The sequence below is a fragment of the Tursiops truncatus genome, chromosome 3, assembly GCF_011762595.2.
Source record: "Tursiops truncatus isolate mTurTru1 chromosome 3, mTurTru1.mat.Y, whole genome shotgun sequence".
Lineage (NCBI taxonomy): Eukaryota > Metazoa > Chordata > Mammalia > Artiodactyla > Delphinidae > Tursiops > Tursiops truncatus.
In genome coordinates this window covers 5,251,322-5,371,433 of record NC_047036.1, presented here as the reverse complement: position 1 = coordinate 5,371,433, position 120,112 = coordinate 5,251,322, and the positions used below count along the sequence as shown (strand labels likewise).

Sequence of the window (120,112 nt, the reverse complement as noted above, 5' to 3'; positions counted from 1 at the left end):
GAGTAACCACCGCACATCAGGGTGCCGGGCTCTGAGCTGCCCACTATCCGGAAGACCTCAACTTAGTGGACAAGAGAGAAGTTTTTCCACACTGGTTTGAAAACATAAGCTCTTATTAAGCAAAAATCAAAAGATTGAAACGGGTCGCTTGTAGGATTCAGTGAACTCAGCACAATTGCTGACATGGATTATCTGGGTGCTAAAATTTCAAAAAATTGTCCCAGAGTAAAGGGAGATATTCAATTTATTTTGTTTTCATCCTTAGCTCAATCAAATAATATTTCTAAAATTCACTTCCAGAAGCCAGACAAAGATAAATATACGATATCTCTTATATGTGGAATCTAAAACAAACAAAAAAACCCAAAAAAGATACAAATGAACTTATTTCCAAAACAGGAAGAGACACACAGACATAGAAAACAAACTTACGTTCACCCAAAGGGCAAAGGGGGGTGGGGGAGGGATAAATAGGAGTTTGGGATTAACAGATACACACTATTACATATAAAATAGATAACCAACAAGGACCTACTGTATAGCACAGGGAACTATACTTAGTATTTTGTAATAACCTATAAGGGAAAAGAATCTGAAAAAGAATATATATATATAACTGAATCATTGTGCTGTACAGCTGAAACTAACACAATATTGTAAATCAACTATACAGCAATAAAAATTTTTTAAAAATTTGCTTCCCATCCTTTTGAAACAGAATATGTGCTTTATAATGAAACACTACATTTTATCATAAAGTTCGCAAGTGATCTTGGCTAAGTTTTTTCCCAAAGAAACTGGCTCTTTTTCAGGACAATGCACTCAGCATGGTTTAGAGACAGAGACCAGAGCGTGTGTTTTCCACCAGGCACACGGCTATTGGAAGGAGATGGGAGAAACTTTGACCTCGTTTCTTTACCACTAATTTCTAAGAATGAGTTTGTGAAAATTTGAAGTGTCATAGAAAATATATGCACGAATCCTGTAATTAGGTCATTACTTAATAAAGGCCTGTGTAGTAACAGACAGGTGAACGCATTTCATGTCTAAACAATAAAATGATAAAATCATTTTTTTTTCCAGGGGAGTTAGAAAGTTTTATTCCAAAAGCATCTTGTTTGCAAAATGTCTAAAGCAAAACAAACATGCTGTGGAGACAAAGACATTTCCAGAATTCAAAATTTTTAAATTGCTGTAAAGAATTATTGCCAACACTGGCACATTACTTACAGCTGCTAGTTAAAATTTTTGAAAGCTAGACATGTTTAAATCCAAATTGTGACCCCTTAGGACCCAGTCTCCTGACGTCTAAAATGTGACGTATAATTTCATGGGAGAAAAAATACTTACGGTAAAGTTAAGCCCAGTACTGAAAAATATCTTCTACATTTGTGAATTTTTTATGAAAAAGTAATTCGAGAGAAGAACATGTATACTGTTTTCAACTGGTGGATCATGAAAATAAAACAAGGGTTCAATGGGTTAGTATAATATTTTGAGAATAATGACCAACCACAGTGAAGGGATAAACAATTCATAGAATACTTTTTCTGACTGTGAGTCCCACTTAGAATTTCTTCACCCATTCAAATACATATATTTATTTCCACCATATATGTATGCATTTATATTATGCATACACAATGGAAATAAATATATGCGTTTATATCTCACATTTAAAACTTTAATGCATTTGAATTGATTTATGCGTAAACTGTGAGATAGGAAATCTGATTTAGTTTTTCCAAATAAGTAGTCATTCAATCCAATATTTCTGGGCTTCCCTGGTGGCGCAGTGGTTGAGAGTCCGCCTGCCGATACAGGGGACACAGGTTCGTTCCCCGGTCTGGGAAGATCCCACATGCCGCGGAGCGGCTGGGCCCGTGAGCCATGGCCGCTGAGCCTGCGCGTCCGGAGCCTGTGCTCCGCAACGGGAGAGGCCACAACAGTGAGAGGCCTGCGTACCGCAAAAACAAAAACAAAAACAATCCAATATTTCTCTGACTACTCTGATTGTGACATACTACATTTTTACAAACACTTGATATGTTTCTAAAGTTTCTTTCTGTATTGATAATTAGTCTGTCCATTCTTAAACCAGAAAATTACCATTTTAATTATTAGATTGTACATTGGTATGTCTAATGTCTGGTAAGGGGGCGGTTCCTCTCCAGAGTTTTATGTTACTTTACAAGAAACAAATTATCTTGTATGTTTCAGTAAAGGTATTGTTCCAGGTAAATCTTAGAATAATTTTGTCAAGGTCAAATAAAGACCCAATAGAGTTCTATAAATTCAAATGTATTAAATTATATTACATTTTTAGATCCTATAAATCAATTCTATTACATTGTATTAAATATATATAAGAATTAATGTAAGTCTTCCCACCCTGAAGAATGTTATGTCTCTTCACTTATTCAAGAATTTTATATCTTGGGACTTCCCTGGCGGTCCAGTGGTTAAGACTCTGTGCTTCCAATGTTCCAACGCAGGAGATGCAGTTTCTATCCCTGGTTGGGGAACTAAGATCCCTCATGATGCAAGGCGGGCCAAAAAAAAAAAAAAGAATTTTATGTCTTGAAGTAAAGTGCTAGTAGCGACTTGACAGGGACTCTGCACATTCTGTGTTTTACTAGTATCTTTATTTTTTTAATTGAAAATATGTAGATGATTTTTTAACTTTACTGCTATTGCTGCTATTTCAGAAAGATATTGATCTCTGTGTATTGGATTGCTAACCAACCACTCAGTTTGAGTTTGTCATTAATTAAAACAGTTTTAATAAGTTGATTCCCTTGGACTTTTCAGGCAGACAGTCAAATTGCCTGTAAAATGAGATAACATTGTCTCCTACTTTGCAATATGCAGCTTCGTGTTTTTTTATCTTATTTCATTGTCTAAAATTTTCAAATGAATGATTAACCATAACAGTGATTGTAGGCATTTTTCTTGTTCTTGATTTTAATGGGAGTGCCCATATTTTTTCACTGCTAAATAAATTTACCTGCTTATTTCCAATAGGATTTTAGATTTTTAAGAAAATGACATTCTAGCTCTAGAAGCTTTTTTTTTAAATTCAGAAATGAATATTATCAAACACCTTTTTTATATTTATCAAAAAATCATAAACCCTTTCCACTTTTTTTGTGTGTGTGTGTGATACGCGGGCCTCTCACTGCTGTGGCCTCTCCCGTTGCGGAGCACAGGCTCCGGACGCGCAGGCTCAGCGGCCATGGCTCACGGGGCCAGCCGCTCCGCGGCATGTGGGATCTTCCCGGACCGGGGCACGAACCCGCGTCCCCTGCATCGGCAGGCGGACTGCGCCACCAGGGAAGCCCAAAGCCTTTCTACTTTGACCTATTTATTCATTCAAGAATTATAGAACAAGGACTTCCCTCGTGGTGCAGTGGTTAAGAATCCACCTGCCAGTGCAGGGGAGAGGGGTTCAAGCCCTGGTCCGGGAAGATCCCACATGCCATGGAGTAACTAAGCCCGTGCACCACTACTGAGCCTGCATGCTGCAACTACTGAAGTTCACACACCTAGAGGCCATGCTCCACAACAAGAGAAGCCACCGCAATGAGAAGCCCACACACCACAATGAAGAGTAGCTCCCGCTCGCCGCAACTAGAGAAAGCCCGTGCACAGCAACGAAGATCCAACGCAGACAAAGAAAAAAAAAAGAATTGTAGAACAACTTAATTTATGTTAAATCTTACTTAGACATGGTGGATTATTACTGGAATAGACCACTAGACATTAATATTTTATTAAAGTTTTTGCATCTGTAACACTCATACGTAGTTTAAATAGTGACATTTGTTCCTTAAGGATTTCATGGCAATGATTTGTAAAATTATCTTGTGACAGCAATGTTACTGAAGACAGATTTCTGATAACTTTTAAAATTTCCAGAGTTCTTTGCTGGCTTTCTATTTCTTATTGAATCCATTTGAGTTATCTGCATCTTTCTAGCAAAACATCAGTTTTCACATTTCTATAGCATAAAGTTGTGTTTCTATCCATTTCTGTTTTGTAGTTCTAAACAGTTGTTGCCTTTTTTAAGCTCTGTTGTTTGGTCACTGAAGAGTCATTAAAGTTATATATTTGTTCTGAACTGTATAATCTAACAATGTAAAATGACACCCCTGTGCTCCATTCAATCCACTTCTTCTCGCTGGTGAGTCAGCATTCTAAGAGGATAACAGAGCCACTGTGAGCATTATGAGAATGAGGGACTTATTTTAGGACCCAGGGCTGACAGGTGTGGGAGAGGCTCGGGCACTGAAGGTCTGTGAAGGGGGATGAAGGATCTGAGAAGCGGTCACTCACCAGCTCATCTGAAGCTGGTGGACATACGGGGGCTTGCAGATCTTGCTTCCAAAGTGAAACCACAAAGGGTGAGTCCTTGGTGAGGGCCAGGGATACTTCTGCCTCAAGGGAGGCGCTGCCTCTGAGTACAGCCGTCTGTACAGGTCTACAACCAATTGCCTGGTGGTGGCCTGGGGACACGGTTTCTCAGCAGGACCAGGAGTCAGGAGCACAAGTTGGACCCAGAGCCACAATTTAGCAATATATAAACATGATGATACGTCAGGTCAAGTTTGGGGTAATTACAATAGGAGGTTTAACATTTGAAATCAATCCACCTAGTTTACCACATTAGCATAAAAAGAAGAAAAAGCATATGATCATCTAGATAGATTCAGGGAAAAAAAGCATTTTATGAGATTTAACACCCATTCATGATTATAAAAAATCCCCAAAAAACTAAACTCTTGAAAACCAGGAATATAATGGGCCATCTTTAATAAGAAACATCAACAAAAACCTTGAAGTAAACCTCTTAATGATAAAATATTGAAACTCCCCCCATAAAATCAGGAATGAGACAAGGATGTCCATTGTTACACATTCATCATTATATGGTAGGTCTTCCATTTGTGACAAGCCAAGCAAAAAAAGGCAAGAGAATTATAAAGAAATAAATAAAACTCATTATCTGCTGATGGCATCATTGTGTACATAGAGAAGCCAAAGCAATCTATGAAGTATTCAAATTAATAATCAAATGGGGCAGAGTGACTGAATACAAAACCAACACACACACAAAAATCAAATGTATTTCTATACGCCAGCAATAAAGAAGCAGAATAAGAATTTTAAAAAATGTATCATTGACAATAACATACAAATAAAATACCTAGAAGTAGATGTATCAGAATATGTGCAGGAATTTTACATTGAAAGTGATGAAGCATTTCTGAGGGACATTAAAACAGACCCATGTGAGTGGAAAGGTACATCATTTCCATAGATGGGGAAAACCAATATGCTAAGGATGCCAGGCCTCTCAAATTGATCTGCGCCTTGAATCCAACCCTAAGTAAAATTCCAGCATGTCTACTATTGTGAAACTTGGAGAACTGATTCCAAAATGCATATGGAAACGCATAATGCTGAAACAGCAAGAAAATCTTGAATCAGAGCAAAGCTGGAGTCCTTCTCCGCTTAGTTTCTTCCTTTAACTTTCAATCTGCTAATATCAGATTTTGTAGGCATGACTCTCATGAATAGTACTCACATTTTCAGAACTTTCTGAAAATTTTCTTTCTGATTCTGGGTTATTACACCATTTATATTTTTTATTCTAGTTGATAAATAATTGCTTGCTTCTGTCTTCTTGTTCTTTGCATTTATCTTCTACGTCTTTGTTCTTTCTCCTCGCCTTAATTTTTTTTTTTCTTGATGGTATGGAGCAGAAGCTTTATATTTCGAAGTTAGATATCCTGACCTTTAATTCTGGAAATGGTTATATTGTTGATTTTTAATACAAGCTCATGAGCTAACCTTCTCTAATTCTCAGAGTAAAGATCTAAATGTTACTTTTTGATTTACTATCTATTGCTCCATCTCACCCAATCCCCCAAATACACACATACACACACGGACACATGCACACCTCTGCACACACATACACATACACAAACACACACCACACTGTTTTTCATCCTATCTTCTCCCGTCCATGTCTCCACATTTTAAATATAATCTTATATCCACTCATTTAATTTCACCATTTTTCACTTTCTAAAACTTCTCTATTGAGAATAAACTCATTATTTACATTCCAAGAGTCCTGTGCTCACTACATCACATCTGCAATTTTCTCTTTCTCAGGCCCCAGCTTTGGCTGTATGTCCCAGCCAGCAGGAGCCCATCTTCCTGTAACTCATTTCAGTGTCTTGCACTGAGAAAACCTGAGTATTTACTACACACTGGTAAAGTGCATTATGGGGTGTTTTTGGCTCTTCCATTGGCTATAAATTAAAGTGGGATCAACTTAAAGTGACATGAAATAACAGAAACAATACATTTATGGAAGCATTGTTTTTTTAATTTTAAAGAAAAACATTTTTAAAGAAAAATAATTACAGGGGACTTGTCCTTCCAGATATCAAACAACACTGTAAGAGTATAGTCTTCCAAGAAATCTTGTATCCAGTAAATTAATAAGCAAAGTAGAGAACGCCAAAACAGACCCTAGTAGATTCGGAATCTAGGAAATGAAAAGAAGTGGTATTTCAAAAACCTGAGGAAAAGATGAAATATTGGTCTTTCCCAGGAAAAAAAAGATACCCACGAAGCCCTGAGGCAGCAGGTTCTCAAACCTCAAATACTTTGATCTCAGACTTCCAGGCTCCAGAATTGTGAGAGCATGAATTTCTGCTGTTTAAGCCACCCCGTATGTAGTATTTTTCAAGGGCAGCCCCAGCTGACTAAGACAGTGAGTCCTACCTATTATCCCACCGCTGGTCCCGGGGGCTTCAGTCCTGCCTGAATCAGACATTTGTGCAAACCACACATCTACTTACGTGTGTACTGACTCATTAACAACTCCCTGCGAACGGGGCCTCCGCTGACTCAGCAAAGAAGGCTCTCAACAGATGACAGTTACATAGTGACGACTCATTAATTCTCCCTCGAGTATAAAGGCTCAAACCTGAAATATACAAAGAAATCCCGGTGGGTTCTTCAGTTCTCTGATTCCTAAACATGTCTCGATTGATTTTTTAAAAGACACTCAGCGAATTCAGGCGGCATTGGACTCGCTTTGCATCTGTAATGGTGATTTTCATCCTTTTTGGAAATGTTAAATGCCATGTTGCTTGATTTTTAATCATTTCCCCCAACTTGCTCAATTTTAAGTGGCCTCATAGTACTCTCATGAAATGAGTTTAAATTCTTCTGAAGAGATTTCTATGACCTTCCTAAAGATAATTTCAGATAACTACAAGTCAAAAACACAAGAATGGGGAAATTCCCTGGCAGTTCAGTAGTTAGGACTTGGCACTTTCACTGCTGTGGCCCGGGTTCGATCACTGATTGGAGAACTAAGATCCCACAAGCTGTATGGCCAAAAAAAGCACAGGAATGGGAAAAGGGTAAGCAACTGGGATTGGAAATTGTGACACTCAGCTGGGACTATTTATGTAACCATGTTATAGAAAAATTCTTAGGTCTTTCCTGCAATCATTTTGAACCTCAGCAAACAGGTGCAGGTCATTTGTGGTTTGATCTTTACAAAATTGCTGGAGGATTCTCAAGACTGTCCAGGGGTCACCTCCTCCGAGAAGACTTCCCTGAACTTCCTGGGGTGTAGGAACATCCCTCCCCCGCTAACTCTGGAGCTTCCACAGCACCCTGAGGTTACCCTAACTCTGCCATCACCACCTGGCAGCCTCCCCCTTCTGACTGTGGGTTCAGCTTCCTGGTCTTCACATCCCCAGGGCCCACTGCAGGCCCGGCCCCAGCAGGTGCTCAATGAATATGAAGGATGGAATAATCCACCGTGAAAGGAAGAGTGACACAGGTGGGGTTTAGAGAGCAGGAATCTGCCATCCTAACTGTTGGCGCCCCTCTGGTCCAACCCCAAGTACGTAGCAGCAGGCGGAAACCCAGTAAGCCTCTGTGATTGATGACAGCCCCCCAGCGGGGATGGGTGGGTGAAGGAAACAGAGCAGGTGCAGGCCCTGTGCCCTGTGCCCCTGACTCTTCCCTCCGAAGCATCCCTGATTCTCCAGGCTGCCTACACCACCCTTAGCTCAGCCTCTGCACAGTTCCCGAAGCCTCAGATCTGCTCAGGACTGTTATAAACTCTTATTATGAATTTCTCTCCATTAAAGTTTGGTGTTATTTTAAGGACTTCCCTGGCGGTCCAGTGGTTAAGACTCCGTGCTTCCACTGTAGGGGGCGTGGGTTCGATCCCTGGTTGGGGAGCTAAGATCCCGCATGCTGTGCAGCGTGGCCAAAAAAAAAATGTAAGCTTAGTATTTTTAATTTTTTTGCATATATGTCATCTTTTCAAGATCTGAATTCTCCAGTGGAACTCTGGTGTGTCTAGGGGACAGGTATGGCTTATCTGATCCATAGGGGCAGCACCCTTGTCTCTGGCTGGGCCATTTTGAAACTCTATAGAGATAGGAGTTAACATGCACAGAACTGAGGAGTCCCCTTATTAAACATGCAAGTGAATTTTGTCCTGTCAAGATACAAGTGCTTTCTACCCTGTAGAAAGGATGATTCCAAACATCCTAGGGCCTCAATTGGCAAATTCATCTATATACATCTATTCTGCAGATTCTCCTTTGAGCTGATGGTAACGTCTTAGCAGTTCTCTCACTGATAAGAGCCCTGAGTAAAAAAAAAAAAAAAAAAAAAAAGATCTGAATTTTCTAAGAAGAGCAGGACCCTTGCTTGTGACGTTTGCTGGGAGGCTTAATTTTATGTGTCAACTTGGCAAGGCCATGGTGCCCAGTTGTTTGGTCAAACATGAATCTAGGTGCTCCTGGGAAGGTATGTTGTAGGTGTCATTAACATTTACAATCAGTTGACTTGAAATAAACATTCCTCTTGATAATGTGGGTGGGCCTCATCCAATCAGTTGAAGGTCTTAAGAGCAAAAACTGGTTCTCCAGAGAATAAGGAATCCTGCCTCAAGGCAGCAGCAGCAGCTCCTGTCTGCGTTTCTAGCATGCCCTTCCTGCTGGCCTGCCCGATGGAGCTCAGACTTCTCAGCCCCACGATTGCATAAGCCTATTTGTTCAAATAAATCTTTTTGTATCTATTTCTCTCTGTGTGTGTGCCTGTCCCTCTGTCTATCTATCCATCCAACCATCCTAGTGGTTCTGTTTCTCTGCAAAACCCTGACTGATATAGGTACATATTTAAAATATAATGCAGGGGCTTCCCCGGTGACGCAGTGGTTGAGAGTCCACTTGCCGATGCAGGGGACACGGGTTCGTGCCCCGGTCTGGGAAGACCCCACATGCCGCGGAGCGGCTGGGCCCCTGAGCCATGGCCGCTGAGGCTGCGCGTCCGGAGCCTGTGCTCCGCAACGGGAGAGGTCACAACAGTGAGAGGCCCGTGTACCGCAAAAAAAAAAAAAAGAAAAAAAATATATATAATGCAGCTTTCCAAACAAGTGCACCTGTACAAGGCATAGTCATTCCGGTGGAACTGTCTGGTTGACTTTCTCTCTCAATTGAATAAAATGTACGGGGAAATTGCTTTACTTTCTGCTTTTCTTATACCTCAGAAACCTGGCTGAGATTAAATCAAGTTGCTAATATGTAACTGACGCTTCTTGGCTACATGTTATAAAAAGTTTTGACAGACAATATTAAACTATGACTTTTAACTTTTTATTGGTTATGCATATGACATCATGGCTACAACTTTCATTACTGAGTCCTGTAGTTCTATGGGGAAAAGTAATATCCTTCCATTGTTATTGGAGAGGGGTCTGCAGACCCGGGGATAAAGTCACTCTCTGAGAGGGCATCTAGGCAGAGTCATGAAAAGCAGAGGGGACCAGCTATGAGTAGATACTTCAGATCCAAAATGCTTAAATCTGAAGCTGCATCACTGTTCACAACAGCCAGGACATGGACACAACCTAAGTGTCCATCGACAGAGGAGTGGATCAAGAAGATGTGGCACATATATACAGTGGAATATTACTCAGCCATAAAAAAGAATGGAATACCATTTGCAGCAACATGGGTGGACCTAGAGATTACCACATTAAGTGAAGTAAGTCAGACAGAGAAAGACAAATATCATATGATATCCTTTATATGTGGAATCTAAAAAAAAAAAGTGATACAAATGAACTTATTTACAAAACAGAAACAGACTCACAGACATAGAAAACACATTTATGGTGACGAAAGGAGGAGGGGGGAGGGATAAATCAGGAGTTTGGGATTAGCAGATACAAACTACTACATATAATATAGATAACAACAAGGTCCTACTGTATAGCACAGGGAACTATATTCAATATCTTGTAATGAACTATAATGGAAATGAATCTGAAAAGATATACATATACATACACATACATATATATGAATCACTGTGCTATACACCAGGACCTACTGTGTAGCACAGGGAACTATACTCAATATCCTATGATAACTTATAATGGAAAAGAATCTGGAAAGGAATCTATATGTATAACAATCACTTTGCTGTGCCCTTGAAACGTAACATTGTAAATTAACGATACTTCAATAAAAAGATCTGAAGCTACTGCTCCTCCCAAGAAAGCCCCCGTTCCTTTAGCCCCCATCTTTGCTAACAATGGCACCTCCATCTTTCCAGTTGCTCAGATCAAAAACCTTGGAGTCATCCTTTCTTCCTCTCCTACTGTTTCACTCTGGCTCTTCCTTCCCTGTGCACCCAGGACCCACCCCCTTTCAGCATCCCCGCTGCGAGCACCTCAGTCCCAGCCACCATCACCTCTGCCTTGAGTTCAGCCATAACAGCCTTGTTACATACAGACTGAATCTGTGCATCCCCCCAAATTCATATGTTGAACACCTGATGCCCAAAGTGATCCTATGAGGAGGCAGGACCTTGGGAGATGATTAAGTCATAAGGGTGGAGCCTTCATGAATGGAGCCAGGGCCCTTAAAAGAGGTGCCGGAGAGCTCCCTGGCCCTTTCTGCCATTGGAGGATGTGGGAAGTCTATGACACAGAAGAGGACTATCAGCCAACCACGTCGGTACCCTGATCTCGGACTTCCAGCCTCCAGAATTGTGAGCAGTCAATTTCTGCTGTTTATGAGCGCCCCCAGGGGTGGTATATTGGTACAGCGGCTGGCCCAGCTCCCCCTGCCCTGTCTGCCTCCTCTGCCTAGCTCTGGCCACATTGGCTTCCTTGCTCTTCTCAAGCCCCCCAGGCTCCCACCTTAGATCTTTGCCATGGCCCCTCCCTCCGCCCACCACCCTCCTCCACATATTCCCCTGGCTCCTTCCCTCCCCTCCGTCTCAGCCACGCCCGCCTCGGTAGCCCTGATCAGTACGCCTTTCTCTCCTCCACGATCCTGATGCCCGCAGTCCTGCCTGAGTCTGTCATTCTTCTCCCTACAGCACTTTGCAACTCCCAGCGTGCTGTGGAATTCACTTCTTCACTGTGTTTATTGTTTCTGTTCTGTCTTCTTCCACAAACGTGAGCTTTGTTCACTGATGTTTGCACAGTGCCTGGAACACACACACAGTAGGTCTTCATTAACTGTTGGTTGAGTGAATAAATGAAGGGTGAGTAAAAGTACTTTGTACTTGGCATGGGCCTGGGGCAAACAGGGACTGTTCCTACAACCACGTGTGATGGACAATCAAGGATGCACTGGTCAACCAGGCCAGGAGCCAACAGGAAGAAAGGATGGCTCCAAGAGATGAAGAAGTTGGCACTGACCAAGGGAAAAGGAAGCTCCCTGGCAACCAGCCTCTCGAAGGCCAAGCGATGTCTCCTTGGAGAACACCTTCTCCCCTTTGCGCTTATTTCACATTCAACCAAGGAAGTTCTGACCAATAGCAGAGGCTTTTGGGTACCAGAAGGGGTGCTGGGACAGGAGGTCTTGTTATTTCGGCTGATGGACAGAAAGATCCCAAGTTGGATGTCTCTCGGTGGCGCTCTGACTGGTACATTGTCCCCGTGGCTGGTCCTGCACTTCTCCTAAGCAGACCTGTGGTTGTGAAATATTGCACCCCACTCTCTGCCTGCCCAACAGCCTGTGGCCTCCTCTCCACAGTGCCCGGTGGTCGGCGAAGAACAGACACTTTGGGAGAGCAGTTCTTGAGCCCAAGGCGCTGCCACTGATGCCCTGAGCCCCTTGGGTCAACGTAGTACAAAGGGAAGCAACCACAAAGACCAGCATCGGCCTGCATGCTAGGTTCCCTGCAGGAAGGGAGGACAGTCCAGTCCCCAGCTCCAGAGATTTCGAAGAGCCGTTCCATCCTTGGGCCAGATGTGGTCCCTGCAGAGATGCAGAGAGCTGTTTGTGTGGATGGAAGGTAGCACCAGACCTGAGGTGGGCAGCCTGAGCTGTCACAGCTGAAGCCAGAACCCATGGTGCCACTGCCCTGTGCCCAAAAAGGTGGAAGGAAGGAAAGAGGGAAGGAGGGAAGGAGGGAAGAAAGGAAGGAAGGAAGGAAGATAGGAAGGAAGGAAGGCTGGAAAGAAGGAAGGATGGAAGGAAGGAAGGATGGAAGGGAGGAAGGATGGAAGGGAGGAAGGATGGAAGGAAGGCAAATAATTGCTCACCTCCCTGAAATAAAAATAAATATCAATATTTATTACCAATATTGAATATGAAACTAACAGCTGTTCTGTGTGTGTTACTGGTGAAAACACAGAAGTGCGTGGCACGGCTCTTACAGTCACTTTTCTCTTAGGGGGAGAACATGAGAAACAACCATGGAAGAACCCACTGAATCCCTCTGTACAAATGACAAGTGTTACTTTGAAGAAGGCGAGTGAGGAGAGGTCAAGTTCACTGAAGAAGGCTTAATAAATATCAGAAGCAGACCCTGAACTGGGCTAAGAGCCACCTTGCTTGTGGGGTGTCCCTGTTTTGGCTGCTCAGATACTGTCTCATTTAATCTTTTTTTTTTTTTTTTTTTTTTTTTCGTTACGCGGGCCTCTCACTGTTGTGGCCTCTCCCATTGCGGAGCACAGGCTCCGGACGCGCAGGCTCAGCGGCCATGGCTCACGGGCCCAGCCGCTCTGCGGCATGTGGGATCCTCCCGGACCAGGGCACGAACTCGTGTCCCCTGCATTGGCAGGCGGACTCTCAACCACTGCGCCACCAAGGAAGCCCTCATTTAATCTTAACAACAACTCTGCAAGAGAACTACTATCGTTCCCACTTTACAGACAAGGAAACTGAGGTTGCAGAGCAGTAAGGAATGTGAGGAATCCCGTAACTGGTGAGGCGTGGGGCTGGGAGTCTGTGCAGAGCTCCTGGCTCTTACTGTAGCACCACACTGGCCTCCACCAGTGGAGGGCAAGATGTGAGAAAGGGATTCTAACCTGGCCTTGAGGGGAGATGCTATGGCAGGGGTGCACCCCTCCCCAGGGCCTCTGACGTCCTTGCCCACTGCGTGGCCTACAGCAGTGGCCAAGGCGAGCTCCAGGACGGTAGTGGCCACACAGTCGGTAGAGAGAGGAAAAGAGAGTGGGCCCTCAACACACACACACACACACACACACACACACACAGAGCAGCTCAAGGCCCAGAGAAGCCCCGCTGTTCCGTTGGTTCTCTCCCTTCACCATTTTGAAGTAAATTAACTACAATGCATCAGGTTAAAAATGTTCCCCTACCTACTTAACCCCTCTATTGGAAATTACAGTTGCCAGATCCAACACAGTGAATTCAGGCAGGGATATAAATATTTAAAGAAATTCAAAAGCAACGTCTTTGAAAAGTGAAGAATTACTCCTTGAAAACGATCACTACTGCATTTATTATGGGGGTCACAGATTAAGGTATTTTATAATAAAATACGTCTTAAGGGTATTTTTATTTTTTTTTTAAGAAAACCTATTTCCTTTTAAATTTTTATTATTTATTTATTTTTGGCTGTGTTGGGTCTTTGTTGCTGCGCACGGGCTTTCTCTAGTTGCGGCGAGCGGGGGCTACTCTTCGTTGTGGTGCGCAGGCTTCTCATTGCGGTGGCTTCTCTTCTTGCAGAGCACAGGCTCTGCGTGCGTGGGCTTCAGTAGCTGTGGCTCGCGGGCTCAGTAGTTGCGGCGCACGGGCTTAGTTGCTCCGCGGCATGTGGGATCTTCCCAGACCAGGGCTCGAACTCGTGTCCCCTGCACTGGCAGGCGGGTTCTTAAGCACTGCAACACCAGAGAAGTCCGTGAAGAGTATTTTTAAATCCTCTTACAAATGGAGAGTACATTTAAGATTTCCTTTTAAATGCAGGTAAGAAATGATTCACGGCAAATGGATGCCTCAGGCATATGTCAAATCTCAAAGTGGTTTTTAAGATTCTCGGGGAGGTTATGGAGAGTCTTTGATGGCCAGTGACTCATCTTATTCATCAATCATTTCGCTGTCTGTCTCCCATGGATAGGGGGTCAAGAATTATGGACTGTGGGCCAGGTCCTGCCTGCTTCCTGTCTTTATAACTAAAGTTTTATTGGGGCATAGCCATGTGTATTGGGGCCATATTGTCTCTGGCTGCTTTTGTATTAGGACATCAGAGTTGAGCAGCGGTGGCTGGGACTCCCCTGACTGGGCAGGCGTCCACATCAAGGGTTTCTCCACGTTGTGTAGAACCAACTATAAAGCAGGCATGAGGGCTTCTCCCCAGTCAACTAGACATAACAAATCTCCCACGAGGAAAATGAGGCAGCTCGGCAGGGACAGAGGTCAGAGTCTGAACCACATACTTATGCACCTTCCTTGTGCCTTCTATACCAGCCAGGGGCCAAGCACATAGACACAACACCTACTTGGTAATGAAATACTCATGCATCCACCCACACTTGGTAGCTTAGATAGCACCTAGTCCAGAATGAGGCATTCAGCTCTCAAGGACACCGATCCTGTGGTCAAAGTTCCATAGTTTCCAAGGCCTATTACCAAGCCAGGTGCTTTTATTCAAAGAGAAGTCTGTTGCTCTGCAGAAGAGAGGCCTTTGCTCCAAAAGTGTATGGTTCTGTCCCATGGTCCTCTTGTTGGGGTTTCCCAGAGAGGCAACACACAGGGAACATCACCCATCTGCTCTGTCCTGAGGCTCAGGTGGCAGGGCAGTTTGGATTGTAATCTGCACCTGCTACAGAATCTTCTCTCGCTCTGAAACCCCACTGAAAACTGGTGGTCTTTCTGGTTATTCTGTAGATAGGCTGGACTAGCAAACTCAAACGTGGTATGTGTTGCCTCCAAATTCTGAAAGTGCCCCTAAGTATTGAATCTGTTTTTAGTTTTAAGTAGAAGTTGTGTGCAGCAACTTTTCTTTAGCCTTCAAAACGTATTCCGGGGCTTCCCTGGTGGCGCAGTGGTTGAGAGTCCTCCTGCCGATTCAGGGGACATGGGTTCATGCCCTGGTCTGGGAAGATCCCACATGCCGTGGAGCAGCTGGGCCCGTAAGCCATGGCTGCTGAGCCTGCGCATCCATAGCCTGTGCTCCGCAACGGGAGAGGCCCCAACAGTGAGAGGCCCCAGTAACGCAAAAAAAAAAAAAAAAAAAAAAAAAAAAAAGTATTCCGATGTGCTATAGACCATAGAGGCCTAGGGACATTATCAAGGTAATGGGCCCATGAATTTTCTTTGTATTTATCTCACCTGCTCTAACTGTCATGGTTCTTATATGACATCTGCTATACACTGAATTATGTCCCCCAGATTCATATGTTGAAGCCCTAACCCTCAATATTACTATAGTTGGATATGAGGTCTTTAAAGAGGCCTTTGAGGTTAAATGAGGTTGTAAGGGTTGGGTCTAATCCTATATGACTGGTGTCCTTATAAAAGGAAGAGACATTAGTGCTCACTCCTTCTCTCTGAGTACACAGAGGAGAGGCTGGGTGAGGATACAAGCAAAAGGCAGCCATCTGCAAACCAGAAAAAGAGATCTTGCTGGAAACCAACCCTGCTGGCCCCTTGATCTTGGACTTGTAGCTTGCAGAAGTGAGAAAATAAATTTCTGATGTTTAAACTGCCCAGTGTGGTGTTTTGTTATGGCAGCCTGAGCTGACTGAGATAGCATTGAAAGTACTTGTTATTTCTTGATCAAATCCAATCTGCATAATTCCAGGCACATGCAGGGTCAGTGTGATATTCTGAAGGATATCAAAATAATCAAGTTCTCCACAGACTAGATTACGGCAGAGAAGACAAGTGAATACAATGCTGAGGCAAGATTGTGAAGGTATATTGTTGGCCCTGCCAAGTAAAAGCAAACTTCTTCTGGTACTTGCAAGTTTGAAAATAATAAATGAAAGCATTTTTCAGATAAATAGCTGCATATCAAATGCCAGGAGCTCTGTTCATATTTTCCAGTAAAGGTACCATGTCTGAAAGAACAGCTAATATTGGAGTCACCATGTAATTAAGTTTGTGGTGATCCATAGTCCAATTACCTTCTGAAAAGATCAAGGCTTGGGCTTCCCTGGTGGCGCAGTGGTTGAGAGTCCGCCTGCCTATGCAGGGGGCGCGGGTTCGTGCCCCGGTCCGGGAAGATCCCATATGCCGCAGAGAGGCTGGGCCCGTGAGCCATGGCCACTGAGCCTGCGTGTCCGGAGCCTGTGCTCCGCAATGGGAGAGGCACCAACAGTGAGAGGCCCCAGTAATGCAAAAAAAAAAAAGATCAAGGCTTGTGTATCTATCTTCCAGTTTGACAGGATCAGATCCTAGGTGTCCAGAACACTGAATCTTGACCATCTCTCAGCCTTCTTTTAACCTAAAGACAGACCCCTTTTCCCTGTTTACCTCACTGCCTCGTGGTATTCTTGGCAAAGCAATCATCTCAAAAACTTAATGACTGCTGATATATTTGCCTCCAGTCACTCTCAGGTACCTATAACTGCACCCAAAGACTTTTCTTAAGCACTGTTCTGGAATCTCCTTTGTTTTCTGGCCTCCTCACTCCTGTGACTCTCTCTCAACAAAGAGGCAGCCTCTTGGAGGCCACTGGCTTGAGGGGCAGTCTACCCGCTCACTCACACCTTTGTTCCAAGTCATGTTATTTCACTCAGAAAGTTCACCAAAACTGAAAAGTCAGCTCAATTACATTTTATTCCCATATTTTACTGTTTGGGGACTAGAAACAGTTACCTTTTGCAGTCTTACAAGTTCCTGAATTTCTGGACTCTCTATTACCTTTCATTTTCTGCTTAAAAACAGCCAACTATTTCCTGAGTTCATCTCTTCCTTGGATTGCCTTGCCAAACAGAGCCAAGTCCAATTAAAACATGCTTCTAACATTCCATTTTCCAGTACACCCCTTATCGTGATGGGGTCTGCCTTCCAAATCTCTGCAGGTGACCCTTTGGTCGAATGATTTATCACTACATCACATAGATGTCCAGCCACCCAGCATGCTGTTTCTTAACCCTCTCTTGCCCAGCTGCTAAGAAAATAGCCACCTATTTTTTGTCACCCAAACAGCCCACTGCAAAACAGCAATTTCCATGGTGTTAAATAAGTTTCGGTAGTTGTTGTAAACAACACCCAAATTTCAGTGGCTCGACAAAGTGGAAGTTTCTCATGCACTTGATATCCAATGCAGATTTTCCAGCTGGGGCACCTCCCTCAGGCAGTGACTCAGCAATCCTGGCTCCTCTGTCTTGAAATGCTGCCATTTCTAACATGTGGCTCTAGATTTGCTACAGCAGAAGAGGAGAAAGGATCAGGTGTGCAAGGTATTTTATGGGCCAGCCTAGAAGTATCATCTATCATATCTGCCTACCTCCCACCGGCTGGAATTAGTTTCAGGGGCCCATTTGTGTAAATGGAGCTGGTAAATGTCATCCTCCTGGTTGCACAGGAAGAGAATTAAATGGTTGATAACAATGAGAATTATTTCTGCCAAAGACTGGTCTGAAATGTTACCTGCTGTCTTTGCAGAATCAAACGTTTCCCCCTCCACTTACACATGTCTTGAACATACTTTGTATCACATACCTGCCACCTTGTGTTAAAAATGTATTTTATTGACTCATCAGGTAATGAGTGCCTCAAGGTTGAGAACTGTCCTGTATTCATCTCTGTAGCACCTGAGCCTGAGCTCTGCCTGCCACTTGGCAAGAGCTGAATGAATGCTTGTCAGGAGGATGTTGAGAGGGGAGGGAGGCAAGTGGAGGAGAGTGGACATTGAATCTATCCTCTCTGCAGGGTAGGATGGGTGTTCTCTATTATGTGGACTAAAAATGCTGCCTGCCATATCAATAAACAAAGGATGTAGCAGCCATTAAGCCATCACGTTACAGTCTCCTGACGGTGAGCCCTGAGGGAACTCAGGATAGAAACAGGATGCCCGCCATCAAGCCCTCAGTCACTGCAGCCACCCCACAAAGATGCGCCCTGAGGAGACTCAGGATGGGAAAGCACAGGATACCGGCCCCAGACAGCTGAGGTGCACATCAAAGGAACGATTTCAGTGAGTCCAGACTCTTGCATCTTCCCATACAGAGAAGAGCACCAATTTCCTTAACTTGAGATGTCTGGTTTTCTTTAATTAACAATAATCTTTTGACATTCCCACTACCCAGTCTTTTTTGCAAAAACTCCTCTATAACCTGGCTCCCCACCTTGTCTCTTCAGAGTGATCTGAGATTCTTTGTCCCCGGCTTAAGTCCTCATTTTTTGTCCACCGGATTAAACAACTCTCAACTTTTAGGTTGTGCATTATTTTCAGTTGACAGTTTGAAAGAGAAAAATTGGGAGCTATTATAAGGCATATTTTCTAATAAAAATGAAAGTAGTGACCCCCGAGAACATGGCACTGCGAGCAGTGCGGAGTGTGCCAGCCGTGGTCTGCAGCCTGCGCGCCATCTCTGTGCCCAACATGCCCTGCCCGCCGTGGCCCTGGGGACTGATGGTGGGCGCCGGCGGGGCACTGCGCACCAGCCCCGCTCTGCTATCGGTGTGTAAATTCACAGACAAACATGAATGGGTAACAACAGAAAACGGTGTTGGAACAGTGGGAATCAGCGATTTTGCACAGGAAGCTTTGGGAGATGTTGTTTACTGTAGGCTGCCTGAAGCTGGGACAAAATTGAACAAACGAGGAATTTGGTGTTTGGAAAATGTGAAAGCTGCTAATGAACTCCATTCTCCTCTGTCAGGAGAAGTAACTGAAATTAATGAAGCTCTAGCAGAAAATCCAGGACTTATCAACAAATCTTGTTATGAAGATGGTTGGCTGATCAAGATGACACTGAGTAACCCTTCAGAACTAGATGAACTAATGAGTGAAGAGGCATATGAGAAATACATAAAATGTATTGAGGAGTGAACATGCAACCCCTAAGTAAACTAGTTTGAAACAACTTAACCTAGCATAGTTGTCTTAAATTAGTAGCTGATAGATTTTTTAAAAGCAACTTTTAGCAAAAGAAACTACTTGCTACAATATTGCCTGAAGAAAATACCCCTTAACTTCCTAATGATGTCAGATAAACCCTATGCATCTTTTTCTCAACAGCCTATGATTTTTAGGCTAGTCTCCAGTTATAACATTCAGAATTCCTGAAATTATCTGTGGTAAAACTAGTTATGAAAATTATGTAATTCAAGAATGACATTGTTATCTTACCTTATACAATATTGTAAATTGCTTACAGCCATCCCTGGATTTGGATCAAAATACTCAATGATTTTCCCACTGGAAATAAATGGCAGTGGAGAAAAGTTTGTGAGTTGTATAGTGTCCAATGAAGAGCATTACTCTCTTAATTTTGCAATATACTGTATTTGCTGGTACTATTTTTGTACAGTGAGGCAACAGCCTTGCAGGAAAATAAGAAACGGTTTAATAATAAAATATTCAACTTCTTAAAAAAAAATGAAAGTAGCAGTATGCTCCTTTTCATTTATTCAAGAGGGAAAATTGTCCCCGAGCCCCACCAGCCTTGGCATTCACTTGCCAATCTTGAAACTCCCAGCGCTTTATTCTCAACACAATGAACATTCTTAGTAGAGGCTATTATTTATATGTCTTTGAATAACATCTCTTGTCCTGAATTAAATTATTACCTATAATAGAAAAAACAGCTGTAAATTATGGGCATTGGACATTCTCAGGACCCACGTTGCACTCAGTACTGGGAGGGTAATGTACGGGGAGTCTGTCCACTGAAGATTTAGGACGGCACCCCAAGGCTTCTCTTCTCAAGGAGCCCAAGAGAGAAAACCTTCTTATTCAGGCAGAACTAAGTCCAATTAACTGATGGAAATAAACAGAAACGTGGAACAGTAGCCCATTTTTGTGCTATTAACCTAGAAAACTCCTAAGGACTCCTGATGAAGCTGCACGAAGGGATTCTGAACATCATCTGTGAGGTCTCCTGGCCCCTCAGCAGGGACAAGTGAGTGTGGAAGAGGATGCTTCCTGGGGGGCAGAGGGGACCAGCCACCAGGATGGATATTCCAGGAGCTGTCGGGTGGTTGGGGAGTGCGGAGGGGGGCACCACGTCTAGGAGGTACCATCAGAAGTGTGGACAGTGCAGGTTTGTACTTATCTTGACAGTTTTCTAGCAGATGCAAGTGTCTTGTTCTAAAATCAGAACAAGACTGGTGGTCCAGTGGTTAAGACTCCGTGCTTCCACTGCAGAGGGTGCAGGTTCCGTCCCTGGTCTGTCCGAATGGGCAAAATGCCCTCTCTTTCCACTTAGCTATTGTTTCTTTAATTAATTGACTTTACTTTTTAGAGCAGTTTTAGGTTTACAGAAAAAAATGGAGCGGAAAATGGAGTTTCTGTATCCTTCCCTCTCTCCACACATAGTTTCCCCTATTATTAACATCCTGCACTAGTGTGGTGCCCTTGTTACAATTAATGATATTAAAAATATAATTTAAATAAAGTAAAACCTAAATAGCATTTACATTTGACAATTAAATTATTATTTAAATGATGAATTAAAATAATTATAATAAAAATAATACATTATTATTAACTAAAGTCCATAGTTTACATTAGGGTTCCCTTGATGTTGCACATTCCATGGGTTTGGACAAATGCATAATGACATGTGTCCGTTAGTATAGTGTCATACAGAATAGCTCTATGGCCCTAAAAATCCTCTGTGCTCTGCCTACTCAATGCTCCCCTCGCTCCCAACCCCTGGCAAGCACTGATCTTTTTACTGTCTCCATATTTTGCCTTCTTCAAAATATCATATAGTTGGAATCATACAATATGTAGACGTTTCAGATTGGTCTCACTTAGCAATACGCACTTACGTTTCCTCCACGTCTTTTTGTAGTTTGAGAGCTTTTTATCTCTGAATAGTATTCCATTGCATGGATGTACCATAATTTCCTTATTCATTTATCTTTTGAAAAATATCTTGGGGGTTTCCCTGGTGGCGCAGTGGTTAAGAATCCGCCTGCCAATGCAGGGGACATGGGTTCAAGCCCTGGTCCGGAAAGATCCCACATGTCCCCGCGGGGCAACTAAGCCTGTGTGCCACAACTACTGAGCCCACATGCCACAACTACTGAAGCCCACACGCCTAGAACCCGTGCTCTGCAACAAGAGAAGCCACTGCAGTGAGAAGCCCGTGCACCGCAACAAAGAGTAGCCCCCGCTCGCCACAACTAGAGAAAGCCCGTGCACAGCAACGAAGACCCAACGCAGCCAAAAATGAATAAATTAAATAAATTAATTAAAAAAAAGTCTTGGTTGCTTCCAAGTTTAGGCAAGTGTAAGTAAAGCTGTTATAAACATTCATGTTCAGGTTTTTGTGTGGACATAAATTTTCAACTCATTTTAGCTAGGTTGGCAAACGTCTAGGAGCGTAGTTGCTGGATAGTATAGTAAGAGTATGTTCAGCTTTTTAAGAAACCACCAAGCTGTCTTCTAACGTGGCTGCACCATTCTGCATTCCCTCCAGCGATGATGAGACTTCCTTTTTTTTTTTTTTTTTTTTTTTGCGGTACGCGGGCCTCTCACTGTTGTGGCCTCTCCCGTTGCGGAGCACAGACTCCGGACGTTCAGGCTTAGCGGTCATGGCTCACGGGCCCAGCCGCTCGGCGGCATGTGGGATCGTCCCGGACGGGGGCACCAACGCGCGTCCCCTGCATCGGCAGGCGGACTCTCAACCGCTGCGCCACCAGGGAAGCCCGATTAGAGTTCCTGTTGCTCCACGTACTCACCAGCATTTGGTGATGTCAGTGTTTTGGACTTTGGCCATTTGAATAGGTCTGCGGTAGTATCTTGTTTTAATTTGCAATTCCCTACTTGATATGCTATCAAGCATTTTTTCATATGCTTGTCACTCATTTTTTCCCTATGGGCCTAAGGGAGATATCTGTAATTCAAAGCAGAAATAATTGGCTTGTCATTATGGGAGGAATACTTTTCTAGACTGATTGGGCCAAACACTCCCTTAACACATCTTTCAAAAGTGATGGGAAATGATACTAATGCCAAGTAACATTTTCTTTTTTACATGCTTTCAAATTAGACGGTACAATCAATGTTAAAACAATGGGGAATAATTGATGCCCTCTCCAGAGGATCCTAGCTGGGAATGGAGTTTTCTCAGCCACGTGGAGCCTTTGAGACCAAATCTTGCTGATGTGCAATGTGCGGAAGCAACCAATCTAGACTGTTGAATACTTTGCAAAGAGCTAGACACGAATTAACTTGAGATAGTTCTACAATACTGCCTCCCACTTGTGTATTTTAGGTCATGCAAGCTAGAGTTTTAAAAAGAGAAAGGCAATTGTCACCTCATTGAGAGGATTGGCTTGTTTTCAATTCTATCAAACTGAAGAATTTAAATTTAGTGTCTGTGCTTGCTCCAGCAAATTCTCCATGAGCCAATATTTATTAAGACGTTAACGTTATCTCTTAAGGACCACCCTGTCAGCCACAGTGAGAGACGCAAAGAGCAAAGAGTCGTGGCTCCCTTGTCACCTTGATGGGAAGACGGGATTAATACACAGACAACAGCCCAGACAGCAAACATCTACAAACAGGAATGCAACTGCCAGAAGTTTCAACGTCCAGCTTGACCATGACGCTTGAGCTCTTTCTGTCTCTAGTTTGACATTGACAATGGGAGCTGTCTGCCCTGAAGCGTGCCACCCCAAAGAAGGACCTCCTCTTAGTGGGACTGAGTGACAGAGCCCAGTGGCTGTCTGTCTGAGATCCTCAATGTGTCCTTGCAATGGTCAGTGTGTGGGCACCATGGTTCCTAGAGGCCCCCTACTCACAGCTTGAGTTTTCCTCCTTAAGCTTTGGGGAATAATGAACTGTCAGGTCTCTGGAATGTCTAAGTCAGCATTTCCAGGAATCCAGGCCAGACTCTTCCCAAATGCACCCAGACTGTGGAGCTCGACTGTGAGCTTTGTTGCTGCTCATCTTCATCCTGGCCAAGCTCTGTCGAGCATCGCTCTATGAGGCAAGACGGGAAGTGAGATGTCTTTAACACCCTTGGGCTTTGTCTTTAGCCCAGGGGCCCTTCATTTATCATGGTTTTCACTCCGCTCTGGGTATTACATAAAACTTTTCCAAATATTCCTTCCAAGATATAGAGTTTTAACAATCTCATTCATTCATTCTTCCTCAACCAACTCCTTCATAGATACTGAAGAACCCACTCTTCCAGTGTAATCTATACAAAGCAGCTGGGTTTCCAGTATCTTCCTAGAGGAAATGCAAACTGGGGGAGGTACCCTGGCAAAGGGCAGATCTCTTTGACCAGAGGGCTTCATATATACAGTCTTCAAGAGATACCACCTCCCCTTTTCCATTTGGAGCAGAGCAAATGCTCACCGGGGGACTAGCTGCATGGATGATGCAAACCCTTAGTCCTCAGCCTAATGCTAAGGCAGCCCTCCCCAGCACCGCATCAGCTCTCCATGTTCCAGTCCTGTTGAATCCATCTTGCTTCATTTCTGGTGGGCTAGAGAGTCCCATCATCCTTCCTGAAAGCAAGAGCATAGTATCTAATCCTTCCTGTTCTTCCCTATATACAGACACCTGTCCATCTGCCAACAGACGTCTAGATAGACCACTAAATGCTGAGGGATTTTTATACTGCTTCTTTAAACATATCTTCATTTTATGTAAAAACTGACTGCTTTAGGAGACCCAAGAATTGATGAGGTAACAATCTAATATTCCATTCGTATTGTATTTGACAAAGGTGAGGCTTTTATAAATGAAGGTGAACATTCTGAAATATTACCTTTGAGTTCCGTTAGTCAGTGGCAATATAAATATGATTTTCCAACCCCATTTTCTTCAGGGAAAAGTGGAGAATGTCATTTTAAAAAAAAACCTGCTTTCAGCAGTTTTTAAACTGGTTCATAGTTGAATGATAGTGTTAATTAGATTCCATCATTCTGTGGACAAGGTCCTAGAAGTTCAGAAAGACTATTTTACTGACTTAGCAGTTCCATTTACTATCTTCTGACAAGTTGGGTTTTGAAATGACTTAAAGCAGGAAGGACATTTTGACCAAACCTGATGTTAGCACTGGGGTTAGAACAAACAGACAAAAGGCAGTTTTACAAAATGTTCTGGTTCTTTGTGAGGTTAAGAGGATGTCCTAATATGTGTATATTTGTCTTAGCTGCTCTGAAAAGTTTTCCACCCTCAGTCCATTGTGGTTTTCAAACAAAAAAGCAAACCATCATACTCTTTATAATTGTATTAGTTACCTATTGCTGCATAACAATTGTACCACAAACTTTAAGGTGTAAAACAACACATGTTTATGACCTCAGAGTTTCTGAGGGTTGGGACTCAAGGGCACAGCTTAGCAGGGTCCTCTGCACAGGGTCTCACCAAGCTGCAGTCATGGTGTCAAATGGGTTGGGATCCCATCAGAGAGTCTAATTGGAAAGAATCTGCTTCCAAGCTGGTGTGGTTGTTGACAGCCTTCAGTTCCTGTGGTTGTAGGACTGAGGGCTTCAGCATCTTGCTGTGAGTCATCTGGAGGCCATTTTTACCTCCTTGTCATGTGGACCTCTCCATGGGGCAGATTCCACCATGGCAGCTGGCTTCTTCAAAGCAGAGAGAGCATCTTACAAGATGGGTGTTACAGTCCTATATGTCATAATTACACATAAAAGAAATTGAATCAGTAATCAAAACCTCCCCAGAAACAAAAGCCCAGGGCTTCCCTAGTGGCGCAGTGGTTAAGAATCTGCCTGCCAGTGCAGGGGATGTGGGTTTGAGCCCTGGTCCGGGAAGATCCCACATGCCACAGAGCAACTAAACCCGTACGCCAAAACTACTGAGCCTGCGCTCTACAGCCCACAAGCCACAACTAATGAAGCCCACATGCCTAGAGTCTGTGCTCTGCAACAAGAGAAGCCACCTCAGTGAGAAGCCCGCACACCACAACGCACAGTAGCCCCCACCCGACGCAACTAGAGAAAGCCCGCGCGCAGCAGTGAAGACCCTATGCAGCCAAAAATAAATAAAAATAAAATAAATAAATTTATAAGAAAAATAAAAAGCCCAGGACCAGACAACTTCACTGATGAATTCTACTAAACATTCAAAGAATTAATATTGATCCTTCCTAAACTCTTTAAAAAAACAGAAAAGGAAAGTAATCTTTCAAACTCATTTATGGGGCCAGAATTACTCTGATACCAAAACCAGGCAAAGCTGCCACAAGAAAAGAAAATTACAGGAAAATTTCCCTGATAAACACAGATGGAAAAATTCTCAACAAAATATTAAAAAATCAAATTCAACAATGCATTAAAAGGATCATACGTGGACTTCCCTGGTGGTGCAGTGGTTAAGAATCCTCCTGCCAACGCAGGGAGCACTGGTTCAAGCCCTGGTCTGGGAAGATTCCACACGCCACAGAGCAACTAAGCCCATGTACCGCAACTACTGAGCCCGCATGCCACAACTACTGAAGCTCACGCACCTAGAGCCCGTGCTCTGCAGCAAGAGAAGCCACTGCAATGAGAAGACTGAGCACCGCAACAAAGAGTAGCCCTCGCTCACCGCAACTAGAGAAAAGCCAGCATGCAACAATGAAGACCCAATGCAGCCAAAAATAAATAAATAAATAAATTAATTAATTAAAATTTTTTTAAAAAAAGGATCATACACCATGAACAAGTGGGGTTTATTCCAGAGATGCAAAGATTGCTCAATATCTTCAAGTCAGTCAATGTGATATACCACATTAAACAAAATGAAGGATAAAAATCATACAATCATTTCAATAGATGCAGAGAAAGCATTTGACAAAAGTAAACACCCTTTATGGTAAAAACTTACCACAAAGCAGGTACAGAGGGAAGATACCTCAACATAATAAAAGCCATATTTGACAAGCCTACAGCTAACATCATACTCAGTGGTGACAATCTTTTCCTCTAAGGTCAGGAACAAGACAAGAAATCCTACTCTCACCACTTTTATTCAACATATTATTGGAAGTCCTAGCCAGAGCAATTAGGCAAGAAAAAGAAATAAAAGGAATCAAAACTGGAAAGGAAGAAGTAAAACTGTCATTATTTGCAGATGACATAACATAAATATAGAAAACCCCTAAGACTCTGCCAAAAAACTGTTGGAATTAAGAAACAAATTCAGTAAAATTGCAGGATATAAAATCAATACACAAAAATCTGTTGTGTTTCTATACACTAATAACAAGCTATCAGAAAGAGAAATTTAGAAAATAATCCCATTTACAATTGCATCAAAAAGAATAAAAAACCTAGGAAGAAATTTAACCAAGGAGCTGAAAGCTCTGTATACTGAAAACTACAAAATATCAGTGAAAGAAATTGAGGAAGAACGCAAATAAATTGAAAGATATTTTGTGCTCATGGATTGGAAGAATCAATATTAAAATGTCCATACTACCCAAAGCAATCTACAAATAAATGCAATCCTTATGAAAATTTCAATGGCATTTTCACAGAAATTGGACAAATAATCTTAAAATTTGTATGGTACCCCAAATAGCCAAAGAAGCCTTGAGAAAGAGCAAAATTGGAGGCATCATGCTCCCTGATTTTAAACTATATTACAAAGCTATAGTAATTATGGTATTGACGTAAAACTATGGGTTCGACTCTAAATTTTGTGGAAGCTTGATTCGAATGAGGTTTTTAGAGCTGAAAGTCTTGTCTCCAACTCCCAACAGGAACTGCAAATCTCAGAGTATGTGTTGTAAGTACGTATCAGAAGTGGGCTTGATCTGCAGGCACTGTCCGCGATGCTGGGCTTACCAGGGGAAGGTGAGGTAGCCTGCTGGAGATGCCTTCTCCATGAGCTGACCCATTGGGTATCCATCCCCTTTGGCATTTCTCTTCTCACTGAGATGTAATATCAAGAGGGTCCTACCCCATAAGACAGAGGTTTCTAGAAATGGAATCAGTGGGCAGAGTGATTCAAACTGCTGTGCTGTGGAGCCCGGGACAGACATTCCCTCCTGGGTCCGGCAGAAATGGAAGTCACAGGAGGAAGCCTGGCCCTGGACAAGCAACTTCTGAGGAGGGCAGGTATAGTAAGCTCTCTGCCTTGTTGGATTTCAGATTTAGCTGAGACAGCCAGTGGATTATTTTCCCATAAATAGCAGCAGACTGAGTGGGTAGCAGTTAGAAGATGACTGACGCCTTGCGCAGTCATGGGAGGGAGGAGCCTGGGACTCAGGTGGTTTGGATGAGAAGCAGGTAAAAGGTAGAGAGAGAAGTCCCTGCCAGGCAGAGTGCCAACTGCTGCCAGGTCAAGTGAGGAGAAGCTTGGCACTGAGCCCTGGGGGTTGCTGGAGGGATTCTGAGTCAGTGAAGGAAAGGGACCGTCTGTTGGGGCTGAGGGAAAAATCACTTGGGGTTAAAACAAATAAGGCAGCTGGCAATTGTAAAAGATGACAGCTTCTGCAATACCGCTCGACCTCAGCCCCTTCATGCTAAACAAGTCCCGCATTCTGTCCTGCACCTTGTGCAGCAGCAAGGCTCAACCACAAAGTTGAAGGGCAGAAAGAAAGCCCAGTTAGGCAAGCGAGGACAGCGTGGGAAGCCTGCCCCTTCCAGACCTGGGCACAGTGAGGGGAGGAAGGAGGGGCTCTCTGAAACTGCCCCCGGCTTGGGCCCCTGCTCCAGCCCCAGGGCTGCCACAGCAGAGTGATTTTGGCAGAGGGAGGCCAGGTATGGGAAAGCACGCTGCTTATAGGAGACTGCAGATGCTGAGAGGCAGCTCAGAAGGCAGCAGGTCTGTGGGCAGGGCGGCCAGCTCCTCTCCATGCTGAATGAAGAGCTGTGGGTTGGACCCCTGGATGCACCTGGTTCCCCAGGGATCCTGAACGATGAGGGAAGACTGCCCTGGCCACTAGAGAGAGGCTGGGACGCTGGTCCCCGAGGAGAGGCTATAGCCTCAGCAGTAGCAGGGCAGTTTCCCTGCAGACCAGCCTCCTACCTGGGATGGGTGGACAGCGCCAGAGTCCAACATTGAATCTCAGCTAAGAGTTGGTCTCAGTCAGGGAGGGAGACACATGTTCCGATGGGCAAAACAAAGACAGCGGATTCTCCCCAGGGGCATAGCGGAAGGTTGGAGGAACCAGGGGCCCCTGAATCACGCTGGAGCTACAGGCTGTTAAGTCGTGACTTATTTGGTAATCTTGGACTTCATCATAGCGCAAGGATACCCCAAATCTCATCCTTAGTGATGCTAGTCAAGGCTGAGTCTGCGCTTTGAGAACAAGATCCAGGTAACAGAGCAAAGAGGCAGACGTGAGGGCCCCAAGCTGGCCCAGGGTGGGGTCTTAGCTTCTGGAAGTTGCTTCTGTGCAAGAGGGGTCACCAGGGGACACCCCCAAGAGCCATCAATCATGTGTACCCACTCACTCGCTTCCAAGCATACAGGATTCCAAGACGATTATGGGTCTAAAAATACACAGGCCAGCTGTGTTCGGCAATACACTTGAATGACCTCCAGCCAGAGGCAGCGACAGGCACACTTGTCCAGACTGTCTGTGAGAAAGCCACCAATTCCCCACGGGACACTTATTTCAGGATCCAGACCCTCGGCCCACATTGGCCCGTCCTAAAGCATGGAGCTTTTCTACCTTGGTTTTCTTGTTGAGCGAGAAGCAGTGTGGGAGTCATTGTTTCATTTAACAAGTGTGTTTTGATCCCTGACTATGCCCCAGGTTCCCTACCAGGTCTTCAAGTGGACCTCGACGGACGGGCCCTGGGATAGTGCTGTCCAGGGGGGATAAAACGTAAGCGGCGGAGGCCACGCTGTGCTCATATCTAATCCTTGGAACCCAGCCTCCTGGGCACTGATCAGCCTGGGTGAATGGAGCACTTGAGGTTGACGTCTCTGTGTATGATGGCTGCTAGCCTGCTGTCCAGACAATCACTTGGGAAAATGCCAGAGATTTCTATCATAGGAAGGCATAAAATGTCTATCAGGGGAGGATTTGCCTGCAGGAAGTGGGAAGAATAGCTAACCTCTGCACATCAAAAGAAGTAGTCTCCTGGCAGCTGCTACCTTTTTTTATGCTGGTGAATCCATGTTCTATGTAAATAATTAGCATATAACCAACCATTTGATGTCTGAATAATTTTAACAGGTTAACAGTCAGCGTCCTGGTTTCGTTGCCTACGTGTCCAACAGGCTCATACACTGTCATCCCCATAACTCATTCTGCAAATGCTCTTCTGGTGTGTCCGAGAGTGATTTCGTGAGGAATTCTGAGGCATGTGGTAGAAAATAAAATAGAAAATGACTTACGTCTCTTTCACTGTGGTTTGGAAGAGATGCATCTTTACAGGAAAAGGCCATTTTTGGACTAGCTTTTTAAATTAAATTTTAAAAAAGAGGGTTAAAATGTTGTCAATAAAGATTATATTCTCAGTAAGGTTTGCTTTTCTCTGGTCAAACAAATTTGCATTGTACTTGGAGAACCTCCACTTTGAACAGACCTAGTTTTTAAATGATTTGAAGTAAATGTAACAGTATTTAATGGGGGGAAGTAAATAAGTTATGACTTATGAATCTTACTGAGGAAAATGTTCATTTTTATTCACTACTTGACCAGCTTCAAGTCTCTAGAAAGAGCAGAGGGACACTGTGAAGTAAGGATTCTTACTGTGCACGCCATCCTTTGTGGTGCCAAGGCTTTGAAAATGAAGTTATTTTTATTTATCCAAATTGAAAATTTATTTTCTTTTTAAATACAGCATTTTAAGTCTAAATTATATTTTGCCTGCCAACTTGAACTGGAGTCTCTTATGGTACTATGGTCTTTACTTCATATGTGATAAACAGTTTCCAAATCCTCTAATGGCACATTTCCAGTTCAGTATGCCATGAAATCAATACTTCTGAGCTTTGATAATGAAGGAAAGCTTTCAGTAATTTTAAGTCCAGGCAAGATAAATATTAGGAATGTAACTCCTAAAGCTTCCAGCGGTGTGCTTATTAAATTCACACTGTCAATGGTCTTCAAAGAACAAGCAATACATTTAAAAAATTCAATCACTTTTACAGTTAACATTTCCTAAAATTCAATAGAAATTCAGCTTAACCTTCAAACTCAGAATTAAGAGCCTAAGAATATGTTACGGTGTTTTTGTATATAGATAGATGGTATGTTGTAGACCAACAATGTTCTACATTCATGATCAAATAGTGATAAAATGTAAGTGATAAAATGTAATAGTGATAAAAATGTAAGACCATTGGGTCTTTAATTAGCATTAAATATTTGACAATTCAAAACAAAATAAGGAAAAAAGGAAGGGAGAGAGAGAGAAAGAACATAAGAATGAAAAGAAGAAAACAAGGAAGAAACGAAGAAAAGACAGGGAGGGAGAGAGAGAGAGAGAAAGAGAAAAAAAAGAGAGGAAGGAAATTTCTGGTTTTCCAAATTGGTCTTGCTATTTTCCATTCCCCCCAGCCAGGTGGGTGAGACTTTGAGTTGCTTCACATCCTCTCCAACACTTAGTATGCTCAGGCTTTTCATTTGAGCCATTCTATCACATGTGTGGTAGTATGTTTGTGGTATCAATTTGCATTTTCCTAATGACTAAAAATGTTGAACATCTTTTCATGTGCTTATTTGCCACAGGTGTATTTTCCTTAGTGAAGTTCAGATCTTTGGCTCATTTAAAACTACAGCCTTTCATGGGACTTCCCTGGTAGTCCAGTGGTTAGGACTCAGTGCTTCCACTACAGGGGGTCAGGGTTCGATCCCTGGTCGGGGAACTAAGATCCCACAGGCTGTGCGGTGAGGGAAAAAAAAAAAAAAAAAAAAAAAATTAAAAAGAAATACAGACTTTCAACTTCTACTCCTCGGTATTTATCATGCCCACCCCTCCCCCAACACCTGTCTGTGCAGGTCTACCCCTCCCCCAACACCTGTCTGTGCAGGTCCACACCTGCTCTTCTCCTGACTCCTCACCCATCTCCCTGTCCTGCCTACTCCTCTGCATCACGCTCATGGCTACCAGAGAAACCTCCGGAGCCTCCAGGTCTGATGTCATAGCCCCTCTCAGGCATGCCTGTGGGCTCTGAACGACGGGACTTTCTGTCCTTTGCCGGCCACATGGTGTCTTCCTCACTCGTGCCTCACCTGTTTTATCTTAGCCCCTCCAATTCCCCCTTTCTCACTTATTTTCACCAACATTGGACTAAATTCGGTCCCAGAAGCCTCCTGGCCTTCCACTCCTCTGGCCTCTACAGATATGGCCTCTGCCCAGACTGTTTTCCCCAAATTGTAAACATACAATAGCCACTGAGCAGACTGAGGGCCCTCTGTCCTTTTCATTTCCCATAATGCAGCATCCCATTGTATTTTCCTTCTACACTAGACCCCAGATCTACTGGGGACACAACTACATTGTGCCTTTTAGCCCCCTTGTCTAATTCCGTGACTGGCCACGGTGGACCACAGGTTTCTCCAGAAACGTACTGAGTAATCTAACCCTGCATTTCTCTTTTGGGATACAGGGATACAGTATCTGTCATCTGTTAAACTTCCTCATTCAGTGTGTAGGAACTGTCGTCAAATCTCAGTGGTGTTCACGAACTCCTTGTGCTGCTTCTGACGCCCCCAACAGCAACAACGACAGCAAAGGAAGGTGTGAGACCCTCTGCCCTAAGAACAGGATGGCTGCCTGTGTGGAGCTCTCCAGAGTCCTGTGAGTTTCCATGTGTACGGCTGCTCCAACTCAAGGCACGCCTTGCTTACAGCCCGTTTTCTCCTTTCCTATTTACAGCATCCTGGCTTCACTTTCCTCACCATCCAGACTCCACTGTCCACTTCCGTATTCTTTTCTTTTTTTAATTAAAAAATAAAAACACATAGAACTGCAAAGTATAACATAGCCACCCAGCATAAATATTATTTGAAACATAGATTTGATATATTTGCTTTAGATCTTTAGAACAAACATGCCTGGAAGCCTGAAGTAGCCCAGATTCTCCTCCCCATTTCCAGTCTCCTCTCCTTGCTGCCGAAATGTTGGCTTCCCTGTGCACCTAGGCTGAACAGAAATACGGAGATAGGGATTTTGGAGGAAGAGAGAGATGGCTTTATTTTTCTGCCAGGCAGAAGGGAAGATGCAGCAGGCTAGCACCTCCAGAGCTGTGTCCTCCCTCCTTGGGAATCAGGGAAGATTTTATATGTGGGGCTTGCAGTCCAGGGTATATGATAAGGATCAAAGTAGTGAAGGTCTTGCATTCTTCCTTTCCTTTGCATTATTTCAAAACAGTCATAGCTGGCGTCAGGCCGCCCCGTAATTGGGGTCCCGCTGTCTGGTAATTGCAACCGTTTGCCTCTGGTTTATTGCCCGGTGACCTTGTTTCTGAAATGCAAAACCTATAGGGGGTGATTTGTTACAAGGGGCGTATAGAATGTAAGTGCTGGACATAATAAGATTAGGGAGTGAGAGGCAGGGGGTGTAACTCACACAGAGTTAGGGGTGATGGGTACCGAATGTAAATTACACAGTGTCAGGGAGTGAGGGAGAGAGGTTAGCTTTGTAAAGTACAAATCTAGTTACTCCAAATTAGTGACAGTTAAAGTAAACCAAGGCGTGATGAACTCTTTCAGGCCAGGTTATGTTTCTTCTCTAGCCTGTTCGCTGTCCCTTTGTTTTCCTTGCTCTCAGGGGAGGGAGGACTTCATTTCTATTTTTATTGCTGAAACATCCTCCTCAAAGACAACCATGACCAAGGACTTCTGTGTATCCAATCCCTGTTTTCATGCTTTTACTACACGTGCACGCACATTCTCCACAGATACAGCGTTTTGTTTCCCTCTCAACTTGCAAACACTGTATCATTCTCCAGTGATTGTCGTGCCGCTTGCTTGCTTCCTTCACCAGAAGGTCAACCAGGGCTTCCTGTCTAGTCTGAGTCCACCTTGTTTCACAGGTCACCTTGAAGCAATCCTCAGATCAGCTTATGTGGACGGAGGTTCTTGAAATCATCCCAGTTAGGGAAGAATTGGGGAGAAGGCTTTTCTGTTATGCCCATGAGTCAAATGTGGGACCGTCTACGTGGTGCTGTGTTTCCTTGTTCTTGGTCGTTATATTTTCTAGGACAGCCTTGATTTTGCCTTCTACCTCTTCTATCAAATTCTCATTTTCTAAGTTCCTAGATTCATTGTTCTCAGATAAGTTCGTTTTCATAGCATTCTATTGTTTTGCAAGTGTAATAACATGATTTTTTTTTAAAAGCTCAAGGTATAAGGGACATACAATGAACTGCATATATTTAAAGTGTATCATTGGATGCATACAGCTTCACATAACCAAGATAACAAACATCAACCCCAAAGGTTTCCTCATGCCCCCTCCCCCTTGCCCTCATTCCCAGGCAAACGCTTATCTCCACACAATGCAGCAGGTACTCTTTTTTATCTGGCTTCTTTCAGCCAGCATGATTTTGAGACACATTCATGTTGTTGCTGAGATCCATAGTTTATTCCTTTTTATGCAGGGTAGTATTCCATTGTGTGGATACACAACAACTGGTGGACAACTGGATTGTTTCCAGGTTTGGGCTACTATAAATAAAACTGCGATGAACATTCATGTAAAAGTTTTTGTATAGATATGTGCTTTTATTTCTCTTGGGTAAATACATAGGAGTGAAAATTTTGGGTCATATATTAAATGTACATTTAAGTGTTTAAGAAACTGTTGAAGTGTTTTCCAAAGTGGTTAGCTCATTCCCCATTTCCTCTAGCAGTATGTGAGGGTTCCAGGGTCTCCACATCCTTGGCAAACCTTGGTTGGTCATTCTTTTTAAGTTTAGATATTCAAAGAGATGGGCAGTGGTATCTCGTTGTGGTTTGATGGGTGTTTCCCTAGTGACTCAAGATGGTAAACACCTTTGCATGTGCTTACTTGCCATTCGAATATATTCTTTGATGAGTGTCTGTTCAAATCTTCTGCCCATTAAAATATATTTAAAATATCTATTACTGAAGTTTGAGAGGTCTTGACATATTTGGATACAAGACCTCTACCAGATGTGGTTTGTAAACCTCTGTCAGCAGGCGGAGGAAGTCAAAGTATAAGTTCAGCTCATCATATTTAACTGGGAGCTTCTAAGTGAACTCCTAAAAACCTAAAATCATTCCTAAGGTGCTAAAAAATAAAGGGAATTTTAACAATATAACTAACATGTTTGAATTAACTATAGAACAAACAGCACCAACTTTAAAAATAGTGTTGTTATTTTATAAAAAAGGTTTGAGGCTACAAAGGAAAACTCAAAATCCACAAAGGAGAAATCTCACAGAAAATGGTCTCTACTATATCCACACATGTGAAAAGAACAAAAAATGTTTAAATAAAATCCCCCCAAATGGTTGAAAAGTAAAAAGCACCATTTCAAACAAAAAAACTAGTTTCCTAACAATATTTGGATCAAAGCAAATCTAAGAAGTATAGCTGGGACTCCTCAGGATCATAATTATAGGAACTTGGTTAAACTTAAGGAAATGTGGTCGATGTTACTTAGCAGAAACACAGAGCCTTAATAAAAGCCAAAAAATACACATGCTCAGAAGAAAATAAATGAAGCACTCCTTCTCAACAGCTAGGAACACAATGGAAAAATCTCCCCCAAATTAGAGGAGTGAAATTAGAATCGTGAAAATAAGATCAAAGTGAATATTAACAAATTAGGCAATACAGAGGAAATTACCATAAAAAACATAGAGTAAAACAGAAAAAGATAAACTCCAAGAACATCTAATGAATAACCTGCAAGACCAGAATGTCCAAGTGGGCCTGTTCTTAGTTTGCCATCTCCTCTACACCTGCTGGCCAACCCTTGTCTTCATTCCTGATTTGTATGACGTGCATTTGAAATTCTCAATAAAAAGATAAACAAAAAAAGCAAAGACAAGATCCCAACGGCTGAAGCTTAAACAGAACCATAACCACACAAGAAAATCAGTGCTCAAAATAATCATTTCACATTAGGCATTCCTGTCAAAATTATGCAAGAATCCTAGCAATCACCTCTATTATTTAATATTGCTTTTGAATTTCTTGTTAATATAAGCAGCAAACGACAATAGCAACAGCTTCAAATACTGCAAAATAAGAACTACTTATTGAGAATGGTATGACTGTAAAGCTAGAGAACCTAAGAATAACAGCAACAAAAGGTGGGAATTCATAAAATAATCTTAGTAGCATGGCTGGATGTGACAAATATACAAACCTCAATAGGTTTGATTTACCCTGGTTATAAAATGTATTTGGGGACATATTCTCATTCACATATATCTAAAAATAACCTTAAGCTGGGACGAAGTGAGAGAGTGGCATGGACATATATACACTACCAAAAGCTAGTGGGAAGCAGCCGCATAGCACAGGGAGATCAGCTCGGTGCTTTGTGACCACCTGAGGGGTGGGATAGGGAGGGTGGGAGGGAGGGAGATGCAAGAGGGAGGGGCTATGGGGATATATGTACACATATAGCTGATTCACTTTGCTATATAGCAGAAACTAACACAACATTGTAAAGCAATTATACTCCAATAAAGATGTTAAAAAAATGAAATAAATAAAAATATCCTTAGCAGAAATGCACAAGATTTATACGAAGAATGTCACACAGCTCTACTGAGAGATAGAAGAGAATATTTAGCACTATGAAATATTAATATGGGTGGGAAAGAGATTTCAGGGCTGTCTGAACTTCTAGCGTGAAGAATTGTCCACACAGAAGGGTAACAAAACAACCGAACTTTTACCAGTAATTTTATTAATCTCCTTAATTATTATAACTAACACAATAACAAACTGTCATAATCTGCTAGTTACAGTTTTTAGCAAAGGGAAGACAGGCAGACAACATAGAACAAGATTTCGTCCTGTCAATCATCCACCCAGCACATGACAGTGAAGTAGCAACCATTCATCAAATCCCCACTTAACCCAAACTTTTGGTCACTCAAATAAAAAAGAAGCACCAACAGAATTAAAAGTCACAGTGAGCATCTCTAGCTCTCAGACAAGCATCTTTCTGGCCAGGTACACCTTCCAGAACCCAGGGGCCCAGATCCATCAAGACTTGCTCAGATTTCTGAGTTTTCTGGAGGAGATCCTAAATATTTATTGTTTTATGGTTTCAAGTAATTATTCAGTCAGAAAAAGGGCCAGAGTTATTTGATCATAACATTTCCCCACAAAAGCATTCCGTTTTTAGTTAAAAATGAAGCACAGACACATCAGGAAAAGTTTTCCGTGCCATTCTAAAACCCTAAGGGACTCTAAAAACCACTAACACCAAGAACACAGTTTCTACATGAAACCTCACGGGGAGGGAGCCCCTGGTTGGGAAGGTGAGCCAGGAGAAGGGGGGAGGGAGCTGATGGGGTGCCCAGGGGCCCCGGGGTGCAGGGGGCAGGAGGGCCTGCTCCCTGCCCAAAGGTGGCAGTCGGTCGGAGAACATACAGGACGCAACGTCAGGCACGTCCCGGAGGCCTCTGCCACCCAGCATCGTTAGAGATCGTTAAGTGAACACGGACTCTCTCCACTTACACCTTGCTCGGTTCCCACCCCTGCAAATGCGGGAGCAATAGAGGTAGTGCTGTCCCAGGTGAGGAGGGGTCCGTACCATGTGTTCATTGGATTTTCACAGAGCGGGCAAGAGACTCAGTAGGTAGCCTTCCAGTGGGGAGATTTCTTTCACATATCTGGCAATAAGTAGTACATTTTATTACTGTCATTCATCTCCGTGGAGGTTTTGAGTGCATCTAAAATAAGAAATTCTGCTTCAAATTATAGTTTTGCAATATTGAGAGGTATTTAAAAAGAAAAAGTGCCTTTAAAAAATGTTAATTCTACCTAGAAGGAGGAAGAAAAATCATCCCAAGCCAGAGACTCCTAATGGCTCATGGCGAGTGACCCGAGATGGGAAGGCTGCCCTGCAGCACCTTCGTGCTCCCAGCTGAGGGCCTCCAGGAAGTAAGTCCCTTTCGTGGGGGACACAGCAGCTTGCTCCTTAGGAATGCCCCCAGTGCCCTGTCCTGCCAGTGAAGCCACCTGGTGGTCCAGGCTGGAGCAGGTGCCAGAGGCCTTTTGCATCGGCCTCCGCTGGGCCTCTCCTCTCTACGCCCAGCTTCTCTGCCTGCCCAACACCCAACAGTGAGAGGCTGTGGTGGGTGTACTCTGTGGGGACCCGGGCCTCTCCGACCTAGGGGGATGAGAGGGACATGAAGACAGAACACACCTCCATAGGGGGAGGGGACAACATCACCTTTGACCTTAAACCCATTGCTGTAGGGAGTTGTGCAAGGGGTAGAGAATGTTTTGGTCCAAAGAGGCAGACAAATGAGAGGAGGGTCAAGCTGCAATTAGAGTTCCAGATCCGTGACCCGGTATGCAGCGTCATACTTCCAGCTGCCATTTCAGTTTGATTAGACTGTTATTAGGTAGCTTACACATTGGCTACTGTTATTAGCTATTTACTCATTTACACAATCCTAGAGCAAATCTTGAAAAAGGTGAAGTAGCAGAAACATTACACAGACACACATTCATTTATATCATCCTGAGAGAAACATGATCGAAAAGCTTCAAGTTGAAGGTAACCCCATTGACAACGAACTTAAAACAAAAATGGAATCATAATTTTTCTGAATTTGGGATAGTCTTCAAATTTCTCATGGTACCACCTGAAATAAGACAAAAAAATACATTAAAAATTAATTTTCTCACTGAAACATTTAACAGTTGCTAACAAAACGGACAATATTTCTCATCATAAAGGGATACTGAGCTTTTTAAAAGTAGTAATAAAAATTCTGGCATCTCAGACACATAGCTTGACCTTGTCTGTATCATGAATGAACATATCAGATGGTACAGCACGATTCACGAAGATGTGACTCATATAATTCACCTTTATATTGGCAGGGAAAACTACAGGCATGTGATAAACACACAGATCAGGATACTGGGGCGCCATCTTTGCAGATCTTGGGAAGCAGGCTGACTGGGGGAGGGGAGAGGAACCGAGTAGCTGTATCCTGAGTATCTCTTAGTTACCCCAAGAGTTTTCTCCAGTTCCCAGAAGAGAACTACTGCTCCAGACCCAGGGTCTGTGGCAGGGGCACGCAGCTAAATGCCAGGTGACTCTCAAACAAACCTAGGAACACGTGACACGGGTCGTTCATAATTCGGCCCTGCACTCAAACAGGTATTTTCAGTTTTGATATAAATTAAATCAACAAAGGCACACTCATTCGTTGTGGGGTAATAGCCCGTTGGGAAGGGTGGCAGCTAAGTGGGTGGAGTAAAAGATTAAAAATAATTTGACAAAATGGAGAAATAGGCAGAAAAAGCCTTTCCATAAGTACAAAAGAGTGCTAAACAGACTAAAAACAACGATGAAAAATAATTAGCTATTGTAGAGAACAAACGTATGGACACCAAGGGGGGGGGGAAATGGCGGGGGCGTGGGGGTGGGATGAATTGGGAGGTTGGGATCGACATATACACACTAATATGTATAAAATGGATAACTAATAAGAACCTGCTGTATAAATAAATAAATAAAATTAAATTTAAAAAAAATTAGCTAATTTGTTAAGACGGCAGAAACGTATGAAAACAACAACCTGAAAGTGAGTCAACAAAATCCTGTCGATTTTAGATCAACTAAACACTGTCATCCACAACTACAGAATTACAACATAGCAGATGCCATGGTGCTCTCATGCGCTGTTCTGTATTCCCCAAAAGACACAGGATGAGAAACACCCACAGAAGCTGGTCACTGGGCCTCAGATCAAGCAGCACCTCCCCTGACATGAGGCCACAGTAACAACGGACTTTTCCAGATCAGTGATGTGTGTGGAGACAAGCAGGGCTACGGGCAGCAGAGGTGCCAAGAATGTGTACAGTCCACATATTTACTCATGTCAGCCTGTGCTATGGTCTGAATGTGACCCTCGCAAAAGTCATGTGAAGGACCTAACGCCCGAGGCAATGATAGTATTAGGAGGTGAGGCCTCTGGGAGGCGAAGAGGTCATGAAGGTGGAGCCTCAAGGATGGAATTAGTGCCTTGATTAAAGAGGCCCCCCGGCTCTTTCTGTCCTTGAGGTTACAGCGAGAAAGCAACCCAGAAGAGGGCCTTTCCCGGAACTGCCAGTACTGGCACCCATATCTCCAATTTCCAACCTCCAGAACTCTGAGAAATAATCGTTTGTTGTTTTGTTTTTTTCTTTTTTCCGGCACGCGGGCCTCTCACTGTTGTGGCCTCTCCCGTTGCGGAGCACAGGCTCCGGACGCGCAGGCTCAGCGGCCATGGCTCACGGGCCCAGCTGCTCCGCGGCATGTGGGATCCTCCGGGACCGGGGCACGAACCCATGTCCCCTGCATCGGCAGGCGGACTCTCAAGCACTGCGCCACCAGGGAAGCCCTCGTTTGTTGTTTATAAGGCCCTGGGTTATGGCATGTTTGTGACAGCAGCCTGAACAGACTAAGACAGTCCGCTCGGGATCCAGGACACAGACCAGGCAGCCAGTTCCGAAGAGCCTCCCATGGGGCAGCAGTGTGGACAGCATGCTAGGAGAGCAGGAGGCAAGCCCCTGTCCTGAAACTGCCCGGGGACCTGGGACACCGGCCTCAGATGGGCAAGAGTGAAGGCCGCGGCCCAAAGACAGCAAGAACAGGACAGGCGCTCCCGCCCACGCCCTCGGGACGGCTCCAGGCGCTGTGCAGCCACCCAGGAAACTTCTCATTTGTTTGAACACTGAGACCACAAACCCACCTCAAGAAAACATACTTTAAAGGACTTCCCCGGTGGTCCAGTGGTTAGGACTCTGTGCTTCCACTGCAGGGGGCATGGGTTTGATCCCTGGTCAGGGAACTAATAAGATCCCACATGCCACGCAGCCAAAAAGAAAAAAGTACTTTAAGTATATGCGTATGTATAGATAATTTTAAAAGGACAAGCGGCATATTTCTATTACTTTTCTCATTCATTTTGCTACCCTTAGAACCAAAGTTTATGTGACACTGACCAGGGCTGGATACCAATTTTTTGTCTTGATTTTATTACTGTGGAGACTGAACTAACATCTCATTGCCTTTCTGTTGAATGCAAAATAATCCCTAACCGTTTGTGCGTTTCGGGCTCAGAAACAGCTTTGTGTTTGTGAACACGGGGACGGGCCACTGACCGCTGAGTAAACACTTTCCGAGCATTCACAAATCACGGTTATGCACCCACGTCTCATGAAACAGGCTGTGACAAGATGGCAGCATGTCGTATTCACGTGGGTCTTTTAAAAAAAAAAATAATTGTGTCATCAACGAGTGTCTTGAAGACTCATTGTGTTCATTTTTAAAAATGACATTAAAGTTAACAGATGAGCATGCAACAGAGTCTGCCCTCAAAGACTGTGCTTGAGGCCGGCCCCAACCTCCAGTGCCCGGGTGTGAATGAGCACACAGCTGTGAAATCGTGTGCAGCCACACCCTGGCCCCATCCAACAAGCGTGGCTGCTGGAGGCTGGCAGGGAAGAAAACGGTGAGAAAACGTGCCCGCCTTAACCATTCCTTGAAATGTGGCCCTCGAACCTGAATATCTGGTAGCTACTCGGAACAGGTGACCCTAAGTTTCTGATCTACAGATCTAATTATCAATATAACAATCATTTATGGATTTAAATACTTCACATCTAGCTGTTACAGAAAGAAGTTCATTGTAATAAAGTACGGCTTTAGGAACATTGTCAGTAAGTCAAATATAGTGCAAGGACTAGTCCCAGGGATTGTTTCCTTTGGAAGCAATTTATCTGATGGTTTCATTAGTTGGGTTGACTGGATTTAAAAAAAAAAAAAAAAAAACAAAGATAGGCTTAATTTTGTCCTCAGCTTGTAAATCTAACATTTCTGAACATACTTCCCCTAAACCGAATTAATTGTTCAGCAATTAAAATTGCTTTCACACTGACATCAATTTAAACAGCAAATGAACGAAAAAGAGCCCTTTCAACCCGTGAATCTGCAAAGAACACCTTTGGGTTTTCTTTACAGAGACTTTCATTTGGAAAATAGGATTATTTTCTATTTCTATCTGTGTCACACTGCAGCACTGAGAGGGATTTTCCTGTGCCCTGTTTTCATTTGAGAAAACATCTTTACAACTGACCTAGTGTGCTCTTGTTCAATCTTCCTCTGTTCCACTTTCTTAAAATGTCAGGATTATCTCTTTTGCTTTTATTATTAGAAACCAATCAATATTCACTTTTTAATATCTAATATAACAAATGGACAGGAATAGCATCTCCCCCATGGCCATGAGAAGGTGGTCTTAGGCCCCTGCACTGGGCTGTGTGGGGTAGGTGCTGGTGCTGAGGTGGGGGAGGAGGGGGAGGGGAAGAGGGAGGGGAAGAAGGGGGAGGGAGAGAGGGAAGGGGGAGGGAAGGAGAGAGGAAGGGGAGAAGAAAGGGGGAGGGGAGGGAAGGGGGAGGGAAGGAAAGGGGAAGGGGAGAAGAAAGGGGGAGGGAAGGGGGAGGGGAGGAAAGGGGAAAGGGAGAAGGGGAAGGGGAGGGAAGGAGAGGGGGAGGGGAGAAGGGAGGGGGAGGGGAGGGAAGGGGAGGGAAGAAAAGGGGAAGGGGAGAAGAAAGGGGGAGGGGGAGGGAAGGAGAGGGGAGGGGAGAAGGGAGGGGGAGGGGAGGGAAGTGGGAGGGACGGAAAGGGGAAGGGGAGAAGAAGGGGGAGGGGGAGGGAAGGAGAGGGGAGGGGAGAAGGGAGGGGGAGGGAGATGGGGACACAAAGGGGAGGGGGAGGGGAAGGAAGAGGAGAAGGAGAGGAAGGTGGAGGAGGGGGAGGGGAAGGGATGCGGGGTGGGGGTGGGGAAGATAGTTTGCAGTTGTTGTCACTGCTGTTACATGAACCTAGTTTTGCTTTATTCATTTTCTAGGACGTTGTTAGATACTTTTATTCTAAAGTGATAATAACATATTATTTCAGCCAGGCCTGCTGAGAGTATGAATCTTTCTGGTTCTGAGAAAAGTGTTTCATAGGCATGAGACCTGGGGAAATCATCTAGCAGAGGAGAAAACTGAGGACCTCAGGCTCAATGCCTTTGCTTACAGCCCCATGGACTGTAAATCCTGGAAGGGCTGGTGTGCTGGTTTCTCAGGGCTGCTATAACGAAGAGCCACAAACCCGGGGCTTGAAACAACGGCATTTATGCCGGGCGGCCAGAAGCCTGCAGTCCGGGTGTGGTAGGGCCACTGCTCTCTCCCAGGCTCCAAGGGAGGGTCTTTCTGAAACAGGAGCGAAAGAGGCAGGGCACAACCTTTGAAAGAATGACACAGCCCGAGGACGTGACATAAACGGATTAGAACCAAATGGGTCCAAGATGGCGGACAAGTCGACTTTTTCCACTAGACCTTGAGCCTCGGTATCAGCAAGCTCACGTTAGCACGCTAAATGACACACCCGCAGGCGCCATGATAGTTCCAGGACAGGCCATAACGATCAAAAAGTGGGCAGTGGCCCAATTCCTGGAAATCCCCGCCCCTTCCTGAAACAACTGGAACACTCCTCCCCCTCATTAGCCTATGAAATTACCCGCTCCCATACCCTGGTGCCTCTCTCACCTTCTGAGATGGCCCACACTCTGTCTGTGGAGTGTGTTTCTCTCTACATAAATCCACTTCTTACCCATCACTTTGTCTCTCACTGAATTCTTTCTGCGACGAGACATCAAGAATCTGAGCTTCATTTAAGTCCTGAAACCCGGTGTGTGATCTCAGTTGGAAGACTGGGTTTTGGCCCGGTTCGAGTCCCGGCCGGCGTGGGTTTAAGTCCCAGTCTGAGGTGTACAGTTTCACTTCCAGCCTTTCCCAGCTTCCGGCAGCCTCTGGGGTTCCTCGGTTTGTGGCTGCATCACTGCCACACTCTTGGCCCTCAGCTTCCCTCTGTGTCTGTCTGCACGCAGCCGTCGCTTCTTTTGCGTGCATGTCTGTGTCCAAGCGTCTCCTCTTCGTAAGGACACCAGTCCTACTTTACTAGGGCCTGACTCCAGGGTGACCTCATCTGAACTAAGCCCGTCTACACGGACTCTGTTCCTGGGGTTAGGACTCAATCCAACCCTAGACGGCGAATCATTCCTGAACGTTTGTGCGTCTGAGCCACTTCTTACGCTGTAACCCCTTTCCTGAGCCCTCGCTGGTATGGGCTTCCTTCCCACCCCTGTCTTCACAGCAGCTCCGGGATACACACGGGACCTGGCTTTGTGGCCCTGCTCCCCTCACTGGCAGGAGCGAAGCTCAACAACTCACCAGCGCAGGGGGTACTTCAAAGAACAGAGGTGCTGCTCTCAGGATCTCAATAACTCTCACGCTTTTGCTGTAATGTCTTCAACTATTAGCTAAACAGATATTTTTAGCTCTTCCTTACTACCTCCGATAATAATCCTCTGTGTCTTCAAATACATGGTGAGCCTGGGAAATAAACCCAGGACTTCTGACTCTAAGAAGTCTGTGTTTCCCACTGCACCGAGATATCATCTATTCTTCTGCTGGCCTTCCAGCTCTGTCCTGTTCCCCAAAGAGATGGCAAAGTCCGTGAAGCAGGACAATGATATACATTTTTGGATGCCTCTGTGTCAGCAGCCCTGGAGGTCAGGATGGAATGTTTCCGAGTGCATGAAGCCAGGGAAGCAGAGCAGCGTCCCCTCGAGCTCAGAGGACACGAGCTGTCCATGTGGGCACTGGGGAACGAGCCGCGCCAAACTTCCAGCATTGCTGCGGCATCAGGGGACTGTCCCGGTGCTCAGATGGTCTGCGAGCTCTCCAGTCTCAGCGAGACTGACTTCCACCCTGTCTGAGCCTGAGCCTCAGTTTCCCCACCTGTTAGATGGGGAAGATGCCCTCCAAGCTCACTTCAGCTTTAACATACTTTGTTTTCTATACTGTTGGTCAAATGGATCACAGACCCTTTTGGGGATCTGATAAAGGCCTCACACTCTGGAAAACAATGTGACCTCGAGGTGTGGTATCCCAGGAGTCCATCAGGGACCCTGCACAGTGGGATGCCCTTGTGGGAAGGGGCTCTGCCAGGGCCAGACACTGATGCTTCCAACTGCAGCCGCCCGAGGGCCTGCTGCCCGGTCAGTGTCCCCTGTTATCATTGGCGAGTCCACGTCAGACCCTGAATCCCCCTGCCTGACATTCAACTTGACCACCGAGTCCAGCAGCAGACATTCAAAGAGGCTCAGAGCAGGGTGGAGCAAATGATGTGGCTGACGCGTACCTGACGATTACAGCTGGGCTATACTTCAGACATTTGCATGGTTCCATGCTCGTTTAGCTAAAGCCTGGTTTAAACTGGGATTTGGCAAATTGATACGAACATTTCAAAAATCTAACCTGCAGATTGCTCTACCAAGGTCGGAGGACAAATTAGAAATGCTAAAAGCATTTTCAAACGTACTGGTGATGCTGCTGAGCCCTGGTGAGCAGGACACAGAAGGTGAACACGGCAAAAGCCCAGCCTTGGATGGACCAGCTGGCGAGGGCGAAGCCACACCACTCGACGACCTCTCCGAAGTAGTTGGCCGCAGTGATGTATTCAAACAAGCCCCCTAGAAGAAAACAGAGACCCAGCAGTGCGTTTACTATGAAACAGTGCCTAATGAAATCCTGACTTAAGAGATACCAGTGGATACGTCCTCGGAGAACACACAAATCAACTCTGGGGAAATACAACCTTGACAGAATTTTCATCAATGAGACACATCTAACATGACCGGTTTTACTATTTCATATCACAACTTCTGGTAGGAAGTACATGCCTGTATCCATACCTGTTTGTCGGACTATAAAATGCTACGGTTCTAACACACTTCAATATATCACCTCCCTGGTTAATGACTCAAGCTGACAAAACTTAAACAAGGATGGGGAACACAGACTAACAGTAATGAACCAACTTGATAAAATGGACCTAAGGGACCCCTACACAAAGAGCTGGAGAAAATACAGATTTTCAAGGACAGACTCATTCATTCACTCCTCACATCTTCACAGATGCATCAAGTCTACATGACAGGCCAGACCTTTCTCGAAGCACGTGGGGTGCTGTGTGGACCAGACCCCTCCCCCAACATCTGGGCCATTACACCCCAGGGAGGGGGGGGCACCCAAGGGGCAGAGCAGGGCGCGGGGGCCTGGAAGTCATCGGGCCGGAGAGCAGAGCTGCACACTCCAAGGGGAACCCCAGGGCCACAGTTTAAGTCATTTGAGCTTGACAGGGTTTTTGGTCATTTGTTCTGCTGTTGTTCCTGTATGGTTTCCAGGAAGGTAAGCTGAAGGATTCCAAACTAAGTGCTGCTGTGTGCTTCTCACTTTCACTCTAGTTGTAGTCTTACCTACTGATATTTAAAGAAAATTTTCAGAAGCTCTGTTGGTTTCCAGCTTGTATCTATGTTGTCCTTTTAAGAGTATATTGCTCCTTTGCTCATAATTTCAATCCCTTTTTTATTTTTTATATATTTAAGTATTCACTTTACAACTGGTGTCTATGAACTCTAAGATCTGAGCTCGCTCACGTTCATGAAGCTCTTGTTCACGGTGCCCTTTTCCTCATGGGCTCTGCAACTTTTGACTGCGGCCCTTATTCTGTGGCGTGTGGTCTGCTGGGCTCTCGGAGGCCTGAGTTGAAGGCAGGTTCCCTGGGGATCTGGGCTTGCGTTGGCCACAGGCATGAGCGCACCGCCCCCAGGAATACATGGATCCTAATTCACAGCTGGACGTTTTTCAGACCAGGCGAGTGGCACGAATTTGGGCCACAAAACCAGCATGAGGGTCAGCTAGTGGTTAAAACAAGCTGCACTCTGGACTCTAGCACTCACTTAGATTTTGCCCTCTGATGATTACTTGCTTTCTTGATACCACACTGACGCATTTAAATTTTTCACCCAACATTTTAAATTGTTTTCGGAGGGAGGGTCAATCGAGCTATCGATTCTATTCTGTGGCTAGAAATGAAGTATCCGACACCCCTTGTAGACCACAAATTCCTACTAATCTCTCTTTCCAAACACAGATATAACTAGAGCTTCCTTTTTGCTTAATAAGCGTCCAGTTAGTCAGAATTGCTTCTTCATCATTTTAACAAAACAGTCATCAGTCACTGTTAAGAACAATAATGGTGACTCACACTGAAAACCTGCAGCTAAAACATACTGCACTTTAGTTACGAGATCTGGCAAAACTAAAACAGCAAAGCATCATTCAGTAAGATTTTAGAATAAATTCCCCATCTTCGGTACATACCCCTTGGTATTTTATATCCAGTCTCCCCTGGTTTCCTGAGGTTCCTCAGGACATGGTCTGAATGGATGTTTATCAGCAGACCTAACAACCACAAGACAAAACCTAAAGAAAATGAGATATAAAGAAAATAAAATATTCAAGAGTATTACGGTTAATAAACTACACAGTTTACAAACCCAAGCCTGAATGAAGGGTATTATTGGTATAACACATTAGCCATGACGGATAGCAAAAATCATTGTATATAATAAATACTGTGCTTTATTTAGGAAGATGACTTAGAAGCACTGCTCTAGGCCTGCTAGATAGGGCTTTGCTTTTCTAATAATACTATTAAATTATCTAAACTATTTAAGATAGCTTGACCGGATGGCCACAATCTATGTTTGTAGGATGACTGGTATGATCAGAAATTTGGCTTATGACTAAGGCACAAGGCTCTTTTCTAGGAAGAGGTATTACCATTGTCAGTGGGTCAGCCCACAACGTTTATTTGTCCTCTCAAACACTGTCTGAAGCACGATGCCCCCTCTGGCCCCTCTGTTTCGCAGAAGAGGAGACGGGAAATCCCAGCGCGTGCCTTACCATGACTGGTTGCATTCAGGCCCCTTGAGGGGCGGTGCGGAGGAGCTAACCTCTGGTCCTCTTCTCTTCTTTCTCCATAACCTCATTTGAACAATTTAACGCACATCCACGGCCTCCCCCACCCGACTTCCTGCTTATTCATCAGTCGGTGTTCCTGGGTCTGTTCGTCCACCTCATCTCCCCCAACTAAATCTTCAACTGCCAGCCGCCCAGCTCTGCGTAGATATTCCACAGCATCTGAACATTTTCTCTCCAGTTCTCCAAAGCCTTCAGAGGTTTCTCATCACTTAAAGGAGACTTATCAGTATCATACCAATTAATTCCAACAAGAAAAGGCAAGATGTCAAAATAGTGCTTGATAAAAGGAATAACTTGATTTCATAAAAAGAGTTAATTTGATTATTCTGAGATACTTAAAACAATGTGAAAGGTAGATGGTGCTTAATGGTGGCGTTCAATTCAATTTCAAGGGAACGTACACTTGGAGTAACATTATTAGTTACCCCCGTGGCATTAAATAGTTTTCCACAGTTAGAACAGGGACATGTGAATCATGTTCAGGTCTCCAGTAAGACCTGCAAGATTTCTTCCTATTGATTTCACTAGACAGCTTCCTTTCTAAACAGTTTGTACCAAATTGTCTCATACGTTTTGTAAGTCACTTATTGGATCCATCAATTTAGGGCTGACTCGCTACCTTGTTTGAATTTCAGCATGTCCCTTCTAGGTGATTTGGCCCCCAATGTGATGCTCCAGAAAGCATCACGTTCTCAAAATTCCATGCTTCCTTTATTTGTCTTCTAAGAGACAAGCTCCCTCTATTGCCTAGATTCGTAGGAAAACTAATATTTGTGCTTATCTGAACTAAACATTTAATTCCATGGTTAGGGATCTTAAAATCTCTGTATAAATTCTTTTAGCTTAACCACACTTACTTCTCTGGGAAACTTTTTGTTAGGATTCTATTACTATTGATACTTGCTTAACCTTTTCATAATAACTATTGTAAGTATAATTAATTATGTGATTTCCAAAATTATTCATGTAATTACAAAATCTATAAACTTTATGAAATGAATATGAAAAAAGTAACCCAGTTTGTTTCTCAGTTGGCATATTTCCTCATTTTCAATTACTTCTGTTCAATCATAGAGAAGTCAAGAAGTCTGTATACAATTTATTGATGTCTTAAATTTTAGACCAATTTCAAAGGCACCTGCAGGTAACATGGTCTATCTATAGAGCTCCTTTAAATGACACTGAAATTCACAGACCAAAGAATTCTTTTGTTTTGTTGTTCATCAAAAGTTCAAACAATTCATCATAAACACGATTCCCATGAGAATCTCAAATAAACATTTAAAACCTTTATCTTTTAGTTTAAAAAACAATCCCCTTTCTCTGTCCCTCATTGCCTTTTGTGGGCCAGTGTGAAGAGCTGGTTTAAACCACCACTCTGCTGTTACTCGATTTAGATCTGGGGCCAGCTGCTTAACCATATGACCTTTCTTTCTCCTGTGAAAAGGACCTAACTTTTGCCCTTTTCTGAACCTCGGACAGGCAGAAGCATGGGTACAGCTCCTGGCAGATGGCCAAGCCTGTTCTGTCTCCTTCTGAGAGTTGGGGCAGAAGAAAATCAGACAGTCAGGGAGCAGATAAATCAAGATGATATTTGGGGGCAGGGTGCAAACGAAACAATTTAGTCTGGTGTTTCATGGAGGCACAGACTTGTGGAGCTAGAAAAGGCTCTTGAAAATTTTCGCATTCGTCCCCCCTCTGACAGATGAGGAAGCAGATCCCTTGTTGTCACAGTTCTCAGGTTCGATGAGGACTCTGCCCTGGGAGCAAAATTTTAATTCACAGAAAAAAATATGACCGAGAAATGTGAAACTGCTTCGTCAACAACAAAGTACTACTCAAATGTTCGTTTTCTCTATTATGACAAATTCATACACATGGAGAAAAAGCCAGATGAAACGTAAGATCACTTTATGTACTTTAGGGTGAAGGGCTCTGGGGCAGTTTGAGAATTTGATGGACCAACTGCAGATTCTTAGCATGCTACCTTGGGGGTAAGCTATACCTGAATGTGCTAGAATGTCTAAATGTTAGGAGGGTAAACATATAGAAGAAACTTCCTTACAAACAAGAGCTCCCAAATTACGTAGTTTTAACATCCTTGCAAATATTTTTGATGGCTAATGTTCTATCATCATTTTTGTTCAGAACTTGTAAGGTTATACTTAGAACTTGAAAATGTACATTACATTCATTGATAAAAATTTTAAAAAAATTCAAAAACCTCACAAACCTCAAAGTTTAAAGTCAGTATAACCATAAAAGTCTAATTACCTTGTTGGAAGATGACCCAGTCTGACTTTCTCTCGCTTTCCGGAAGAAAGCGTAGCAGGTTTAACCCTGTCTTAGATTACACAGTCAACTAGTGCCCAAATGAACTCACTCTCCGTCCACTGCTCACTCTGCTGGAACCGGTTGCTATTTTTAGGCTCACCTTAAGAACAGGTATTTGTGCTTTCAGTGCTTGAGTGGGCAAGGGTGACGGGCACCTGCGTCATCTCCTGCTACTGATGCGGCGCTGGGACAGCCTGACCGTCCCTCCCGCCAGTGCTTGGCCCCCTACTAGGTCATGGACCTACGCAGACTCTCTGTTCTCTCAAGAAGTGTGCGCTTTCTCACTGGACACTACTGGAAGGTGAGCACCGAAGTTATGATTAGGAGGATGGAGGGCATCACTAAGGACACTCACCTGTTAGAAATCGGGGGTCAGTGAGCCAGTTGTCAGCATATACCGCATACTGACTCAAGTATCTGCTCTGCAAGTAGCCATTATAGGTGCAGAACATGAATGCCAGGATAAAGGTGTACAATGGCATGGGCTTTCCTCCTCGGATCAGAAATGGGAAAATCAAGGCCCTTCGGAAAAAAGAAACATATATATATATATTTTTTTTTTAAGAAAAGCAACAACGATAAAGAATCTAATTTCTGCAATTCTACTTCAAGTGTCTTGGGTTTTTAATCCCGCTTTTTGTACAAAAGTCATTCTTAGTAATACTTGCCCAGAGTACCACATCTGTTAAAAGCAGCATTTCTAGTTAAAGAATTAACCATGTTTCAATAATGGACACCACTGTGCACAAACTCAGGATTCCAACTGTATAGAATGCGAAACAGACACACTGAATGAGAGAGACTGAAGGCTTCAAGAGACTCTCAAAATTCCCACCATCCTAGAACCAGTAACTCGTTCTAGTCTGAGCACTACGCGTTGGGGACCACCATCACGTTGTCCATCACCATCACAGTGGCTCTCATTCCCTGAGTGTCCATCACAGCAAGGCCTCCCAGCTACCTGCACAGGAGATAGCGTTACGCACATCTGACAGAGGACAAGATTAAGACTCAGAGTGGTTAAGTGATCTGCTCAAGGCCACAGGGCTAGAGAGTGGCTGAGTTTCAGCGTAAACCTGGGCAATTTGACATCACATTCTTCGGTTATATCACGCTGGTGTAGGGGCACATTACTAAAAATTTAAAGAGGGAAAACACAAGGACAAGAAACGTGAAATGTATGAAGAAAACAGGATGCAAAATTTTATTCTGTGTTTGAATTTTCTCTTTAGAATCAGTGTGTAATACATTTAAAAAAGGGGCATCACTATGTAACCTACAGCACTTAAGAGGATAATAAGAAACTATTTTCAACAGCTTTATGTCAATACATTTGACGTGGATGAAATAGACAGAATTCTTAAAAGGCAAAGGTGACCAAAACTGACTCAAGAAGAAAGTGACAACTTGAAACCCTCTGTCGGTGAAAGGAATTGTTGTACACCAGTTCTGTATCCAGATTGTGGCCATGACGACACAACTTAATCCAATCACCAAAACTGATCAAACTATAGACTTAAAATGAGTGAATTTTATTTATGTAAATTATAGCTTAAAACAAGGAAAAATGTAAACACTTATTGTTTCCATTTTGGCCATCTACTCTAGAGTAAAAACGTAATTGATTCGTAATAGTAATAGCATGAGAATAGTACTATAATGCTGGCTATACATCCTCAAGGGATTCTCTCCCCAACAGTCTCACTCAGCATCTTGGGAGAACTTTCACACGAATCACAAGCAGCCTTCAAGGTTCTCATCTTGTTCACGACACGTCCCCCAAAGAAGACCTTATTCAAATTCGGGGCAAAGCATCCCTTTGGTTATGACATCATCAGTGAAGTAGAGATTTACCTGGAAACTATAGTGTTGACCAGCCCCTCAAAAAGAACAGGGAATCTCAACCATTTCTCTCTGCCTCGGGAAAACACGGTTCCTATCTGGCAGACAGTTGGTACAGTGGGCTGGCACTGGGGATGCGGGTTCACTGCGAACACTCACACTGCAAGATCAGGACTTGGTCTTGATTGGGGGTAAGTGTGCGTGTCTTGGACGGGCATAGGCTCCCTTAAAAACAGGCAGGGATTCTGACATGTTGTGATTGGGCACTGTTGTCAAGGTGCCTTTCTGCCTCTCCCTGTTTCTCAGCCCGGGTAGGGGCCCTTGTGTGAAACCCAGAGAAAACGATAGATGGCAGGATACAAAATGGTTCTCACCCTGTCCCTGAGTGCCCAGACTTCAGAAGTACCAGGAGTGAGCAGCCTCATTTCCACAGTCAGCGTAGGGGATTCTCTAGCCGTGGGAAAGTAGAAAGGGGACAGTATGGTGAGAAAGTTAGGAAAAATCTCCTCGGGGAGTTATGGTCTCAAGGAAATTTCCAGGAGGCAAATTGCAGGACTGAACTGAGAAAGTGTTAGAATTCCAAGTTTGGAGAAACACGGAAAAAAAAGAAGACAGAGCAGGATATAAGACTTGTGGTAGACGCAGGGGTTGGACTTGGTTTAGAAAGATGCCTGTTAAAATGTAGAATGCTCCGTTCCTGAAAGACTGGGACTGTTGACCTGAATGGAACATGCCGAGTTCAACACAGGCTAATAAAAACGCAGGGTCAGAGAGTGGAGGGAAAAACAGTAAGCTTGGAATAGGAAAAACAGGTACTAAAAAATGGTGGGAGGCAAACTTCTAGGCTAGATGTCACAAATTTCTAGATTATAGATGTATAAAGTGTTGTAGAAGCAACTCTGAGGAAACATTCTGCAAAGGTGGTAGACGTTTCTGTACAGCAAACTTTTGATGGATTTCTCCCAATCCGGTTTCAAGTTCAGGGCTGAATTCTGAACTGGCAAACATTGGCTGGCACACTGTAAAGGTGAAACCCAAACCTCTCTTTTGTTTTGCCTTCACAAATGTTCCTCATCTGTCACTAATGTTCTATGCCTGTGATATCAAAACGTGAGTCTGGATCAGGTGTCAGCAAACACAGCCCCTGGGACAAATCCTGTCCACCACCACTGTTTTTTACAGTCTGTGAGCTACGAATGCTTTTTACATTTTTAAATATTGGGGATAGGGGAATCAAAAGAATATTTCATGACGTGTGAAAATTATATGAAATTCAAATCTCAGTGTCCATAAATGAAGCAGTACTGGAACGTGAGCATGGTCCTCTGTTTACACGTTGTCTGCGCAGAGTTCAGTAGCTGTGGCAGAAACTGTACGTGACCATCTTATCGCTTTGCACTGCTGCTTGGTGTGCTCGCTGCCCATCACTGTGATGCAGTGACCTGAGTACCAAGCACAGCACTGGGCTGTGTGTGACCAGTGCATACCCATCCTGTCAGAACAAGAAAAGTTGACGGCCTCTTCGTGCTTTGAAGGTACAGTGGAGTGTGGGCTATTTTGTTACTGCATCAGACGGCAAAGCATTCTTTGGGATGCAATGCCACTATAGCTGTGCCAGGAGAATATAACAGAGGTCCCCACTACCAGGCTGAGCCGTCATCACAATGTCCCCAACTCCCAGGAAAGCAACGATCAAAAAAATCAGAGAGTTTAAAACCGCACCCCATGACAGAATTTCTTTACAAAAGAAATGAAAATGAGGCTACGGACCCCCAGGAAGCTACCAAGCAGTTCATTTTGTTAGCCAAACAAGGAAAACCATATGCCAATGGTGAGGCAATTAATTGCAGCAGCCAAAGAAACATGTCCAGGGAATATAAACTTGTACATTATTATTAGCCTTTTGGGGAGAACAGCACTTGAGGAGTTAGGATACCAGGAGTGACGTCTATAGTTAAAAAGCGAGGCAGGGGGCTTCCCTGGTGGCACAGTGGTTGAGAGTCCGCCTGCCGATGCAGGGGACGCGGGTTCGTGCCCCGGTCCGGGAAGATCCCACATGCCGTGGAGCGGCTGGGCCCGTGAGCCATGGCCGCTGAGCCTGCGCGTCCGGAGCCTGTGCTCCGCAACGGGAGAGGCTGCAACAGTGAGAGGCCCGCGTACCGAAAAAAAAAAAAAAAAGCAAGGCAGAAGATGCAGGATGTGAGCATCCTTGGCTCTTGGTGTGTCCACGGAACTGGATGCTATCGCTCAGCTGTTCATTCTAGGGTTCAGTGCCGAGGCTGGAGCGACTGCAGGCTCAGGCTCTCTAAACAGTCTGCGTGGAACAGCTAAAGGTGAGGATACTTCCAAAGAGGTTGAGGAAACACTAGTTCAGTACAGCCTAAAGGGGAATCAGCTAGGATGTTATTACTCATGGTGGTAAAAATGTGTGGGACAGACACACAGATAAATTACAAATTTACAAAGCTTGTGAAAATGTAAGGTGTTTAAAGCTATCTCCTATACCATCAGGTACTCGGCAAAACAAACAAAATCTATTGTGTGTGACTGAATCAACAGTGTCAACAGTGCATGTGACATTCCCTCCATGGACCTGACCACTATTTAGAGCTCAAGACAAATTTTCTCATTGAGAAAAATTGCTCTCAACCACTACTATTGAGTTTTTTTTAAAGTAATTAATTTATTTTTGGCTGCGTTGGGTCTTTGTTGCTGCACGTGGGCTTCTCCTTGCGGTGGCTTCTCTTATTGTGGAGCACGGGCTCTAGGCGTGTGGGCTTCAGTAGTTGTGGCTCGTGGGCTCTACAGTGCAGGCTCAGTAGTTGTAGCGCAGGGGCTTAGCTGCTCCGTGGCACATAGGATCCTCTCGGACCAGGGCTCGAACCCGTGTCCCCTGCATTGGCAGGCAGATTCTTAACCACTGTGCCACCGGGGAAGCCCACTATTACTGAGTTTTAAAGGGTTTGGAAATTAGCTTTTGCTGCAGGTTCAATTCACCTTCTTAGTGAATCCACCTAAAACTGTAGGACAAAAATCACTCAGGTGCAAAATTTACACTGTGTTAGTTATTTCAATGACAACTGACACTGTTTGAATCACAAGTCATGTCAGACTGCTCTATATATTAATACTTTCCGTGCTGTTAAAATTAAAAGCAGCAGCAAGATCTACTTTCTCACATCAATGTGCAGTGGACAATTTCCAAGCCCAGACTAGTTCTAGCAGTGCTTCTCGAACTTTGGTTTCCATACTTCAAAATCCACTTAGCTGTGTAATCGAGGAGCTGCCACCTGATATTCAATCGCAAGATATTAATCTACAATGTCATGACCCACTAAAAGGCAGATATCAAGAGAGAAGAATGCAATAGAATTTCATGGGACTTCCTTGGTGACTCAGTGGTTAAGAATCCGCCTGCCAATGCAGGGGACACGGGTTCGAGCCCTGGTCCGGGAAGATCCCACATGCCGTGGAGCAATTAAGCCCATGCGCCACAACTACTGAGCCTGCGCTCTAGAGCCTGCGAGCCACGACTACTGAGCCTGCACGCTAGAGTCTGCGTGCCACAACTACTGAAGCCCACATGCCTAGAGCCTGTGCTCCACAACAAGAGAAGCCACCGCAATGAGAAGCCCGTGCACCGCAACGAAGAGTAGCCCCCACTCGCCGCAACGAGAGAAAGCCCGCGCGCAGCAACGAAGACCCAACGCAGCCATAAATAAATAAATACATTTATAGAATAAAGTTTAAAAAAATTTCACAAAAGGCTTTCAAGCCAGGGTTGTGTTAAATTGCAATCATAAACTTGTGGACTGATACGAATATTTGGCAGGACATACATGCGCGAAAGGACATTTTCAAAGATAAAATGTCATCGCGGTAAGAGGTAGACACAAGAGATTTTCATAAGAAGGTGCCCTAACCCTGATGTCCAATTAAGTTGCATGTTATTCCTCAACATTACACCTGTATTACCAAAATTGCACTAAGGTATCATATTTCAAATTTTGTCAATACAACTTTTGTGAAATCTTTTCTCTTTTGTTATAAATTCCTACACCATGTACCTTATTTTGTTCTTTGGCCCAGAAAGCTTAACATATGCACTATCTGGCCCTTTCCCCAAAAGTTCACAGCTCTTGGTCTAGATTAAAACAGGAGATCTAACCTAGAACCATCACTTTGATTTTCTTAGAAAACACTCCTGCCTGTGGCCCCAGCATTTGGGCTTCGGGCAGCCGCTGCATCCCGGGGCTCACTGTGGCTTAGTGGCTGGCAGGGACTGCGCACCTGTGTCCTGTTACCTGACCAGGCAGGAGAGGTGCGCTGACTTTTGCTCCTATGCATGCCCTGGGGGGAACTTGGGGAAGACAGTCATAAAGAACCTGGGGAGAGGATTTACCTCTCTTTGGTCTCACGTGAATGTCAGTAAAGGGGCAAGGACTGGAAACAGGGCCTTATAATGGTTGACACAGGCCTCTTCCGTTGCTCTCTGCTCTCTGCCCTTGGAGGGGACAGCAGTGACCCTGATGTCCACAGGCCTGGCCATAAAAACCATCGAAGTCAGAACAAGCTATGCTGAGCAATGCCACCTATGCCTGCAGACCTCTAGAACTGCCTCTGAGGACATGCCGGCCAGGGTCTTCAGGGGCCAGATGTCCAAATGCAACATGCCTTCCAGAGGGGAGTGCTCTGCCCCCTCTTGGCATCTTTTCGATTATTTTTCTCTTTTGGGGTTATTCCCTTTAGCTTTACATCTTTTCCTCGGAAATCCAGGCAGCTGTTGTCAGCAGTGTTTTCCTTTGACTTGGGCCATTTAGGAACCAGAATGGGACCAAGGAGTGGTGGCTTCTGGGCTTGGCTTTCATCTGAGCCTTCATCCAGACTTTGGAGGGGCAAGAGCAGCTCAGGGATTGCCGTGGACCCAGCCGCCTATCAGGACGAAGGATCCAGGCTCAGACAGTAAGGAAGGCAGGCACACCTGCTGGATGGACACAGCACCAGTCATGCGCCAGGGTCTGGGACCCAGGCCACCTTGGTTACAACAGACACTCGTCTTCAAAAGCTCTTCTCAGACACTGCCTCACCCTCACACTCACCTATGGGAAATGAATACCACCCCTCTTTAAAATAACGGCATTAAGTCAGAGGTTGAAAATTCCTTAAAATAGAAATAATCTTTTGAGAAACTATGCAGCACTTGGGCTTAAAAGTATTTTATTTAGGGCTTCCCTGGTGGCGCAGTGGTTGAGAGTCCGCCTGCCGATGCAGGGGATACGGGTTCGTGCCCCGGTCCGGGAAGATCCCATATGCCGCTGAGCCATGGCCGCTGAGCCTGCGCGTCCCGAGCCTGCGCGTCCCGAGCCTGCGCTCTGCAACGGGAGAGGCCACAACAGTGAGAGGCCTGCGTATCGCAAATAAATAAATAAATAAAGCCACAAATTCCACTTATTAAAAAAAAAAGTATTTTATTTAGGTACTGGGTTATAAAGCCATTTCCTTTTCTGAATACACAGTAGCCAGGTCCCAAGGAGCTAGGAAGGAATTCTGTTTCCTACATCATCAGAAGCAGATATGGGATTGAATTTGACACTTTGTTCTTCATTGTGTTACAGTTTCCTTATTTTATTTTCTTTCTGTTCCATGTAAAGAAAGAATATGTACTTTCCATCAAATTGTTTTTTTGTTTTTTTTTTTTTTTTTCGGTACGCGGGGCCTCTCACTGCCGTGGCCTCTCCTGTTGCGGAGCACAGGCTCCGGACGCGCAGGCTCAGCGGCCATGGCTCACGGGCCCAGCTGCTCTGCGGCACGTGGGATCTTCCCGGACCGGGGCACAAACCCGCGTCCCCTACATCGGCAGGCGGACTCTCAACCACTGCGCCAACAGGGAAGCCCAATCATCAAATTGTTTTTAATTACCCAGGGAAACTTACAAAAGTTTGTGTTTGTAGGACCATCAGGAACGCAGGGAATGTTTGACAACTGGATGAACCAAAAGCCCTGAGATGCCGGAAACTCCGCGGGGCTTTGATGCTCAGGGCAGTCTGCCACCTGTTTACTTTTTGGGTGAGTTTCCATGCTTAGAAAGCATAAAGGTGCTTTTCGTAGTTCCTGATAAAAATGTTCCCAATAATTCCTAATCCTATACAACATACTTTTTTTTTTTAAAAAAATACTTTCAGAACTGTTACTATTTACCCTATTTAATAGATCAGGACCCAGAGGCTCAGAGGAATACGGTGCCCTGGGTGATGGAGAGAGACAGTAGGCTAGGAAGAGGCAGGCTCCGAGGCAATGACCCAGGTGTGCCATCCAACACATCGCAAGGTGGTGGCGAGAAGCAGGACCAAGCAGGGCTGGCTCTGTCTATTCACTCTGTGGCACATTGGTCTTTAAAAGTCATCCTTAGTAAGTATTTCTACTAGGCCAGTATAATACTTATGTTAAGTGACAAAAGTGGGATATAAGGTTTTATGCATGTTTATACGTGTTATCTTTACTGCTTAGAAAAAAAAGTGATCAAAAACTTATTAAAGACAGTGAAGGAGATGGGAAAGAGATATGCCAAAATATCGTCAGTGTTATCTCTGGGTGATGGAACTATAGGTGGTTTTTATCTTCTTCCTTCAATTCCTCCACATTTTCTAAGTTTTGTACAGGAGCATGTACCTCAGTTGTAGGTTCTTTTGCATGCAATATGCACACATGTATTTTAAGTCCTGGAACCTAATACATTCAGAACAGACCTGATGAGTGAGAGGGAGAAATTTGATTTCTTGGGCTGAAGACTTGCAATTGCTTATTGGAAAAGGCTCAGAGAGAATCAGGCAAAATTAATAAAGCAAACCAAAAATTTTTCCTTAAATTTTTTCCTGAATTTTAAGGAAACAAGAAAGTATCCTATTAGCACCCATGAAGGAAAATGGATTACAGAAAAGAACAAAGTCCCCAGAGCTAGCCCGCATTTCTACTCTCACTGCAAAGTAGCGCCCAGAGACCCAAGCTTCTCATCCTCCCAAGCAGCTCTCACGTGGTTTCTTGAACCACTCAAGCCAGTAGGGTTAATGCCTACACAAAACCCAAGTTAACTGGCAAATAACCACTGCGCCCATCTGCTGGAAAGACTCAAGTGAAAGCATTCCTTTCAAAGGTCAACATGCCGGCAACCATGTGGAATGACAATTCTCTAATGGTTGAAAGTTAAGATTTCAATTTTTGGGCTCCCAGACACAAGCTCCATGACTGCTTAATTTGCATAGTGAAGTATAAGAATTCTCTCTTCAAATGTTTTCCCAATAAACTGCAATAACAACACTGCAGTTTTCTTGCAACGAGAAATAACGCAATCACTCAGCAAATGATTTGACTCTGGAAATGGAAGCAGTTGGACATCATCTCCTAGGACAGCCTATAATGTCGCCCACCCAAGTTTGGGAACACTAAGTAACCAACTTGGTGATCTGGCAGTAATTTAGGTAATGGTAGATTTAACCATTTTTAAATGTTTAAAACTGAGAGTGGTTGTTGATTTTAATATTTGACTGTATTACTTTTTTCTCAACAATTTGACATCGTTGAAATCTACAGCACTTCCTACATTTGGATCAGTTCCCTTTGCTTTTCTTTCCCTGGAGTGATTAAACTGCAGTAAAGCTACATACTTAAATAAGCACTTTGCTGTTTCAAGGCAAGGTCACAGACACAATTAATACTTTACTTTCTGTCATTCTATACTTTGACATAAAAGTTTTCCTCTTCTCAAGTTATTTGAATCCACAAGGCAAGGGCCAAGGATTTGGTGTGCCCTTCACCCTCTCCAGTCCTCTGCTGTGTTTTAATGTTATACATGCTTTATGACACAGTTAAAAGAGAGGCTGGGCCAGGCTCTGCCCAGACCATTAACAGGCCCCAGCTGGAGGAACGATGAACCTGAAGTAGGTGAGGGGCTTTGAGGCATTGCAGTCAAGGATGACCACAGAATCAAGATCCCACAAGGTCACAGGTCTGGTTGAGCACAGACCTTGGGGTGGGTGTTTGAAAGTCTGCACACTTGGGAGGTGGGTGTTTGGCACCCTTCCTCTGTGGCCTCAGGGTGACTGGGGCCCCAGCGGTAAATAAACAGCTCAGCGCTCAAGTGGGATTTTGGTTTATAACTACTATTAGACAGAGGAGCTGTTAAGAAATAATCAGTGACTGACTCACTCACTCACTGCTGAAGGGAAAGGGAAAATCTGTGACACAGGTACCCAGGGTTCGGGTCATATCGAATCCCTGCTTGGCTGGACAGAAAGCAGCAGAACACGAGGTGGGATGGGGTTGAGGCAGCCAAACCTGGGCTTCTGACAAAGGCAGAGCAGCTCTGAGTTGACTTGAGAACAGGCAACTGCCCATTTCCGGCATACACTTGCCTCAGGTGAGCAGGCGAGAGGTCGGATACTCTCCACACACACGAAACCAAGGGCGGTGTAAGAAGATGCGGTGGTGCCCTTGGGAACTCAGAAGCCCGTGACCAACAGGAGGTGACCTCAGTGCAGACAGGATGCAAAGGCCACAGGCCGCTGGCGGGACAACCATGTGGTTTGCCATAGATTAAAAAAACCTTCCTACGGGGACTTCCCTGGTGGTCCAGTGGTTAAGACTCCACGCTTCCACTGCAGGGGGCGTGGGTGCGATCCCTGGTCAGGGAACTAAGATCCCACATGTCACACAGTGCGGCCAAAAAGTTAAAATAAAAAAAAGTTACTACAAACATCCTTCACCGTCCTTGGGGGAGCTGGTCAGGGCCCTGGTGTGTTCTGTCCCACAGTTGTCCCCTCTTGCCCTCCTAGGCAGGCCTTCCCTCCCATCCCTGGCTCTTGTGCCCCAAAGATCCTGTTGATTCTCCAGAGTCTGTCCTGTATTCATTGACTCAAGAGAACATCTCAACTCTGTACGCCCAACGGTGAGTAGAATGCCAAATACATCAAACAATCCGTAGTCAGTGTGTGCCGAATGAAGAGCTAGAAACACACAGGCAAACACTCCTTCTCACAGACCGTGGGAAGCCTCCTTCTGGCTTCAGTCCTCAAGAGGCTCAAGCTCCCCTAGGCGGGGCCCTGCCTCCCTCCTGGGTCAGCCCACGTCTTAGCACAAGGGCCTCGGCACACGTCTGCCAAGTTCTGGAAGTTGCTGCCCACTCGGTCTCATGTCTCCTAAGCACGTCCCATGGTTTGTGTTTCTCCCGCCACTAGCCTGACTCGGGCTTGGATTCACCTGTCTGCCTTCTCACTGTCTTGTCTGGCCTACAGAGCCCTGACAAATGAGGGGCTGAAGAAACAGCTTCTGGGTCAAGGAGTTCAGTGGTTTGGAACAAGCGCTCAATGTGGTTTGCACTTCCGTTCTCGTCCAAGAGCTCACCGACTTAGGTCAAATGACCGTTTAATAAATTAGTTGCTTGGGTAGAATGGAAGATGTTTATCTTTTCTATTTGGAAAAACTTAAATGCCCCCAAACCACATGGGCTATGTGTATAGTAACATGAACGACTTGGGGAAAAAAAAATAGCCCAGCAGTTTAAAAAACTACACGTGACCCGTCCAATCCTTTGGAGCAGAGTTTTTGAAACCACTGGTCTAGAAACCGAGGAGGGGAGCAGGGTGTTAGTCCCGGCAATCGCTCATCCAACAAGCTTGGATAAAACACCTGAACTCTGGGGCTCTGTGGCCTCATCTGTATGAAAGGATCTATTCCAGTTCTATCTGTAGAAGCGACTTCGGCCCTCTGGGAGGCCGCATCCAGTCTCCCACTAGAGTGAGCCCCCATGCAATTACACATGACACCTTACATCAAAAAGCTTCAACTCCAGGCTTTCAGACAAAGCTCTGTAAAGTGCTCCCTTCACATCTTTCCAATGCCTTCAATGTCTTCAGATTTTTTTCTTGGCACTGGAAGCTGGCTGCAGCGTGCACAAATGTCACGCAGAGTGTGTATGCGGATACGCCCATTTGCATGGTGATATCAAGTGGTGTTATTTGTCACCATTGAGCATTCAGATTTCCCAGAACCTCACAAGCATTTTATGGAATGCCTTTAGTATCTAATATGCATGCCAGTCCCACTGGTGGGTAGCTGGTACCATGGCTATGCCAATTTCATTGATGGGGCAATCTGCTGCAGAGCAGCTTAATAACTTACCTCACCAGTCACCAGTGATGCGGTTGAGATAACACCTAGCAGTCTGACTCGAGAGCTTGCTTTTAGTTGTGACAGAAACAGACAGACACAGGTTCTGGCATATTTATGGAGAAATGTATGTAGTCATGAGAATTCTATTGATATGCAAATTGCAGTAATGCTCAATCACATTACAGAACCTCCATGAGTCTGGTAACAACTTTGCTTACTGGAATTCTCTAGGAGTGTCAGAAACAGGGCACCCAGAAAGCCTTGTGGAACGCGGACTCTGCCCACTTCCCGTGCCTGCTTAAAAGCAGGTGGGGACACAGCTGTGCCAGGGGCTCAAGAGAGGCTTAGAGACACCCACACTTCTTTCCCGTCCCACTTTATGAAGCGGGCGTAGTGGGGTGGGACCCACGATCACAGAGGTCAAGTAACCTGCCCACGTTCACAGAGCAGGTGAGCCCAGGTCTCTCACATGCAGGGAACGCCCTTTTTAACTTGGCAGCCTTTTGAAGTCTGAATACACATTTTCAAATTCTGATTTTAAACTTTTGTCCAGCCATTTGGTTTAGCGGTGTAAAAGCCAAAACCTAAGAGCTGGAGAAAGTCCCAACTTATTACTAGACCTGAACAGTTCGACACAGCCATTGAGCATTCTTCACAAAAACGAAACACTTGGAAGTCAGTGTAAAGACCTCATGTGTGTTTAAGGTTATTTCTTGGAAAGCCACTTCCACAGTCGCGGGGGCCCTTGCATAATGTGGAGGTGAAAGTCTCTGAGCGTGATCCATTCAAGCCCATACAGTCCGTGCATCGTAAAGGGCAAGTCACAAGGAGTTTGAGGAAACCAGGCTCCCAAGTTGCAGGTGCCCATTTGGCTGGAGGAAAAGAGCTCCTCCACCCACAGCAAAGAGCCCAAAGTGGAACTAGAAAAGTAGAAAGAGGATGCTGGGAGAAGAAGCAGAGGCGCAAGGAGAGGGCGCCAGGCCCTGATGCACAGGTGGAGGGAGCCAGCCTGGGGTGGCAGGGAGGGGACAGGGCACCAGGGGTGGCAGGGAGAGGGCAGCGCACCAGGGGTGGCAGGGAGAGGGCAGGGCACCAGAGGTGGCAGGGAGAAGGGAGCGCACCAGGGGTGGCAGGGAGAGGCACGGGGCCGCCCGCCCTCACCTTTGCGCGTAGTGGACGAGGAACATGGTCAGGAGGATGCAGTTGGGCCAGCGGTTGAGACGCTCGGCGGGCGCGCAGGCGCACGCGAGGAGCGGCACCGCCAGCGAGGGCAGCTCCTGCACCGCCCAAGCGGCCCGCGCCGGCAGCCGAAATGCGGAGCGCGGCGACGCGTAGCGCCCGTAGGGCGAGCCCACCAGCTTCAGCAGCACGTAGCACAGGAAGCCCAGGGCGCACTCCAGGTAGGCGAGTGCGTCCAGCAGGAACCGCTCGGCCAGCTCCATTGTGGGGGACAGCAGGCGTGCTCCATGGCCCGGCAGCCGCGACGCGCCACATATAGGGCGGCGGCGGGGGCGGCGGGAGGCGCGGTTACCTGAGGTCGGGGCCCGCTGTCAAAATCCGGGGCCGCGATCCACGCCGCCCTGGCGGCCAGGAAGCAGTGGGTACGCTGACTCCGCCTGTTTCACCAGTACAAGGGGCGCGCCGCGGACTGGGCGGGAGGCGGGTCTGCCACCCGCCCCGCCCACAAGTTAGAGCCACGCCCACTCCGGGCCCGCTCCGGCCCCCCCCCGTCGCCTTGGTGCGCATGCGTGACCTCGGGCTGTCCGCATCGCCGCCTGAGCCCGCGCGGAAACCCAGGCCCTCGGCCAGTAGGCGTCTCTCGGCCTGCTCTCTGGAGCCACTTTCCCACTCAGGACTGTCCCCGGCTCCTCCTGCTCGTCGTTTTCCGGGAGCACGGGTCGCGGCGCTCTGGCTTGTTTCCTGAAGGGTCCTGCAGGTCCGGGAGAGGCGCAGGCGCTGACCCACGGGGTCCTCGAGCTGCAGCCCGGAAGTGCTCACGGCCGAGGGTGGCGGCTCGCTGTGTGCGGGCGGCGTGCGCTGCCGCGTGGGCCATGGGGCGGCGGTCGCGGAGCCGGCGGCTCCAGCAGCAGCAGCAGCAGCAGCGACCCGGGAGCGCGGAGGACGGCGCCGAGGACGGCGGGAAGCGCAGTGGGGCGGTAGGAGCCGGGGACCCGCGGGGACCTCCCCGATCCCCAGGCCTGTGGGGCGGCGAAGGGGAGGCTCCCCGGCCCTGGGCACACGTCCCTCTTATTCCTCAGGGCTGGGAAGGCGGGTACCCCGAGATCGTCAAGGAGAACAAGCTGTTCGAGCACTACTATCAGGAGCTCAAGATCGTGCCCGAAGGCGAGTGGGACCAGTTCATGGAAGCGCTCAGGGAGCCTCTCCCGGCCACTTTAAGAATTACGGGTTACAAAAGGTAGGGGGTCATGCTTTTCGTATTTCCTGGAAAGTTGGGGTTAGAACGCCCAAGGTTTAAAACGCGGGTGTTATTTTTTCCTCTAAGAAGCGCATGTCAGCGGTGCGGATTCGAGATCCTGGAGGCCTTGAGGGGAGGGAGCTTAAGTGTCCTACGGCGTAGGGAAAGGAGGGATTGCAAGTTGGGAGGCCAGAATGAGAAAGGAAAATGCAGCCTGAGGAAGGGTTGACTCCTGGGAATTCGTGAGTTGAGGATGCCCACCCTTTGGAACACATGAGAATTTGTGACATTACCGAGTTTAAGTGAAACGTACAGTGTTCTCTTTCCTTAAAAAAAATGTTTTTTTTGTAGTCTTGTAGGTGAGCAAGTGCGCGCCCATTGCCCGCTGCACAAAGACCAAATACCGAGGCAAGGGGCTTTTGCAGAAAGTGAAAAGGCTTTATTGCAGGGCCACCAAGCAAGGAGACAGGAGGCAGAGCTCAGCTCTCCCCGTCAGCTGTTGACTGGGGTATTTATCTTGGAGGTGGCCAGTAAGAGGAGGAGGGGGCTTGGAAATGATGGGTGGAAAGTTGGGGTGAGTTTCAAGAGTTCCCTACAGGTTCTCTGTCCTTCATGCCTGTTTATGGGTCCCATGTGCAAATTCGGGGTGGGGCGTTTTGTCTGTTACATGTGGTGGATTTTCAGCCTGTGATGTCTAAAGTTTACCGTGCGTTATTTTAGTCCCTAAACGCGCCTGTGCCACGCGAAGGGGCCTTTAGCATGTTGTTTCCATGTCTGCACATCCCTGGTCTTTTGCAAAATAAGCTTAGAGGTCTCAGTTAATCACTGTGTTTTGCCTATGGGCCTTGAGTGTGTAAGTTACAGGGTATGGTTTCAGTTATACCTTTTGAAGATGACCTGCAAGTGAAATTGGAACTCGAGGAATATTTAGGAGGGAAGGAACGCAGTAGTATTGTATTTAGTTTATCACCTTTTAGTGGTCAGACAATGAGGATTGTTAAGCTTTGAAAGAATAGAGTAAAAAGGCAGTAATGAAAGAATGTGTTCTCTCCACACAATGATGGTTTTAGTTTTAAAACATAATCTTGAATTTACAGAGAGATAAAATTTATTAAATTAGCTTTCCAGATGGATTTGAAACTTGCTTACTTTTTAATAGCCACGCAAAAGAGATTCTCCATTGCTTAAAGAACAAGTATTTCAAGGAACTGGAGGACCTGGAGGTGGATGGGCAGAAAGTTGAAGTTCCACAGCCTCTGAGTTGGTAGGTATAACGAGGCTTCATCCTGCTGGATATTTCTCTGGAGTTTTAATCTTTTTCACTTGAATGTATTTCTTGGTAGTGCATTTGCTGTTGGCCTGAAAGAACCTGAATATATTTTCCGGGCATTCTCCTGTTCTTCCCAGTGCTTTTTTTTATCGCTGTTAGTTCACGCTGGTGTGCAAGTTTTCCTATGTGATTTGCAGCCGTAGTGTGTTGAAGTCTTGATCTCAGTTAATTTTTCCAAGTCAGTCCAGCCTCTTACCTTCCTTGACATTACCATTTCCACCATTTCCATTTACACCCCTTGTCTTCATGTCAGAAGCGTTGCAAACTTAATGTTTTGTTGCAGGGCCCAGCCATTAGGCCAGGTAAGAATCGTGGCACGGGAGGTAACATGGAGGGTAGCCGATGTTCAGTTTGTGAATCGCTCGGTTTATTGTACACACCACACGACATAAGAGAAGGTAATCATGCACCTGAGGGAAGGAAGGGGGTGATGAAGGGGGCGTCTCAGCATGAATGTTGGTCCCCTTTCCTGGGATGTGAGCAGGCGGGAAGTCCCCATCTGATCTGACAGTGCCTCCAGCAGCGTCTCTGTCTGAAGCAGCTCCTCGGCCTTGGAGCATAAGGTCCTGGGATGATGAGCCTTCCAGCCACTGTCTCAGTGTTTTAAAGAGTTATGCACCTGGGGTTCTCTTCTCTATCTGTCACCCTTCTGTTCCCATGCCGTCTTTCTGAGGACGTTACCAAACACCAGACGTTTCCGAACAGTCACCACGGAGATTCACACTGGTCACTGTGACTCCATTTCGGACTACTCAACGCTGCCAAAAGTCATACAAGAGAGTAGGAATTGGGGCTTCCCTGGTGGCGCAGTGGTTAAGAATCCGCCTGCCAATGCAGGGGACACGGGTTCGAGCCCTGGTCCGGGAAGATCCCACATGCCGTGGAGCAACTAAGCCCGTGCGCCACAACTACTAAGCCTGCACTCTAGAGCCCGCGAGCCACAGCTACTGAGCCTGCGTGCCACAACTGCTGAAGCCCGTGCACCTAGAGCCCATGCTCCGCAACGAGAAGCCACCGCAGTGAGAAGCCTGCACACTGCATCGAAGAATAGCCCCGCTCGCCACAACTAGAGAAAGCCCACACGCAGCAATGAAGACCCAACGCAGCCAAAAATAAAATAAATAAAATAAATAAATTTATTTTAAACAAAAGAGATAGTAGGAATCACATGACTAGAAATCACAACATAGCCCTTCAACTGGCAAAGGCTCAGCAAGGCTGCTTCAGCCGTCCTGTGTGTCGGCTGTCTCCAGTGTCTCCCAAGCACACTCCTGCCCTCTCTGCTCACTGCCCTTTAATCTTACTGTCCCGTAGGTGTCCTGTGGCTTACTTGTTTCTCAGGGTCCAGTTCAGGGCTCAGATGTGTGAAGGCAGACCCTTCTGTCTCATAAAATGTCTGGAGTACTCGAGCACAAACCATAGCAATGCCGAGCCCTGGACTAATTTATAAACAGAAAAGTCGTTAAATTGCTGTAGCTCCACATTTCCGATGATCAACTTTGCGGTATTGAGAGTTCTCACAAAACAACAACACATTTTAAATGATTGCTATAAAAAGCTGAATTTAATCAGCATTTCCTGGCAACTTCTGAAGCTTTGACTCTTCATGTATTTGATGTTACCTTTCATTTTTACCCTTGTGATACCCTTTAGTGATCACAGACCAAGGTCAGGTTCTCATTAATCATGGGCTGTGGATTTGCTTCCTTTTCATTCTTTTGTTGGCCGTTTGGATTTTCAGTGTCTGTATCACAGATGTGCACATCATCCACCTTTAGAATGAATGCTGAATGGCCAGATGCTAAAATCAGATCAAAACCAAATGTCAGCATTATAGAATGCATTTCTGGGACACAGGACTAAACCTTCAGTATTAAGCCAGAACATTTCATGGTGTTTTTTTTCGTTAAAACGATTTTAGTCAGAGTTTAAAAGCTTGACTGTTAGAGGACAGGAAAAGGACTCAGGTGCTCGGTGGCTGTTGGTGGTCACTCACTGCATGTCCGCGGTCCTGAGGCCAGTGGACAAGGAAGATGTATTTCCAGTTGCTGTACCTACAGTGTTGCCGAGTGAGGTAGCCTTCACGTGGTGAGCTGCTCTTCCTCTCAGAGGACTTGGGTTGTAGACTTAACTCTTCCGTGCCGAGGTTTGGAGATGTGATTGATGTCCTGGTGCTTAAGCAGGGGTCATCTGATGTTTTCAGAAGCAGGTTTAAGGTTGTCTTTGTGCACGTTTCTATTTCTAATAATCTTGCCTGCATTTGCTGCCTCTCACAATCACCTGAAAACATTTTTATTCCTTCAGCCTTATGTTCAGAGGTGCAGCTTTTCGGATGCGAAGGTCTCTGAGTGTCCTCTGGGTCTGGGCAGTAAGAGGAGGTGAAAATTCAGCACGTGCTCTTGTGGGAAAGAGGCGCCTTTTCTCTGGGCCTGTTCTCGTGGGATTTTCCTCCACAGCTCCAACAAATACGGGAATTAGTCTCGCTATTATTTTTTATTTATTTATTTCTTTTGCGGTACGTGGGCTTCTAATTGCTGTGGTCTCTCCCGTTGCGGAGCACAGGCTCCGGACGCGCAGGCTCAGCGGCCGTGGCTCACGGGCCCAGCCGCTCCGCGGCACGTGGTATCTTCCCGGACCGGAGCACGAACCCGCGTCCCCCGCATCGGCAGGTGGACTCTCAACCACCGCGCCACCAGGGAAGCCCTAGTCTCGCTATTTTTATTGTTTTCTGCAAACTGTGGTCATACTTTTGTTTAATCAGCTCATTGAACATTTAACGGCTATTTTTCGCTCTCGATTTTTGAATTTGGGGTATGGGTACAGGACCAGTCAGTTCCCAGACTTGTTGGAAAGGCTCTGCAGGTGTTCTGTGGGTGAAGAACACAAGCGAGTCACTCCAGTAACAGCCAGGCATTCTCTACACGTTACTGTTTGCTTTAATTTTCTGAACATGGCTGAAGGGTGTGAGCAGCATGTTGTAAGATTTGGGTTCCTGATAGTCAACCTTCTTCCATTATTGGTGAAGTTGTGTGATAGTTTTATTGTATAAACATTTAATCAATCAAATTCACTTGTCAAGTGTGGGAAACCCATAAATCAGTAAGCAAGTAAAGCAGAAGCTTAAACTACTTCTGGTGGTTTTCTATATTGTTCAAAATGCAGAAATAGGTCATGTATTCTTCTAATCTTTTGCTACATCGTGGGATATAATATAGGAGAAATGTTTTTGGGAACCAGGTTTTCTAGAAGGTATAGGACTTATCATGTATAGGACTTATAGCTTGGGCAGATTTCATTTTTATCCTTACTTTTCATAGACTAGGAACTGTAAGGAATTATCCTAAAGCAATTTTTAAGAGACCTTGTTTTGACAATCAGTTGTTGAGAACACACCTTATTGTCATGCTGTTTGTGTTCTTCTTAAATGTCTGGGTTGAAGATGATTTATCGTAGGTGTTGTATATATTTAGAGACTGTTTCTCTTAAGAATTTTTTAGGGACAAAGGGGACAGTGGTGCTTTTAATTTATCCTTAAAAGATACGACAAGTTTGCAAAATAGGACTTTAGAGACTCAGGAGCTAAATTTGAATTACATAACTATAAATTAAATACAGTTTTTTAAGATTGTTTGATGTTGAAATCTGTGAAGATTTTCATAAACATCTGTTAGCTCAAAAGAGTTGTTCCTAAAGCTATATAAGAAACATACTTTTTCATTTTAATTGTCTGTGTTTAACTGTCTAAAAGTTCTTAAATATTTTTCTCATGAGTAAGAGCTTTCACAATCATAATAACGTACAATAACTTACAATCGAATTTTATTCTTATAATAGTAAATTTACATTTTAACTACTAGAAATTCGACCTGTAAGGCACATAAGGAAATATTCCCTCAAATTATATCTAGAGACTGCTGTCTCTATTTGAAAATGAAACTTCAGCAATGTACAATGAATAGTGGCAGGCAGCATTCAAATTAGTGGTGTTTGGTGGCTTGGTAAAGTAGTAACTGGCATGTGTGCTGTCATTAGTCACGGACAATTTGGGGTTGCCAGTAGACGTTTGGATATCAGCAAAGGTAGCAGTGAGTCAGCAGGTTTTCTTCAGTTCTACAGCTGGAGCCAACCTGAGTGAATCCCTGCCATTCACCTCTAGTGAGGCCAAAGGGAGTATTTAAAGCTAAACTTTTTGAAATTGTCTGATAAGTATGATTGCATTTTGCTTCTGTATTTTTGAAACAGGTTAAATATTGAAGAGAGAAGCAGGCATAAGAGATAGAAACAAAGCACCGGGACATTTGGAGGGTGGCCGTGAACAGATTCAGCCAGTTTAATCTTCATTGTTTGGTGGAAAGTATTTTTCACATGTATCTCATGATAACATGACAGTTGAGCAGTGTCTTCAGATCTTAAGCCTGAGTTTGTGTCTGTCAAATAATCAGAGTCTCAAAGCAGTCAGATGTGTTGTTTTTCAGATGTTCCAGCTTCATTTTCTTGGCTGTCGCCTTAGCTGCAGTTTGACACATGGAAACATTGTGACCCTGCATTGTTAAGTTGAGCTCATTATTGTACCTCAGAGTTAACAATGAGTTTGGTGTGATTTGTCACCGAGTGCCACGTTATGCTGAGCGTGGCCCCATGTGTCCTATCCGTGTACTGACCTGTGCAGTTGGAGCTCAGTGGGTGGGCAGGTGCAAGCTGCGATGAAAAAGCACACACTTCCTAATCAGTGGTGGTGTGATTTATAGACAGTTCAAATATATTCCCAGAAATGGCAGGAGAAGCTTCATTCTTAGGTCTGTATAAGTAGCAGCCTAGGAGCTCAAATTAATGCATTGGTGATTTCCAAGGATTTTGGTATGTAAAACATTTCAGTACATTATTGGACTGATTTGTTTTGGAAATAGTGAAAAATATAGTAAAAAGGATTGTAATCAAACGTCTGGCAAACATTCTAATACCTGCCCTACGGCATCACTTTGATTCTGTGGGATCTGCATTTTAAGTAATTCGTCACCTTATGTCCTCTGTTGGCCTCCGTGCCGTCACGTTAGCTCACCACAGTGGAGAGCAGCGGGGTGGGAGGCTCCCGTTTCATCAGATCGTGGACATGCATCACCATAACTTCTCAGTGGTGTCATGTGCGTGTGTCTCTCAGAGCGCCCAGGCCGCCTGTGCCGGGGCCACGGGGCGCAGTGAGAGTGCACCCGTGTGTCCCAGAGCTCTCACGGTGCTGCTGGCCGTCACGCGAGGACGGGACTGAGCGGCCGGAACACAGCCGGGTGTCTCGTTTGGCTTATGACCTGTATAAGCAAGAAATTGTGAAGAGGCCGCTTTAACATAACCCATAAATGTTTTGCTTTCTTTTCGGTCAGGTATCCTGAAGAACTTGCCTGGCACACAAACTTAAGTCGAAAAATCTTGAGAAAGTCTCCACAATTGGAAAAGTTTCACCAGTTTCTGGTTAGCGAAACTGAATCTGTGAGTAGATGCCTCTACGTTTGTTGGTTTCCTTGAAACTTTAACTGGGCCTTAGTATCAGTCCGGTAGTTTTATTTTAACCATACGTGCCTCTGGGAGTGCCGAGGTGGATGAGGCAGGCAGAAAAACCCGCTGAAGTGTGTGCGCGCCCCCTGAATTTCTGCTAAGTTACGTGGCTGCTGTCTCGTTTGGCGCCTCTGATCGTGAAACGTCCGGCGGGCACCGTCACACATGCCGGCGTGGCTCCTTGTTTCTGGCCGCTCCGGGTTGGGGTGGCCGCAGCCGGGGGCGGGGCACAGCGCCCTGCTCCATGGGCCTCGCTCAGGAGCAGCTGCCCTGTCCGCTCTCATGTCCTTCCGAGGTGCGCGTGCCACGCGCCTTTCCCGCGGAGAAAGCGATATGCTCTCGCGGCCATGTGTATTTTATTAAAGTGTTTTACCCCGCATTTGCCAGGCAGACAAACAAGACCTAAATGCGACAACTTTGGTTCTCGTAGAACGACCTCGCCTTCGCCCTGTCAGCCCCTCCGCCTCCCCAGGTTCCCTGATGGCGGTTCAGTCACTTGAACTTCTAACCTTTAGCCTCACATCTTCCCCGACAAAATAGCTGTTCCCGCGTGTAATGCATGATTGAGTGAATGCCCATAAAATTTGGATGTTGTGAGCTTTGCAGTTTACTTTCAGTTTTTTGGGCATTCTTAATAGTCTCACGTTTAAAATCAGAAGCTGCCCCTTCTTATTTTCTAATCTCCTTTTTCTAGCCAAGGAAACCTCTGTGTCACCAGATGGTTTTTATTTCTTTTTCACTCGGAGCGTCTGTGTCCAGCTGACAGGATTATCGTGCTTCCCATGTTTCTTGCCTTGAAGCCATAACCAATTTAGAAACCTTTCACCCCGCTCCGTTCTAGTAGCTACTCAGTCCAGGGTAGAGCTGTTCCCTCTTGTGGCTCTGTGTCCAGCTTGGTAACCCGGTAACCTGGGCTCCGCTTGCCTGGTTTCCCACCCCCATCCCTACCCTGGTAAGGAGTAAACAGAGCTGAGCACCACCACGGGCCCAGTTCTGTGCTCGGGCTCATACAAGAAGGGCTTCTCTGGCTCGGCTCTTAATCTACTTGGATGTGTTAGAGAGCAATTTAGGTTCAAACTTCAACAGAGCAGAGGGTTTGTGGGGAATGGAGGGATACACAGTCCGGTAGGTCGTGAAGAGCTGGGTTTTGGCAGCTTTGAAAGGTAGAGGACACTGGAGTTTAGTGTTGGCGGCGTGTGTGGTAGGGAACCAGTCCAGATTTTTGATCAGGAGTCAGCAGGGTGCAATACTCCCTGGGTTGTTCAAAGTTGACTGCAGAGTGTCCATGAATCCAGGGACCACCTGCTGGGGTGTCTAGCCACGGGCCTGACATCCTCGTCCTACATGAATGCTCTGAGTGACAACTCGGGTGAAAACAGAAGGCAGGCTCTTCAGAATCACAGGTGTAACCCAGAACTTGGGATCCGTGCCCCTGGCGAGGCAGTCATGGTTCAGTCCTCACAGATGCAGTGCTGGCCGGAAACCCATGAGGTGAAAGGAACAGGTGTGAGTGGAGGCCTGTGTTTAGGTTCTGACAGTCAGGTGCGCAGGTGTAAGATGAGTGATGGCTGCTTGGGTGGCCTTTCCAGGACAGGGGCCCCAGGTTGTAAAGAAGCAGAAGCCTCCTGGTAGCTGATGCTCTTTTGGCTTTTTGTTAAGTGTTTAGTCCTAAGCTGTTACAATAGAGTTGTGATTGGCACAAGTGCTGGATTTCACTAAGGAACTTTGTCTGAATCTGAACAGCTGTACATTTTAACAGATGTCCTGACCCACGAGTGAAGATCTAGAGGATGGTTGGTTTAGTGAGGAGTTTTAATTATTCTCTCTCTTCCACAGGAAACATGGGGGCAGTGGTTGATGGGGACAGTTCTCAGGAATACAGAGCAGGCGTGGGCTGTTCTGGAAACAGGAGAACTAAGAGATAGAACTTACAGTTTCAGCTATGAAACTTTTAACGGGGACTTTCTGTCCTGTCCTGTGCTCGTGTTATACTTGAATTTCTAATATTCTAATGTTGTTTTGATATTTATGGTCATCCTTACTTAGTCTTTTGGTAGCAGCCATTTATCCACTAGTATAAAAATCTGTCTTACTTACTGTCTATGTGATAGTACTAACTTTTGTGTTCTGGTATAATTATATGGTATTTTCCTGTTGCATTGGAAATAACGCCCAGTATTAATTTTTTTCTGCCTTTCTTAATGCCATTGCTGATTTTTAAAAAATTTTATTTTCTAAGGGAAACATCAGTCGTCAAGAAGCCGTTAGCATGATTCCGCCACTGTTGCTTAATGCTCACCCTCACCATAAGGTATCGTGCATTGAATAGAAAATTCTGGTGGGTAGACCACCCTCAGTGTTTGTGTCTCTCTGTTCTGTTGAGACCTTTTTTTCTTTATATAGTTAATCATTTCTGTTTTCCTTTTCACTTTGGGTAAAGTGGAGAATGACATTTATTTTAAGTTCTTTTTGCAATTTTTACAACTCAGTTTCTTTACTTACTACTCAGATAATCTTCAGTGTTCTTGATTGACTAAATCGGTTGAAAATCATAGTGAACATGTATTGAGGACTTGTTGAATGCTGAGGATTGTTCTATGTTCTTTTTGTGAATCGATTCACTTTATTATCCACATACCCCTGTGAGGGTAGATGCTATCACTGTCCCCCTTTTTCCAGATGAGGGGAAGGAGGCAAAGGAAAGTGGAGCCTGAAGTCACCAACTAGTCGCCAGTGACTGAGCTGAGACTTGAACCCAGCCAGCTCTGCCTTTTAGCATTTTGTTATACTGCTTCTCGCACTTAGCATCTTTACTCATCATCCCTAAATGTATTGCTTTCACTGGTGTCTAGTGCCATTTTGTTCCTATCCCCTGTGGAGTAAGTATCTTTATCCTTCTGTGGTTTGGGGACATCATATAATATTAGGCCTCTGGAAGTTCAGTATAATATGCTATAGATTCATTCTATAAATAAATGTATTTGGGTTGTGAAATAGAAATGAGAAACTAGTTTTAAGTCGTTCTAAATTAAATGTAGGATGATTGATTTATTAAAAGAAGAACATCAGACATTTTATTGCTTTTCAGTAGATTTTAGATATGTGCGCAGCACCTGGATCAAAGACCACACAGCTAATCGAAATGCTGCATGCCGACATGAGCGTGCCTTTCCCAGGTATGCACTGGGCTGGTTTTTGAAGGGTAGGGGTGCTACTTTGGTGGGTTGTAGACAAGGAAAAGAGCATAACACAGGAGGCATCAGGCAGATGGGTTTTGTGTCTCTGGAAGTAGAGCTGGACGCTGTGCACACCTGTCAGTTGTCCTCAGACCCACACGTGCATTGTGGGGAGGGCCTTTACTTTAGAATTACGTGTATTTTCTTTTTCTCTTCTTTTTTTTTTTTTTTGCGGCACGCGGGCCTGTCACTGCTGTGGCCTCTCCCGTTGTGGAGCACAGGCTCCGGATGCGCAGGCTCAGCGGCCATGGCTCACGGGCCCAGCCGCTCCGCGGCACGTGGGATGCTCCCGGACCAGGGCACGAACCCGCGTCCCCTGCATCAGCAGGTGGACTCCCAACCTCTGCGCCACCAGGGAAGCCCCCTACGTGTATTTTCTATAAAAGCAAGTGGTGTTTCTTTTTAAAGCCATAGTAGGTAGATTGCCCTTTGAGTTTTCAGTAGTAACAGTCTCACATTGGGGTTTTTGTTTCCTTTTGACTCTTTACTACCTATGTGAGAGGCAGGAGAATGTAGTTGTCCAGAGCTGCTGTCAGACTCCCCAGGTTCAAATCCCACCGCCATTTAATAGGTGAGTTCTGTGACATTGCCAGACATCACATACGAAATGGGACATCTGTCTTGAACTTGGAGGACATTATGTAAGATTGCAAAGGTCAGAGCCTCCCAGGGAGCGGGTTGACTTGACCCTGAGGAGCCTCGGCCCCTCCCCAGGAAGCAGATTCGCAGGGCCCAGAATGGAGGCCCAGCACATGTGCACTATTTTAAACACTTGTTGGGGGATTTCGTTGTTTTCTACATCTTTCTTCCCTCACCCTCCTTTTTAGTTAATCGTTAATAATGGAAATGTTACTTTTGGCACAGTAATTGGTACAAAGTGAATAATTGTTGAACAGATGAATTTTGAAGTTTTGACATTTTAATTGACTGTGAAATCCATGCCGAGCCACCTGGTTCCTTTTTCTGGACCACTTCCCTAGTTCTAGCAAATCTGAAGCTCGGTCTTACGTTTGCTCAGTTGTCCGTCTCACCTGCCAACCTAGAGGTTACACATTTTAGGAAATTGCTCCACTTAGGCCACCTTTCACCTGACGCAGTTTTATGTTCCCAGAGGGGTTTGTCATCGCGAATGACGTGGACAACAAGCGCTGTTACCTGCTTGTGCATCAGGCCAAGCGGCTGAGCAGTCCCTGCATCATGGTGGTCAACCACGATGCTTCCTGCATCCCTCGGCTCCAGATGGATGTGAATGGGAAGAAGGAGATTCTCTTCTATGACCGCATCTTATGTGACGTCCCTTGCAGGTATGATTAAGAGGCCGGAAAGCCCAGAGTCCACTCAAAATCAAATCAGATATAGTCTAAAGTGAATCTGCACATGGTGTGCATGCAATTGCAGGTGTCAGTCTTGTGGCAACTGGTTTGAAGAGAGAGACACTGAGCGTAAATCAGAAGCCAGAAACTCAATTTTAGAGATAAACAGAACGAAGAGATCAGAAAGGGGGTGGTTTTGATCGTCTTGAAAAGGGACACGAAGAAGATACCTGAGAGGCAAGCAGTGTCGTCATAAAGCCTCGTTAACAGGCATTTCAGGATGTTAGTGCCGCGAGCGATTTGCTTGTGCTTATTTCCGGTGAGTATGTAGGATACTTGTCATAGGATAATACGTGATCACATTGGGCTTCTGTGGTGAATCTTATGTAGCACAGTGAAACTCAGGGGTTCCAACCTTTGGGAAACTCAAGTGTATTTGTACACGTGCCTTTCTTCAAGTTTTACAAATAAATTATAGAGTTTTAGAGTTTACCTATAAAAGAATTTCATGGCATAACTGAATAACTTAGTTTTTCCAAAAAGAAGAGAATCAAACTTAAAACGTCTGTTAATTTCCTGGAGGCAGTGACACAGGCACTGGTGTCACACATGTTTCATACCTTCTGAACACACGACTTTGTTGAGACAAAATACAAACTTTGTTGAGACAAAGTTTAGTACAGACGCTGCCACAGAACTTTGTTAGCACTAAACACAGTGTTTAAATATGACACATCGGAATTAAATCCTGTCTTATTTAAACAAGGGGCAGATTACTGCTGGTGGCAGAACTCATTAGCACTGAGTGTGACCGCCTGTCAAATACCGAAAGAATTCTCCTTCACAAAATTGAAATAGGTCATGAGCTATGTTCCTTTCTTTCTAGATTGCAGCTTTTTAGTTTTCCTTTGGATCAGAAAAACTGATTTTTCCCACCCCTGTGTTTTTGCGATCACAAATATCATACTGTGAGAAAGACGTGACCTCATGAGCTCTGAGTTGTAAGCTGAGGGAATTAGAATTTAAGCCACCACCATACATGCAAGGGATGTCATTTGAAAGCAGTTATATCGTATAGGACGTTTCCATCCTGCAGACCCCTCACCTCAAGGACATGTGACTAGACCATCAAGGAAAATTAAATTTTACAGAGAAAGCCAGCAGACACAGGAATTACTCAAATTCTGAGTAGATAAAATTCGACATGCACAGAAAGATTAATTGATCAACTCTGTATTATGGAATTTACATGTAAATGATTTCCATTAAGTAAAAGCAGAAATTAAAAAATGTTTAAGTGTGATATATAGAAAAATCTTGGTAAAGAAATTAAATTGGCTTAATTGAATTTGCTGCGGAAATCCTTTATGAGTATAAGTTTATCATTATTCTTGTAATTCTGATTAAAATGTTACTGTTGATTAGCCAAGTTTCTTTTCTAAGTAGCAGGATCAAAAGGTTCTGTGTCCTAGGTCTGAAGATTAGTTTTTTGTTTTGTTTCGTTTTGCGGTACGTGGGGCTCTCACTGTTGTGGCCTCTCCCGTTGCGGAGCACAGGCTCCGGACGCGCAGGCTCAACGGCCATGGCTCACGGGTGCAGCCGCTCCGCGGCATGTGGGATCTTCCTGGACCGGGTCACAAACCCGTGTGCCCTGCATCGGCAGGTGGACTCTCAACCACTGTGCCACCAGGGAAGCCCTGAAGATTAGTTTTGCTATAGTATTTTTTCTCAAATGGAAACAAATTACTGTCTCTTTGTTGAGAGAGGTGTTCTTTTCAAATCTTTATTTCCTTATTGCATTGAAATGGAAGTGCAATTAGTTTACTGTACTAGAGTGTCCCCAAAACAAAAATAGAAAGTTTATTGTAGCTTGTGAGAATTTAGATTGTTTTCTAATTGGTGTTTATAGTAATAATAATGATACCTGTTTTGTAATTTAACTCAAATATGACATATTTGTTAAGCTGTGATCATCTAACCGGTACAGAGTTTTAAGTTTTTAAATATCTTTCTTTGCAGTGGAGATGGCACTATGAGGAAAAACATTGACGTCTGGAAAAAGTGGAGCACCTTAAACAGCTTGCAGCTGCATGGGTAAATAAACTGTGTAATTGGTAGCCCTGTGTGACTAAGAGATTAGTGAAGGTTTATGGTTGAATTACCTGGGCATCCAGAGCTTCAGCTGATTGACTGTAATCCTCAGAATGTTAATGGCCACCTTCATGCGAGTTTGCTTATTTGTCAGAAGTAGTTGTTTTTAAAACCTCTCAAGAGTAGGAAACTGAAGATTGTATACATTTCAGGTATACATTTATTGAGAACGCCTTTTATAAAAGTTTCCTGTCACATTTCAGACATGTGTTTTCCATGAAATGACCATTTCTTACTAATATTTCTCCTCTCTGTTTTCAGTTCTTTTGTGTTGAATTATTTTGCTTAACATTTTGACCTCTCAGAAATATGTTTTGGTTGTCTTTAAAGAAAATTTGGGAAGTTCTTAGAAGTGAAAGGGAAGAGAAACTCTTATAACTCAAAGATAATTTCTGTCATGCCTGGTATATTATAGTGTTTTTCGGTGCAGAGGGATTTTTAAAATAGCTGTTTTGATTTTACTGTCTACAGAGCTTTGCTTTCTTTTTTTCACTTAACATTAAAATTATACAAATGTAGAACTATGGGTGATCTGGAGGGTACTAATGAATATTTACCATAAATAACTTCAGGAAATTTTGTTTCTCTGTTAAAAACTTACTACTGTTTCTGTGAAACAGGCAATTGGGAATATAATGTACTAAGAGATACAAACTGCTCATGGAAAGAAAAAGCAAATATTTGTATAAGTATGGAGACTTTTTAATAGTGAAATTTAGCTAATATATTGAATTCATTTGTTAATCAGCTTTATGCTTTGCTTGTTGGCATGTTGGGAAAGGTTAACAACAGTAACAACATTGTAGTAACAACATATAGTAACAACATCTATAAATAGGTGCTTTTTAGATAAACAGGGAACATCTTATATAGGGTTAATCTAACTTCGCTTAAAAATCTTAAAATTTTTGTTGTTATTTTTTTCTTTATATGGGAGTTGCTCATCTTACATAGAGTATTTTATATTTTATTATGTCTGTCATAAAATTTGTAATGAATATGTGCTACAGTCAGTGCCTCTGATGTATGTGCCATGCGGATGTGCTCGGCACATGGGGTAACCTAGTCTCCGGCCCTTAGTTTACAGCTGCGGATTGCAACTCGGGGCGCTGAACAGCTAGTGGAAGGCGGCAGGATGGTGTATTCTACGTGTTCACTAAACCCCATTGAAGATGAAGCAGTCATAGCATCTTTACTGGAAAAGAGTGAAGGTAAGTGCATGATGATCTTTCAATAAGAGTATGTACTTTTCAAAACCTTTATTGCTATAGTGTATTTTTCTGTAGGCTTTTTCTACGTTTGCTTGTGTGATTAGCCTATAAATCCTAAAATGAGGTATCCCTGATTAAAAACATGCTTATATAATGGGTTTGTTGTGTTTCGTGAGTTCTGCAGTTTGCCCATTTTGTTTCTCTAGGTTTGAAAGGTTATGTCAGATCCTTACCACACTGTTGCATTTTTTAAAAAATTGTGGTAAAACTTACATAACTTAAAAATGTACCATCTTAACTATTTAAAAATATATAGTTTGATAGTGTTAACTACATTCACATTGTTGTGTAGCCAATTTCCAGAGCTCGTCACCTTGCTAAACTGAAATTCTGGACCCATTAAACAACTCCCCGGTATCCCCTCTGCCCGCCCCCCCATTATTTTTCTGCCTCTGTGACTTTGACCACTCTAGATATCTCCTTTGAGTGAAATCATTACAGTATTGTTGTTTTGTGACTGACTGGCTTACCTCTTTTCAGATAATGTCCTCAAAGTTTACCCATGTTATGTAATATATCAGAATTTCCTTCCTTTTTAAGGCTGAAAATATTCCATTGTGTGTTTAGACCATATTTTGTTCATCCATTAATCTGTTGATGGACACTTGGTTTTGCTTCTGCATTTTAGCTGTTGTGAATAAACGCTGCTTTGAACGTGGCTGTACCAATAACTCTTTTAGACCCTGCCTTCAGTTCTTATGTGCGTACACACAAGTGGAATTGCTGCACCAGATGGTCATTCTGTGTTTATTTTTAAGGACCCACCATACTGTTCTCCACAGCAGCTGCGCCATTTTACATTCCCACCAACAGCACACAAGGGTTCCAATTTCTCCACAGCCTCGCCAGCACTTGTTATTTTCTGGGTTTTTTTTGTTGTGGTGGTGGTTGTTTTTTTGTTTTGTTTTTTGATAGTAACCATCCTAATGGGTGTGAGGTCTTACCACACTGTTTTATACTGAGGGACCAGCGTAGGTTGTAAGAACATTTCATAGTGTTTTCATGTTTTTGCTGAAATGTTAAGCTTTCCATCAGTTTCTCCTTAACAGAAATAATTGGAGATTTCAAACTAACTACATTTCCAGAATGGAATGCTACCGAGTTTTCTACTTATGTATGAAGCAAGTTGAAATGCAGATGTTGAAACAGGTGTGCATTTCCTGAGGCAGTAACCGAGACCATCTAGGCTTCCGTTACATTCTTAGTGGCCGAGTGATCTCTGTGCTGTGTGGTCAGCCCTCTGATTGTTCGCACCTTTGGGGTCTTTTCGACCTGAATTTACTATGTTGTGTTTATTTTGTTTTGCTATACTTACATGAAGATGTGATTTCTTTTTTTTTTTTTTTTTTTTTTTTTTTTTGCGGTACACGGGCCTCTCACTGCTGTGGCCTCTCCCGTTGTGGAGCACAGGCTCCGGACGCGCAGGCTCAGCGGCCATGGCTCACGGGCCCAGCCGCTCCACAGCACGTGGGATCCTCCCGGACTGGGGCACGAACCCGTGTCCCCTGCATCAGTAGGCGGACTCTCAACCACTGCGCCACCAGGGAAGCCCGAAGATGTGATTTCTGAACAGTGTTTCTTGCATGGTTATGAGCTCTACATTTTTGATGGTACTTTATTTCGAAAGGCATGTGAAGAGGAGAGCTGTGGGTGATGTAATTTGATAGTAAATTTAACTCTTAGTGTCCTATTCTGTAATTACTTTCTAACCAGGCAGGTGGGTTTCCAGTCTCGGTTTTGCTCTCACAGCCATCTCTGCACGTGGTTGCTCCAGACCACACTGTACATGTCTCATCTCTGTCCTCCGTCACGTGTAGACATCATGTAGAGGCGTCATGCGTGGACGTGGCTTCATCAGACAGTAGGCCTTGGCTGGGCCTTGTACTCTGCAGTTGCTGGGGCTTTCGACTGGAGAGGCTGTGGTCCCCGCCCTGAAGTCCTCAGACTCAGCTGGGGGAAGGGTGGCCGATACGCATTCAGTCTACACGCGCTGGGCCAGCGTTGGCAGCTTCTGACCCAAATGCTGGCAGAAAGTCACTGCTGAGCGCAGGGCAGTGTTTGATTGAGAAAACCAGTTTTCGTACACTTGCCCTATTATTTAGTGTTTGCTTTTAAAAGCCAGAATATTTGGATGTACTAGTGGAGGTCAGTATGATGCTTTTGTCAAAGGTTTCTTACTGTTGGACCTCCACCTCGGGGATTCTTTCGCTCTGTTTTCATGATTGCCTGCATTTTTCATAGCTTCCATGGAGCTTATGTTGGATTTTCCTCTTCCTGAGACCGTCTGCTCTGTCTGTGTTCTGTGGATGGTAGTTCATTTGAGAGGTTTCCTGTAATGGCCCTAACTTACAGCTTCTTGTAGCAGTACTACTGTAGACACAGTGTTCTTTTCTTTCTTTTTATAAATTTATTTATTTATTTTTGGCTGCGCTGGGTCTTCGTTGCTGCGCGCGGGCTTTCTCTAGTTGTGGCAAGCGGGGGCTACTCTTCGTTGTGGTGCGCAGGCTTATCACTGCGGTGGCTTCTCTTGTTGCTGTGGACTTTGTCTCGGACGTGGTGTGGACTCTGCAGCTCCTTACTGCAGCAGCTTTACTGTGCTGTCATTTATGCACGTAACATTCACTTGTTCTAAGTGTGCAGTTCAGTGACCTGTAGTGACTTCACTGCATTTTCGAGAAGAGCTCATTTGCAGTCTCTCCCTGTTCCCACCCCGCCCGCCGCAGGAACCACTAATCTGCTCTCTGCCTGTGTGGATCTGCCCTCCCTGGACATTCCCTGTAAATGGGATCATACAATATGTGATCTTTTATAATTAGTTTCTTTCACTGGGCGTAATGTGAATTTTTGTTTTGTCTTTTGTTTGATACATAGGTGCCTTGGAACTTGCTGATGTGTCCTCTGAGTTGCCAGGACTAAAGTGGATGCCTGGACTCACACAGTGGAAGGTAGTCTTTCTGCAAGGACTCTGACTCAGAAGGGCAGCTCAACTTGATAGACCTGTTAGACTTGTGGTGTGTTAGAGCACCCACAGTTGGGTAACTTGAATAAATAGTACATTTGGTTATGCAGCTCAGAATCAATTTCAAAATTATGTTTAATGACAAATGGTATGATTACACAAATATTTCTCTCTGGCACTGGAAAAGTTTTCCTGTCTTTATTCTGCAGTTAGAAGTCAGCTTTGTTTATTCTCATCCCCATAAGTATAGTTTTGCTTTTTTTCTTTTAACTGTCTGGAATTCAAGCCTTGTTTCCAATATGAAACAATTCAGTTTTCAGTTTTAAACGAGGAACAATCTGAGGCTTGTTTTAAAAAAGAAAAAGAAAAACCCACATGGAAAATGAAAATGCTGCTTTCTAGAACGATTGTCCTGTTTCATGGAATAAAAGGTTGTCGCATTTTTATCTTTGCAAACAGTCCTCGCTTTGGAGAGAAATGAGAATTGCCCACTCTGACTTTTCCTATTATTAGGTGGGGCTGGTAATCTAGAATCCCACCCTCTCGTTCTGCAGGTGATGACGAAGGATGGGCAGTGGTTTGCAGCGTGGGATGATGTTCCGCACAGCAGACACACCCAAATTCGGCCTACCATGTTCCCCCCAAAGGACCCCGAGAAGTCACAGGCGATGCACCTAGAGCGGTGGTGAGCTTGTGGGGAGGTGGGACCTCTAGCGTGTCCTGCGTGGTCTGGGCTGCGCCCATGGCCGACCCCTCATGTGTGAACTTTTCAGCAAGTAAGGTTCTCAGGGCCTGAGCTGCAGGCGTTGAGCATTTGTAAATAACAAAAATAAATGGCTTGAACTTAATTAGGTAATACTTTGGCCACTACGTTAACTTTTTACACATTACACATTGATGATTCTGTCAGTGAGGGTTGGGTGAATATTTACAGCAAAAGAATGTACTTAGGATCAGTTAAAAAGGGTAAATTGTGTGGGTTTTTGTTTTTGTTTTTTTCAGTCTTAGGATATTACCACATCATCAAAACACTGGAGGGTTCTTCGTAGCAGTATTAGTGAAAAAGTCTTCAATGCCATGGAATAAACGTCCCCCAAAGGTAAACATCTTCCGAAACAATGTAGCATACCGTGTGGTCTTTTTGTGCAGTTGAGGCAGAAGCTGGCCGAGGTCAGTGGAGAGTTTTTGTGTGTGAGGCGGTGATGGTGGTGTTCTTAAATTTAAATTTTGAGTTTTCCAGAAAGCAGCCGTGTCTTATAAGGGAGGTGGAAAAGGCGGAGTTGGGAAATGCATTTCTTCTATATCTTAAATCCAGTTCTTTAATAAAAATTGGAAAGTCATAAAGACGGCTGCTCTGTGGTTTAGGATCAGAATAAACCCCTGCAGGCCAGTGTCTGTGTCTGCCTTCCTGTGGGTAGTTTTCAGTCGGAACAACTCTGCCAACCTCAGGCCAGCCAGTCTTTGCCTTGGCCATAAGAGGTAATGACAAGCTGTCCAGGCCTGGCTGAAGTGGACATAGATAGGGCCTGACCTGTCGAACGAACCTCAGCCGCCCCCTGGGTTATTTAAGGGAGGCCATGAAGCCGAGGGGTTCAGAGAGGGCAGCCTTCAGTTTTGACACAAAGTTGCTGTGTGATGCGCTCTCCTCCCCTTTATCAGTGTATCAACGTGGGGAACTTTGTTAGCATGTCCATCAGCCTTCCTTCCGTTGCCGTGGAACATGGCCTGGAGTCACAGTCCATGCTGGAAAACGAGGACAAATAATGCTTGGCCTTTGGAGAAACAGAAAGGAAACTGTTCTCTGGGGTATGGCTAATCCAGACGAATGCTTGGGTCACAGCCTCACACTGAAGGGACGTGGCATTTGCGGGCCATCGCCACGGCGCTTGTGAGGTTGGAGAGGTTTTCCCAGAGGCGGAGCCCCTGGCTGTCACAGCCCCTCACTCCCGGTCAGGAATGGGGCCATGGGGCTCGGAGCAGCACTCCCTGACACATGAACACCAGCCACATGGTAACTTAAATTTTCTTGCAGCCGCATTATAAAAAGTGAACGAAAAAGTGAGATTAATGACATTTTATTTATCGCAGTATAATAAAATGTGATTTTCATGCAATTAAAGTAAGTTACTAGTGAAATATTTTTCATGCTTGCATTCCGAGATTTAAAAACAGTGTGAACTTCCACTCTAAGAAGCATCTTACATAGCACCGGGCACATTTGACATGGTCAAAGTGCACGACTGTGCTGTACTACAAGGGTACTGGTCAGAGCCTGTCACGTACGTGTACTTCAGGTTCACTTGCACTTGGGGCTGTGTTGACATTTTTGTCACATAAGTGGTTTTGAGCTTTCTCTTCAGTGTGCCACCTCTGATGGGGCATCTTACCTTTTAGAACAACTTGGTATCATTTGCTCATTTAAATCTTACTACTACTTCTGTCTCCTGTGAGTATGTCAGTTCCTCATTCATTTAGCTTTGAAAACCTGTTTTGGCGGCCTTCCCTGTGAGCTCGCCCAGCGTGACTCTGCTGGGGCCACATTGATAACTCAGATTCTCAGTCTTCAGGACGCCGTTGTCTAGTTGAAGTGATGGAGCTTGTAAAAACAGTCAGAATTGGAGCCGGGGAGAGCCATGCTGACAAAGTGCTGTTGGTATCCTTGTGAGGGGGCAGGATTAGATCTGGGTCATTGCAATGGAACAGAAAAAGCCTTCTGCACAGAGGGCCGTGGGAGACGGGCTCCGAAGAGCAGGCACAGGTGGGCATAGAAAGGATGCGTACCATTGCTAGCCTTGGCAAAGGGTTTGTTCTTTTTTGCCTTTTTTTTTAAACAAATAGAGTACATTTTCTGGGAGGCAGTGTTGCCTAGTGTTAATAGCTTTAGAACCTTACCAACGTGTCCACTTAATAGCTTTGTGAACTGAGGGACATGTTGAACTTTTCTGTGTTCAAGTGTCCTAATTTGTAAACTCACTTCATAGGGATTGAGAATTATCACTTTTACCAATCTTGTGACCTGTTAGAAAGGACGTGTAGCTTTAAAGAATTTTATTAAGTTGAGGTGTAATTGACATAAAACATTATATTACTTCAGGTGGACGACATAATGATTCTGTTTGTATATACATAGTTACAGAATGTATTTCCTCATGGTGAGAACTTTTGAGATCTGCTCTCTTAGAAAGTTTGAAATATGCAACAGTGTTATTACCTGTAGTCGCTGTACTGTGTTATGTAATAGTTTTTTTATATAAGATCGTATATAAAATATACATAAAAAATTAATGTAAGTGAAACATTTTGCACATTCTTAAAGCCAAAATTATACTGTTATCCCAGATCAGAAGTTCGTTTTTCTACAGGTAGTTTCTCAGTCCCTAGAGGGCCACTTTATCTTTCTACTATCTTTCTTCTAACTTCCACAGCGGTTTATCCAGGGGTCCTGGGAGAGTTTCCACTGTCCTGTATGTATGTCCTTGTCTTCTCGGCCCCGGATAGTATGTTTGGGGCAGCATGCGACTCATCACGCAGAGCAGATGCACGGCAGCATTTCTGAGTGAAGACAAGCTGGCGTTGTTGGCCTTTGCTAGGAAACAGGAAGTTAAAACTAGAATCAGTGCCCGTGAATTTTGCTTATAATAGCAGATAGATTTAAGACACTTGTTTTAAAAAAATTCTGTTGTCTCTCTTTTGTACATGAAATGCTGTATTCATTTGGATGGATTTTGCGACATTTTGAGTTCCTTCTTTTCCTGTATCAGGGCAGAGGAGGTTGTTGTGAGTTTAAACAAGCTTACCCCCTGTTCCAGCTGCAGGGTGAGTCTGCAGAGCCGCGGGGGCCTGTGCAGCCGGGCCCCGCAGATCCCATGGGAAGGAGCGTTTCCCACCCCTTGGAGCTGGAGAGTAAACCGGCCGCTGGTATTAGTGACACAGAAGCAACTGAAAGAGCTGAGAATTTAGAGAATAATGAAAATAAGAAAGATGGTGTGTGTGGGTAAGAAACGGTTGTGTCTTTTTATTTTGTTTATTTTCTTTTTGGCTGCGTTGGGTCTTTGCTGCTGCACGCAGGCTTTCTCTAGTTGCGGCGAGCGGGGGCTATTTGTTGTGGTGCGCGGGCTTCTCATTGTGGTGGCTTCTCTTGTTGCGGAGCACAGGCTCTAGGCATGCGGGCTTCAGTAGTTGCAGCACATGGGCTCAGTAGTTGTGGCTCGCGGGCTCTACAGTGCAGGCTCAGTAGTTGTGGCACACGGGCTTAGTTGCTCCGTGGCATGTGGGATCTTCCCGGACCAGGGCTCAAACCCGTGTCCCCTGCATTGGCAGGTGGATTCTTAACCACTGCGCACCAGGGAAGCCCAACGGTTGTGTCTTGATCCTCACGTTCTTGTGTCTCCCCAGCCCTTGTAGATTAAACAGGAACCCAGATCTCTCTCGGGGGTGGTTTTGCAGGGGTGAGAAGGTCCTTGCTGTATAGGACACGGTTCAGTGCTGATGACCCCCGGAGGGAAGAGACCTACTTCCCTCCAGAGCCTGGGCGGCATGGAGCTGGGATGAGGGCTGGGCGGGAGGAGGGATGTGCTGTTGGGATTTAGCGGTATTCCTCGGATGACAGATTACCTCGTCTCCATTCCCTTCTCAGTCCTCCTCCATCTAAGAAAATGAAGTTATTTGGATTTAAAGAAGATCCGTTTGTATTTATTCCTGAAGACGACCCATTATTTCCACCTATCCAGTAAGGATGAATTCAACGTTTTAAATTCTTCTTTTAAATTTACCGTAGGGTGAAATGCACATGTGGTCACATTTAACTGTAGTTTTTCATTTAGCCCCTTTTTAACAACGCATGTCAGAGCTGGATGAAAGTTTAGAGGGTGTTTACTGAACCCTTCAATTTAAGGTGAGCAGTAATCAGAGAACCTAAGCCACCCAAAGGTATAGAAGATAGAGAGATGGAAAACTCTGGACTGCGGCCAGGGCTCCCCGCCTTGCTCCCGGTTAGGAAATGAAGAGTAGTGCGTCTGGGTGGGATTTCCAGGTAGAACAAGGTGCTCAGGATAACAGTCTTGGGTTCATCTCTTCCTTGTTTGTTGAACTTAGTATCTTTAAACCAGAGTGGTCACTTACATTCATCGTCTTGTAGATAACTGATCCTTTGCCTGTGTTTGTAAAATTCCCTCCTAAAATGCCCGTGGAGCAGGTGGGTCCTCTCAGGTGTGCTGTTGGAGCAGCAGTTGGGGGGAGAAGTTGCACCTGTTAATGCAGGTCCCAGATCTAGCTGTGCTCAGGCGAAGCTCCTGGAGGCCCAGGTGAAGCAGGTGAAGGTGGGCGTCCACGGCAGAGTGCCAGCACCCTTGACCACAGCAGCTTTGAGAAATGGGATCTGTCGGGGAGAGCAGGCCGCCAAGAGGCATTCGTCACATTCTGAACGGAACTCTTATAAGCAGCCCTGTCTTTTTCACAGGAAATTTTATGCTTTGGGCCCTTCCTTCCCAAAGATGAATTTGTTAACTCGAACCGTGGAGGGGAAGAGAAGGCAGCTCTACATGGTGTCCAAGGAGCTGAGAAACGTGCTGCTGAACAACAGTGAGAGAGTGAAGGTACAGCTCACACAGCCCCGGGCCCGCGTGCGCTCAGCGTGTGGTGCTTTCGTGTCTGCTCGGACTCGGTTGGGAGGGGCTGGCCCTGACGCGGCCCTGCCAGTCTGTCCATCGTGGGCAGAGGGGAGCCGAGCTGCCTGGGGGCCTCAGCCACTGCCAGGCACAGGCTGCCCGGCCGTGTCCCGTCCGCCCCGCTGGGCTCACACCGTCTGCGTCACGGGGGACCGACGTCTGCCTGCTGCTCCTGTGGGCGCTTGGCTTTGTTTTTTTCCATTTTCCTTAGATTTTTTCCACTTCTGGGCCCTCTTTTCGTTTGCTTTACAGTTTTCCCAGCTCATTTCCCTCTTGCCTGCTTGTTTAACGCAGCTCATCTCTGTGGTCTGGAGGCCCCCGAGGTCAGAGTGTTCTCAGCACAGTGTTAGGCCATTAGGTGCCGTCTTTCCTGTCCTCTCTTGGGTGTCCGCTGGGGCTTCCAGGCTGACGGCATCCTTGCTCCCGATGGCCCGTGGAATGTGTGCTGACCTATTCTTGTGTTCTCAGAGTTTCCTGGTTTTAACGTCTATTGTAATTATCAGTCCGTATAAGCCACAGAAACCAAAGCCGTGTGAGAGTATCGGTCGGGGCAAGAGAACGTCTATTTTAGTCAGATGACTCTTGAAGTATTTTCCACTCCTTTTTTCCTTCTTTTCAGCAGCTACTTAGAGCTCTGTCTCCTTGTGCTAGAAAGGAGTATTTTAGTCGATTATCCTGACTTTCACTTACGTGCGTTTCACCTGATATTTTCCATTCCAGGTTATTAACACTGGGGTTAAAGTCTGGTGTCGAAATAACAGCGGTGAAGAGTTCGACTGTGCTTTCCGGTTGGCGCAGGAGGTAAGCGCAGCTGGTGGGGCGGCACGAGCCGTGAAGGCGTGGATGGGTGATTCTGAGCCGGCCCGGCGGGTCAGGACCATTGAGCACCGGGCCGGCTGCTGCCAGGGGGGCTCTCGAAGACACTGAGCTTTCCCGGGGCGCCAGGGTGGGGCTGTGCTTGCTGGCGTGTGTCCCGCCTGCCTGGGGCTGTGGTGAGGGGTGGGGCTGACGTGAGGGGAGGGCCCGCCAAAGCCCGCGGCCTTGGGCGGGCGGCTCGCCTCACTGCATGGGCCGTGTGCTGCTGTTCGTGATGGCCACTCTCTTTATTCCCACAGGGAATATATACATTGTATCCATTTATTAATTCAAGAATTGTCACCGTCTCCATGGAAGATGTTAAAATTCTGTTAACCCAGGAAAATCCATTCTTTAGAAAACTCAGCAGCGAGGCATACGGCCAAGTCAAGGACATGGGTAAGCAGTTTGACTGGCGCAGAGGCGTCGCTTGTCCTCGCACACATAGTGGAGATGCAGGTGTTCCTGCCTGACGGAGCTTTTTCACTTTCATGTACGTTGTGGCTTTGTTCTTAGTGCCTGTGTCGATTTTCGGAGGGATTTCTGGAGACACACCTGATAATCCCTTTCATTGAGGGTCAAGGGCATTGCTGAGGTTGCTCTCCTTCCCCGAGCCAGCCTTCCACGGTCACCTGTGCAGGTGTCGGGGCCCGGCCGGCCCACCTGCCAGAGCCCCAAGCCGCCCGCTGTCACTCAGGCAGCCAGGACCGGGCCCCGCGTGGACGCAGAGGGCAGGTCCCAGCGCTCGGGTGTGTCTGCGTCTCGAGGCCCAGGAGAGACGAGCGCAGGCTGTCGGCTTGGTTTGGCAGCTTGACCAGCCCCCCGCGGTAGAATGTGCGTCCTTGCCCAAGGTTCCTGCTGCTCTGCGGGTAGCGGTCACATCCTTGCTTTTCTGTTTCATAAACGTCCACCTCGAATCACTGCGTGACGTTTCCTCCTACGAATACAAATAATTCCACCTGGGACTCTAGTTCTGTTTTTCTTTTCATTCTTGCTTGCTTTTTTATAACTTATTCCTTATTTCCGGCTCGATTGGATGAAAAGGGCACAAATCAGTCACTGAAGTTACGTGGTCTCATGCCTTACGTTCCGGCCTGAAGCCTGAGCAGTAGGAGCTCGCCGTGCCGAGGCGTCCTCGTCTCCCCAGGCAGGGCTGCGTTCAAAGTAGGGATTGCTTTAAAGGATATGGGGACGTGTGTTCTCTTTCTCTTTTAATCCTACATTTGGACGACCGCAGCATAATTTTTGACAGTTTTTAATGTGTTGCTCCATGCTCTTTCTGGGAGTTGGAGCAGTTATTTACTTAGTCTTGAGTTCTGAGAATTAAGCAGTAGCTAATCCCCACCTCCCTGCTCCTGAGAGAGGCTTGCTGAGTGTTTTCAGTCTCTCAGTGGTCTGACGTGAGCCTCTCCTACACTGTCCCCGTGACCCCACTTGGTGCCTGGCTTGCGGACGGCATTGTGAATTTAGACGGAAAGGCCTCTTTTCTGCCTCAAGACCCCTGAGATCAAGAGTCCAGATTACTGTTCTCTGGGCACATAAACGTGCACCGCAGAGGTGTCCCTGCTGGCAGAGCTCAACCAGTGTGTGTCTGTTTCTCTTCCAGCCAAGGGCAGCGTCGTCCTGAAGTACGAACCGGACCCCACGTAAGTGAGACGCTCCTGCCATCGGAGCCTCCGTGTTCTTGGAGGTGGGAGGATGGTGGGTGGTCTTAGAAGCCTTTTATGATGTTCCCCTCAAATAGTACTGTGCAAATTTTAGAAATGGAATATTTTCGTATATCATGAAGATACTCTTGATAAAACAAGCCATGTGTATTTTTATTTAGAAGATAAAATGCAGAGTCCTATTCTCTGTGCCCCAGAAATCTAATTCTGATTTTTATCTTAAACAGAGGAAGTGTACAGATAGGACAGTCAAGAGAGGTTGAGTTCTTCCACCTCTGCTGTTGGTTTGGCTGGTGTTTGTGGATCACCCGTTAGGTATCAGGCAGTGTTGCTCTGGGCCGGGGCATGGGGGGCCGGCCCCCGTAGCTAGACTGACAGCCACCTCGGGAGCACAGAACCACTGTTCTGCGACACCCCTCACAGGGGGAGCAGGTCCCACGTGGTCAGCACTTGCCAGAAACAAGACAGAGGACTTGGGTGTCAGGCCCAGGGGTCCTCAGCAAGGGGATGGCAGAGTCAGCGTTTTCATCCCCAGACTGGTTTACATTTAACAGCTGCCTCTGTCAAATAAAGCACCATTTCCAAAGGAGGAGATAGAACAGGGTCTGGGCTGGAGAGGGGTTTGGGCAGCTTCTCTGGAAGGCAGGACCCAGCTGGACAGCAGCCTGGGTGGAGTCTGCACAGGAGGCCAGGTCCCAGCATCCAGCATCGTCTGCGGGGAGCAGCCTTGGGGGGGGGGGGGGTGGGACCAGGAGTAAGATGGCAGGTGGGTTTTAAGGTAACAGTGCTTGTGTGGCCCACGTAGAAAACTGTAGGCTGTTTTAAGATGTGGGTCCGCTTTTCCACATACACTGGTTTCTACCAGTTGAAGTACACAGGTGAAAAGACAGCTTCAGGAATTAGATTTTTTAAAGAGGAAGACAATGGGAGTATGGGAATTTTCTGGTATTTTCCTGTCATCATTTTTTACCAAACCACTAAGAAAAGGAGATGTGTTTCCATCTCCTTTTCTTAGTGGTTTCTCTCTTCCTGGTTCAGGCCTTTCTCTTCTCTTTTTTTGTTTGTTTTTTAAGAAATATGATTGAAACGCTTGTTTGTTCCATGCACAGCCTGTGTCACTGATGCCTGGCATCAGGTAGGCTTGGGACACATGTTTACTTAAATGAGGGCTTTAGGAGCCTAAAAACTAGACCAGAGTCACATTTGAAAGAAAGTAAATAACAGTATGCATGGTACACGCTGATACGCACAGTGCTTGATAAGGGACACATGCGCAATACAGACAGTAGCCGCCCTCCCAGTTAGGAAAGGGGAGTCGGTGCCGCCTGGGAAGCCGGTCGCGCAGCCAGAGGGTGGTTGGGCCCGGATGGCACTGCTTGCTGGACACAGGCAGGCTTGGTGTGCTGGGCATTGTACCGTTGTGGGGGTGGGTGACCAGACCCAATTCTGGGAAGCATTGAGTCTGCAAAGACTGGTGGTCCTGGCTCCCGGTCCTGGCACCCCACGCAGCTGGCGCTGTTGCTCTGGGCCCAGTTACCCGGCCTCTGCGGGGCCTCAGTTTGCTCACCTGTAGACGTGGGCAGGAGCTGCAAGGAGCCATGAGGGACAGGACAGATTCCTGTTGGTGGGTAGGGTGGGCATACAGATAGGTCTTCACATTGGCGAAGACGCAAGTATTTGGAGATTCTAACACTGAAAGTGTTTGAAATCTGCAGATTTGGGGGTTATTCCACTGTGAGTTTTTAGAAGGAAAGACTGGCCAACCTGAGGGTGTTGATGCTCTTCAGGACAGGAAGAAGGAAGCTGGTTTTCTTTGAGAGAAGCCTCCATAGAATCACAGACTAAAATGCCTTCCCCGTGGCTTGGGGGTATTTTTGGGGGAGCAGTTCTATGTTAGTACTGCCTACGGTGCAGTTAGGAGGATGTTTAACGCTTACCCGGAGCCGTTCTGTTCACAGGAAACCGGACACACTCCAGTGCCCCATCGTGTTGTGTGGATGGCGGGGAAAGGCCTCGATTCGAACTTTTGTGCCAAAGAACGAACGGCTTCACTATCTCAGGATGATGGGGCTGGAAGTGTTGGCAGAAAAGAAGAAAGAGGGGGCTGTTCCGACAAGCGAGAGTGCAGCCAGCCCTGGGGCTCCGGAGGACAAGGCGGGTGCCGAGCAAGGGGCAGAGTAGCCGGCCGGCCGGATGCCGCCACAGGCAGTGACCCGGCGGCCGGCCCGCCCTGGTGCGCTGGCTGCAGGGGGCCTCCACCTCGGCGTCGCCGCTGAGACGAAACCCAGGCCTACTTCTGACTGGTGAGGCACACATCTGTAAAGACTGGGAAGTGACGGAAGGTTAGGTCTTTGAATGACCCCCGGACTCCTTTCACATGGAGCGTATGGAAGGTATTTTTTTAGCTTGTTAGAATTTCCCCATTTCTTTGGCAAAGATGGGTCCAGTATGCCTGTTGCCGGTAATAGACTTTCATTGTTAAAGTCATTCCACCAAGACATATAACTGCCCTGGCAGAAAATTTCAGGTCCCTTTTGTTATGCCTATATTGGTCTTAAGGCCTAGTGCTTCTTTTAGGCATTTTTTTAGGGAGAATCTGTAACTACGTGTGGATTGTTGGAAAACTGTACTATCAGCTTTAATAATTGTATTAAGTTGCCCATTAGTGCGACATTAATACGCAGTGGGGTTAATATCTGAGGTCTCAGATGACTTCTGTGCCTTTGTAATAAAAGGTAAAATACACTTTCTCACAGTAAGAGCTGTATTGTGAATTGTGATACTAGTCGTGAGGGGCTTATGTGCTGTTATTGGAGTACCCTGCAATTTTAATTTTTAAATGGGGTTTGGGATCCTTCGAAAGTTTAAATAAAGAGTCGTTAATGAAAATGGGTATGTGTACGACTCTAGTGTTTACTCTGGTTCATGAGGCAGAAGGAACTAACTTATTTTGGGGTAAATGGAAACATTAGGATTAAAGCCTTAGCTGGTGGAAGGAATTTTAATGTGAAGACAGCTCTTGAATAAAGTCAGTAGTTAGGCCTGAAAGCGCTTGAAGGACTTTCTTGTGGGTTTACCTTTTATCCTCCAGAGGGCGGTATTGACCCTTCAACTACAGTGAGCCCGATTTGGGTGGGTAGAGGGTTGCTTAGCAGCTTGGGAACCATCTCCAGTGCTGAATGGGCTCCCTCGGGCACTGTGCTGACCAGGCAGGAGCTGCGCGGTCATTTCAGTTAATCACTTACCAGGTCCCTGCTATGTGTCAGGCGGGGTTCTGGGTGACACATCTTATCATGACAATCAAAATTTCAGAAGAGAAGAGTATGGTGTGGTGAACCTTCATGGCCCTGTCATCTGGCTTTCACAGTGAATACAGTCTTATTAATACCCACCTTTTTATATTATTTTGAAGTAAATCGTGTCTAACATTTCAAAAGATAAGGACCCTTTTTCTTTTTAAAAAATAACCTCGGGACTTCCCTGGCGGTCCAGTGGTTAAGACTTCGCCTTCCAGTGCAGGGGGCGTGGATTCAATCCCTGGTCTGGGAACTAAGATCCCACACGCCTCATGGCCAAAAAACCAAAACATAAAACAGAAGCAACATTGTAACAAATTCAATAGAGACTTTAAAAATGACCCACATCAAAAAAATCTTTTAAAAAATAAAAATAAAAAATAACCTCAGGGGCTTCCCTGGTGGCACAGTGGTTGGGAGTCCGCCTGCCAATGCAGGGGACATGGGTTCGTGCCCCGGTCCGGGAAGATCCCACATGCCGCGGAGTGGCTGGGCCCGTGAGCCACGGCCGCTGAGCCTGCACGTCTGGAGCCTGTGCTCCGCAACGGGAGAGGCCACAACAGTGAGAGGCCCGCATACCGCAAAAAAAAAATAAAAATAAAAAAATAACCTCAATAACTTCACACCAAAAGCAGTAACAATTCCTTAACGTCAAATAACTTACATGAAAATTCTGTACACCGAAAACTATTAAGACATGGATGAAAAAATTGAAGACACAAATAAATGGGAAGATACTCCATGCTCATGGATTGGAAGAATTAATACTGTTGAAATGTCCATACTGCCCAAAGTGATCTTACAGATTTGACGCAAGCCCTAAAAAATTCCGATGGCGTTCTTCACAGAAAAAAGAATCCTAAAATTTATATGGAGCCGCAAGAGACCCTGAATAGCCAAGGCAATCTTGAGAAAAAGGATAAAGCTATAGGCATCATATTCCTGATTTCAAACTGTATTAAAAAGCTATAGCAAAGCAGTATGCTATTGGTAGGAAAACAGGCATGTAGATCAGAATAGAAAGCCCAGGAATAAACTCATGCGTATATGGTCAATTTTTGGCAAAGGAACTGAGACTATACAATGAGAACAGGACAGTCTCTTCAATAAATAGTGCTGGGAAAAGAGGATTGCCACATGCACAGAGCATGAAACTGGACCCCTATCTTACACATATACAAAAGTCAGCTCAAAGTGGATTAAAGACTTAAATGTAGACTGAAACTCTGAAGTTTCTAGAAGAAAACATAAGGGGTAAGTTCCATGACATGGCTTCTGGCAATGACTCTTTTGGGTATGACAACAAAAGCAAAAATAAACAGGTGGGACTACAAAGGAAACCAACAAAATGAAAAGGTAACCTATGGGATGGAAGAAAATGTTTGCAAACCATACGTCTGATAAGGGGTTAATACTAAAATTTAACCTGTTAATACTAAAAATACAGGGAACCCATACAACTGAATTAAAAAAAAATCCAATTAAAAAAAGGGGCAAAGGACTTAAGTAGGCATTTTCCCAAAGAAGACAAATGGCCACAGATACATGAAAAAGTGCTCAACGTCAGCAGTCATCAGGGAAATGCAAATCAAAACCACGGGATGTCACCTCACAATTTGTTAGGATGACTGTTACCTAAAAGAAGAAAGGCTGGTGAGGACATGGGGAAGAGAGAACCCTGGTACACTGATGGTGGGAGTGGAAAACGGTCTGGAGGTTCTTCGAGAAATTAAAAATAGAACTACCAGATGATTCAGCAGTCTTCTGGGTATTGATCCAAAGGGAATGAAACTTATCTCCAAGAGATATCTGCACCCCCATGTTAGTCATAATGTTATTTACAATAGCCAGGGTACGGAAACGGGTAAACCTAAGTGTTCATCAACAGAGGAATGGGTAAAGAAGTGGCGCATGTATATACAACGGGATATTATTCAGCCGTAAAAAAGAAAGCAGTCCTGCCATTGTGACAACATGGATGGACCTCGGGCGTTGTGCTGAGTGAAATAAGGCAGACAGAAAGACAAATACGACATGGTGTCGTTTATGTGTGGAATCTAAAAAAGAAAAGTTGAACTCAGAAAAAAGCAGTAGAAAAGTGGCTGCTGGGAGATGGAGAAGAAATAAAGACCAAAAAACCCCACCAATAGCTTAGTTAATGTTCACATTTGCTTCTTCTCAGTTTGTTTTTTAAATTGGTTTGGACAAATAGGCCACACGCCGTGTTTGGTTGATTTGTCTCCTAAGTCTTGATTTTGAAATACTTTCCAGCTCAGTAGTGTGAAGAGTTCCTATTTACCCTTCACCTAAATTCCTGTGTCTGTGTGTGTGTAACTAATTCTTTTTTCTGAACCATTTGAGTTAGTTGCAGACATGTTTCATTATCCCTTACTACTTCAGCATGTCTTTGCTAAAAACAAAGGCACCGGGAGCATATCAAGAGGCTCGTGACGTGGATTTGTCGCTTCCTAGTTAAGTTTTACTTGAGTAAAACTGCCTCCACATTTCTTCACTTAAAACATTAACAGGTATTTTGCAGGGAGATACTTTGACTGTGTATCTCTTTGTTATCAAACTTGACCAGCTTTAGCATTTCTTGGTAATTTTTCCTGAACTAGTATTTACTATGAGATCTGCAAAATGATAATTTGCAATTTTATCACTCCTCTACATTATTAGTTTGCATTCTACACTAAACACTTTTCCCCTCTCCCCTATTTACTTCTTTATTCATTTATGTCATGTGGACTCAAGGATTCCTATTTTATTCAGTAAGCTATATGTTACTGTCATTGTCCCAGGATTTGCTGATGGGAGTTGCTTCTAGTCGGTTCTAACGTCCTTCCACATGTCCCCATCATGCTTCTTTCTGGTACAATGATGGTCCAGTCCTGGAGCCACCCCGGATCCCCAGATCCTTTTAGTGGAACCTGGTCGTTAGAAACCAACGTCTGGTATTAGGTGTGCTCACAGCTACTGGGGTGTTGTTTCTTACAGGCCCTCTCAGCAGAGAGAGCTAGGAAATAAATGCGTGTGTGTGCACACACCTTACATTTGTACATCTGCATGTGTTACCTGTACATTGTTTAAAACCATGTCACACCAATACCTCTGATTCCAACCCACCACCTGGTTCTATTGTAGTCCCCCTTCCATATTTACCCTCCCTTTTTTCCCACGTAAGCAGCGTAGCCCTGGTTTTCCTATTTCTATTTGTTCAACATTTGAAGGTACTAATCCCCTCTTTCACTGGAGCTGAAAGCCTCAGACCCTGGCCCTTCCAATTCCCACCAGCTGTGCCGAAGCCAACTTCACCAGCCAAAGGGAAGGGGGAGCTCTTAGTTCTGTTCAAGTTTCTCCAGAGCTCCTTTAAAATGCAGATTTCTGGCCCTATTATTGGAGACTCTTATTTCTTATGGCCGTGTGGAGTCTAAACCCCATATGGCCTGACTTGTGATCAGGTTGAGGACCATTGGTTTATATAACCTTAAAGGCAAATTAGAACCCTTGCCGTTTTCTTTGCAGTAAAGATGGCTAACATTTGTTCAGTTGAGGTACTTTACAAACATTTTGTGTAGCTGTAGTCTATATAGGCATGGTTAGATCGTCACGACCAATATTAAATGACAGCCATAATTCAAACCCAGGTCTGTCCACACTGCATCATAGTTGCTGTGGGCCCACGCAGTCGATAAAACACCCTTGAGTATTTAGATCTCATCCCAATCTAATGTATAAGCAAACCCAAGTCCTAGGTAATAACAGTCATTTAACAGGGCAATGTCGGACCTTTGCCAATGATAGTTAAGTGATTTACTTACACTGACTCATATCAGTCAGGTGTGACCAGGAGAAACCACATAGTAATTTGTGGGAACGGGAAATTTAATAGGAAGGATGGCTTATGGTAGTGGAGTCGGGGTAATGAGGGCTTGGCTGGTAAAAAGTAAAGAGAATGGTGAAGGGTATGGGAATGACAGAAGGAGCAACTAGCCCTGGGCGAGAGCACCGCAGGAGGAGCCCATCACTCCTCACCCTGGGATTTGTTGAGTGTGTGACCGCAGGGACATTGCTATGGCTCTGCGTTGGTGGAACTTGCTGGAAATCTGCCCTCTAGGGTGCCGGGGAAGGCTGCTGGCCACTGGGCGCTGCTGGCCATTGCACCTCGCAGGAGCTGGGCACGGGGCAGCTGCACACAGTGGGGCAGCTGGGGAGCAAGGGCACCAGAATCTTGAGGCAAAACCCCTTCTTCCTGCAGTGTCTCTCTAGTGCCCTCTACTGCCAGAACTGGCAGAACTGTTTCAAGGACCCAGATCCCTTTTGGCAGAGAGGGCAATGATGGATGAACTTGTAGCCATGAGACAATAAACTGACCAGTGATATGTGACTCATTCAATACAGCAACCTAATGGAGGGCGGTATTATCACCCCTGCTCACAGATAAGGAAATTGAAGCAAGAAATAAGTAACTGCCAGACATCACACAGAGTAAGTGACAAAGCCAGGATTCCAATTTTTTTGGTTTTGTTTTTTCTTTAAAACACAGTAGTTTATTTTTTTTTTATCATATTATGAGCAGCCTGCAGGTAGGCTGTTTTGATAAATACGGGAACTTTAGTTACCAAAACATAAAGAAAATAATTCAAATTTAAATGTAAATGATTTCCCCTGATTCCCTAATTAGGGGTACAGCAATTGGCATATAACATTTATTATTATTATTAACATAACCAAGTCTTCATTACCTTTTGAAAAAATAAATTCAGATTTTTTTCTTCAGACCTGCTCCTTCCCTGAATTAACAGGATTCCAATTTTTAAAAAAGTCTTGACCTACAGGAGCAGAGCCGGCAGTTCAGTTGTGACTGGGGCCTCTATCACAGGACACCTCCCTTTTTAAGGGATAGTTGCATTGCAAGGGCTGCTTTTTAGTGATCGCATTTTCATGGTTTCAGCAGCTTTTCAAAATTGCCAGTAAGGAGTGAACCTCTAGAGGAACAAATGTGATATATGAGTATATGTTTTCTTGCTTCTTTTAAAATTAAAGCTGTTTAAAACCTCTAAGCTTTTTTTGTCAAATGTAAATTTATGAGCTTTTCTCGAAGCAGAGGATAATTAGGAGGGTTTGGTTTGAGACATGGATTGAATCCAGGCGTCTAATTTCACTGCCCCCCAAGCCCTCATAAAACTACAGTAACCATATTTTAACAAACAAAAACAAAAAGAGGGCAGTACAGAAGCAACACAATTTCAGAAGCTGGAAAGCAAACTGAGAGGTAGTACTAAGAGAACCGAGAGAGTGAACGCCTAAGTCAGTGGTGAGCACAGCCGAGAAGCAGTCCGCTGTGCAGCTGTCCACAGGCGGCCCTTCCCTGGGCTCCTGAATGTTTGGGGCAGTCAGTCTCCCCGTGGGAGATTATTGGAAGACACTTCTCTGGAACCCGTCCAGCTCCAGGGGAAAGATCTAAAGTGTGGCCTCAGGGTTCCCAGAGCTGGCCGCCTAGAGTCACCCTCAGGTGGCGTTCTCTCCAGCAGTGCCGCTGAGACGCCTTGGAGCCCTCGGTAGTCAAGAGTGGACAACCAAGGATTCCCCAGACACCTGGAAACAGCCTCTGTCGTTGAATATAGGAATCAAAGCAAACAGGACAAAGCAGCTAGGAAGAAGCACAGACTACAGGGAGAAGAAAGCTTCTTAAAAAATACCCCTTTTATTAAAAAATAAGCTAGAGGATGATGGTATATGGCTAAGCCTGATGAGACCATTTAAAAACCCGAAATAAAAATTGACAAGGATGTTCTTAACATGAACACTTACACTGAAGGTTTCTCTCCGGTTCTAATCAATATTTTGGTGAGGGGTTTCTGCTCTGAAAAGAGGGTGTTGCAGGAGAAAAGACCGATCTGGCTGAAGAACGAACGTTTTCTCGCCAGGACACAGATACGCTCGTATTTGCCTAGAGGGCATCTCTGAAGGAGACCCACACGTCCAGAAATAGCGGTGGGTTGGTTGCAGGTGAGGCAACCTGGGAGACAAATTTTTCACTTAAAAGCCTCTGTTTCCTTTGAGCCTTGGAATGCCACCTTAGAGAAGATGATAAAATAAAGTTCCTAAAAAAGAATGACAAATATACATAACCCTGACCCAGCAAGTCCACTTCCTGCACTTGCAAGTGAGCAAAATGATGTGTCTGCATCATGCAATGCAACATCGTTTATGGTAACAGAAAACTGGAAAGACCTGCGAAGCCCATGGCAAGGGCACTGGTGAAATTAATGATGCCTAACCATGCAGAGGAACACTCCCGCCATCAAAAAGGCGGGAGGAAACCAAGAGTCCTCTCCCAGGGGACTGGGAGAATCATCCAGCCAGTTGCGACGTACGTGTGAAGTGCTGTCCACCAGGAAGCTCATCAGAGACTCAGAGCCCAAGGTTTGTACCAGGGCTGGTCATGTAGGCACCCCCTGCCTGGCACATTCAAAATCCCAGCCTTCCGCAAGGAAAGCAGGTGTTCAGGACATTGCATAAACAGTCGAGGCACAGAAACCCTCCCAATCAGTTAGGGTGGGAGGAACACTCCCCAAATTCAAGTTCCCAGAGGCCAGCCTTGCATTCAGGCCTTTCTGAGGACAGTGGTCTCAGCCCTGCTGTGTTAGCTCTTCCCGGTACACCTCTGCCCTGGCTCACTCACTTGGATGACGTGAGTGCTGTGTTGAAGGAGCAAAGAGCTGAGAGCCCTCGGGCAGCATCTCACATGGCACTGAATCCTGCCAACAGCTGTGTAGGCGGGCCTGGAAGTGGGTCTGTCCTTAGTCAAGTCTTGAGATGACTGAGCCTCGTGAGACACCTTGAAGGTGGAGACCCAGAAAAGACCCAAATTCCTGATCCACAGAAACCACAAGACGGTAAATGTTTCAAGCCACTAAATCCTGGGGTGATTCGTTATGCAGCCATAGATATCTGATATAGTCACTTACTGACTGATTGACTGACTGTGTGAGCCCGGGCAAGTTTCTTAACATCTCTGGGCCTCCATTTCCTCATCTGTGAAATGGGCATAATGACGGCACCCACCTGATAGGGCTGAAGTTGTGACAGAGTGGGACACGCTGGGGACAGCACTTGACAGCAAGTGTTTCAACGTGGAGGCTGATTTTTTTAGGCTGCTAGGACAAGGCATTCACTGCTAAGCCCTTGTTTCTTTTTTTTTTTAAAGATTTAATTTTATTTATTTTTGGCTGCATTGGTTCTTCGTTGCTGTGCATGGGCTCTCCCTAGTTGTGGCGAGTGGGGGCTACTCTTCGCTGCGGTGTGCGGGCTTCTCCTTGCAGTGGCTTCTCTTGTTGCGGAGCACGGGCTCTAGGCGTGCGGGCTTCAGTAATTGTGACATGTGGGCTTCAGTAGCTGTGGTGCGCGAGCTCTAGAGCGCAGGCTCCGTAGTTGTGGCGCACGGGCTTAGTTGCTCCGTGGCATGTGGGATCTTCCCGGACCAGGGATGGAACCTGTGTCCCCCTGCACTGGCAGGCGGATTCTCATCCACTGCACCACTGGGGAAGTCCATAGCCCTTGTTTCTTTTCCCTCTTGGATAAAACCTTTTGATCAGGTAGACAGAGATCAGCTGGGTGAAGTACATGCAGCTTAAACTGTGGTCTCGCTCACAGGTTCTGTTGCTGCAAAGGTCCTCAGTCTCAGGAGTGACTAAGGCAGTCAGACACGGAGGGAAAGCCCGGGAACCGCATAGCACCACCTGGTTCATATGCTTCTGCTCTCACTTCTTTTCCTGGGCTCGGGGAGTGGGTGTTTCATGCCAGGGGTAGCAGCTCAGGAACTGGTCTCGGCAGGAAATACAGAACTGTGTAGTGGACCCCATTCTTTGATTTTCAAGTGCCAGTTTCCATCACCAGCTCCTTCCAGCCTTAAAGTCAAACTTCAGTATTGAAGATAGTTTTAAAGTAGCGAATGAGAAACTCATAAAACCTGGAAAACATAGGTCTTGCATTAAAAGTATCCAAGCACCTGGGAAATTATGCAAATGTGTGTTCTAATTAGATTATTTATAAGATTGTCATTGGTGTCAGGAGAATGGCTACACTTTTTGAAATAAAAATAAATATCTGTGGTTTGTTTTTCCAGGTGGATTTTGGTTGCAACAGATAGCATTTCCCAGTAACAAAATGTCTAAATATTTAAGCCAGTTTTAAACAATGACAAGTACAAACAGTATAAAGGGTCCAGAGCATGCACTAACGGGATGCAACCAGTGCCAACGTTCAGATATGCCTTTTATAACTGATCTCTCATTATTAGCGTTGGACCGTTTGCACGGCCCAGGCTTTGGAAAGGCAGAGACATAAAGTACATATAAATATAGAAGTGGGCAGTGCTCTGCTTCCCAATGATATCAGCAAGTCAAGTCCGGTGGGTGAGGGAAGGTCGAGGTGTGCTGAGGGCCTGTCCTGCTTGGGAGCGAGGTGACAGTCCTCTAAGGCTGATTAATCAATGCATGTTTTAGTTAGGTTCCCTGGGAAACAGCCCCGGGCTGGAGATCTGCATGCAGGAAGTTTGGATCAGAACGCTAGGCCCAGGGAAGAAAGCAGGGCTGGGCTGTGTGCCCAAGCATGGTGCATTCCCTACACAACTGACACGTGTTTGGCAACATGGTAGAGACATAAAAATAGGAATTATGACTTCCCATCCACTAGAGGAAAAAGGTAACAAAATTTTATCAGTCTAAGGGGAGCAATGAATGGGGAAAAAGGATAGAAATAACAAGAAAACACAAACACAAAACAGCTCAAACAACTGAAACGAGACGGACACAGGCAAACACTAACGAAAGATGGAGGTGTGGGTGTTTTGCTTTAATATTATGTGGAAGAGTCCAACATTCACAGCGTTCAGTATTTGAGAAGTTCAGATCAGCAGGATGCCTCCCCCCACCTTCTCCCGGCCCCCTTTCTCCTCCATGGCAGCCACGAGCATCAGTAATTTCCTGTATATCCTTCCAGAGATATTCCATGCAGGTATTTTCTCCCTTTTACACAAATATGACTTCTGTACAGAATGTTCTGCTCCTAGCATTTGTTTTTATTAAATAATGCAGCTTGGAAATGATCTCATATCAGGACCTCAGGAGCTTCGTTCTTTCTTAGGGGGCAGAGGATCCCCTTAGCCAAAACATCGTGAATAGACACTTGGGTTGTTTCCGGTCCTTTGTTACTACCCCAAAAGCCTGCAAGAATAACCTTGTACCTTTCATTTCAAATACTGCACACGGCATGTGGGTTAGAATAAATTCCTAGCAGTGACATTTATTGATCAGGGAATATGTGCATTTTAAATTAGGACAGATATCAGGCGTGTTGATATTAATATCAAATAAAACAGAATTCATTGTAAGACACATTAAATGGGAAAAACAGGAATATTTTATATATTTTATATTCATAAAAGAAATAATCTACCAAGAACATATAACAGCATTTAACCTTAAAACACCTTACAACAAAGTACTAAAAAAGCAAAAAATATTACCAATAGAAGAAGAAATTGACAAATCCAGTTATAGGAAGAAATTTTAATAATAACATCTATCAGAAATTGACAAGCAAAGTAGAAGATAGCGATTTGAGTATCAATTAACAAGCCTGAGCAAACACTAAGTAATGAAATAGAACACATACCCATTAGGGGTGACCGATCATTCAAAAGCTTTTGGAAAGACCAGTAAAACAGGCACCTCTCTGGTAACTGCTCAAGGAAGAAAGAGACAGTGAGAGAAGGCAATTGCACTACTGGAGAGACTTGTAAGTGTGCAAGGACACATCCATCCCCCTTCGTGCCAATGGGCTTGAAGGCATGGGTGAAATGAAAACATACAGGAAATCACCAGATTTGTTCCAAGAAACGGAGAGAAACAAAGGGAAAGGGCGGTTGGAGATGCACCCACCTCCTCGCCCCAAACAGGCACGAGGCCCAGGGGGATTTCCAGGTGAACTTTGCCAAATTTTCAGGGAACACCTCTTTCCTATGTTAAATTCACTTTATAGAAAAAGTTAGGACATTTCCCCCATTGTTCTGTGTTGGCGTACCCAGGAGGCCCCACGTGGTCAAGGACACATACAAAAAGGAAACCCTGCTGCTGACACATCACTACCGTGGATGTGAAAAGACCTAAGTAAAACATTAGTGAGACAAGACAAGCCGGGAATTAAAATAAGGGATGTGCTATGATGTATTCACGGGGCATAAGGAATTACATTCTCTATATAATTATATATTCTATTATATATACTGTAGATATTATTTATTATATATTTACATTATAAAATAAACTATATATGAATGTATACATTTAATACAGCTACATAAGGAATCATAGGAATACTCAGTGGTTAAAGGAGAAAAATTAAAATATTGACTTAATGAAATTCAAGACTCATTCCTTACCTTAAAAGTAAAAATAAGCTAAGAATAGAAGGGAGGGCTTCCCTGGTGGCGCAGTGGTTGGGAGTCCACCTGCCGATGCAGGGGACATGGGTTCGTGCCCCAGTCCGGGAAGATCCCACATGCCGCAGAGCGGCTGGGCCCATGAGCCATGGCTGGTGAGGCCTGTGCATCTGGAGCCTGTGCTCCGCAACGGGAGAGGCCACAATAGTGAGAGACCCACGTACTGAAAAAAAAAAAAAAAAAGAAGGGAACTTTTTTAACTTCATGAAGGGTATTTATCAGAAATCCTGTATCAAACATCATAATTAACAGTAAAAACATTAGAAACCAGAACCAACTAACAGATATTGTTCACTATTGTCTCAATTAGTCCACATCGACAGTCCTGGTCAGTTCAGTGAGACCAAGAGAAGAAATGAGGGAAAGAAGAAATCAACACTGCCATCATTTGCATGTCAGATAATTATCTATGTATGAAAATCCAAGAGAATGAACTGTAATGGTATATAAAACTCTCTTATTTAAATAGTTCAGTGATTTGATAAAGATAAAAGACATCATAAACAAAGATTTTTACAAAGTGACACGCTGAGAGAAGATATTTGCCATATGTATAACAGATAACACATCACCTCCATGCTATGTAAATAGCTTCTTCAAATCACTAAGAGAAAGATGAACAATTTGAGAGAAAAGTAAGCAAAGGAGAGACACAGGTAGTTTGCAGAAAAAGATGTGCAAGTGACCACTAGACAGCCCCACGCAGACTTCAGAAATGAGAAATGACAGTGTCAAGGAGTTTTGATTATTCACTCATCAAAGGGACCAAAGCTGAAGGGGTGAAGGTGGTGGGCAAATGGGTCCCTTCTGGTTAGCGCCACATCTTGGGAGGTGGGCTCTCCCTGTGCTTCCGGTTAGATTTCAGGAGAGGCTGTGGTGCTGGGTTAGGGGCGGGGATCTCCGTGGATCTCAGTTGCTCTAGGACTTGGGTCCCAGGAGTCGGACGGATGAGGCTCTTCCCTGTTCTCTCACGGGGCTGAAGGGTGGCCAGGTGTGTTTGTTTGCATGTTTAGCCTCTGCCTGGCTGGCTGTGACCCTCCAGGGGTGACAGTCCTAGTAGAGGTCTTCACTGGCATGATGTGCATAAAAGCCACAGCGGTGGTGTCAGGTGTCACCCAGAGTCTGGGAGCTGAGATGTCTCCCAAGCCCTCTCTCACCAGCTGAAGCCGCAGGCCCCGCCCAGGTGCTCACCTGTTGTCATAAACCCTGGCGGCCGCATTGGCACCTGCGCTTCCACATGCCCTCTAGCATTCGCTCTCTGTCTGCTTCCCTCCCTCTAGACAGCAAGCTCCGCCAGGACGGGGAGGTTTACCTCTCTCCGCAGGGCCTGGTGTTGGTAAGCGAATCCCAGCGGCAGGCGTCCTGTGTGAGGGATGCCAGCCTCTCGTGGGGACACTGGCTTTTCTGTCCCTCCCTCAGGCTTATGGTTTGGGAGGAAGTGAGACTGGCTCTCTGGTCACCTCTGTGTGTGTGTGTGTGTGTCTGCTTTGCCCAGCCTCTGTGTGTGTGTGTGTGTGTGTGTGTGTGTGTGTGTGTGTGTCTGCTTTGCCCAGCTGGTCACAGGACTCAGGGAAGGGGCTAAACAAGCCCCCATCCCCCCACCCCTGGGACACCAGCCTATTGTGAGATTCAAGGAGCGGAACCTGAACCAGCCGGTGCTTGGGAAGCATCTACCTGGCGTGCGGCTCCCACGTGCTCTCCGATTCACCTCCCAAGCCGACACCTGCTGGATGCTTGTGCCTTGTTCCCACATGGAGACACGCTGCCTGGTGGGTGGGCATCATTGCCTGGCACGTTTCAGGACGAGGAAACGGGAGGAAGCGCTCAGAGGGCTCTACCCAGGGACAGAGCTGGGGTTTCTCTCCTGCCTCGCCAGGGCAGCCTGTGGGGGGAGGAGAGACCCCTCGTGCAGTCTTGTGCAGATGTAGCTTAAAAAGCATGTCTATTCAGCATTATGAATATGAATTTTACACTTGGAACATGACACTAAGAACATTAAAACATCATTAATTGCAGAAAATTAAGCTCATCTGAATCTTGGCAGGTGGAGCTCTGTAGAAGACCCCCTTCCCAGCCTGGGGCCCTCCCAGCACCTCCCCTCCATGCAGGCACAGTATCAGAATCTCCAGGAGGGGGAGTGAGAGGAAAGATGCCAAGTTTCAGCCACAGGATTTTAAAAGCTCCCCCTGGAGGTTCAGGACCAGGAGGCCGGGTAGGTCTCAGACGGCCCTGAGCCCTTGTTCTCCTCTCCCTCTTTGTCATCAGGAAGGGGCAGAAGCGGGTGCATACATGGAGGGCAAACGCTTCCACGTTTCTGTGAAACGTGCTGCCCTCGCGGTGGGGGGGGCGGGGAGGTCCTTCCTGTAACTGACATGCAAAGAGCCACTGCCTCACCCCGCTGATGAGCATGTCTGTGCAGCTGTAACTGGTGCATCTTCAAACCCCGGATCTCTGGGAACAAACGACGCACTGGCCCCAGGAGCTGCAGAGGCTGCCCGCACCGCACAGGCGAACGCGCTGCCGACTCGGGTCCCCGCATGGCTTGGCTTTCCCAGGCTTGCTCGGCTCCCGGGCTCTCAGCCGAGGGGACAGCAGGGGGCAGCTCTGAGTCGCCGTGGTTGGGCTGGATTGGAGGAGGGACCCGGGCGCCCAGATACCTCGGGCTGTTCCTGGGGACAGCGGGATGCGCCAGGAGCATGTTGGTTTCCTTTGCCTGGGGAGGGGTGGGTGGGTGCATTCCGAGGCTCCTTCGATGATGGACGAGGGTGAGCATCCGGTGCCTGGGATCCGCAGGGCTGGCGGGGACGGCACAGCCCTCGCCGAGGAGGACACACAGGTGTGCTTTCCCTGAGTTCTTATAAGGGGCTAACTCCTGTGGAGTAGGGCCAGCCACAGGCCACAGGGCACCCCGATACCTGTGAATAATAAAGATCAGGCCAGTGGTTGATGTCGGCCTCTGAACACCCCTCCCCTCCCCACGCCGGGCCACACTGCCCCACCAGCCTCCCGTCACATTTTCACCTTTGCTGCCCCCTGCTGTCCCCTCGGCTGAGAGCCCGGGAGCCGAGCAAGCCTGGGAAAGCCAAGCCATGCGGGGACCCGAGTCGGCAGCGCGTTCGCCTGTGCGGTGCGGGCAGCCTCTGCAGCTCCTGGGGCCAGTGCGTCGTTTGTTCCCAGAGATCCGGGGTTTGAAGATGCACCAGTTACAGCTGCACAGACATGCTCATCAGCGGGTGAGGCAGTGGGTCTTTGCATGTCAGACTCGCCAGGGGGAGTCACTAAAGCCCTGAGGTCTCCGACCTGCTCACAGAGCCCAGCTCTCTCTGGGGGTGGCTCTGCCCTCCCTTCACTAGAGTTGGGGTGCTGTGCCCACCTTCTGAGCCCTGGGCCCCCAGGATTTACAGTGGAGCAGAAGGCCAGGGATCTATTTGAGATCATGTATTAGATGGTTAGAGAGAATTGCTCTTTGATTTAGAGCCATTGGGAAGTGACTCGTCCCGGTGGGATGGGTAATAAATGACTCATTTTATAGACGAGGAAGAAACGCCAATCAGCCACTTCCAATCCCAGTGGGGGAGCTTCTCGTAGGTGACCCGTGGGCTGGGTCCCACCGAGCAGCAACAGTTAATCCTCAGTGTCCAGAAGAGCTTTCGCGGCCACTATTCCTCCATCCCCGCCCTCTGGTCAGGTGCCCGGGCATCTTCCACCGGGTTCTCCCCAAGGGCTGCGCGTGGATGGGCAGAGTGGTCCCCCTTCTGAGCTCTTCATCCTGTGCTGTTCGGTGTGTCATTCTCCAGGGAATGCCACGGTCAGGATGGGCATTTTCGAGGATGTGTTTTTCTATCCCGCAGAAAAAGGATTGGCAGGAAGAAGAATTTCTTCTCTTTGCTCCCTGGAATTCTACCTGTACCTTGAAATTCCTACCAAAGCCCCCAGCCTAAGGCATTGCATGATTTAAATATCAATTGAATTTCAACCAGAAACACTGTGAACTTTATAAACGGAAGCCACGCCTCAGCTCTTCTCTGGGTTCGCTAGAGAGACTGGGCCTGGAGGTGGGGTAGGGCTGGGCAGAATCCAGGGGAGACCGAGGGTGGGTTCCCTGTGGCCAGTGCTCACACAGCCACATGGCCAGTTGCCAGTGGGACTGCAGGGGGTGAAGGTCACTACAAGCGGGTCTCAGTTCCCTCACTGCTTAAACAAGGGGGCCAGACCTGTTGACCTTTGATCTCCCTCCAGCTTAGAAGATCAGTGATTCTATGGGGGGACATTAAGCAGTGTGACTGCAGTAGACTTACATTTAATACAGTGTGAGTGTGAGTGTGAGTGTGTGTGTGTGTAGGGGGCGTTTAAAGTTCAACTGATTTTTACAACCTTGGGGTGGGGAAGGCTTTAAAAAATATGCCCCCAAACCCAGAAACATGAAAGAAAAGATTCAAAAATTCAACTACATAAAAATCCCCTGTATGGAAAAAAGAACCTATAAAATAGTCAAGACGAAAGATAAATGGAAAAGCACACCAAATCAAAGGGCTAATTTCTCCAGTAGAGTGCCTCCAAATCAAAAACAAAAAGACCAACAGCCAGAGAAACAGGCAAAATCTATAGATACTAATAGCCAGTAAACATCTGGAATATGCCCAGCCTTATGAGAGGATGCAAATTTAAGCAATGGGATAGTTTGTCTTTCCCCTGTAACACTATGAGCAAGGTGCCCTGGCACATTGCTGGTGGGGTGCACACTGATGAAGCCTCTCTGGATGGCGGTTGGGCAATCTCTGTCAAATTTACAATTCCTATACGTTTTGACTTGGGAATTATACTCCCAGGAACTTATACCACAAATATTTTGGTAAGTGGGAAAAGGGTGTGTATTCAGTTTAATTACCATGGCCTGGTCAGAGCAAAGGATTGGAAACCAGCTGCTGATAGGGGATCGGTGAAACAGATTGCCGTATGTCCACAATGGAATAAAACTTGCTCAAGGAATAAGGCAGCTCTATATTTACTGGTGTGTATCTCTAACATACATCGGTGAGTGCAGAAAAGCAAGGTGCAGAATGGCCCATATGGCCTGCCAGCTTTTGCACTATTTATATGACTATCTCTGGAGGATACCCATGGAACTTGTCACTGCGCTTGTCTCCAGAGAGGAGACCGGGTATCTGGGGCAATGGGAATCGGAGGGGAATGCATTGTATACTTTAAAATTTTGTCCTGTGTATATATATTACTTGTTAAAAATAAATGGTACACAAAACTAATACATTTGCTTTGGACTGAATGTTTACATCCTCCCAGAATTTACATGTTGAAACCCAAATCCCTAATGTGATGGTATTTGGAGGTGGGGTCTTTGGGAGGTGATTAGGTCATGAGGGTGGGGCTCCCAGGATGGGATTAGTGTCCTGATGAGAAGAGACAGAAGAGCTGCTATCTCTCTGCTCTCTGCCACATGAGGACAGAGCAAGAAAGCAGCATCTGCAAACCAGGAAGAGAGTCCTCACCGGAACCCGACCTCACTGGCACCTGATCTTGGGCTTCCAGGCTCCAGAGCTGTGAGTAATAAATTTCTGCTGTGTAAGCCATCTGAGTTACCAAGATGAGAGCTAACCACTTCGTGTGACCCAAGTGATGCATGGTGCCATGTAGGAGGTAGACAGAGCTTTTGTCTCCCTGCTGCAGCAGATCACTCCTTCTTCACCTGAGCCTCAGGTAAGGAGATGATCTGGGGCTAAGGAAACACATCCTCAAACCCTGGGATAACCTCCCAGGCGGTTTGATGCCCACGTGGGCAGTTAGACTCCTTCTCGCCTCCCCTGCTCTCGGGCTGGGTGCCTGCTCGTGAGCTCACGGTGGGTGGAACTGTGCCCTGCCCCCCCACCCCTGTGCCTCTCCAACCTCCTGGCCCAGGATGGGCTGCCTGGACCACTCAGGCATCAGGCTCGTCTGTGGCTAGCACAGCCCAGCAGGTGGTGACCCTGCCCTCTGAGGCTGCAGGCTGGCACCAGACAGCCCATCAGTGACTCAAAGAAAAGTGTGTCTGGAAGCCATGGAAGAGTCATCAGAATCCCTGAGCCGGGGCCCTACCCTCCCTACTGACCCGCTGCCACGTCACCTCCACATCAGCTGAATCAGCAACGCCCATCAACCTCACACCAACGACGGACACTGGCTCTCGTGTGTGGTCCTCCCTCGTCCCAGGACTGGCAGCCACTATGAATCAGGGAGATCCTCCTCTGTCTTGAAGATGCATCATTCATCTTCCGAGGATGAATACATGCTGAGGTTTCAGTAGCTTCCCAGACACGCGTGAATGTCCCGCGGGGATCAATCTCTTTGGAAGAGAGCGCAGTGGCTCTAAGAAGTACTTGCAGGCCTTTGGAGAACCCCCTCAGTGCCCTGCTTCCCCATCGTGGCATACAAGGCGACACGAGGTGTCTGGGGCCTTCCTCCCCCAGCCCCCGTTGCTCTGCACCTTCAGGACCGTCACTGTGGGTCAGCCACAGCAGGGAACTCGCAGGCCGACCCCCGACCGTAGCAGAAGCTCCCTCACCCCGTGATTGGGAGAGCCCAGCACAAGCACCACAGGTGTTTTGCCGGAGTGCATTTCTAGAAATGGTTAGAAGGCAGGCAGTATTTCCCCAAGGGAACAATGAGAATAAGAGATGGTATAAAATGGGGGCGAGCTGGCTGTCGTAACAAGGGCTTGGCATCAAATAAGTCAGAGCTAAGACCAAAAAAGTTGTCATGCAAATAAAAATATGATTACTGTAAACTTCCATAATCAGGGGCGGGAATATCATCACCCACCAAGATGAAGAATCTCAGAGCTTACACAGCCCTCCCGGCTCGCTTATCGGTGAGGAAATGGCGTTCGGGATGGAGAAGGGCGTCACCCAAAGTCACAGAACTGGAGGCACAGGAGCCCCAAGACTGGCAGGCCTCCTCCTCCAGAGCAGGAAGCCCGAAATCGCCTCTCCCCGCAGCTGGGACTGAGGGCTCCGGTCCACCCCCTGGCTGTTTGGTGAGGGAGCAGACCACACGGGGTCCAGCTAGGGCCTGAGCCCTGTCTCCTGAGTGGGGCCCCCTGACCCCTCCACAATCCGTGTCGTATCAGATAACTGCCTCACTTTCCCATCTCGATAGGGGGTCTCGCCAGATACAAACCTGTGGGCTGCGTGCTTGTCCCATCAAATTAGGTCGCCTGAAGGGCCTTTTGTGATTACTGCTGTTCAGAGTAGCTCTGCCCCCTCAGGGCTTTGTAGACAAGGACACAGCACCATCACCAGACATCAAGATATGCAAGCACATGCCCCTTCCCCCCATCCTGGAAGTGACAGTCCAGAGTGGAAACCAAAGTGGGTGACAATCTTCCAGTCAGTGCTATAGTTCTCCGGTCCCCGCTGCTACCGTGGGCCCCACAGCTCAGCAAGCCTTTTCTTTTCTTTTAAAAATAATGCTGGTATTTGAGGACAAGATAAATATTAGCCTGTAGCTAATCGTAACGTCAGACTTTTACTGTATATGGCTTTCTGGAAGCACGGCTTGATTTGCTGCATGTAAAGAAAACCGGTAAGCACAAGCGTGCCGTCCTGGGGTCCAGGTATAATGGCGAACATTTCAAAACCCGATTCTGAGACACGTGTGTGGTGACCGTGGATCAATGATTCATTGATGATTCATAAGGCAACGAGGGGAGCGGCAGGAAGGTGAAGCTGGTTTAGTGAACATTTGAGGAACGGAGATAGGTACAGTCAGCTGGCAAGGAGATGCTGGAATAAGCTTGTATGATGCAAAATTGGGCACTAGCCACGGGGCAGCTGTGGCATAACATCTGGGGACAGATGTCGCTTGAGGTTTATCAAGTTAACAGCCAGCGTCTCCGAGTGGGGCTCTAATCAAGGCACAAGCACGTGCGTTCTGGGCGCAGAGGTAAATCGTTGGCAGGTGAGTTGAATGATGCTCTTGCATTTTCAGGCTCGGAGAATCTCTTCTCAGGGGGGTCCTCCCGCCTCGCCCTCTTCCCAGCTCACAGCCTGGATGCCTCAGGGGGCAGAGGGGGAGCTGTGTTTGCTGCCTGTGGTCAGCTGGATGAGGTGGGCACCCAACCACACGATGAGGCCAGAGTGCGGGTCCAGCCCTGCTGTGACCTCGGCTTCCCCATCTGAAATGGGTGGAATTATGACTGCACAGTGTCGATTAGAGGATCATTCGTGACACGTATGTGACTGTGTGACTCAGGCAGCCGGCAGGGCCCCCTCCCCAGCTTCGGGGGAGCGCAGAGGTAGTGCAGCTACCACACCTCCCTGTGTGCACATCAGCGTCCTGAGTCTCCGCTTCCTTCTTTGAAATCTTGGGGGCGTAGAGGTCCTGCTGCCAGAGGCCATTCTTTCTTGTCCCAAGTCGTCACTGAGCTGGGGGAAGGGGGGGTAAATGGCCACCTGGAGAAGCACAGGGTAGGGTCATCAGCCTTCGGAAATAAGAACACGGGACACGTGGTCAAATCTGACTAGCAGATAGACAACACGTGTACAAGCTGACCTCAGAGATATCCTGGGTTCGGTTCCAGACCACCACGATAAGGCGAATGTGGCAATAACGTGAGTCACAGGAATGTTTTGGTTTCCCAGTGCATATAAATTTATATTTACATTATACTGTGGTGTATTAAGTGTGCAGTAGCAGTTATGTCTAAAAAATGTACATGCCTTAGTTAAAAAATAGTGCTGTTGGAAAGATGGTGCCAATAGACTTGCTCAACAGGGTTACAAACCTTCAATTCGCAAAAAATGCAATATCTGAGGAGTGCAATAAAACAAGGTATGACTGTATATTTTTTTATTTTTATTTTTTTTGCAGTACGCGGGCCTCTCCCATTGCGAAGCACAGGCTCCGGACGTGCAGGCTCAACGGCCATGGCTCACGGGCCCAGCCACTCCATGGCATGTGGGATCTTCCCGGACCAGGGCACAAACCCGTGTCCCCTGCATCGGCAGGCGGACTCTCAACCACTGCGCCACCAGGGAAGCCCATGACTGTATATTTTTAAGCATAAGTATGTCCCATGCAATATTTGGGATATACTTATACTAAAAAATTATTTGTTATTTCTCTGAAATTCAAATTTGACTCCCATCTTGTATTTTATCCAGTAAGCCCAGTCCAGAGACCAGCAAAGGCAGAAAGGGGAACAGGAGGGAGCACGGGCAGCAGGGGCAGAAGTGGGAGGAAAACGGTCTGGGGGTGAGGGCTGTAGAAATGACAGAAGGCCCGCCACGTGAGGAGAGCAGAGTCTGCTTGCCCAGAGCCGGCTGTGGCGAGGCATTCTGGCAGAGACGAGGAGTGGGCGAGCTTCCTGGTGGGGAGAAGGGACGCTCAGGTGGTCCAGACCGAGGCTGCGGGCCTGGGGGCTGTATGCCGGTAACCTACGTGACTGATTAGGGGAGCACATCTGGCTTTCTCTGGCTGCTCCTAAGTAGGAAGGGGGAAAAAAAATTAGGGAAGTCATTAGTTATTAATCAAGTGCTGTCCACGTGAGGCTGGGATTATTGTTTTGCTTCCTGGATTGTCACTAAATACTGCAGGCAGCGTCCTGGGCTGGTTACTGCAGATAAGGCGTTTCTTCCCGCGCTGGTTACTGCAGGCTGTGGGCCTGTGTGTTATAAGTCCTGTGTGTTTCTTCTACCACCCGCTTCAAGGTTCAGATCTCCTGGACTGGTTTGAGTCCTGCATTTTCAATATTGCGACTCAGCAGTCCAAATCCCCGAACGGTTTCTGTCTTCTTTAAAAGGTCTCCAGTGTGGAATATGCCGTAACTGCCTATTGATATAATGAGCTTCTCCCTCCTGCCCTCCCCCTCCCCTCCCCTCTATCCCCCCTCCCTCCCTCCCTCCCTCCCCCTCCTTCCTTCCTTCCACAGTGTACCCTTACATGCCCAGCGCCATGATGTGTGCTCAGGATGGCTGGTGAGAGAACAGCCATGACCTCTGCCCCGTGGGATGACCGCACAGCAAGCTCTTCAGCGTCTCTCACGTGGCTCACCCCTGATCCAGAATAGAAACCTCTCATCTCCTTTGGGTGCCACATGGAGAAATAGCCAGTCCCATCCCGGTCCAGACCTTGCACGTCTGCGGTTTGCCTTTGCTCCCCCTGCTAAGGCCCTTCTGTCTCAACATCTCCACTCTCTCCATTGTTTACATCCTTGGGAAACAGGGATCCCCAGATGGAAGCATCTTCTGCAAGGGCCTGACCGGACCTGGAAGGAGAAGAAGAAATCAGTCGGTTTATTTTGGTTCTGTAAACGCCCAGCGATTTTTCAGGGACTTCTCTGCACCATGTGCTGTTCCAGGCGCTGAGGGTGCAAAGAGATGCAGACCTGGCCCTGCTGTCCCGGAGATCTTGGTGGAGGGGGTCCTATCAAGAGCGCTGTCTCTCTCTCTCTGTCAGGAGCCCACGGCCAAGGCAGGGGCAGGTCCCAGCCCAACGCAGGGTCTCGCATATGTGTCAGGTCATAATGCACGTGGTTTCCAGGTTCAGGGCCGTGATGATCTTCTCATGCAGCGGCAGTGCTCCGTGCCGCTTTGAACTCCTCTGTTTCTTCTTAAGGTAACTTGTAAAATTTTAATTGATGTGTTATTCTTTTGTCTCTTGGTTCATCAGATTAATTTTGTTAACTTTTATTATGGAAAATTTCAAATGCACAGAAGTGGGGACAATGGTACAATGAACCCTCCCTATGCAACCATCGCTCAACTCTGACAAGTCACATTGGGGCTTACATTGTTATGTCTACAGATCCCGCCCCCTGACACACACACCCACACACACACACACCCACACACACACCCCTGCCCTAGATGATTTTAAAGCAAATCCAAGACAGTCTATGATCTCATTCATAAATTTCCAGGAGGAAAAGGTCTGCCTTCTCTTAGCACACCATGATACAATTATCTCACCTAAAAAGTGCAAGATCACAGAGTTGAATCCTGTTGTGCTCCAGTTAAAACACACACACACACACACACACACACACACACACACACACACACAGAGCCAGGATCTGAGCAGCTTTTGGGACACATCGTGTTGCTGCCGTATGTGCCCAGGAGACCACAGCTCCATGAGGGCCGTGCTGTGCACAGTGGGCTGCGTCTCTGGCCCCGTGAATCCTCCTCTGACTCTGGATGTCCTGGAAACAAGCCATCCCTCCCCCATTGCATGAAACCAAGTGCTTTCTAAGCTGTATCCCCGCTCCCTACAGGGCTCCAGTTTTGCTCTAAAAAGCTGGGTACGCTTTCATCGAAATCAGCTTGGTTTCTAATTGTTATCTTATTAGGACGTGTTCCCCAAATGATTATCCAATGTAGTGGTTCTCTGCCTGGGCCGCCCGTTAGCGCCACCTGAGCAGTGCTGAGAATACACAGGAGAACGTGATGTGATCAGTCTCGGTGGGTAGGGCCCAGGCACCGGTTTCTTAAGGGTCCCTAGGGGCTCTCACGGGCAACCTGGGTGGAGACCACTGTCCACCCGCCTCCAAGCACTGACAGCGTCTAGAGCACAGACAGGATGCTCAGCAGACAGAACTCTTTCGCAGGCCCGATATCATTTCGTTTGACCCAGTTTTTTTACCTTCAAGTCCGGGCAACAGACTCTTTAGCCAGCAAACACAGCTAATTGACAGCCACAAGGGGTTCTCTTTTGCAGAGAGATGGAGCGACTCACACACTAACCGTTCCAGCTGCCTGTGTCTTGCAAATGCTCCTCCTGAGGTCTTCAAAGCAGGCTGGCCCTGTGGAAGGGTAAAGACTAATTTTTCATTCCTTCTGTGTCTCACAGTAAAACCTTCTTTCCCAGGAGGCTCTACAAGCCGAGCGGAGAACCTCAGTGGAACCAGCTGGTTATTGTAGGTTGAATCAGATTTAGTGGGACTTCTAATATACACGGGCAGGTGTGGTAGCAGGACTCTAAGATGACCCTGAGATTCCCATCTCCTGGTGGGCATGCCCTTTATAATCTGCCCCCTGGAGGCAGAAGCTGTGAGTCCGATGGGATATCATGCCTGTAAGCAGGTTACTAATCAGTTGACCTTGAGTTAATCAAAAGGCGGAGGATCCCGGGGTCCTGGACTAATCAGGTGAGCCCTTCAAGGAGCTGAGCCCTTCCTGGAGCAAGAGGTTGGAAGTTTGAGGGGCCTGCAGAGGGGGCCACATGGCAAGGGCCTGAGGGTGACCTCTAGAAGCTGAGGGTCATCCCCGGCTAACAGCTAGCAGGACAATGGGAACCCCAGGTCTCCTACGACTGCAAGGAAATATGTTCCACCACCACCCCGAGGGCCGTGGAAGGTGATCATTCCTCACCGGAGCCTCCAGGTAAGGACACAGCTGGCTGACAGTGTGATTTCAGCCTGGAAGTCAAGAACCCTGCTGACCTGTGCTCGAGTGCCATGGAAACCACGAGAGAAATTTAGGGGTTTTGTTTATTTAGGTTTATTTATTGTAAAATATACATCATATAAAATTTACCATTTTAATCATCTTTAAGTGTACAGTTCAGTGGCATCAAGTACATTCACAACGCTGTGCGACCATCACCACTACTTCCAGAACTGTTTTGCCGTCCCAAACTGAAACCCTGTGCCCATTAAACACTAACTCCCCGTTCCTCCCTCCCCCTGCCCAGTTAGCTTGGCTCTGCTTTCTTTCTCTAGGACAGTAAATTCTGCCTCTTTCTGGGCTCAGGTCAGAGCCTTAAACGTGCTCCTGTGTCTGTAGATCGCAGGAAGGGCAGACGGGGCGCTGCCCTTTCCAAATGCATTCCCCTCAAAGGACTTGGCAAAGAGTACCTCCTAGGATCACGTGCTACGACCCTGGGACGCCTGGTGCCTGGTGATAGGGAGCAAGGGAGGGGCTCTGAGCAGGGCCCACGCTGTCAGGTGGGCAGTTGGGAAAGGTCTCCATGGTCGTACGGACCACGTGGGCTGGAGGCAGTCCAGGCATCTCAGAGGTCAGCACTGTCATTCAGAAGGGACCTGGGTGGTGGCTTCGGAGGGGGACAGGTCGAAAGGGGTGCAGGCAGTGGAGTGGGGGAAGTGACGCCCCTCACGGATCCCGGGGAGCACGGGCTTGAGGGGAGAGGCTGGGCTGTGCCCTGGGGAGGGGGCTGATAGGTGCCTCCAACCTCTGTGCCTCATGCCCCACATCTGAGGCCACAGCAGTGGCCTGGGCGGGTCAGAGAACTTAGCAGGTCAGCGAGTGCCACGGCCCTGGTGCCTGGGCTCCGGCGAGCGCTCAGTGAACAGCCTGCACAGACTAGTGGGATTAGAGTCGCAGAAAGTTGGAGAGAATCTCGTCTCTCCTGTGGGTGCCCATCCTTGTTTATGTCGACGTGTCCAGCCTCTCTGTCTCCTCGGGTCGTGCTGGCCGGGGCAGTTAGGTCCAGGCTCATGGTGATGGCAAAGGTCAGGGGTGGCTGCCCCCCTTCCAGCCTCAGGCTCTGGAAGCAGGAAGGGCTCTGGGTCCTGGTCCTTCCAGAGCAGGCCATCCATGTGACTTGCCAGGGGCCCATCCTTCCAGGCACCCTCTCCCCTTCACACGTCAGCCTCCCTCCTCCTGGCTCTGCTGGATGCTGAGGCTGGTCCATGCTGTTGTCCCCGCAGGCCCCAGAATGTCCTTGCTGCCCTCTGTCCCCCTGGGCAATGCTGAGGTTTAATCGCACATCTTCAACAAGTAATAATCACACTTGATGTTTTACAGTGAACATGGGCTGAATGGTTTTTTTTTTGTTTTTGTTTTTGTTTTTTGCGGCACGCGGGCCTCTCACTGTTGTGGCCTCTCCCGTTGCGGAGCACAGGCTCCGGACGCGCAGGCTCAGCGGCTCACGGGCCCAGCCGCTCCGCGGCATGTGGGATCTTCCCGGACCGGAGCACGAACCCGCGTCCCCCCAGTCGGCAGGCGGACTCTCAACAACTGCGCCACCAGGGAAGCCCGGGCTGAATGTTTTTAAGGCAACAGGTACTTTGCTAGAAATATGCGAGGTTGTCCCATTATGTCTCTGTTTATAGATGACCAGCTAAGCCTTCAGGAGGTTTAGCAACTTGCCCAAAAGGATGGCACTGGATTCAAAATCGTGTGGTCATGACTAAGTCCGAGGCTCTCCACGGCAAGCTACAGACTTGGGCAAACGGGACGTCTGGGGAGACGGAAGCAGGAGCAGGTTCTCAGAGAGGGAGAGAGACAGGAGTTCGGAGAAGGGGCTGCCCCTGAACTTTCGGTCCTGGTTCTACGCCAGCTTGGCCTCATCTTGAGTGTGTGTGTGCTGCATAAAGAAGCTGGAGCTGCCATGAGTGGATTTGTCCTTGCAACAAAACTGTCTTAAATAAAATAAGATATTATGTAACTGTCTCATTATATTTTACGTTTATCGTTTTCCTTTTGCCTAAGAACTTCCTACGCATTTCAAACAGGCTAGGGGAAAAAAAACCCATAAAAGCAAGCTAAAACAATTCCTACTCGCAACACAGAGCAACTGACGAGGTTATTTGTTGCTTATCCATGCAATTTTTCCTCTTTCTAAATGTTTTATGAAATGTCATGATCAGTACCTCCTGGTTTATAATCTGCATGAACTCTAGATCACTGACATCTCTGTAGAACTTTCTTTGGGTGGCTACATAGATTTCATTGAATAAAAGAACCATAGTTTATTCAATCACGAGTTGTCGAGTATGAGTGTCTCTGTTGTTTATGCTGTGATCAGCACCATTGTTACCACTCAGAAATATGCAGCAAACACTCTATTAATAAGATGAAGATCTGTGATACTGCTTTGCGGAAAGGAAAATCCAGGTTCTTAGGTGCCAGTATTTCCAATCCTGGCTACAGGTTATATCCACTCAAGAGGGCTTTTAAAAAATGCAACGGCTGGGCCCAACCCCAGAAAGTCTAGTCTAATTGGCCTGGGTGTGCCTGTCATAGGCAATTTTTTTTTTGCGGTACGCGGGCCTCTCACTGTTGTGGCCTCTCCCGCCGTGGAGCACAGGCTCCGGACGCGCAGGCTCAGCGGCCATGGCTCACGGGCCCAGCCGCTCCGCGGCATGTGGGATCTTCCCGGACCGGGGCAGGAACCTGTGTCCCCTGCATCGGCAGGCGGACTCTCAACCACTGCACCACCGGGGAAGCCACACAGGCATTTTTTTTAAAGCTCTCCAGGTGATCCTATTTTGCATCCAGGGTTGAGAGACACTGAAATAGGCTGTCTTTATAAAACATGTTCTTGTTCATAACCTAATAACTTGTTAAAATGCCCCTCTTGTCTCTTTTTGAACTCCTTCCCATCTTGCTTACTGAGCTGGCCCTGTTAACTTGAAAATGTCAACAAGGAGAGATAGGAAATTAATTTATTTGAGAGAACTGGCTTTTGCTCCTTCTCTAAGCGAGGTATGACCTTGAAACCAAGGATAGTATAAGAAAGCCAAATTGTTGGCCCATCTCACTTATGAAGATGTATCCCTAACAAAATATTAGCAAACTGAATCCCAGAGTGTATGAAAATGATAATAGCCAATACCTAAGGATTGCCTACAAGTTCAAGGAAGATTTAATGTTAGAAAATCTGAAAATGTCATTCTATTGAGAGAGAAAACCATTTCAGTAGAAGTTGAAAAAACCTCATATAAAATTAACCATTCATGATGAAAAACAAAAATTTCTTATTAAACTAGGAGTAATAGTACATGTTCTTCACCTAATAAAGGGTACCTAATACATACACAATGAATCATTCTGATGACGAAACACGGAAGCACCCACTTTAAAATCAACAACAAGGCAAAGCTGTCCCATATCTCTATGCTTCTTTTTTTTTTTTTTTTTTTTTTTTTTTTTTTGCGGTACGCGGGCCTCTCACCACTGTGGCCTCTTCCACAGCGGAGCACAGGCTCCGGACGCGCAGGCCCAGCAGCCATGGCTCACGGGCCCAGCCGCTTCGCGGCATGTGGGATCCTCTCGGACCGGGGCACGAACCCACGTCCCCTGCATCGGCAGGCGGACTCTCAACCACTGCGCCACCAGGGAAGCCCCTATGCTTCTTT

The 120,112-nt window shown here is 46.0% G+C and overlaps 3 protein-coding genes across 4 annotated transcripts; 2 read left to right on the top strand and 1 right to left on the bottom strand.

The window, feature by feature from the left end:
- The first annotated feature begins 18,804 nt into the window (after positions 1 to 18,804).
- Positions 18,805 to 19,323, top strand: LOC101338149 (glycine cleavage system H protein, mitochondrial-like). Its single transcript, XM_019951055.2, has one exon. The coding sequence runs from the start codon at positions 18,805 to 18,807 to the stop codon at positions 19,321 to 19,323; it is 519 nt and encodes a 172-aa protein (XP_019806614.2).
- Positions 19,324 to 36,241: 16,918 nt separating this feature from the next.
- Positions 36,242 to 63,464, bottom strand: SRD5A1 (steroid 5 alpha-reductase 1). The gene is made up of 5 exons (XM_004316165.4): positions 62,967 to 63,464; positions 50,155 to 50,321; positions 46,803 to 46,904; positions 44,959 to 45,109; positions 36,242 to 38,176 (listed from the first exon to the last, which is right to left on the bottom strand). The coding sequence occupies exons 1-5, from the start codon at positions 63,245 to 63,247 to the stop codon at positions 38,110 to 38,112; spliced, it is 768 nt and encodes a 255-aa protein (XP_004316213.1). The 5' UTR covers positions 63,248 to 63,464; the 3' UTR covers positions 36,242 to 38,109.
- Positions 63,465 to 63,656: 192 nt separating this feature from the next.
- On the top strand, positions 63,657 to 93,105 carry NSUN2 (NOP2/Sun RNA methyltransferase 2). Of its 2 annotated transcripts, XM_004316166.4 has the most exons (19): positions 63,657 to 63,961; positions 64,064 to 64,221; positions 65,381 to 65,485; positions 70,927 to 71,032; positions 73,338 to 73,409; positions 74,190 to 74,274; positions 75,446 to 75,638; positions 77,667 to 77,741; positions 78,879 to 79,009; positions 81,941 to 82,014; positions 82,583 to 82,713; positions 83,031 to 83,127; positions 85,838 to 86,022; positions 86,665 to 86,757; positions 87,487 to 87,622; positions 88,415 to 88,495; positions 88,810 to 88,948; positions 90,156 to 90,195; positions 92,175 to 93,105. In XM_004316166.4, exons 1-19 carry the CDS (start codon positions 63,857 to 63,859, stop codon positions 92,395 to 92,397), a joined length of 2,229 nt encoding a protein of 742 aa, XP_004316214.2. In that variant the 5' UTR covers positions 63,657 to 63,856; the 3' UTR covers positions 92,398 to 93,105. The 2 variants fall into 2 exon arrangements, with proteins under 2 accessions (XP_004316214.2, XP_073658102.1); XM_073802001.1 differs by lacking the exon at positions 65,381 to 65,485.
- The last annotated feature ends 27,007 nt before the right edge of the window (positions 93,106 to 120,112 follow it).

What these genes read in the sequence shown, in the direction of transcription:
- LOC101338149 (XM_019951055.2), top strand. Translation starts at nt 18,805, where the DNA reads ATGGCACTGCGAGCAGTGCGGAGTGTGCCAGCCGTGGTCTGCAGCCTG.
- NSUN2 (XM_004316166.4), top strand. Translation starts at nt 63,857, where the DNA reads ATGGGGCGGCGGTCGCGGAGCCGGCGGCTCCAGCAGCAGCAGCAGCAG. An exon ending in AAGAAAGATGGTGTGTGTGG is followed by an intron (nt 86,023 to 86,664) that starts GTAAGAAACGGT and finishes TTCCCTTCTCAG; the next exon opens with TCCTCCTCCATCTAAGAAAA. An exon ending in AAGTACGAACCGGACCCCAC is followed by an intron (nt 90,196 to 92,174) that starts GTAAGTGAGACG and finishes TTCTGTTCACAG; the next exon opens with GAAACCGGACACACTCCAGT.
- SRD5A1 (XM_004316165.4), bottom strand. Translation starts at nt 63,247, where the DNA reads ATGGAGCTGGCCGAGCGGTTCCTGCTGGACGCACTCGCCTACCTGGAG. An exon ending in CTCGTCCACTACGCGCAAAG is followed by an intron (nt 50,322 to 62,966) that starts GTGAGGGCGGGC and finishes TTTTTTCCGAAG; the next exon opens with GGCCTTGATTTTCCCATTTC. An exon ending in TGACCCCCGATTTCTAACAG is followed by an intron (nt 46,905 to 50,154) that starts GTGAGTGTCCTT and finishes CATTTTCTTTAG; the next exon opens with GTTTTGTCTTGTGGTTGTTA.